Here is a 134,534-nt window from a genome sequence, read left to right as displayed (position 1 = left end):
TACCTCAAATTCAGAACTGGTTTTGACACGTAAAACGCCAGAAAGAAGATAAATGCTGTCAATTATTTTCTTTACACCTCATTATGATCATTTCACTGGATGCAGGTGAGGATTGCAGCGTAGCTTGGTGAAGGGTGTGCAACGCCATACATTACATTCTCCACTGCTGCAGTCAAACCAGTGAATGCATATGTTACTGTGGTAAGTGTTCCAGTCCTTGAAATACAGGCACACCTTGCTTGCTTGCTGGCTAGCTTGCTCCTCATTCCATTGCGTTTACCCTCTACGGTGGATTGGCCAGGAAAACGGTGGTAAAAACGATGGGAGAGAGAAATTTAAGAGATGCCAAGAAGAAGTAAAGGGGGATGTTTAAAAATAATTGAGAAACATACTTATTTTACAGAGACTGAAACAAAGAAAAGAATACCAATTACATATAAACAAGAAATCCGGCGGTATGAGAATCATTTGGAATACACAATTGGCTATTTGGGTGACATCCAATTATTTATGTAGACCTTTCGGCGTCTACGGCGCAAGGTCTAAAGCTGGAACCGCATGACGCGTTTTTCGCGAGCGAAAAACGCGACGCGCAGCGAACGCCCGCGTTGCCGCCGACGCGCGAGCACCCGCACGAAAAAATGGAGCGGTGATCTCGCGCCGCGTTTTCCGGATTTCGAGACAACTCCCACAGACATGAACTGTCTTTGTTACTGCATATATAATATGCCCTTAGAATTACACAACACTACAATAAAAATAACCTTCATGTAATTAGACAGCGACAATTTTCCAAAGGTAATTTTTTATGCTTCATTTCAAAGAGCAAAATTGTGTGCGAAACTGCGGGTATGTACCTTCCGCATGCTAAGCGGCCGCTGCTTGTTTACAGCTTCACGCATAAAATCGAGTGTTGGCCGCTCACTACCGAGCAGAGGAGGCGATTGCTACTATTTAGGGCCTCGTTGAAGGTTGCTTTGTCCATTTTGGGTGAACACGATGCGCGAATGAACATGCGTAACAGGTGTTTCCTTCGACACGCGCGTCAGTTCTGCTTCTGCCGAGAGGGAAAAAAACATAAGTTCCGCCAAAGAGGTTCCGCCGAGATGCGTAGGGTGCCTCGATGCCAGCGCCGCCGTTCAGGGTGGTGCCAACCTTTGACCGCACCCGCGCCGCCGCTTTCTCGCTGCGACGCCATCTTGAGTCACAGCGAGCGGTTGCGAGTGCTTGGTGCGGGTGCTTAGTTCGAGACACAGTGCGCGCGGATGCTTCTACTTGCTGGACAGTGTTCAGCCGCATGAATGACAAGCTTGTCAAGTGCATCGAGTCGGCATGACGGGCTGTTGTGTTCCCAAGTGCACCGGATCGACGCGTAAAGGGCTTCGTTGTTTACGCTTCCCCCGGGACCCAGAGCGAAGGAAGAGATGGGAAGCCCAAGTAAAGCGGTATCACTGGAAGGCAACGGATAGCTCCTACATTTGCGAGCTAAGTGTCAAGAAAGTTTAGACTATCGCACCGTGTTTTTCCTTTAAATAAGAAAGTATTCTCTGATCCTCGCTCACGTACCTACGTTCGCTCACGAACTAAGCACTGCACCGATGCTGAGTAGCCTATGGTTTGCGAGCGCGCGTCGCATAGGCTTTTGCCGTTTTGATCGGCGCAGTATATGCGAGTAGTACCCTTACTTTAAGAACTGACGAAAATGCTTCGCCGCGAAATAGCCATACATAAGCTACAAATCATCATGTATAAACCACCTATTTTACTTTTTCACGGGAAGCACACATCGTGTGTCTCTTGTTTCTTTTTTTCCCCCCTCAGTTTCTTTTTTCGCTACTCGTTATTTGGGACTAAAGAACGCAGTGCTTCTTCTGGGGAGAGCGGCTGTTGTGTACGTGGCAAGCGAAGCATTGTGATTTTCTCTATTCTCAGCAGATATCTTGCGGATCTCAGGTTGTTACGTTATATAGCTGATTTTTAGACGAATATATTTGTAGCGTGGTGCTCGTAAGCCGATGGTCATTCGTGCTCATTCCCGATTGTAGTGGGTACTGTGACGGTCTTTAAATGCCTGTGCACGGTATGCCCAGGTGTAGTAGAGTTAAGGGGCATCATGGGACTAAAATGTTTCGGCGCTTTCTGGCATGGTGTCTGTTGTAGCCTGTGCATTTCTTCGAAACGTTTGAAGCGAGGTAATACAGCATTACTTCTGCGAAAATTTATTTTTAAGCACTGTAATGGGTTCTCTGTATTTACAAGGCAACTTTTCATATCAATAATCACTTTTGTTGTTTTACTTGTACTTAGAAACACTTTGAAGAGGACCAGTACGAGGGAAATCGACAGGATGGGCGCCGTCTGTTAAAGTCAACAGCCCTACATCATCATGGACTATATTTTCGAAGTGAAAAATATTGCTAATCTGTATTTGACTGTCTTAGTTTCATTTATGGTTTTTGTACGCGATATGTATGCAGTGTTGTTTATTTTTTCAATGTAGTTATCAGTGTTGTAATGGTTATTTATAAAATGTTCTGTACTCTATCGCCATCGATGTGTTTGGCTGATGCGACGTATTCGATGGTAGCAGATGTATTCTGGCTGGATATCTTGCTTAATATTACCCGCGATGGCGTTTTCTTGTTTGCATTCTTGTTTTCGATTTATAGTGTGTGTACTAAGGTTGACGTCCTCACTTGAACCCCCCCCCCCCCCCCCATGTAATGAATAAATAAAAAAAAACTCACTATCCCGAATTGTGTGTCGAGCCTACCTTGCGAATTTTTTTTATCTCGTCTTTCAACATAACCTTCAGGCGCCACACAGTACATATATTTTCATGTACATATCTCTTTCATGATTGATTGTACTAGACATTCTAAGTGAATGTATTTTGCGCATCGTTTGGTTTCTTGTGTGTACTACGCAAGATTGACACAGACAAGTTACGTTACATGTTTCTCTACAGCACTAACTAAACCTTATTTTCACATCGCAGTTATTTTTTCACCAGCTTAATCCTGTCAGCACACAGTTTTGTGGGCAAAAAACAGCAAAATTGCGCGTAGATATCGTCAAATAATTGCAACGAACGCGAAGAGCACGCGCAACGCAAGGGAAACTAACCGCCGTGGCCGAGTGGCTGGCTACGGTAAAGGAGGCGTGACGTGTAAACCAGAACACAACAGCGAAAAAGAAAAACTTCCACACACAGGGGGTCGCAACCCTTATATACCAAGCATCGAAGCGCAAAAAAAAAATAGTGTGTATTTCAAACATACACACGGCATATTAAATGTAAATTGAATTAGGCAACTTGGGGCATGTTCCCGGCGCCATACATTTACGTCTTGGACCTTCGACGAGTTAACGGCTATTGGTTATAAAGATGTGCAGATGCGATACCGATAAAAAAATCCTCATCAAGGCAAAGCACTTGGAAGGGCGCCGCGAGTAATACTATCTATGAACGCAAGCGTAGCTGAGTCTCAGCTCGTGTGACTCAATATGGCGGCGCCAGCGGGGTTGTCTCCACCAAGGAGGTTATAAAAAAACTTCCGGAGGGGAAATCCCCTATGCGCGTCCATGCGACCGGCTGAAGCCTGGGGAACCGGTTGGCGGCCATCTTACTCCGGGCAAGAACGAGCGCTGCTTCGTAACCAGTGCGATTTCGTGGTGGCGTTTTATGATGAAAGCGGGAGAATTACTATGATTTATTTAGCGCAGATGTTTTTTTATTTTATTACGACAGCCTTTTATGCAGGTGGAGTGTCCGTCTCAAGGGCGTTTCAAAACCGTGTTGTTGACACGAAATGATCCTCTTAGGATAAGAGGCGATAGCGCGCGCAATACCATTATTAAGTATACAATATTAATTAAGCATGTGAACTGCAGTAACAATGAATATAGATAGGTGAATGAAGTGTGTTGAGATGGTAATAATGTTGAATTAGGAGTAAATAATCGTGGATTAAAGGGGTTTAGCTGGGTGATAGGAGTTTTAACGAAAGGTAATGATGGGAAGAACACGCGGTGCTGGGCTAGTTGATGATGATAAGAAAGCCACATTTAACATTCTAAAAGTGATTACGCAATTCAACTGAGGCGATAATGCGTGCACAGAGAGGTGAATTAGGCGAATTTAGAGTGACTTTTTGTTGAAAAAATTGTGACGAAATAAAGTGACGAAGACTCCGTAAAAGAAGTGGAAAGCGGCCGTCGTATCATTGAGTTAGCCACGCTAGGGCTTTCATGTCACCTAGTTCTATCATCAGGAATCCCCAGTAATCTTTGTCATGTCAGGCTAAGGACAAATGCACAAAGCAGTTGTTAATGCAAAAATACGTGGGCTGAAGCTGTAACGCGTTTCATGCGCATCAGCTTGCCACATTACCAAAGTGACACGAAGTACAAGGTGAAATCAGTAAAGTGGTAAATAAATCTTTATTATGTCCTGGCTATTTTGATAAAAATAAGCATAAAACAACACGTGGAAAAAATGAATAAAATATTGCATAACTACCTGGTGCATCACAGTGTATACTATAGGAAAACAATACCAAACAGGCATACATAAAATGCGAACACATCAAAACAAACATATTTTTGGCTGCGCAAAAACAAAAAATTGCACCAATACCCAAAATTAAAGGCATGCTGATAATGTCACTTCTTAAGGCGCACGGTTCAGTAACTATGAATAATGGCTTTTAAATATTGCAAAGATAGTGAGTCCGCAATAGACGAATTTGTATGAACTCTGATTTGCATAGAATTTTACACGACGGCATGCAACAGCAACTTGATCTCAAAAAACAGTAATAATCGCGATCCAGCCTAAGTTAAATTATGCCGAGATAGGATACCTATGGCTGAACAAGAACTGTTGTTGCTCCAGGCACATATCGTGTTGTTACGCACACGATATGTGACTGGCAATACTTTTTATTTACCAGTTACGTCAGTTATTTTCTTGTTTTGATGCGAAGTTATAAACAGTCAACTTGTGAGACGCAGCTACGACGTCCGCCAGGTCTGAGAGCTGTATCATTTGATATAAATAAGTAGTAAATAATTCCTCTCGACATGCGGAATCACATATGCAAACGCACCGGAAGTATATACGAACAGCAAGCATTTCTTACGAACTCGCTTTTTTATGCAGATGTGCGGAGAACACTAGAAAAATTGTGGGAATGCTGCCCTGTCGCAGCCTTGTCGTTTGACCAGACCTGTCAAAACAACCCTCTTCAAAGTGCAGTGATCAAAGAACATCCGAATCTTTAGGCGCCCAGCCATCTCTGGCAACAGCGGGCTGCCACGCGTCACGCAGCGCTTTCTCTTTCGGGAACCTGTCGCACAAACATACGCAGAAAGCTTGTTTCAGCCTATATTCGCCAATTAAAATGTAGATTTCATGTACACCAGCGCTCCTCGACGGAGATAGTGCACAGCAATGGTCGAGCGATTGAAGGCTTTTTCGCGCTACATACACGTGAAACGTTACTCCTGACTTTTGCTTCGCAGGATTCGTGCGACGCAGGCGTTGACCATCCCGTTCAGCAGAGCTTGGATGTTCCCTTCCAAACGCAGAACTACCGCTCAGCAAACCGTAACTAAGCACTATAAATGCCGCAACTGCCGAACTACCGCAAGGGCCCAAGCGGCGCAGCTGCGTTTTCTGCCCGGAGCAATATGGCGGTCGCCGGCGTCAGCCGCGGCGCGGCATCTCCACTCCAGAAGTTTTTTTATAACCTCCTTGGTCTCCACCCTGGACGGCGGCGCTGGGCATCGAGGCACCCTAGAGATGCGTGCAGAGCAGGGCCATCTGGTGGTGAAACAAAAAAACCAAAATTCCACGTGACTGCACTCTGAACTCTGATTGGCCGACACGCACGCGACGCACCGCGCGAGGCCTTTTTTTCTACTCCGAGTAGAAGCGCGCGGCGGCGCGATTTCGTGATGGATCGTGCTGGGCACGCGGCAGAATGGCGTGCGCGTCCCACCATCCGCGTGTCAATCGCACCTGAAATCGCGCCATGCGGTTCTGGCTTAACGTGCGCTTCAGTGCTTGATTCCTACGGAGGTGGGCGCTCCTCCCTGGAGCTCTCACCAAATTCATTTGGTGAGAGCTCAGAATTAATTCTCAGGATGACACCAGTTTCGAGATATTATTTCCCGAACTTTGCGGAGAAATGCATTGGCGTTACAGTTAATTTTGTGCTTCAATGCATAAAGCGACGTTTTGTTAAGAACCTAGCTGGAGCGCCAATGCATTTCTCCGCAAAGTTCGGAAAATATTATCTCGAAACTGTTGCCATCCCGAGAATTCGTTTCAAGTGGATCCGCCTTGCGGACTCCAAGGCTACAATTTCTAAATTGCAATATGGGTCATCAGGTAATTAGTTAAAACTTAATTAGTGAATTTCTTTTAATTATTTTATTATGCATTTCAATTTCTTGTGCAAGTAATGTCCGCTTCTTCGAGTAGACCAGCTCATGAACTAGAATTGTGGTATCTGCCACAGGCAACCTTTAAGAATTTTTGAAAGTCTTCGCTGAAACACCATGTATATATGTAGCGATCCACATCGCCAGTGGCCAGGGAGCAAGAGAGAAGAAGAAGAAGAGAAGCTGACCAGACTGCTGCAATAAACTGATAGAGCCACTATGTCTTCATAGAAACTTTACATTGGCGCAGTCAAGACCTGTAACCTGCAAATGAAGATCAAGTTCGACATCACGCGCCGTGAGGGGTGACCCGTCATAGTTGGGCTTCCAATCAGATGGCGAGAGATACGTCAGGCTGCCGCAGGACACGACCACCCCCAATCTTCTGGAGACCATTTCCCATATAGCCGGAGCTACTGTAGATGTCCTCGACACTCAAGGTAGTGTCAGTTTCAGCATGAATCTTCATGATTTAGCGCCTTCGTTATGAAGAGTCCCACCAGCACGGGAAATGCGGACGCCAGCAAATTTTAATGACTCTAACAGAGGATGTGTCATTAGCGCGTTACAAGAAATGCAGATGACATATATGGCACAACAGCAGCAGCTCTTGAGACGTGTTATTTCAGCTGCAAATACGAGAGAAAAGCGCGAAGGCGTTTTTGTGACACCACACTTGTTTGACGGCACTTCTTCAGCCGTAGTTTATTGGTTGAATTACTAAGAATATGCCTGTAACAAAAACCAGTGGACAGCAGAGGAAGACCGCATACATAATGTGAGACCTTTTATCTGTGGAAACGCACGGAAGTGGTTTGACTTGCGAATAACATCGCATGCAAATAGTTCTTGGAGTGAATGGAGTAATAGCTTCCTGAGTGTTTTTCAGATAAATCCTGTAGAGCTCTGGAAGAAAGCTATTGCCTAGAGGCAGAGAAGCATTAATATCGAAGAGTACGTTTTCGAAAAGTGGAGCTTGCTTCGTACTGCTGACCCGACATTGGTGGATTCTTCTGTCATTGCTCTTGCTTTACATGGCATGACTAGATATTACCAAAGACAGATTCAAGGGAGATCGCTTACCAGAATGGACGAATTACTACTAGCACTAAAGTAAACTACATGTCCGGAATACCATGTAACTGATAAGGAGATGTCGGTTATTAGAGGCGACTACCATGACAAGAACACAGCCACATCATTGGGGGCAGCAGAGACTAGCACTAATTGTAACCGACATTGCAGCGTCACGCCCAATGTACAGTGCCAGGACTTTAATCAAAAGCGATACACTGTTGAGGAAACAGTATTTCTCACTAAAACAGGTATTATGAGTGTTCATATGCTAGTACATGCCCGCACTTTATCAGTTCTAATTGATACTGGTGCTTCTGTAAGTTTATTCAATTCAGAACCTAGTCAGTTATTCAGAACCTAGTCACTGCTGACAACATCGTGCGTGGGAAGACCATCCGTGTCTGTGGCTACGATGGTTCTTGCCGAAAATATTATCGGTGGACATAAGGTTATCTAAATTTTGAAGGCGAAAAGTTAAAGGTTGAAACACTGGTGGTGCCCAAAGTCAATATTGATTTTAAAATATCAAGGCCTGTTATGCAACGCATGAAGATTAATATCCTCTGGAATGATTTGGTCACCATAGGAAGAGGATGTCACCAACTTCATATCGCTCAAAATATTGATCGTAAGCTGTCTTGCGCAGATGATGGGCCCTTGAAGTTTTCAGAGCTTTTGTGCATAGACGCACATCCAGAAGCCACAACAGCCATCGAGGTGACTTTCCTATTACGCGACAGCACTATAGTCAAGAAAAAGCCACATAGCCTCAGCCATGAAAAAAAGGTATGGTTAAAGCAGGAGCTTCAGGGAATGCTGGAGGCGGGAATAATCAGGCCTTCTACTTTGTGTTTTGCCTCGCCTATTACGATTGTTCCAAAAGAAGATGGGTCATTTCGCCTCTGCACAGATTATAGACTAGTAAAGAAGCACACAGATTTCTTCCCATATACAATGCCGAGAATTGATGAAATAATTGACGAGACTGGAAGATGTTAATGGTGTTCCCGCATTGACCTATGTAAGGGATATTGGCAGGTACCACTAAGAGAGGATACCAAGAAATTTACAGCATTTGTTACCCCTTTCGACATATACGAGTACAATAGGCTGCCGTTTGGATGGAAAAACTCCGGATCATGGTTTCAAAAGATGATGAACGATGTTCTAAAGAACTTCATTGGAAAATTCTGTAATGTGTATGTGGACGACATAATTGTATACTCGAATACAAGGGAACATCATGAAGAGCATCTGGGAAAGGTCCTCGAAGCCCTAAGCACTGCTAGACTGAAGATCAACATTAGGAAAAGTGAATTCTTCTGCAAGAAAGTGGTATTCCTTGGAAGAGTATTTGATGGAAGAACCAAGGGCACTAAAGAGGAGAGCGTTCAGTGCATCAAGAAGCTGGCCAAACCCTATGACATTCATTCTTTAAGAGTGTTCTTTGGGCTCGCAGGCCCCTTCCGTGCGTTTATAAAAGACTATGCGAGAAAAACTAAATGTCTCACTGCACTGACACAAAAAGGCATGCCGTTCGTATGGTCCGAAGAATGTGAGAAGAGCTATCTGGAACTTGTGCGAGTAATTTCATCGAACCCTGTGCTGTCACTCCCAGACTTTGACTTGCCGTTTGAACTTTACACACACGCTTCTCATTACGCTGCAGGTGCCATCCTTTATCAGCGAGATGAAAACGAGCAAGCTGGCAAGGAACTCATGGTCATCGGATACTATTTTTGTACATTCACGAAATCGCAAGAAAACTACGCAACAACTGAAAATGAAGCCCTAGCAGTCATTATGGCCCTAAGATACTTCAGAAGCTACCTGAAAGGCAAACACTTCAAGCTCTTCACTGATAATCAGGCATTGATATATCTCTCAGAACTTGCAATGCCAAAGGGCAGAATAGCCGGAAGGGTGAGCGAAATTCAACAATTCTGCTTGGACAAAATGCATAGACCAGGCCAGAGGCATCAGGACGCTGACGCATTATCACGACTCCATGTGCCGCATGAAATTTCTAAAGGAAGTATTAACTTGACGCAACTCTGGGAGGGTACGAAAGGGATGGAGCTGCACAAGGGGAAAGTCTTTGTTCCTGAAACAAAGGTGCCCACAGTCCTCAAGTTACATCACAACCGCCCCAATTCGGGAGGACTTGATGAATTTTGGAAGACCTACCACAAGCTCACCAAGAGATTTACGTGGAAAAACAGGATAGCAGATGTTGCCAATTACGTCAAGACGGGCCATTAGTGTCAAATGGTCAAGTCAAAATACAAGCCTCATGGAAACAGAATGGTACTGCCAGAGTACTCAACGATCCCATTCGAAGTCATTTGTCTTGATTTTGCTGAGCTCAACAAGTAAGGTGAAGGCGTTAGAAGAATTCAAGCGTTTCTTGAGGCCGTGGAAGACGTTCACGTGCTTTGCTGTCGCCAAAGCTGGAAGAGAAGATGCGAACTCCGTCATGTCTTCTTCGAGTGTGAAATCTTCAAGGACACCAAAGTAATTGTTGCGGACGATGGGCCAGCGTTCAGAAGTAAGAAGCTGTGCAGTTGGGCTAGTGAGAAAAACATCACGCTCCGCCACCCAGCACCTCACCATACTGAGGCTAATTCCCTCGCCAAAGAATGACCCGGGACCTCGAAATGTTTATTAAGATATATTCCGAGTTTAAAGGAGGCTGGAAGAGCGCCTTGGAGGCAACAGTGTCGCACCACAATAGATACTACATTGCAGGCATTGGGTGCAGCCCGCACTTTGCTGCATTCGGTGCTATTCCTTGGTTGCCGGCTGACCGAGAGCTGGGCTTAGTCGACAGGATTGATTTAAAGGAGCGGCCAAAGACCCAGCTGCAGTGAAATACCAGATACTATGAAGACCCACTTTGATCGTCCCCACAAAACAAAGATGTCAGAGATCGACCCTGGATCCATGATATTGGTGAGAAAAGGACTGGACTCAAAGACTCCATTATTTGTCTGTACTTCGTTGTTAAAACAGCTAAGCAACAAAGACTGTTGAAGACCATCTAGCTATTATAATGGTCAAGTGGTAGAATTGAAGAGGCATCTGTCGGTAATGTGCTACCATATTACCAGCGTCAGGGCAACGACAGCCGGCCTGGGAGAGTGGCCAGGGAGCAAGAGAGACGAAGAAGAAGAGAAGCTTGCCGTGACCCTGTATTGCCTTTCGACACCGCCCTGCCCATCGCTCAGGATTCTACGTCGGAATACGCCCGAGACGCCATTGCCACAGCTGAACAGGCACGTCAAGTTGTTCATCGTCACCTTTCTATTTCCCAGAACAAGCAGAAGAGCACATATGACAGTCGCCACCGTGACGCTAAGTTCCTTCCCGGGGACCTTGTCCTTTTATGGTCTCCTAGCAGCCGCGTTGGTCCATCAGAATAGCTAATGCCGCGCTACGCTGCTCCTTACCGTGTCCTCCGCGAGGTGACAGCTGTAATATACAAAATATCCCCGGTCACGACTCCCGCTTGCTCTGCCTAGCCGCCCCAGTGACGTCATGCATGTTGACCGCCTCAAACGCTACCAGTCTCCCCGCATAGACGCACCGGGACGGTGCTGCCATGCCGGAGGGCCATATGTTACAACGCTGGGAACAAGGTGGAAGAAGAAGGGCACGAGCTGGTGTCGGAAGATTTCAAACAATCTAATGTGGCCAATCACCCCTGTTGGTACGAGCCATGTTGTGAGACAACAACAACAACAACAACAACAACAACAACAACAACAACAACAACAACAACAACAACAACAACAACAACAACAACAACAACAACAACAACAACAACGTTAGGGACTTGCCTGCGCTGCCTGTCTTTTGTATATCAGCTGTAAATAGATTTCACTGTTACTTTAATCCTTGTGTCACAATATGGACCAGCCGTCGACTTCAAGGGCTACCACGTGATCACGAGCCTCTACCCAAAGGTGTCAGAAGGATTAGTACATCAGTTCCTTCTTAGTTAGCCGCACCGATCGTGCCTTAACCAGCCGCCAATACCCAAATCCTTACAAGGGGACGCTTTCGAGGGTGCTGAAGACGGGCATCATCACTTTGAGCGCGTCGCCGAATTCAAGGGCTGGACACCAGAGCGCAGTCTACGCAACCCTTACTTTGCTCTCGAGGACTGTGCGCACGCCTGGTTTGAGAACCATGAGGTGGTCCTATCGTGATGAGACGAATTCAGACGGCAGCTAATTAGCACGTGTGCAAGCCTCGATCGCAAGGAGTGAGGTGAATCTGCAATTAAGGCGAGGGTACAGCGGCCGAATGAAAGCGTCGCAATGTTTGTGGAAGATATGTGCTGATTCTTCCTACACGCGGATCCATGCATGCCGGAAGAAAGAAGTTAAGGAGCTTGATGCGTGGTGTCAAGCAAGAGCTATTCGGTGGCCTAATACGCAACCCACCAAAGACCGTGGCAGAGTTTCTCGCGAACGCCACATCAATGGAAAAGGCACTGCAGCAGCGAACAAGGCAGTATAACGGAGAAGTGTCGGCCTTATCGCGTGACCCTCTCACTGTACTCTTCGACAATATCGACGCCTTGTGAGAGCTTATCATGCTTGTTATTCAAGAAGAGCTCTATAGGATTCAGGTGACTCCGGCATCGGCACCACGACTTTGTCCGGCAGAGATCGTCCACGAGGAAATTAGGCAGGCAGTCCAAGACCCAGAGCGAAGCGAGACGCCACAGCACAAGTTACGGCAGCCGCAGCCTCGCGTGTCGTACGCGAAAACTGTGCGAAGTTCGTTGTCCGAGATTTTCCACGATGCGAACGTAGTCCCGGACTTTCATGGTGTGCGTTCCCTTGAACAAGCGGCTGGTGACTTCAGGCATCGCAGCACGCCATTTATGGCTGAAACATGACCACCCCGAAAAAGCGACGTCTGGCGTACTGCAGACCGAATGCCCTTATCTTTTCATTGCAGTGAAACCGATCCCTTTACACGGCATGCGTTTACCGAGGAGTGGGGCTACCGTGGGTTTCCGCTGAATGCGCCTTGCCCTCGCAATCGCGAACGCCCCGTAGAGATAGAGATCGAAGCCTACTTCGCGGACTCCACGACTTCGTTTGCTCCACAATTCCGTGAACCTCGGTCACCGTCATCCACCCGAAACAGGTCTTCCAGCCCACTCTTACGTCGAGCACCACCAGGTGTCGCTCACCCAGCCTTGGCACTCGGGAAAACTGAGGCCAGCGACCTGTAGAGGTGAGGTCGCTGACGTTGCGAATGCAGCAGATCCTGCACTACGAAGAGTGTGACATGACGAAGTTCAGTGTAGTGCGGTGTAAGTATATTGCGACATACCTGTAATCATAGATAGATAGATAGTACGTTTATTAATGTCGGTTTGAATAAAATAATAATCAGGCCTACCTTCACCAGATGACGATGAAGTCACCGCTTTAATCGGACACGGGTGCGGACACGTCTGTTATGAGCCAGAATTTCGCGCGTATACACAACAAACTTTCGACGCAATGGTCCTGAACTCATATTCGTACTGCAGAAGGGCACCTCATAACTCCGGTAGGCCGGTGCATGGCACGAGTCAACATTGGGGGCTTCACGTACATCAGCGACTTCGTCATTCTTCCTAAATGTTCAAAGGACCGTATACTCAGCATTGATATCCTTCAATCGAACGGTGTCATCATCGACCTGCAAGTCTAGAGTCAGCTTCGCTACTACGCAAGCCATAGCGAACAGTAATGGCAACGACTGCGACATCGCGCTTAGCGTAGCCGACGATCACGTCATGTTGCCACCCAAGAGCAGCGTGCTTACCGTTGTCCGGTGCGACATGGAGGACGACGCCGAAGGAATTGCTGAGGCAAACATTCCCCTGCTACTTTAACGCAACATTTTCAGGTTCGAAACAAATGTTCAGTCGTTTTGATAACAAACTTTAGCAACGAGTATCGGCATGTATCGCGAGGAAGGGCAATCGCCCTCGCAAAATCATCGATGTCACCAACGTTGGTGCATTGGAACTCGCATCGCCTCGGCAATCTGAGTTACCCAGCCTAGAAGAACGCATTCGTGTTAACGTTGATGTGCTAGATCCTCAGAAAGATCGTCTACTGAGTGTTGTTAATGAATTTTCCGACTGTTTCTCAACGTCATGCTAAGTACGGCGCACGTCCATCATAAAGCACCGCCTTATTACGCTTGAGTCAGCACGTCCTATTCGCCAGCATCCTTACAGAGGATCTCCATTGGAACGGGAAGCGATGAAGCAGCAAGTGAAAGAGATGCTCCAAGACGATGTGATCCAGCGGTCCACAAGCGCGTTGGCCTCCCCTGTAGCGTTAGTAAGTAAGAAAGACAACACACTAGGCTTCTTTGTAGATTACAGATTGTTGAACCGTGTCACCAAGCGCGACGTTTATTCATTGCCACGCATCGACGACGCATTGGATCGTCTGCAACATGTAAAGTTTTTTTTTCATTGGATCTTAAGTGTAGGAATTCGGAAATCGAAGTTGATGAACCGGATCGTGAAAAAGCAGCCTTTGTGGCACCTGACGGGCTTTATGAGTTCTAAGTTCTCCCGTTCGGTCTCTGTTTCGCACCGGCCCCCTTTAAGCAGATGATGGATACCGCCCTTGCTGAACTCAAGTTGCAAACCTGCCTCGTATATTTGGATGACGTCGCCGTCTTCTCGAACACGTTTGACGAGCACCTCGCAAGGAGGAGGAAAGAACTTTATTTTGTTAATTTGGCTTAGTGAGGGGTGGCTACCAGGCGATACCTTACAGTTACCTCTTCGGCTCTTTTAATGGCCTGAAGTTGAACCTTCAGGCTCGGGTCCCGGATTATCGCTTCTCACGCTTCAGGTGAGGGAGCGGCCAGGAGATCTGGGTGGGGGGATCTTCCCTGCAGACCCAGAGAATGTGATTTTAAGAGGCTACGGATCAACATAATGAGCAGTGTGGGTCTGTCAAGTAAGGATAAAAGTGTGTGTGTATTTGTGGGTTGGGAAAGGAGTGCGTTTGGAGTTGGCGCCAGGTGACTTCTTGTCCCTTGGTGACCTTGGGTTGAGGTGGGGGTTTTCTCCGTCTTGAAAAACTCAAGAGGGTTCTCGCTGCGATTCGTACTGCCGACCTCACGATCAAGCTTTAAAATGCTACTTCTGGTTCCAAGAGCTCAAATTTCTTGGCCACGTAGTTCGCCGTAAAGGCGTCCCACCAGACCTTGACAAATTAGCTGCTGTCGCCGAGTCTCCACTACCCAAAAACAAGAAGGCTGTCCAGTGCTTCCTTTGTTTGTGCGCATATTATAGGCGCTTCGTGGAGGGATTCTCAATAATTGCAGTACCTCTGACACGGCTCACACGCGATCATGTGCCTTTCGTTTGGGCGGACGAGCAACAGCGATCGTTTAATGAATTGCGCCAACGTTTGCAAGCTGTCCCAATGCGTCCCCATTTCGATGAACACGGTGAGACAGAAATTCGTACTGACGCCAGCAATGCAGGCCTCAGCGCAATTCTTGTGCAGTGGAAAGATGGTGTGGAACGCGTCAATGCTTATGCAAGCCGCAGCCTCATCAAGGCCGATACGAACTACTTAACCAGTGAAAAATAGTGTTTAGCGGTTGTTTGGACAATTAACAAGTTCTGACCTACTTCTACGGTAGGCAGTTTAAGGCTGTCAGCGATCACCACGCCCTTTGCTGGCGTGGTGATCGCCTCAACCTCAACCCTCAACCTCAACCTCAACCTCAACCCTCAAGGATCTGAAGATCCTTGAAGGTTGGCAAGCCAGCAAAGGATCTTCAGATCCTTGCAAGCAAGCCGCAAATCAAGCCGCAAGGATCTTCAGATCATTGAGGTTGATAGTCCGTTCGAGCCTGTGCCTACAAGAGTACGACATTACTTTTGTCTACCGATCTGGAAGGAAGCACAGCGACGCTGACTGTTTGTCACGCGCACCTCTCCCTACGACATGATGGGACCCTGACAATCAGTTGTCATTTGTCGGCGTTGTCGACACCGTCAAGATGGCTGAGCACCAGCGCGCTGACCCTGAGTTGCTGCCGCTGATCGAGCACCTTCAAGGAGTTGAAGCTGTTTTGCTTCGCTCACTCATGCGCGGCTTATCACCGTACTGTCTGCGAAACCACGTCCTTTACAGGAAGAACTGCGGAGGCGGTACAGAAACGTACCTCCTCGTCGTACCGTCGGCGCTGAGCCAAGACATTTTGCAAGCCTGCCATGATGAGCCATGAACGGGACACCTGGGCTTAGCGGTTCACTAAGACGTTGGCAAGGATACAACAGGAGTATTACTGGCCCCGGCTGTTTTCTTCGGTGCAACGGTACGTGAACACTTTCCGTCACTGCCACCGCCCCAAGAAACCGCCCGTTAAACCGGCTGGCTTTCTCCACCCTTAGACCCTCCTCAAACACTGTTCCAACAAATACCAATGGATCTACTTGGTCCATTCCCAGTGACCTCGTCACGCAACAGATGGATAATTGTCGCTACCGACTACTTAACCCGGTACGCCGAAACCGAAGCTATTCCGGAAGGAGACTCTTTGGAAGTGGCCAAGTTCGTTGTCCGCCACTTCGTCCTATGGCATGGTACCGCAAGAGCACTGAGTATCACCCTCAAACAAATGGATTAAGGGAACGTCTGAACAGAACGCTGGCTGAAATGCTTTCCATGCAGTATGTCGACGTAGAGCACAAGACATGGGACCAGATTTTACCATATGTGGCCGTCGCGTCACTGCCGTACAGGAGACCACATAGTTAACGCCGTTAGAACTTGTACACGGGCGCCGCGTCACGTCAGCACTTGACGCCATGCAGCCTGTGGCTGATAATAGCCCGACCAGCGAACACGCGGAAGAGTTCATACAAAGATCCGAACAAGCACGCGAGCTTGCTCGGCATGGTATCCAGAGCCAACAGCATACCGACACCTTTCGATACAACCAGGGTCGACGCGACGTCCATTACAATACAGGCCACTGCGTGTGGGTCTGGACGCCCATTCGTCACCTTGGACTCGCGGAAAAGTTGCTTCGCCGGCATTTTGGTCCCTACAAGGTTGCACGCCACCCCAGTTACGTAACCTACGAAGTCGTCCCCGACCCCGGTTTGGTCGAGCCGTTGTCCTCGCGCTGAAGTTGTTCATGTAGTGCGCATGAAACCATACTATGCGCGCATGTGAACGTCCAGATTGCACCTCAGGAGCTCCATTTCTTGCCACCGACTTCGCTGAAATAACTTTTTGACGCGATCATCCCGGGACGGTCGCTTTTCGCATGGAGGGCAATTGACACAGTCACAGTGATGTGGGGCTTCTACACCGCGGGAAGGCGCGTGCACAGGTCGACGCCATGAAAGATGATGAAGCGCGTTAGCTGCACGCTCTTCTTCTGGCCCGCCATTAAAGAGACAGCGTCTTTTTTGCTAACCTCTGTCATCATCCGCAAAGCTACGAAGCTCGCCATGGGTCTACTACCCGTGGCGTCTACCACCCGACTTCTCAAAATAGGTGCTCATAACACCTGGCAAGAGCTGGTGGAAGCCCAGAAGACCAACCAACTCGAGAGGCTGAAGCTCACGCCGACGGGCAGATCGGTCCTTGCGCGCCTCGGCTACGGAGAACGCTACATCTCCGACGCGGACCGCAAGGTCAAGATACCTCCATGCATAAGAGAATCCCTGAGCATCGGCAAACTACAGCGCAACATGCATCCCGAGCATCATCGGGGACGCCGGCTCGCTCGAGTCGACGCCATCCGAAGATGCCACAAGCACGATCCAGATGCTCGCTACGTAGATGCGTCGAAATACCCGGGCAAAACCGCATACGCCCTGAGTGTGGTTGACTCGAGAGACAAAGAACTGGCATCCGCCACCGTCAGGGTGCGGAACTCAGAGAGAGCGGAAGAAGCGGCGATCGGTCTCGCCACCACCACGAGCACGAACGCGGTCGCAGTCTTCACGGGCTCCCAATGCGCAGCACGCAATTACACGAGAGGGCGAATATCGGTGGAAGCTGTCAAAATTCTGAAGAAGCACACCGCTCCCTTACACCTGCGTCACGTGGGTACCAGGGCACGAGGGGCTCGAGGGAAACGAACCGGCACACGCCGCGGCCCGCGATCACGTCAACCGGGCCTCTCTCGCCGCCTCGCGAGACCCCCGACCGCCTGGTGACGCAGCGGAAGCGGAGACAATACCCCCCACGTATAACTCCATCCTCCAACACTACCGACTGGGACGCAGGGTGTACTCGCCACCTCACCCAAAACTAACCAAAGAGGAAAGCACCGCATTCCGAAGACTGCAGAGCAACACGTACACTCATGGGATCCTCATGCATCGCATCCATCCGACACTACACACCTACAACTGCCCGATCTGCGTCGTGCCAGACACCCTGGCTCATTTACCACTCGAGTGCCCGTGGCGCCCCGAAGACCAAGCATACAACGTCCGAAGACGTGAACTTCCTCGCCGAGACGTGGGAGGCCAAGATCTCCACCCCGGCCTTGGACGAACAACGACGTCTCGTCGCCATAGCCCGGGATACTATAGCGGCCAGAGGATTCCTGGAATAAGGGACCCTCCCACCTAGAGTGATCCACAGCTCAAACGCTCGGGACACTGTCTTGAAAATTTAAGTATATTTCATCATCTGTCTTTAACGTATACGTCAGAATATCATTTTCAAAATTAGGCCAGAACTTAAAACCGCTAACTCTCTATGTATGCCATTGATACTTAAAATGTGATGATTTTGACGTCTCGAATCCTCCGCACGAGTGCGTCACCGGTGATCATGCACACACTCTTTTATGAAAGTGACGCGATCATGAGTCATATCTCTTATAAGCTTGCGAGATCGAGCATACGGTGACACGCTCACCGCACCTCAAGTTTTCTCTGAGATACCTTCAAAGTTCTTGAAGTCTGCCTACAATTCCATAAAGATGCTTGACCGATGGTGGGATAAAACCCATGTTTTGCAGCACAGCAGTCCAAAGCTTTACTAGGCCACGATTCTGTGCAGGCTTATCTCGTACCACTCTTGTTCTTTCCGATAAGGATATTTACTGACGGCAAGCGGCAGGCGAAAAACCAGTACAGTCGCATGAGAGCAACGGTCTCGGCGCCAAGAGCTCGTGATCTGCGCTCACGCCCTACATCTATGAGAGCACCCCAATACTGCTGACTCCCGGTTCTTCTTCTTCACTACATTTTCCCATGACTGAAGTTACACACCTGCTTGGTCCGCTAGATATTTGCTCCTGGTCGTGATACCGACGTCGTCGTTTCATTGTCGTCATTCCAGTCTCGTGATTTTGCTCGTGTAATGCCGTCGTCATCACGCCTACTACCCCCCCCCCCCCCCCCAGTTGCCTAAGTTGTCTAATAGGTTGGGTCACTAGGTATGGTCACGTAGTCATTTCGCCGTCGTGGTCGAAGCATCGCCGTCAATCCAGCTTTGTCATCCGAGCCTCGTCATGCCGTCGTCATCACGCCATCGCCGTGGTACATTCGTCGGTATTGTTTGTCGCACCACCATAGTGATGCCGTCGTGGTCAATAAATCATCGTTATTGCAGCTACGTGATCTGACTTTTGTCATGCGGTCGTCGTCACGTCTTCTACTCCGGTCGAGTGGTCCAAATAACTTGGGTCACTAGTTATGTGTTCGGGGTCGGGGTGCCGTCGTTTTCATTGCATCGTTGTCATTCCCGCTTAGGTAATCCTACTCTCACCATGCCGTCATGATCACTGCATCGTCGTAACACAGTTGTCGTCACGTTCTCGTCTTATTATTGCAATCACTTCAGTACAGTAATCTTATTGTAGTCAAGCCATTGTCGTCATGCCGCCTTCGTCGTTCTATGGACGTCAATCTTTATTCGTCATTGTATTGTAATCATATTGTCATCATTCGATCGTGATTATGGCGTCCTTGTCATGCATTCGTCGTCACGCTGTCATTTCACCATCGTCATCACTTGTGTATCGTCATCCCATTCTCGTGATGCCATCGTTGACAATACCACCTTCGTCGATCCATCGACGTCATTACTTGGTCGTCATTCCATCGTAATCATGCTGTCTTCATTCGAGCGTGTATATGCCGTCGTGGTCATCGCATCGTTGTCACACAGACGTTATCAAGCACCCGTTGTGATACCGTCCTCGTCATGCCGTCTTGGTCATGTGACTGTCGTCATTCTCGCTTAGTCATTATGTCGTCGTCATACCATCATCGTCACACTATCGTCGTCATCCCATTCGTCGTTATCACGTTGCCGTAATTATACCATCATCATAATTGTAGAATCGACATCTCATTTTCATCATGCCGTCGCTGTTATCCGCTGTTGTCAATCCATCGATATCACTATTATTATTATTATTATTACTATTTGATTTTTACACATATAACACAAGGACACGAAGGAAATAGGGAAGGAGCAAGCTGACAACTGCCACCGAGAGGGGCACAACGCCTACCTGCTCTTTCTGGAGGAGGGAATAGAGGAACTGAAAACACGAGGAAAGAAATAAGGAAATGAAGAAATGACGGGGACACGGACAGAACAAAACAAAATACAAATAATGTCTATAAACGGGAGGCCAAGCCAGTGTCCTTCAGAAAAGTTAGCAGTGCTCGATGAGCCTGGTCACATACCAACTTCCTCATTCCAATTCATCGTCAATGCGTCAGCGCCATACAGTCGTCGTCATGCCTCCATGGTGATGGGCGACCTTGGCAAGCGAGTACAATAGCAAAGTGGAACGATATCAGAGTATGTGGCATCTAACCAAATCAACGAAAATCTCAGAATTCCCCTAGACGTGTTAAATAAACGAGACTCGAGGAACATGGTCTGCCGCTAATTTGCTCGATTGCTATTCAATAAGGCGCTTGTCAATTTTGAGAACCCCTCACTACTAGAGTTTACCGCTCATCTGAACAAAATATGGAAGGAAGGAAGCCTTCCCGGTGACTGCAAAACGGCGGAGGTCCGTCTCATACCGAAGCCAGGCAAGCCACCAGCCATTGAGAACCTATGGCCCATCTCCCTCACTTCGTACGTGGTGAAGCTTCTGGAGCACGTCGTTCTCATGCGGCCACAACCGTTCATGGAGGACTCGGGAAAACGTCCAACAACGATGTTAGGATTCCTTCCACACCCCCAGACACAGAACATCTTACTTCAGCTAAAATAGGAGCTGATTGCACCAGTGATGGGCAACTACCCTACCAAAATCCTCGCCTTGGATGTTAAAGGGGTGTTCAATAACGTCAATCATACAGCAGTCTTACAGAGGCTAAACACATTGTGCTGTGGTGTCCGGGTGTATTACTACATCAGGGATTTGCTCTCAAAAAGAAAAGCCATCCTAAAGGTTGGGGACCAAGCCCCAAACACCTTCGTACTGGATGGGCGTGGCACACCACAGGACGCAATGTTATCCCCTCCGCTGTTGAATATCGCCCTAGTAGGTATTCCACATCTCCTTGATAACATCCTGGGGATCCGGCTTCACCGTTACGCGGATGGCATTACCATCTGGTCATCCACAGGGTCCATCGGTGCAATGGAGATCCGTTTGCAAGAAGCGGCATACGTAGTGAGCGGCCATGCTTTCATGCGGCCTCGGCTGTGCCCCCAAAAGTCGTAGCTACTCCTGGTCTCACCGCAAAAGAAGCACAGACCCGACTCGCCCACTATCAACATACAGCTGGAGGTACTCTCAGAGCGTGAAGTTACTGGGAATGGTTTTCCGGTAAGAGCGCACCAACACAATTTAACAAGCTCAAGAACACAACAGCCCAAGTTACCCACATGATCCGGAGAATAGCAACCAACCCAAGAGGCATGGGGGAGACGGACACGCTTCGACTTGTCCAAGCCTTCGTCGTGTCTCGAATAACTTAAGCTATCCCATACGCGCTACACAACGCGACGGAAGTCAAGAAAATCGACACAATGATCCGAGAGGTATATAAGAAGGTGGTGGCTCTGCCGATAAGTACGTCCACAGAACACCTACTCCGGCTAGGAGGGCACAATACGGGCGACGAGCTGACCAAGGCGCATCTATCCAGCCTGCGAAAAAGGTTGGTCGTCACGGAAAGGGGAGGTCCATCCTCTCACACCGGGGGCTCTCTGTCCCGCTCAGCTACCCACCGCCTCAGACTATAAGCTTACCCTATGGCATCCGGAGCAACATCGCCGTACCTCCCCTACCTCGCAAAATGCACCCAGTGCACATTACACAGTGAATGGATGCCCGGGCCGGATGCATACACAAGCAATACAGGAGTCAACCATCTACAGCTTTCACGGATGCGGTGTCTTACCCCGGACGAGCAGCCACAACAGCCCCCGTAATTGTCAATAAAGAACATCGGAGTAGCATTTAATTCCTCGAAACAAACCCCTTCAAGCCGAGGAAGCTGCCATAGCCTTCGCGCTCTCCCAAACAGAAGTTGAAGTCATGGTGACCGACTCTCAACAGGCGTGTCGCAGCTTTGCTACGGCAGAATTCATTTCGACACATTCAGAATCATCAATCAAAAGTAGCCAACGAGACCAGTCATGATCATCTGGGCACCAGTTCACCACGTCATTCCTGGCAACGAGACCGGCAACCTCGTGGCTCGAGCTTTGATTCACCCAGCCGATGCCGAAGAATCTGAGTCCGAGCGCATGCAACCTCTGGTCTCGTACGAAGACATCACACAGCATTACAAGCTAATCCGCAGAACATACTCGTCGCTACACAAGTCACTAGCTAGAGAGCAGGAGAGACTCCTCCGAGCTATACAAGTCAATACGTTCCCTCACCCAACCAGAAATCACTCCATAGCCCCAACACAATCCTCTCCCCAGTGCCGCTTCTTCGGAGAACCCGGGACCATTAAGCATATAGTAGGTGCTTGCAGACAGTCCAGCTCCGACCTTGAGGATCAGCGATGGCTGATCACGAGGGCCCAGGACATGGCCCGAGCTGAAGACATTCTGGAATGAGGACGTCATTTCATTTGTCATTTCACCATCGCCATCACTTCAGTATCGTCATCCCATTGTCGTCATGCCATTGTCGTCATACCACTTTCGTCGCTCCATCCACGTCATTCCTTGTTCGTCATTATATCGTAATCATGCTGTCGTCATTCATTTGTGACTGTGCAGCCATTTTCGTGCCATCGTCGTCATTGAGTTGTCGCCACATATACACTATCATGAATCCTTTGTCACACCGTCGCTGTCATGCCGTCTTGGTCGTGCCATCATAGATATACACACTTCTTCGTTCGGTTATCATGATACGATCGCCGTCACGCCATCGGCGTGGTCTCATTGTCCTCATGTCATCGTCACGTTGTCGTCGTTATTCTGTCGTCGTAATTTAGGAATCGATATCTGATTGTCGTCATGCCCTCGTCGTTATAAGCCTTTGTCGTTCTAATAATATCATTCTTTCATCATTTCATCGTCAATGTGTCCATGCTATAGAGTGCTCATCATGCCTCCATGATGATGGGCGACCTTGGATAGCAAAATAGGACGATATCGGAGTATGTGGCATATAGGCCAAGCAACAAATGTCTGAGAATTACCGCTACACGTGGTAACTAAACGTGACTTCAGGAATACGGTATGTCGCTACTTTGCTCGATTGCTGATCGCATTACCGTCAAAAGTCATCATGAGACGAGTTCCACCGTAATCTTTTTGTGAGGTGGATCCCCGCAAGGTGCGGGAGGTCCCCCTGTAATTCTTTCGCATGAATAACATCGTGTATTACATATTACCATCTTGGCGTCTCTTAAAGGGGCGGCTATCATCGCGTCTTCATTAATCAATAGGCGTCCGAGTAGGACCTCACTGTGCTTCCACTGCTCGTTACTGATAACGTAACTGACATGTGCAGTTATTCCTTGGAGCCGATACTTCCATTACTCTCCTAAACACTCCTTTAGGGACGTTTGCGCCATTTGCTGAGAGCATCCAGCGCTTTTTAAGTGCGAAGCACTTTAGGGGCCTGGGCTGTCGGCGTCTAATGTGATGTCATGTACCCGCCGTGGTTGCTCAGTGGCTATGGTGTTGGGCTGCTGAGCACGAGGTCACGGGATCGTATCCCGGTCACGGCGGCCGCGTTTCGTTGGGGTGCGAAATTCGAAAACACCCGTGTACTTAGATTTAGGTGCACGTTAAAGAACCCCAGGTGGTCCAAATTTCTGGAGTCCCCCACTACGGCGTGCCTGATATTCAGATCGTGGTTTTGGCACGTCAAACCCCATAATTTAATTTTAATTTTAATTTTGTGATGTCATGTCGTCGTGGTCACGGGCAAAAACAAGATCTACCGAGAACTCGCGTCTCGTTCACTTTGTATATACCAAAATTGGCATGGAAGGGTACGATGTATCACTAACAAGACTGATAGTTCAGGACGTCGACAATATCACATGCTCGTCAGTCATGTCACGATTAACGATAACAAAAAAAAAAAACGCCCAAGCACTCCGTACAGATGGTTAACCAGCGAAGCTGAAACGTGCAGACCCGGTGTTTAGCAGTGGGTTAATGCCGACCCTGTATTGAAGCGTTTCTCAATTATTGGTTGCATGTTTGTGTTTCTAGTGGAACGCAAGCGCCAATGGCGGCCGGATGCTGCTAACCACTACGCCGAGCTAACTCGAGAGAACGCATGCGACAACGGCGAGCCGAGGAGGCGGTGTTGCGGGCAGAGCAGCGTCAACGTGGCAATGGCGGGAACGCGTTCGCCGGGGCCAACGCCCGCTTTCGGCAGGAGTTTCTCGAGCGGCACTTTGGCTACAGTGTACTAGAATTATTCTATTACGCTGTACTTTGGCTTCGGCTGCGTTGAAATCACGAAGTGGAACGCAAGCACCAATGGCGGGCGGATGCTGCTAACCACGACGCCGAGCTAACTCGAGATATCGAACGCAAGCCACAACGGCGCGCCAAGGAGGCGGCGTTGCGGGCAAAGCAGGCGCGCGTGCTTGGGTACGACGCAGAGAACGACGTCACTAACGGCGGTGCCAATGGCGCGCGCGCTTAGGTGCGACGTAGAGAACGACGTAACTGACGGCGCAGCCAATGGAGATGTTTAGCGAAACATGGGACCAACGGTTTTTCGTTTCGCTTAGCCACATACAGCTTTCGCTGTAGATCACGTGTGACGCATACCCGCATTAGATATGCGGGTATGAGCCAGGGATATGAGGGAATTAGCAGAAACTCGTGAAAATTGCTTCCGGAACGCCAGTCTGGTACCAGCGAAGCGCTAGATAGGGCGCCACCACCTCACAAGCGCTCGATTCCTCATTTGTGGAAGAATATCACAACAATAACACAAGGGAAACACCGGCGCATGACTACTTCGCACATCCCCAGGTTTCACGTTAGTGGAGCTGCATTAGCGCTGGGTTTGAACTACAGCAGCGCAGAATTTGAATCCAGCGCTTAATGTAAGTCCAATCCTACTCAAATCATGCGCTGGTGTCGTTCAAATCAACAGTGAGTTAAGATAAGGGAAACACCGGCGCATCACTGCTTCGCATTTCCCCAGGTTTCACGTTAGTAGAGCTGCATTAGCGCTGGGTTTGAACTACAAAAGCGCAGAATTTGAGCAGGATTGGAGCTACATTAAGCGCAGGATTTGAGCAGGGTTTTAACTACGCAAGCGCAGGATTTTCTGTGATCTTCCGGTACGTTCGCTAATGCGAACTACTTTTTTGTTGTGGTCCAGCACATACAGAGCGAGGAAAACAGCCAGCTGCTCTTACGATGTTCCTCCTCCGACCCACCTTCTAGCTAGCGGCAGAATGCATGTTACGAAATGCAGTGTCGCTACCTATTAACGTTCGAACACGCTCTCCTTCTCTATTCGATACTATCTTCCGTGTCTTTTTACTAATTCGCCGAAATGTCTGCGTGTTGCACATTTAGGTCGACATCTCCTCTTTTATCTCGTTGAGTAATTTCCCGTATTTGACTCTGCGAATAATTTGGCAGTTGCTTAGAAGAGGCATAAAATTATTAGCGTTGGTGAGACACAATTCGTGATGCTTAGGAAAAATAATGCATTTTTTTTCTTAGTCCTATCGCTTAAGTACTCTGAGTGTGGCCTACTCTGAAACAATTGAATTGCGCCACAAATGTCGTGTGGCTGCCGCCGATCGGATGGTTTATACTTTGTTTGTGACGTTGCTGTGCCGATCCCTTTTGTATCACCCTCGATTGTTATTATTCGCATATGCATTAGATTTTGTTGGGGATTGTTGTTTTATATTAGCACGCAGCACGCATCTGTAATCTGTAAGAATGAGTAACACGAAAGTAATGTTGTCTCATAAAATGCAACTCTTTTTACAGTGCAGATAGCAAACAGTCCGCTCGCGCACCCGCTCACGGATTGCGCCACTGATTATCCATGCGTTCACCATTCCAATGCTGTATTCGGCATGCGAACTTGGTTTATGCGAGTATGAGAAGTGAATAAAGGTTTTCGAGCTCGATGCGTCATAAAATACGTTGATCTTGCAGACCGCAAATAAAAGGTCACAAAGCGCGCACGCACGCACGCACGCACGCACGCACGCACACGCACACGCACACACACACACACACACACACACACACACACACACACACACACACACACACACACGCACGCGCGCACATATTGACAAGTGTAAGACACTTCCTGGTAAGGATTCTTTAGGTAGAACGTTACTGTATTAGAAGACCTTGCACCTAAGAGATATTCAAAAGCACTTTGTTTTAGTGATGATGATGCAGGAGCTGTGGTTTCGCAGCGTTTCAACCATGAAAATATTTTTTTACGTTTCATTCACATGAAACGCTGTCATTATCACTGTCCTTCGAATCGAAGCACGTGGGATAATCCGTCGTCGTTAATGCGTTAATAAAAAATATTAACGTAGCTTGCACTGGAGGCGCAATGCTAAAGAGACAGGGGCACCTAGCTAGTCTTCGATTTTCGGCTAAGCTGAGCACTACCAAATCATCACCAGCATTTTCCGGAATTTATTTATTATTGATCGATTATCGATTAACTGTTGATTGGCTATCGATTGGCTATAGCAAGGTATTGGCCACGTATTTGGGCTAGGGTAAGCACTACCACGTCATCCCCAGCATTTTCCAGAATTTATTGATTATTGATCGATTATCTATTAGGTATTGATTGAATATCGAGTGGCTATCGATGAATGACTAAGCTTAAGTAGTCCCAACCATGCTTAGCTAGACTTAGACAGACTCAGCTTCGCTAGACCATCGGTTTCGGCGCAGACACAGCCGTACCCTGCTTCGAGCCTTAAAAAGCTCGCAAGACCAGCCTTTTACAATGGACATCGCAGGCCAATCAAATACTGCCGACGGTACGATTTCTGAACAGCACACTCCGGCTGCGCGGGACGTTTTGCCAAGATCAGCCTGTCTTTTACGAACGTGTCAACACCAGTCATAGGTAGCGATCCGAATATTATGCTTGCAAACGTACTTTTCTACCTCGACGGCACTCCATGGGCATGGTTCCATATTCACGAAGAGGAGATCTGGAGCTGGGATCTCTTAAAAGAGCAGCTCCGCGACCTTTTCAGTGTGAATCCAGCGCTTTAGGGGCCCGGGCTGTCGGCGGCGTCCGTCCCGTGTGATCAGTGCTCAAAACAGGGTCAGAACAAGTGCAGAATTGATCAAAGCCGGTTCAAAATAAACTAACATGATTCAGAATAATTTAAAAGACAGGAATAATCAAGCATTAATTAGCAGAAACTCGTTAAAATTGGTTCCGAAATGCCAGACTGGTACCAGCGCAGCGCAAGAGAGTGCGACACCGCATCACAAGCGCTCGATTGCTTCGCACTTCCCCAGGATTCACGTTAGTGGAGCTGCATTAGGGCTGGATTTGAACTACACAAGCACAGGATTTGAGCAGAATCGGAGCTACATTATGCGCTCGATTTGAGCAGGATTTGAACTGGATGGGAACAGCACTTGATTTGGGGCTCAGAATGATCTTGAAGTCGTTCCGTGGTAGCGGCGGCAGCAGGCGACGCGGGCGGCGCGTCTCTCGGGGCGAGCTCTTGGCGTTCGCTGCGGACGCGTCGCGCGTCGCTGGTTCGATTTTTTGGCAATCCGTTCGGTCACCAACTCAATGCCAAGATGGCCCTTGCCACACGTGTACAGACGTCGACCCCGTCCTACGTGTCGTACATCCTCGATGTCTTGGCCCTTCGTATCAATACCTACCCGACCCGATTATGTCGGAGGATGTTATGGTGAGTCACGTCCTCAAAGGCATCGCTGACGACGCCTTCAATTTACTGGTGTTCACCAACGTCACCGCCATCGATACGATCCTCAAGGATTGCCCCCATCTCGAGCATGCTAAGAGACGCCGGGTATCCCAACACATCACGAGACTTCCCAACACAGCTGCTACGTCATCTAGTAACGACCTCCTCCACCAGCCTTCGCGATGTGACAACTTAACCTGCATCATTCGTCGTGAGGTCGAAGCAGCACAACCGGCGGCCCCTTCACTCCCGTCATCTGATCATTCTCCAGCGACGATCTCCTTGATATAAGCCGCCGTCCGTCAAGAGTTGATAATGTGTCCCACGAAGCCATTCTTCGGGGGCAGGAGGATATCAATTGCAGTGAACGCCGTCTTCACCTACATCCAGAACTTGCTCACGGGAAGAAACGCAACGAGAGGCCTAGGAAGCATTCGGTCAGAAAGTTTCCAGATGCCCAACAGAGGAACCCAACAGGGGGCAATCCTATCCCCTTTGCTTTTCAATTTAGCAATGTTCGATCTCTGTAGAAGACTATATCAAATACCATGCCTAAGCTACACCGTATATGCAGACGATACTACGTTGCGGTCTTCTAAAGGCTCGCTCGGAAACAAGGAACGGACACTAGAGCAGGCCGCTGACGCAGTGTCTACCTTTGCGCGTCAGAGTGGTCGGCAATGTGAACCCGAAAAATCTGAATTCATCCGTAGACTGCCCCCGCGTAGCAGTAACAAAAAATACTAAACAAATTGTGGAGCTTTTCGTTGACCGCCATCGCATACAGGAGGTAGCCAAACTCAGAATACTAGACTTCTGGTTGCAGCAGAATGGGCGGGCCACTCATGCGCTCCGGGCCCCACGAACGACGACCATCAACGTAGCAAAAATGATACGTCGAATCATCTGTCATAAACAAGGAATAAAAGAGGCAGACATGCTGGTGCAGGCCTTAATAATCAGCAGGGTCACCTATAACCTTCCCTATCACTTATTAACCCTGGTGGAAACAATAATTAGAACAGCTTACAAAACGGCACTCAGCCTTCCTCAAAACACACAAACGTAAAAGTTACTTTCACTGGGCATTTACAATATCTACCGCAAACTCGCTGCGGTAACTGTGATCACTCAGCGCGAGAGACTCAGCAGGAACGCAGCGGGTAGAAACATATAAAGAGGATTGGCATACCGCTTTACCCACAGCACGTGGGAAAGGAGCTCGAGAAGCTTGATCCCTCGGACTAGGACCACTTATACGTGGCCCCTTTGCCGAGAAACATGCACCGTCACGAAGGGAGACGTACGGCTCGCACAGCCTGGCTACGAGCAATAATTCGCCGTCCGAATAAGGAGGACGTCTACTATGTCGACGTCACCCCCTACAGACAAGCTAATACACAGACTAAACGCGAAGACCACCAATAGTTCGTTGCAGTGGTGCTCAACGAACACAACGAAACGGTAAATGAGCTCTCCTTCAGGGAGTACTCAGTGACGGAAGCGGAGACCACAGTTATCGCGCTGCATGGCCACACACACGCGGGAATGAAGAGGACGTGACAGTACCATCGTCACCAACTGCCAGCCCGCATGTCGGCTCCTACTATGAGGCAGAATTCCCAAAGGGTGTAGCGCTGTAATGCAGCATCGCCTCCACAACCACCACTCGATCTTCTGGTAACCAGGCCACCAGGGGTTGGAGGGAAATGAGAGGGCAGACGTCGCGGTTGACGCTTTAACTTTCCGAGCAGCGACACCGCTCGCTCAAATGACTTCCAAACCGCAGCCCGCTATCAAAATTATAATCCTCTAATCGCAAGGGACTTGACAATAATTAAAACGGACACCGACCACGAAAGTTGAAAAAATATAATAAGACGTTTCGGCTCCCGCATGGGAGCCTTGTTCACAATGAAGTTGAAAGCGGAAATGGTATGGTTATGTAGGCTGTAAGATGTGACGTAAGCAATGTGTGTACACGTGGGGAAAGTTGCAGTCGTTGCGATTAAGTGTGTGTTCGGTGGTCTGAATTGTCAGGGATTCAAGCAAAAGCCGAGAAGTCCAGTCCTTTTCTTTTTCTATTATCTTTGCGTTGTCCCAGTCTATTTCATGACGAGTCGCTTCTGCGTGTTCGGCCAGAGCATTTGTAGTTACTTGCTTCTTTCTTACATCATACATGTGTTGCTTGAGTCTTTGCGGAAAATTGCCTGTCTCGCCGACATAACTTCGATCGCAGTCTGCGCATGGGATGCTGTAGACAACACCTGGGAATTTTTCTTTTGGTAGCTTGTCTTTTATGTTTACAAGGGAGTGTCTCAACTTTTTTGTAGGAACATGCGCTACTTGTACACTGTAGGGGCGTAGAACACGCGCCAAGTGCTCGCTGATCCCAGGGACATACGGCACAGGAGCACGCTTCTTCGGACGCGTGCTATCGGTGCGTGCTGGAAGTGTTAGCTGACGTTCCACGGAGTGCACAAACGAGTCAGGGTAGCCGCTTCTTGAGAGTTCCCCATGCACGTGCTGTATATCGGCAGATAAGTCTTCTGGTTTTTTGCAGACCCTGTTCGCACGGTTCACAAGCGAGGCGACTACGGATCTCTTGTGGGAGGCAGGGTGAACAGAATTGAAATGTAAATAGCGACCCGTGTGGGTACTCTTTCTGTATACGCTGAACGACCAGCTATTTCCTTCGTGTTTGACGAGGACGTCGAGGAAAGGAAGCTGGCCATGCTGCTCCTTCTCTACGGTAAACTTGATTGCCTCATCCATGCCATTCAAGTTTGCTGTAAACGCAGTCAGCGCCTCCTTCTTGATTATGCCGAAGCAATCGTCCACGTATCGTAGAAAGGTTTTGGGTGCAGGGCTGAACGAATTGAGTGCACGTTGTTCAAGCCATTCCATCGTGAGATTCGCTGCCGTAACTGATACAGCAGCACCCATTGCTGTCCCGTGTACCTGCCTGTAAAAGGAGCCCTCGAAAGTGAAGTATGTGTTCTCGAGGCAGAATCTCAGGAGTCGCCTCAAATCTGATACGTCAATAGGTGTACGCTCGGGCAACGTTGCGTCAGATTCGAGGGCTGAGACGCAAGCATTGACTGCCAAACCCGTAGGTATGTTGGTAAACAAGGATTGAACGTCAAAAGACACAAGGATGTCGTCCTCTTCGAGGGCAATGTCCCGTAGCTTGTCTATGAAGTCACCGGAGTGACGGACGTGCGTGGCGTTCTTTCCCACCAGTGGTCGCAGCACTCGATGCAGGTATCCGGACAGTCTGTGGAGGGGGGAGCAGGAGTAATCCACTTATCTGCCGATATACAGCACGTGCATGGGGAACTCTCAAGAAGCGGCTACCCTGACTCGTTTGTGCACTCCGTGGAACGTCAGCTAACACTTCCAGCACGCACCGATAGCACGCGTCCTAAGAAGCGTGCTCCTGTGCCGTATGTCCCTGGGATCAGCGAGCACTTGGCGCGTGTTCTACGCCCCTACAGTGTACAAGTAGCGCATGTTCCTACAAAAAAGTTGAGACACTCCCTTGTAAACATAAAAGACAAGCTACCAAAAGAAAAATTCCCAGGTGTTGTCTACAGCATCCCATGCGCAGACTGCGATCGAAGTTATGTCGGCGAGACAGGCAATTTTCCGCAAAGACTCAAGCAACACATGTATTATGTAAGAAAGAAGCACGTAACTACAAATGCTCTGGCCGAACACGCAGAAGCGACTCGTCATGAAATAGACTGGGACAACGCAAAGATAATAGAAAAAGAAAAGGACTGGACTTCTCGGCTTTTGCTTGAATCCCTGACAATTCAGACCACCGAACACACACTTAATCGCAACGACGGCAACTTTCCCCACGTGTACACACATTGCTTACGTCACATCTTAAAGCCTACATAACCATACCATTTCCGCTTTCAACTTCATTGTGAACAAGGCTCCCGTGCGGGAGCCGAAACGTCTTATTATATTTTTCAACTTTCGTGGTCGGTGTCCGTTTTAATTATTGTCATGCATATTCCCGACCAGACGGGTTTCCGTCCAACTCTTGACTTCATCGCAAGGGACTTGTTCGCCCATCAGCGTTTTAGCCGTGAAGCATACGCTCTTCTCCATAAACACCTGACAGGAGAGGAGGCCATCAATTGGAGAAAAATTCAAACAGGCGTTTATTCCCACTTGAAAAGATTACATGCCATGTTCCCTACGTGCTATCGAGGTTCCTGCCCCTGATACGGATGAAGTCTGACACTTTTTCACATTATGTGGGGCTGCTAAAAGTAGCCACCACATTTGAATGAAAGACACGGATTTCGCCGCACAGCAGACGTTGGAGCAGTGGGAGGCGCAACTATCCAGCTCTGACCTGGCCGGACAAGCTGCAGTCGCGTTACACTGGTCCGTACCGTTTGGGGCGACAAGTGACGGATGTGACACATGAAATCATCCCCGCCGAACCCCTCAGCGTCGTCGTCAGCTGAGACATCGTTCACGTAGCGAGATTAAAGCCGTATCACACACCTTTCTCCGCGGATGTGTAGCTTAAGCACCGGGACGGTGCTTCTACTGCGGGGGGTGATGATACAGAACAGCCGCCACAATGTGGCTAAACTGAACAGCAGGCAGACGACGTGTTCCCGCTAGATATAGCGTCGCCATCTTGGCCTCCCTTGGCTTCCTAGTAAATAAATTGTAAATATCCTTGGCGGTGAGCTACACGTAACAATATATTTTCGTCACTTGGAGCAGCTTTGGGCTCGCAACAAAATAAGGGAGCTTCGTTGCGAGTATTGGGCTTGCTTCTTGTGCAACAAATATTCATGGAACTTTAAGCGTAGTTGAACTACTTCCTCCTATCTTTTAACTCTTTCACAAACGATTATTCAGTAATATTGTCCTCCTGGATAGCTGCCAGCTATTTTAGTACTATTCTGAGCTTTATTACAAACCATTCTTTCAGTTCCTCTTCCTAGAGTCCTAACCTGGTTCCGAAATGAGTCAACTCAACGGCATTCATCGTAACACTGGCAGAAATCTTTGCTTTACAATCACTACCTTACGTATACAGCTGGCTTTGTCCTATCGCGCACCGCCATTTGTAACGACCTGTTTCAGGTCCTACTTCAACAACCGAGATGTTGCCTCGGTGCCAAAAAGAATCAAGACCAGCTGCTATTTACAACACACAAAAAACACACTTTATCTAAGAAAAATCTAACAGTGGCAAGCAGTACAGCTGCGTTAACTTCACAAAACTTTATATGAATTCAATAAAGGATAACAGCATGCAAGAACAGGGTACCTGCAAGCAATTGTATTTTACACAGTCGCGAAACATAGTTGTGACTGGACGTTCCGTGTTGTTATTAATAAAACTAGGAAAGAAATAAGTTCACAAGGTGAAGATTCCACTTGTAGAGAGGTCTGGTCGACGAAGGCAGAGCTCCGACATTCGATGATGCTGCAACTGTCCGGTCGTCTAAATACCACCCACTTCTCCTCACAGTGAAAGAAACTCTACAGTTGGTCGGGGAGCCACGTTACTCTATATATGGAGTAGAGCACTGCACGGGCCGATTTTTGCGGCCCGGGCCCAGCCCGGGCCCGTTTTTACATTGGGCGGCCTGCCCGAACCCGATCAAAACTTTTATTGCGAGACCCGGGCCCGGCCCGGGCCCGGAAATAATCTACGTTACCCGCCCGGCCCGACCAGCCACCCCTTTACATTAAGCCCGAGCCCGGCCCGAGCCCGACTCGAAACTGGCCCGAACCCGGCCCGAGATCGAAAAATACATGTTTTTCAGAGTTGAGAAGCCCGAGAATAACTCGCAGAAAGCCCGAGCCCGGCCCGGGCCCGCGTCAAGAAAGTCGAGTCCGGCCCGGGCCCGGGTCAAAAAGCACACGCCGTGCCCGATCCCGGCCCGAGCCCGTGAAAAAACTGCTCTACCCGGCCCGGCCCGGGCTTTCGGGTAAGCCCGAGCCCGTGCAGTGCTCTAATATGGAGGCCTCGGCGAGCCTGGGTCCAGGCGCCCATCAAGCCCGCGCATTCGCAACCCAGCAGCTTTCTTCTTAAAATTCCTGCCACGTCATTTTCCGGAGACGCCAGCCCATTACGAAGAGCAGAACCGGACAGATAGAGGCCTCGTGAGCCCGGGAGACAAGCGCCCGACAAGCTCACACTTCTGCACCCTAGCCTCCTTCTCTTCTCCGAACCGCCGTCATTTCCTTCTCCTTCTTCTCTTCATCTTTTCTTGCTTCTAGTCACCCGTGGACTTCTTTCACTGGAGATTGTTTGGTTTTATTTTTATCGTGACTCTCGGCGCACTCCCGCCACACGCACGGTACATGTCGCCGCCGCTGTCGTCGTGTTGGCGTACAAAGGTCGCAGGGCGACCGGAGCTCGCAACTACCCTCCACGACGACGCCGAGATGATCGAACCCCGGTAACTTCGCGCACTTTATCAGAAAGGGCTATATATAAGCTACACATAATCAAAACTCATCGCCCGTCCCTCAAAACATGTTTCCTACTTTAACAAAATATAAATACCATAGCTCGTGTAGTTAACCGAGTAGACCAGGGAAAAACAACGTCGAACCTTTGTCAGCACAAAAAATTTCGGTGAGCGCCAGTACTTAGTAATTATTAAGGCGACAGCCTTATGTGTTTTATCGTTCAGTCAACCTTAAACGTCTAAAAACCGTGTCGTTGAAGTGAAATCATACAGGATGACGACTCGGTGTAGTAATTCGCTGACTACACCGATCCGGCATCGTGTCATACCAATATGCAAACGCTCACGCAGCAATTCTGGTAGGCACGCGGGTCACCATCGTCATCGTGTTAATTAAGACAGTTAATTAAGACACTAGAACCCACGACATTCGGTGGGAGTCGAACCCTCGAGCTTATGTGGGAGTCTAACTCACCACCCTTGGCGTTCAGGCGGTGTTAATTAAGCCGTAGTCAATTATTATAGAGTTAATTAAGGCACTCCAACCCACGGCCTTTGGTGGGAGTCGAGCTCACGAGCTTTGGTATTAATCAGGTGAGTTTAATTAAGACACAGTTAATCAGGGTAACGTCAATTAAGGCACTCGAGCGCGCTACTTTTGGTCGGAAAAAGCAACTAATAAGAAGTAACAACGCATTCGAATGAGAATGTCAAGTAATTTGATGTCTCGTTAGAGCACAGTCTTTTTGCCTTCACCCTCTTTGGCGTATGCTAAAGTGACAGTTGACAGTTGACAAGAACTTTATTAAAAGGTCCTGGGGAAAAAGATTGGGGGAGCCGAAGGCACCCCAATCAAGTTGGTGGCTCCGCCCATGACGGAACCGGGAGCTGGTGACTCTCGGCGACGTCGCGGGCCCTCTGGACGGCCTGTCGTTGATGCGTGAAGTCCGCGCTTTGCAGTAGGGCGTCCCACTTGGACTTGTCGTGAAGATCAGAGCCCGCGTTGAACGGGCACAGCCAGAGCATATGGTCGAAAGAGCAGTAGTCGTGCCCGCATTTGGAGCACGATTGCGGGAAGTTAGAATCTATCCGATTGAGCGCTCTGGGGGTGGGGTACGATCTCGTCTGTAAGAGACTGAACGTGACACACTGAGCCCTGTTTAATTTTGGGTGAGGGAGGAGGGAATTTCTTTCTGCTCAGTCTGTAGTGGGATGTGATCTCGTTAAAGGTGATAAGAGGGTCTTTAGGGGAGCAATCCTGTGAGAGAGCTGGACCGCTAGCCCTGGCGCGGTTCGTGAATTCACGCGCTAGGCAGTGGGCCTGCTCGTTGGGGTTGCATCCCGCTTGATTAACTACGCCTTTAACGTGTGCCGGGAACCAGACGATGTGGTGACCTACTGTCTGGTTATCCGCAGTGTTTTCAAGAGATTTATTTAGTAGGCTAGCCGTGTGCTTAGGCACTAGGGCTGACGAGAAGGCCCTGACGGCAGTGCGTGAGTCAGAGAAAACAGTCGTTGGGCCTTTGGCAGCGTTAAGGGCCAAGGCTATCGCGGTTTCCTCCGCCTCGTTTGCGTGCTTAGTGCAAACGGATGCAGCGCTAATCAGCGTTCCGCGCGCGTCTACGACCGAGATTGCAAACCTGTTTTCGCTGCCGTATTTGGCCGCGTCAACGAAGAGTGCATCTGCCCCGTACGGATTAACTCTTTGAAGGATGGCTTTAGCCCTGTGCGATTCTTCGGCCCTCGTTATATATCGGATGAATGTTTCTCGGTACGGGATCGACCGTTATAGCTGCCTTGGCTTCTTTGGACAGGGGGTATCTGTCGAGCGGCGGTTGTATGGATGATATATATCTGCTTCGTTAAGGATTTTGTTACCCGGCTTAGTTAACGAAAGCCTGGGAATATGTACAGTGAGATGTGCCTCGATTAATTCGTCGATAGTATTGTGAACACCAAGCTCCAATAGTCTCTCCGTGCTAGCACATTGTGGGATGCCGAGTAGTCTTTTGATACCGGACCTAATGAGCGTGTCGAGCTTCCTCTTTTCTGCTTTACTCCAATTGAGGAAAGGCGCCGTGTAGTTAACGTGACTGATGAAGAAGGCCTGAAAGACCCTGAGTAGGCTGTCCTCCTTGAGTCTCCCCTTTCTACTTGTAACTCTGGCAAGTAGCCTGAGTATATTGAGTATGCTAAAGTGACTGTCAATTTTTTTCAAAGCATAGGTAACGTACACATTCGAAACTTTTTGTTTCTGCCACCCATAAAAGGGCCTTCATATCGTGAAAATATGAATTATCTGCTGTATTTAGTCCTTTCAGGCAAATCGATAAACGTTTAAAGCGTGTAAAATAACGCCTCTAGACGAACCGACAACCAGGATTTATCATTTTTCACTTTACCTCGACAGACAAACTCCAAAATTTGCCAGCATGTTGTTCCTATAGTGTCCACCTCATTTGCTCAAACTAAACTTTGCGACTTATGCAGTTTCTTCAGTAAAACCCATAAAAACTGCATTCTAGCGTTTTCGAGCGCTTCTATAGTCGTATTACCGGCTGCAATGTAATAGTTGGGAAACGGGAACTGTCTACGCAATATGAGATCATCTTTTTGTTTAATTTTTTAGATGAAGGCACTGCTGTTTTATATAAAAGACATTTAGAAATTTTAAAGCGTTGTAAGCCATTTAGTGGCTATAAAAACAACTTCTCAAAGGTGAATGAAAAAATACACTTCCCGTGTTGTGGTGGTACACATATTGCTCCAAAATTACCAGATCAACGAAAGATGAAGAAAACATTCGAGAAGACAGCGCGATGTTTTAGAAAATTGTATTTTGATTCATGCTGAAGTGAAAAAAAAAGAGGAATGCATTTGGACATAAAAGCGCATTTGGAGCGTTTATGTATCGTTTTATTTTGGAAATGGAGCTTTTAATAATGCCATTTCTTTTCTGAAAAGTCAATACCGCTCAGCAAAGCCCATTAGAACAGACTGTGCCATACGAGAAAAAATTACTACTATGGCAATACAGTTCGGTAACTATTTGTGTTTATTCAATTACCAACCATGTCATATTGAGTCTGCAATTTCCGGCCTATGTATATCTCATATTGACTTCAGCAGTATCGATTGCAACTGGATTTATACAATATCGTGTAAAGGTTTCTTCTGGGTACTCCTTTTTGAACCACTCCAAGCACTCGTTGGCTGATACACGGCCACCGAAGCCCCTCACTCTTACATCAAAGGCACGATATTGCGGACCTGGAAATCGAAAAGATTAACACAAGATCCTAAATAATAAATTCGCCGGCGTACTCAAGTGATAACAGAGTTCATAATAATTAGCATACAGACTGTAACGTTATCGCCACATAACAACGGGCATTGTTGAAAGAGTATTCTTCTTTGACGAGTTAGTAAGTCATACTGTGATGGGTTACTCTTGCAAAACAAGGACGGAGGAAGAGACGCAGACCCATACGGCAGCACTGCATGTGTCGTACATTTTTACTCTATCCTTGTTTAACAAGCGAATAGTGTAGAGTGTCTTGTAAATTGAAATTTCGACGAACACGTATGGTTTCCCGGTGAAACAAGAGTAAATACATAATTTTCGCTCATATTTCATGCATCTTTTTACCGTTTGGAACGCAGATTTGACTTTATGAGCACCCGTAACAGCTTCTAGTAGGTCACCCCAACGTCTTGTAGGGCATGCATGTTTGTCGGCTTTCACATGAAAATTCAGTGCGCCGGCAGGAGCACTAACAGCGACAGCACACTTGTGCAGCCCTACAGTGTCCTAACCCAATTTCAGCGAAGGTGTTTCTTTGGAGTAGTTGCAACATGATTTTCAGTTCCGATATATTTTAAAACATTGCGCCAATGTGACTAGCCCAATTGCAAAACTTGCCCTCGTGTACCGCGTTGGAGCACTAATTAAAGGAATATTTCACAAAAGCATTATTTAATTCACACGCATTTTAATTCCCGAGAACATTTCAAATAGTTCCCCCCCCCCTTATTCGCCATAATTGATTGCGGTTGCGTTGATTGTTTTCCGAGGGCAGCGGGCTAAGTTATGCGTTGTTTGTAAAATTTGATTACAACGCTACAAATCACATGCATACGTAATCTACTACAAAGTTCCTATATACTCCACAAATTATGAACAGCGCCTACACACTGCCCATAACATGCCCCTTATTTGAAACAAATATAAACGAGGTGCCTTGTTTAGTTACCAAGGACATCTGGAAACCTATTAGGACATAGTATAACTCCTAAAAAGAGTTATTTTCAAGGGAGAGAGAGAGAGAGGAGGAAAAAAATGATAAACGAAAGGCAGGGAGGTTAACCGGCACAGAGCCCGGTGTGCTACCCTGCCCTGGAGGAAGGGGGAGAGGGAAGGAAAATATCAGGATAAGAAGAGAAAGTCCACTGTTGATATGCCGACGTAGTGTCAGTTCTCTGCTCTATATCACACTCGGTCACGCAGTCCAGTAGCCTTCAGAAATCGCAGCAGCACTTTGGTGGCCTTGTGTAGCTGCCAATGTCATGGCACGATTTCATGGACCCAACAAAGTGTACAATGAGGAAGGTGTTCCATCTAGTTGGTTTAGAGATGCGCAGATGTCATGTCTTTCATTTTCAAAAGGCGGGCAGTAGCATCGATGGTATTCCACAGTCTTCTCGACACCGTGGCCATTGCACTCAGCGCTATCGGCCATTCCAACCAAAAATGAAGAGACATTGATGAATCCAACGCCCAGGCGTAAGCGACACAGCACTGTTTCTTCACTTGGGGGAAGACCAGGCCATAGCCATAACCACAGTTGCATATATGGATCGAGAGAATGCAACCTATAGTGAGTGCATTAAGCTGGTGTTCCACTTCTGCAATGTCATAGGGTGCGCTAGCTCGCTTAGGTGTTGGGATGTGTCAGTCCACGACAAAGAGTTGCCGGAGATACTGCAATGGCCCGGCAGCTACTAAAACACGACAAAAAATTACGGGGTTTTACGTGCCAAAACCACCATCTGATTATAAGACCCGCCGTAGTGGGGGACTACAGTTTAATTTGAACCACCGGGGGTTCTTTAACGTTCAGCTAAATCTAAGTACACGGGTGTTGTCTGCATTTCGCCCCCATCGAAATGCGGACGCCATGGCTGGGATTTGATCCGGCGACCTCGTGCTGAGAAACTACGGTGGTTTTAAGACAGGACGTTGTGTCCTTTCGCGATCACACAGTGGTGTGTTTCTTGTATGCCTGACATGAATTCTTCGCAGGACCGATTGATGGTTAATATAATAAACGGCACCTCAGCAGTCGATGTTGGGAAGTGAGAAATATTGTAGCAGATGTCAATTGATCGTGATAGCGTAACCCCTGCGCCAGTGGAGTTGATCTGAGTGGAAGAACCATCTGTGAATATATAGACGTGGTCAACGGTGAAAGTATGGAAACAATCTAGAGTTGCTTGTTTCAAGGTAGGCAGGTCAGTGTTTCTTATTCCGGGTGTGGAAAGGCTGACGCCTCCTAGATTGCTGGTCTTTGCACTATGCTTTATGATGTAATGCTACTTAGACCAAATTTCCATCGCGAAACCCAGTGTGACGAAAATGGTAACGTAAAAAGTCACAGGCCTGCGCGGCACACAGCAGCACAGTCACAGCGTAAGCTGGTTGAGCGGCGCAAGAGTAGCTCCAATTTCGGCACCACGCACAACAGGATCTTCGCGGCAAAGTGTCTTCGCCTCGATTTTCACGAGAACGATCTGAGCTGTCCTGCCCGGCGTCGACGGCGAGCTGCGGCTTGTAATGCTCTCTGCACATCAGTCTGCTGAGCACGATGATGCCTGGTTGTAGCCGCGCATGTAGCTCTACGATTCGCTTCTTCAGCAGCGGTTCGTACCTTGCGAGGAGACGTCATAACATGTACCGAAGCGGCACCCATAATACGTGGTACACATCTAACATCGGGATAGCGTTGATTGCGCGCCTTGTCTGAATCACATCTCGTCGTCTGCACCGGCGCGCGCGGCGGTTGCAGGCACTTTAACTTGATGGCGCCACCATACGGACGGAGGCATCGGGTCGTCTGTGCCTGCGCGCCTGCCTATAGGGCACGTTAAAGGGAATATTTCTGCTGCCTGATAGCAAGCGCTTGCGTGGCTCAGTGGTGAAGTATCCGACTCCCAAGCAGCGGGCCTGGGTTCGATCCTGGCGTACAGCGGTCATTTTTTTTTCGCATTTCCAGTGATAGCGGTTACGGCCAAACGCCGGCCGCGGCATCATGCCTATCCGAAACGGCTATTGGAACGAGCCCATAACAGTTTACGCTGTAAAATCAACGAAACTTACTCGGGAGCATCCCTATTAGATTCTCTGGCAGTCGGGCAAGTTAGCGTGACGTCATGGATCGAAGTGCACCGGCCGTGTGCTATCTAGGAGGATTTGGAAAGGTGCATTCCAAGTTGTTGCAAACACCCCGAAGGTGTCGGCGAACGTGCAGAGGGTGCACATGTGAAGCCCCGACGGAAGGCAGGCATGATGAGTGTTGACTACGTTGACTAATGATGAGTGTTGACTACAGCAAGATGGTTCGATTGCATCTGTGAAATGTTGCGAATATGCGCCTTCAGCGTGTCGGTAGAAATATAAATCGTGATCGGATGGTCTAGAGCCATTACAACTGTTGCTACTTTTGAGGTACTCCGCGGATGGATCAGGCAAACGCGTAGTGCCTGTGCTTGCACACTGTGAAGTGCTCGGATGAAGTAATCTGATGAAATGGGCTCGGTACAGCTGTAGCCTGGAGGCAACTGATGATCCCCATGGTTTGCCGGCGGTGAATTGAAAGACATAGACAACTGATGTGACCTTCGTCTTCAAGTAGGGAACATGAGGGCTTCAGAAGAGGTCCCGGTTAATAATTAAACCCAAAAACCAATTATTTCTCTTGTAGTAGATTGGCTGGACACTGATGCATGCTGGATAAGTCATTGCGTTTCGCGTAAAAGCGACTAACAGACAATTTCCTGGCGAGATGGTTAGGCCATGTGTGCGAAGATAGCCAGATGTCTGCGTTGCTGCATTCTGTAGCCTTGCACTAACAGACAGTTGAGTCACTGCTCATGCGCAGACGTAGATGTCATTGGCGCGGATCGAGGCACTGTTTCGGGCAGCGATTCGGCCAGCCCAAAAAGCGCGAGGTTGAAATGAGTAGGGATTAAAACACCACCTTGGGGAACGCCATCACACGTGTAGCGGTCGGTAGTCAGAACGTCTTCAGTAGGTACAAACAAGGTCCGTCATGTCAGGTAGCTTCGGATCCATTCAAATACTCGTCCTGCTATCTAAATATTTAAAAGTGAATCTAGGATGGCTTGGTGGGGAACGTTGTTGTGGGCACCCTTCACGTAACGAAAGAGCGCCATTGATAACTGATACCCAGATTTTGGCTGATTAACCGATAACACTAGATCGATGACGTTGTCAATTGGTGAGCGTGTTCATCAGAATCCTGCCATGGAGTCAGGGAAAGTTTGGTATTGTTCAAGGCACCATTCGAGGCGCATGAGGATTATTAGCTCTTTGAACTTCCTGACGCAGCTGTCGAGTGCTATATATAGGGCGATATTATGCCAGTTACAGCGGTGACCTTCCTGCATTTAGCAACGGTACCAGGCGACTGCGTTTCAATTCTAGAGGAACGATGCCGTATTACCATGACCTATTGAAAATGTTTAGCACTTCTCGCCGTGCTTCTTGGCCTAGGTGACGCAAGGCAGGACAGGGTATTCCGTTGGGCCCTCGTGAAGACGAACGCCTACAGAGCATCATAGCAGCTTCTAGCTCTTCCATATAGAATGGAGGGTCCATACTTGTTTTTCGTGGACCAGGAATGTCGCGTAGAACCATGACAGTGAGTAAAACTGCCCTGCCGGCAATATAGGCACAAAAATTATTTTGCAACTTTTATCTCATGGCGGTTTTGATAGAGATAAGGGACGTTGAAAGGGTGTCCTTGCTGGGCACATGAGCGAATATCCCGTGGGGTTCGCCATACACAGGACAGTGGCTTGCGAGGGTCCAGTGACTCACAAAAGCACTTCCATCTTTGATGCTCTAGCTTATATGTTCGGTGTATTTCTTTTGCATGCGCCTAGCTACTTTGAGGTGGAGAATTAACTTAACGTACCTGTATCTCCTTTCGGCACGCCAACGTAGCGCATAAAGCCTTTCCCATTCAATGAGACTTTACATACATTAGTGAGTGTGTGAAGCAATGCATACAATCTTGCATTGCGTTCACAGATATGTCTTCTAACCTGCGTGCGATATTTTTCTTGTATGCGTCTTCTGCAAAATCTTCAAAGACTGACCTGTTAATTCGTCGAGAAAGCACCGCTAAAGAGGCCTCTAGTCCATCAATTCTCACATAGGCCGGAATATGATCACGTCCGTGGTTTCAATATCAGTGAACTACTGCATGCCTGAAGTCAGTTCACGCAACACCTTTGTTAAATCTAGGCAGTTGCTGTACTTTGTTTCTTGTAAAAATGTCGAACTTCCATCATTTATAACACAGGCTGTGGTCTAATCCAAAGGATATGAGTGAGCTGCCTCTTGAATTTATCGTCGAGCTTGCCCACATCTGGTGGTGAGCGTTGAAGTCCCCTGTTATTATTCCAGGACCTGGCATCGCAACCATAATATATTTGTCTTTTGCAATCGAGTCGACTTGTTCGGGAAACGTAGACGCCAATAAGTGTAAAAGACAGCCTCTTCTCTCCCAATGTAAGTCACACGTATCGGTTATCATCGTGTGGCAGTACGGGCTGGGCGAAATAAGTAAGGTCCTTGCAAATGTAAGCTAGAACCTTGCTAGTTCGAGCACATGTGGTTGAAATGAAAGGTTCATACTCTGATAGACTTATGATAGTTCACAAGTTTGGTTCACAGATGACCAGTATGGAAAAGAGGTTTTAAAGCACGAACTGTCTCAAATCCAAAATACGTGACTTCAAGTGCAAGGGTTTTAATTAAGATGGAAATGTGAAAGGCGCCCCACAAATTCAAGTAACTTGACCCCCATTTCCGCGAAATATAAATTTAATGTTATGTATAGCTCTATCGAAACATTGGGAATATAGCTGATAACGACCCTGTGTAAGTTTCGAACACTTTCTTAGGCAATATTTGCTCCCCACGCATTTAAGTTGGCAGAGTGACTTGCGATAATGTTCGTTCTATTTTCGGTAAATGTGATCTAGGTTGCATTTGTAGTTGGGCCAGGGGAACGCACTAAATTATGTGCAGCTCGTAAAACACACTAATAATGCTCCGGAGCACTTGCATACCTAATATATTGCGAAGGCATCAATTAACCCACCCAACTTGAACTTTGCCTATCCATATCACCGATAACCTGCTGCTTACTTTCTTTAAACATAAACAGGGTGACCAGTTTGGTTCACCCAGGACACCGGTGAAAGGTGGTACGAACCTCGTATGATGCATGATAATAAGGAAAAAACGAGGCTTCAGTACTTACTTGCAACGCTGGTATTAACTCAGAAACGCCAAAAGTTCGCACCACATTTCACCTAAGTTGTTTGATATTGGCGCTACATATATATATATATATATATATATATATATATATATATATATATATATATATATAGTGTGCCCCAACTACCATGCACCAAGATTGAATACAAAAGCAATTGCGTTACTCGATGAAATCCTAGCGCATATTGTAGCCAGTACAGTGTAGAAGCCGCCAGCAACATTTTCGTCACTGAGATTTAATTAGGTAATTGTAATATTTGTCTAACTCCAGAAGTACTGTCCTAATTATCTAAGTGCCAATCAGAAAGTTGTAGGGCAACATGAAAAACTCCTAATACAGCTTTCTGTTGCTCAATACAGGCTACATAAAAGTGTTTTCCCGAGCGTGAAAGAAACCCGTTAATACACGCAAAGTGCCTCGAGCGGTCAGTCGCGCGGCAATCAATTAGTAGACAGCTATACGATGTGAGAAAACAGTTTTATAGGCCTATAAAATTGTAAATATTCACTTACTAACTAAATTAGTAAGCATGGTGTCAGGCGCGCACAAGCAAACATGAACACATCTCACTCCATGACCGCGGAAACTCCCTGCTAAAACGCTGGAGTCAGGAAGTGCGCAAGCAGCGGCGAGCGAATTGACCTTCGTGCGGCCTCTCGCTTCAACGTGAACTAAGCGGCGAAACACGACGCTATCAGCACTCGGTGCACTGAATCGCCACTGCAGATCGCTTTGAAGGAAAGGTCCGCGCGGCCACGCGCGGCCGCCCGAGAAGAACCGCCTCCCCTACCTCCCCCCTGGAGCCCCACCGCTTTCTGCCCTTGCGCGCGCGAGATTGAGCCGCCATCGCCGGCTCACGCTTGCACGCTTTCAATCACACACAGAGCATGTGAGGTGAGTTTGGCATTACTTTCCGCTTAAATTCTTGTTGTAAAAAGCATTGGAATTCTTATTTGCTGCTAAAAAAAAGCATTGTTCTCGCAAAAGAAAATATTAGACTAGAGCACGCCCTTGATAAGACCTGACTGTTGCCGCTTTTCGCTATTGAAACATTTCATCACGCTCAAGAAGGAGGAGGAGGAATAAACGTTTATTTCCGAAACAGTATCCCGGGTGGGATACTCTAGGTGGGAGGTCTCCTCATTCCAGGAACCCTCTGGCCTTCACTGCCTTCTTGGCCCTGGTGACGAGGCGTCGTTGTTGTTCCGCGCTCTATACAATTTTTTGTTATCGCAATGGAGTCAGTTGTCTACTTTTATTGCGATAGCAATTATATAGACAGTTAAAGCGGATTTTTGCCGTCGCCGTCGCTGCGGGGTTCTGTATAAAGTCCAAGGGCGATAAAATTGTCGCCGCGCGCCATATGTGCGAATGAAACCGCGCGGGGGACGAGCGCTTTCACGGAGAGCGAACGCACGGCGGAGAGAAAACGCGACTTCATCAATCGCGCGAAAGGCCGGGGGGGGGGGGGGGGGTACGGGACAGAATGAGTGGGGCGACGATGTGCTGCGGCACCAAATGCGTATCTTGCAATCGGGCGCAAGGGGCACTGGTGACTCAATCTCCCACGCAAAACGAGGACAGCAGGTAGGCAGCGCGGGAGCGAGGCGGGGAGGCTTCTACTGCGCACATTTGCGCCGGTGTGGTCTGTCACGCCCACCATATCTTGAAAGCAATCTCCACACGCCTGTGACGTTTGTATGCGCTGTGCTTTCGCCGCAAAGTTTCCGTTGAAGCGATAGACCCCACGAACCTTCGCTCGCTGCTGCGGCCGTGCTTGACCACGTTAGCGTTTTGACAGTGGTTGTCTGCGGTCATCAAGTGTGATCTATTCATGTTTGCTGACACCACGCTTGTTAATTCAGTTAGTAAGCGAATGTGTCCAAGTTTATGCAGCCGATAAATCTACTGTCCTAACTCCGTATAGCTCTCTACTAATTTGCTAGCGAGCGCAATTGATGCTTCGCCTTTCGGGCGAAACTGCGACATTTGTTTTTATTTATACGAGAGTTTGCATAAAGTGGAATATCAAAGACTGAGATGAAGATGTGCTTCAGCCAACAATCCGAGAACCCACATTCCTTTCCCACCTAATCCCCAAAAGCGGCCGAGCGCCGTCCTTTTCCTTAAAACAAAGGCTTTATTCATTTATTGGACCACATTGACAACTGATTTCTGGTCACCGCAGTACCCATAGATTGCTTCCAGCTTAACAGCATTCGGAGTGTTTTAATAGCGAAGCTGTTAAAGCTGGAGGAGAAACGTCCCAAGTCTGCAGAAAACTGCGTGCTGTAGCCTAGCAACAACCAAGCCACAGCTGCGCACTACCTGGCCCAACCTCGCCTATCCACGCATGCGCCGAAGCAGAAACGATGACGTCACCTCACGTTGCCTAGTAACCGCCGGCGCATATGCGCGCTGACTTCGCCCGCCACAGCCACGGCTCCGCCGAGCTCCCGCCGAGCTCCCGCCAGCTGCGCGCTAGTGCGCATGCGACGTGACGTCACTTTCACCCAGTGTGCATGCGCTTGCCCTCAAAGTTTGCCATAAAAGTTTGCCATTTTAACCCAAGTATTGCTTCGGTCGTTCTTTTTATGTTAGCTGTACATGAGCGTTGTCGGAAAAAGTTGTTCGCAATGTTTTATTGACACTGCATGTAGTTTTACTTTAATCTCTCGGAATACCGCACTGAAGGAATGACAGTTTTAGTGTACGTATAGACTAAATACCTCCGGATAGCCCAGGCCAGGTCCGTTCTTATAGGTCGTGCCCGGATCAGGCCCAGGCTTCATATGGCGGGCCCGGGCCAAAAAGATTAAGCTCGTGCAGTGCTCTAGTCGATGGTCTAATGTTTATAGCATGAGGCTCCTGTGATGAGGGAACTGGGTTCGAAACGAATTGTCGGGTCAATTCCGGTCACAGGTTTGTGACGTGGCGTATAGGCGGCTCATCAGTTAAACCGTTTCGCGCCAACTTATGTTACTGGTTATGTGTCACTGCTTTGTACCGCTCTTCCATGAACCTATTCACCTCAACTTGGTTCACTGCGTAAGTGAAACTATAGCATGTGCTGCTCTTGAATGAGCCTCTTTAACACCAGCTAGAGTGACTGCGTATGTGTCGCTGGCCATGTGCCACAACGCCCTCCTTCGCTCTTAAATAAACTTGTTATCCGCCAACATGGGTGACTGGTTATCTGTCGTTCTTTAATAAATCTGTTTGACGCTAATTTGGGTTACTCAGTATGTTTCACGGCGTATATGTGCCCCTCTTCAATGACAAAAGCACATACGTCGACATTTGCCGTCAAATGGGATTTGCCGCATTTTTGTATTCTCTTTATTGTGACGGTCGGTGCGCCCGCGCCAACCTCACGCGGCACGTTGTCGTCGTCTGCTTTACTGCGCGGAAGGTCGCTCGGGCCTCCGACCTCGCAGTTGTCCATCCTGATTGGCGGCGCCGGCGGCACCTACCCAAATCTGGATCCTGTCCAATCGCAGCGTGCCGAAGTCCGCACGGATGACACCAGCCGTCAAGTTCTCAATAAAACTACGCGCATGCCGCGGGTGCTGCCGGGGCGGCGCGTGGGTGGCCCTGGGGGGCTGTTAGGTTCCCTGCTTGAGCTTCGGCGCTGCGGGCGCCTTCTTAACCACTTATTCCTAGTAGGCAGCTCTTAGACTTTGTGCCGCCTCTTAAAACAGCGTAAATCATGTATGCCTATTTGTGTTTTTGTCATATACTTCAGGCTTGCCTTCACTCTTTCTTTTGATAATTGGCGATTCTTTGAATTCCTTTGGGATGCTGCTGCATCACCTTTTTATTAATTTGTCTATTGGCAGTCAAGCCTGCTGTGGTGGTGCGGGCTTTTATTTTTAAAGTTTTGAAATGTTAAACAAAAAAGAGCAGTTGTCCTCCAACAGACTGGGATACAAAACCGCTAACGTAGCCCTAATCTCAGCGAAATTACCATCATGGAATGATTTGCCAAGGATAACAGTAGACCCCATAGCAAGAAATATGCACCCGGAAAAGAATCGAAAACGGCGGCCAAAAAGAACAAATACAGCAGACAGACGATAAAAGCACATACTATACAGATGCCAGTCAAAAAAAGCAGCAAAAGCCAACTAGTTGCGAATGGGATGCAAGTTATAAAGGAAAAAAAATTGACAGGCACAGAAAAGAGCGCCCATTCGCAACTAGTTTGCTCTAATCAGGCGGCTGTAGTTTTATATGAAAGGAGCCAGGGTGTGCAGATACAATCGCACATAGCAATCGGACATCGGATATGAAATAGCAAAAAACAAACATGCCTATTGTGAACATACAGTCAAGGAACCGACGCTGGTTGCACAGAGCAACAGATGTATCGCTGATACAAATACATTTTCTCCCTTTTTTCCCGTTCACCTCACGCAGGATAGAATGTGGATATGTGTCTGATTAACCTCAGTGTATTTGCCTTGCATATAATTCTCAATGCTTGTTGTAACGATATCCTTCCCGTAAATAGCACGGCAGTAACAAAAAGCCACTGCGTGTTCTTTGGTATTGAAATAGGCCTCCAAGAGCAATAAGCTACAAGACTCATTCTTATTCCTCATGTTCAACATTTCTATGTACCCCTTCTACACTTCAAAACATAACGACGTGCTTACTTCTTGCATCAGAACAATACTACCCCACTCTTGAGAAGTGTCAAGCATATGCGCCACAAATATAGTTCTTTAATAATATGAGCGAATGCTGCTCAACGTGTATGCAATTTCCGATGGTAATGACGGCAGATTAAACAAATTCTGCTCGGGTGTAATCGCATTTGTTCGGCAATAAATACAGCGTAAACCTGGGCTCATCTTTACTGATTTTTCACCTCTTGCGCATTGAAGGTGAAGTAATATCAACTTATGCGATCGCTGCCTATAAGCACGTTAAGACACGTCCTCACAGCAGCAGTGAGCGTTGCAAAGGTTCGTCCTGCGAAACGTAAGGGCACGTGGCACATGAAAGTCATACGCGTTATCAGCTATGTACTCACATGGTCCGTTATATAAATAATAGCAAGGTCCGGTGATCACTGGAAGAAAAAGGTACATTGCTGCGTCAGCTGTTATGCGTATGGAAACATAACGCTAGTGTAGCCTTTATTTACTTTCAGAATAGGTAAAAATTATGAACAGGAAATCAGGCCTATATATTTGAGTTATGAGAGTTTTGTCAGTAAAAGAATTAATAATAACAAAGTCCTACGATTACGATACTCCAGAATGCGAAATTTGAGCGCACGTGTATACATGTTTTCACTTCGCGATATACTGAGGCGAAGAATTAGAGCGCAGCTCTTAGGCGCTTGCTCCTGTACGTTGAGCGTCGGCGTCACGCGTCCTACCTCGGCGTATCCGAGCGAACAAGCACAGCAAAAGATAAAAGAGCGAGTGCGCAGCGGGAGATGAAAGACGGCGAGAGCGATGAAAGCGCGATGAAAGCCATGATGAGAAAGCATCAGCGGAAGCATGATGAGAAAGTGGAGAAGGAGAGTATGGCGAAGGTGGGAGGTGGAAAGCGGAGTGCCGCGCAAGACGTGCTCTGCGGTGACGATCGCTGGCGCTGAGCCGTGCTCCCTCAAGGGCTGCAGAAGATAGCGCCAACCTTTCCCTTTCCCTCAAGAACCACTTATATATATATATATGACGATCGCTACGAGATTGCGCCGGAGTAGCGCGTGTCGTCTGCTCACCGATGACGCCATCGATAAGGCATGCGGCGAGCGCATCAAAACAAAGCGCTGCATGCGCAGATGTCTGTCGGCGGCGGCTGCTGTGAATCGCGCCTACGCGACAGCCAAGCGCTGCCTCTCGCGATCTTCACGCTTCGCGAGGCAGTCGCGTCACACTTCGCTCCGTTGGGAACGTGTCGCACGAGACAAATTGTACGCGCCTGCCAATATGTCGCGAAGTGAAAACACGTATAGAGCTACGCTTAAATTTTGAGTTAGGGGGTATTGTAATCGTCGGCGATTTTTTGTAAACCAAAATTACCGAACCGACTGGAATGGGCCGGTGCCGTCAGTGGCTTCGCAGAGGGAGGGTGGGAACGCTGGCAAGATGATCGGCATCGTAGCCAGCTGTGGAAGAAGACGATGACGAACGCGCGAACTCTGGCACGAGCATGTTCGTGCGGTTACGCTGAGGGACGCCGACGCAGAACCCAGGAACTGGCGCCTAAGAGCTTCGCTCTAAAGCAATCCTGCGTGAGGTAAATATTTTTTGCAAACGTAAAACGCCATGACGGGTGTGGCGCTGCAGAAACGATTGAGCGCAACGTTACAGCGCGTTTTTGGCTTCCTCGTTTTTGCAGCTAAACGCACTGCGCCTCACTGAAGACCTTCAAACCCTACAAGCCTGGCCCACGCACTCACCGTCGATAGCTCGGCAGCACGGTGCCGGTGCCGAGAGCGCGAAACACCACGAGTGTCAATTCCTATTGTGAGAAAACGTAAATTGTATAAACAACTTGGAGGACGCTTAAGCTTCGTCTTTAAAAGTAGAACGCGATAGCGTTATCGGGACCCGTTGGCATCGCATCGTTCGCATACGGCAAGTAGGCTTCATTCACTGCAGCAATGAACGTGGGAAAGCCAGCTTACAGAGACCAAGCTTACACCGATCCCCTTAAAGTCGGCTTCACTTTTAAACTGAAATGCATTGCTGAAAAGACGTTTAATCCGGGGGCAATATAAGTGGTCTTATATTAAAATGTGACGGCCCTAGCACCTTTTCTTTATTATTTTATTATTTGCTTGCGATTGCCCCGACGTGCGCACGTCTGGTAGAAATGTTTGAGTTTCCTCGTAGCAGAGTTAGGTTTTCTCCTACATTCAAATTACAATCCGACGCCGATTGGTAAAGTCGTACTTTACCATTTTATTGCGATAGCAATTATATGGAAACTCCAAAGCAGATTTCTGCCGTCGGCGTCGCCGTCGCCGTGAGGTTCCGTATGACGTCAATGGAGATGAAATCGTCGCGGCGCGCCGCCGAACGCTGTGTGTGCGAGTGAAAGGGCGCGAGGGACGCGCGCTTTCACGGGGAGTGAACGCACGGCGGAGAACAAACGCCCGTTCTGCGCCGTGCTCCCTTAAGGGCTGCAGAAGTAGGCGTCTCTTTCCTCCTTTACAATCACCATATATGTAGAGCAAACGCGCCTTCTTCCGACGCGCGAAAGGCCGTGGGGGGGAGGGAAGGGAGGCGACGTTTAGCTGCGGAACCAAGTTCCTATTTATATCAGAGGCTCCGGCAACAGTCACCAACGCCGCACGCATTTTGTGCGAACGCGGGCAAAACGCCGACGGCGTCGACAACAGTTCTGCGTGTTGCTGCTGCTGCTGCATGTCCAAATTTATACAGCTGATAAAACTACTATCCTTACTCCGTATAGCTCTCTACAAATTTGCTATCGCAATTGATGCTTCGCCTTTCAGGTGAAACTGCGACTTTTTTCTGACGGATTTCCCTGTGAGAAATTAAATTTTTGTTCACCAAAACCTTGCACCACGTGGAGGGCCTGCGCGATCGATAAGGTTGGATGATTTTCTCTGCCACCCGCGATGACACGCCGGTTGCCGACGCCGGATTTTCTGCGGCACGGGGCCCTAAACGCTATCGCGTTAGAACTCATTTTGGAGAACGGACGCTGCGGTACGGACGCTGTGGTACTATCGCTACTATACTCCGTTTCATACATCAGGTGCAACGCTGTGGAGGCTAGAGATACTTTTAACAGCGAAGCTGTTTAAGCCAGCCGTAATTTCTGGTGCGTAGCAAGGAGACTACCAAGAAATAAAATAAAAATGTGGTTGATCCCTCTTATATAGGAATCGGTATAGAACACGAAAGTGAAACGTGTCTTCACAGAAGTAGTGTAATGTTTATTGTACATTGATATATAATGTCTATTGGTGTTTTGTGGCTAAAGCGCCCTTAGGCGTTGATGCACCCACGGTGACGCCTGGTGGCACGTCTCCTCCATCACGACTACCAACGTCGATGACCATGAGCAACCGTCGTGCATATGGAAGCTGCACTACGCTGCACACGCTAGCACAACGCGAAAGACGAAGCACGTAACTGACACACTAATACAACGCGCAAGACAAAGCACGTAACTGAATCGTCACCGAGTCAAATCAGCGCGTACAGCGCGTCGTAATTGCAGCCTCCGCGATCAACTTCAGAAACATTTTCAGAGCTAATTGCGGAGGCCACGCTCCGCTGTGCTGAGTACGGTGAACGCCACCTGGCGTTGGTAGTGCTTCTTGATGCCAGCGTCCCTTCGAATGCTGGCATCGAGGCGTCGTAGCGCTGAGACCACCGAAGCGTTCACTGTCGGTGCGCGTTAGTGTCATAATGCAGTAGGTCTGTTTTCTGCTCGTAGGCGGCGGCACCGCCCCGAGCAAGAGCGCGGGTACACGGAGGAGTGTTAGATATATAAGGCGCGTCTGTGTAGCTCTCTACAAATGCGTTTGTGGCGCAATGGGTTAAACGCTCGGCGATCTATCGTCGCGGACCGAGAGGTCGTGGGTTCGATTTCCAGATTTTGCATGTTTGTGGAACTTTTTCTTCTGGTTTCTTTCTTTGTATTATGTTCGTGTACATTGTAAGCTGACGTATTTCCGTGACGGAAATACGTCAGTGAAGTCTTGGTGGACCCCGGCATAAAACACTTTCGTGTTAAAATAAACTTTCTTGCCGAGGCGGGATTCGAGGCGGTTCGAGCCCCCGGTCCGAAAGCTAGCATCGTAACCACTAGGCTATACAGTCACGCTTGCAGAGCATGCATTTTATGCGAACCATATGATTGCGTTCGAGCGTCGTCGTCTTCGTGCACAGATGGCGCGTTCGTACGCTCGTGCTCTGCGAGGTGAAGAGCGAGACAGAAACGCATTCCTGGAGCGGGTCTCTTGGAACGCGGTGTCGGCATTGGAACGCGGTGTCGGTAGGGAGCCTACATGCAACGGGTTGCATGTAGGCTCCCTAGATGTCGGTGTTGCAAGCTGCGCTGTGCAACGTGCAGTGACGGCCGTGAGTGTGGGACGCCCGAAAAGCAATTATCATCATCATGAGTAATGAGATGAAAACTTCGCGCGCACTTCCGGAAAATGCTGGGCTACTATCGCCCAGATTCGCTGTTTCAAGCTCTTTTTTCTTTTTTTTTTTTGCAGTGGCTGCCTTCGCCCTTAGAAATAGTTCGGTGTTTATTGACCGATTTTTGTGAAAATGTTCTTCATATAAGCTCAGTTCTGAACGGAAAAATGAATTTGCGCCTTAGAAACACACAAACCATGTACTCGCACGGCTCCTAACACGTTGTTTTAGATCAATTTGCTTTTCTTTGTTCTTCATTTTTGCAGCCCTTCGCGGCAGCCTCATGTGCAAGCTCGCGCGAGCAAATTCCGCTGGCGCGCAGCGAAGCATAGACGGAACTCATGGTGCGATAAATTTTGGTGAACATACTTCTTGCGTAGCTTCCACAGCCTTGCACCTGATGTATGAAACGGAGTTACTCGCTACTTCCAGCATAGTCTCTCGCTTCTCTCTTTTTTTGTTCCGGCTTATTCCCGCAATAAATATATGGGCCTGATTTCGCTGTAAAGTAGCACTCCTGATTCCTAAATTACTTCTCTAATAAATTTATCTAGTAAATTTACAATACCTATTGCTGTAGTACAGGTAATCACTTGAAAGTAGCTCCAATGTCTCACCTCTCCATAATTTGAAGAAAGTCAAGTGCATTTTTTCAAGTTTTAAAGCGCTTTGGTCCATTTTACGTACCCCTGGTTAGGTTGCGGAGCTCAAACACACCGCATTTGTTGCCGTCTCCTTGATATATTAATTCTTCCACGCTGGTAGGATCTTCACCTATGGTAATTGCACAAAGGTCATTAGACTAGGTACTCAAAATAACTTTTTCGTGTGTCGCATACAGGCTTTACACCTCTACGCGCGTGCGCGAATTCAACGCGTCTTTGCTTCATCGCTCTCACTTTTCCATCCCTCTTTTTCTATGCACCAGCGTAGGGTAGCCAACCAAACGCTGTTCTGGTTAACATCCCTACTTTCTCCGTTTTTTCCCTTCTCCTCATAAAGTTGCGTTTAGTCGCCGCAAGTTACTAGTGTAGGAAATGGTATTGCGAGGTACTTAAGCTCTGCTTCGTATTTTAGATATCTTAGTCCCTATACTACTAAATTATAGCTACCAATAAAGAACATAAACAACAGTAGGCAAGTCGCCTTGCCGGAATGTTGTTTGAAGCTTCAGTCGTTTATTGTTCGCCTATGACTTTTAGGCTTGTAGCGCAGTTCAGAACGAGCAAAAAGGAAGGGGCAATGAAAAGGAATTGAAAACAAGGTGAGCGCCTACTTTTGATAACTGCAAATATCGGTTTTACTCTGACCCCGCTGTTCTCATTGAATTATAAGAGCATATATGTTACATGTCGCGCGGTGAGATATAGCTCAAAAAACGTCAGAGATGTATGCCTTGTCGACGTGTTGACTGTCAGATGACAGAACACGAGAGCTGCGGGCGCTGGCACTCGCTCTTAACTGTATGAAGTAAGCTTTGCAGATGTGAAAGATACAGAAACTGCTGAAGCTAGATCTGCTGTATTTACAACGTCCGCGGAAGCATTTTTTTTCTCTATGCTAAGCGCACCAGCTTGGCCGATGACCAGATTTAGAATAAAGAACGACTTTATGACGCATGGCGAGGCACAGCAATTGCAGCCTTCACAACGTCGTCACCGTCATGCCCGGATCAGCACACCCCTTCTCTCCTTTTCTCGTCCCTCTTCTTCAAGTATATCAGAGTAGTGTGAACACTGGGCTTCATGGAGACAACGACCGGCGTCTAGGCGACGAACGTCGCCCAGCGGCGACAGTCGCACGTCCGGCGTCAAAAAAAGTGGTTGGCTCTTTGAGTTTTCCACCTCCCTCTTCGGGGCTGTGGCCCCGTGTGACAGCCCTTGGGGCTGCTGGTGGGCAAACTCGTTGCGGAGTGGGCCGGAACCTCCACTGCGGAGTGGGCCGGAACCCAGATTAATTCTATCTCTTTTCCTTTCGGAGGTTCTTTGTCTTTGAGTGCCCGAAGCACCAACCGGGACACCCAGATCGACTGGAAACTTCTATGCGCTTGTTGCGAGTCTGTGACCACTCTGGTCCTGCCGGGTACATTGAGAGCCAGGGCAATCGCCAGCTCTTCTGCTTCTTCGCCGTCGTTTGTTTTTGCCGTCGCGCACGTTATCAGCTTTTCTTTGGTTGTCACCGGTACGGTCGCTCAGCGTTTTCCTCTTCCTTTGGAGGAGTCTGTAAAGATTACTCCCTCCTGCCCAGCCAGAAGCCTGTTGTAAGCCTTCTTAGCTCTGGCCTCCGGTCTGCCGCTGTGGTGTGCTGAGCTCATGTTCTTGGGGAGTGGTTTCACCTTGATGGCTTCGAGCCAGTTGTCTCATAGTTGTCCTCGTTCCGTCTTTCTCGTCGCCTCCCAGCCGCTCTTTTTCAGAACTCTTCTGCCGGCCTTCGTTTGACTTAGACAATGCTTCTGCTTGGAGAGGTCGCCCTCGACCAGTTCGTCCACTGTGTTATGCAGGCCCAACCTCATGAGTTTGTCCGTGCAGACACTCATCGGAACTCCGGTGGCATGCTTGATTGCTTTTCGGATTATCACGTCGATCTGCTTCCTTTCCGCTATGCTCAGCAGGAGACACGGTGCCACGTACGAAATCCGGTACACCATTAAAGCTCGATACGAACCTCAGGGTGTCGTGTCGCTCTCTTTCAGTCCTCAACGTATCGTCGTCACTCTGCAGAGCATGTGCAAAATTTGCTCTGTCGTGTGTTTTAGCTTTCTCACAGATGCTTCCACCTTCTTTGTTTGTATCACCAGTTCCAGGATCTTTACACGGGGGTCCGCCACAATGTCTTCTCCATCTAGAACCACTTTAATGTCATCATTGAGTCTATTCGGCGCCCGCTGCCGGACTACCACCAGTTCCGACTTTTGCGGCGAGCATCTTAGGTCGCATTCCTTGGCATATTTGTCCATCACTGATGCCGCCGTCTGCAGCGGTCTTGCATCCATCTGGGGGATGCTGCCTTCGTCATTCAGAGCGAGATGTCGGCGTAGAGCGTGTGCGCCAAGCTTCCAATTGCTTAGAGCGCCTTCGGCAGGCTCACGAGTGCCATGTCATACTTAATACATACTGTGTTACGTCCTTGTATCGCAGTGCGGTGTCATATTAATTACATCATGAGTGCCATGTTGGCACTCATGGGGCGAAAAGACGGAGCCGGCTCGGCCCCTTTCGCCTCAAGGCCTTGAGGGGTCCCTCTACTGCCCAGCTCGATGAGCCGGGATACTTCCTTCCCCACTTTGATTTCCGCTTTCATATCCATTAGAAAGCCCCGTACGTAGTTGTAGACCCGTTCTCCACAGCCAGTGCCCTGGAGGTTGGTCAGGATGCTGGCGTGGGAGACGTTGTCAAGAGTTCCCTTGAGGTCAAGTGCCAGGATGGCGCGTGGCGAGTCTGTTTCATAACCTTTGATCTGAATGAGCACGTCCTGCGTGCTCAGGTGCTTTTGAAAACCAAACGATGACTGGTCAGATAAGATAATTCGTCACGCGGTAGAAATATGGCACTGCGTCCATCCATGATTGCACACATGTTTTCAACCGGCCGCCTAGCAGCAGTGCATTACGCTTCACCACGGAGTAATGAGAAGCTTTCTTTCTCCATTTACTCCACCTATTACTGCGCTCACGCCCTGTCGTGGCTGCGCTTCGGCTATAGTGTACTAGGATACGCTAAAGTGGGACGAGCGGCTGGGGCGGAGCATTCCTTGCAGTGCAGTGAGGTGCCCGACGTGGAAAAATACTGTGGCGGCGCTGCGATAGAAGTGGATTGCGCCGCATCAAGGTCGCGCCGTTAGAAAGTGCTGGCGATACTGTTCGGCAGGGTCATTCATACTACTTCGCGCGCTGGTATTTGCGTTCAGACTGCTCAAATGGTGTTCATAATTGCATGTGACACGTATTTATGCCTTAAGAATAAATTCCTTTCATTCGCTTCTTCATTTTTTTTAATGCCGCTCGGTTGTCTTTTTCGGTCTCAGGCCGGGTTCGGGCTGGTTTCGAGCCGGGCTCGGGCGGGCAGCCCAACGGCTAAACGGGCGCGGGCCGGGCCCGGATCGGCCCGTGCAGTGCTCTAATCCAGTTTTGTAGCACTTTGCTATGGCACTCGCTTGGCATGCGCATGCGAATGGCAGCATTACAACTATTTGATGAAAGCGGAGTGGCGACGATGGAATGACAAAGAAGGAATTACGTCGATGGAACGACGACATCAAGGCGATGGCACTACGACAATAAGATGACCAGGCGGAAATTGTAATGATGTTATAACGACGACAGCGGGACGACGACGACATTTAATTACGGAGATGACAAGTGTATGACGACGATATCACGACCATGACGGCATGACGAGGACCGTATGAGAACGGAAGCATGATAGCAACTGTCTGACAACGACAGCATGACAACGGCAGCATATTCAAGAATGAATAACCACAGTATGATTACGATGAATTATAAAAATCATCATCCCTTCCCCTGTCGAGAAAATGGGGGTAAGCGAAGCTTGTCGTGTGTGTACCTAACTACTACATTCCCTTCCCTACTACTATTCCTTCCCTTTCGTGGTGCTTGTCCTGCCCTTTCCTTCTACTTTTCTTTCCCTTTCGTGCAACGTTTCCTTCCGTAGCGTTGAATACGTTTCCTTCCCTCGATGCATACATTTAATAAGTGTTTATGTTTCATCACCGTGACATGGCGTGAACATTACGTTACCCTGACGAAGGTCAGATCCACACACGACAAGCTTCGCTTACCCTCATTTTCTCGACAGGGGAAGGCCTGGTGATTTTTGTGCATGTAGAGAAGCATTAAGTAAAAATTAAATCTGGCAGACAAAGTTGTTGTTCATTTGATTTACACGGTGGTAACTGTGCAGGCAGGAATGTTATCAGCTTCAACTACGACACCCCGTTCGGTGGACTGGATATCGTAATGTGCGGTGACACGTCGGAGCACTCGTAAGGATCCAGGGTTGCCTGTAAATACATGTGCGCCTGTGAACGATGCAGGGCCGAGACACACATGCTCGAAGAACGTCGAAGTACTGGGCTTCCGAATCAATGCCGAATTGGTTGGAGAATTGTTGTAAGCTGTCGTATTGTGTGTGTTCCAATGCCTGGTGGATTTCCTGTAAAGTGTGTGCTAGACGTCCAACCACAGCAGGACATCGACGTGGGGGCTGCTTCGCTGCTGGAACTCGACCCGCTTGATGTAATCGACCACGACGAAGGAGGAGAGCCGACTATCCTTGAGAATGTTGAGGATCACGAGTAGATTAACGTAAATGGCGCATGCCACTGGGTCATTGTTCCACAGCTGGATGCGGTCCAGAAACGGCATGTGTTGCACTGACCTACACTGGCTCATGTCACCGTTCACACGCAGACGTTCTAGCGGTTCGATCAGCCGATCCCAGTGAACCTCGGATGCGGACAGCGTCAGAAAGGTGGTTGGTTTGCCCAGTTCCCGAATCATGGCAAAAACCTCCTTCTTTCATTCCTGACAGTAGTGTATGGCGTTGGGAATTCCTCGCATGAAGGCCATGTCCCGGTCGAGGGCCTCGCGCATGAATTCACCACTCTCTAGTTGCTGTCGGGTTATACGGTTAGCGTGGTTGTTTGTTCGGAAGGTTACCGTTTTCTCCACGATGTTGTCGCGCATAACCTTCATGGCCATGTATAACACATGCGCAGGCTCGACTCCACGCCTGTCTGTACGAATTATTTCACTGCTTGCTTTGGTAGAGGGGGTTGCGTGCGGGCCGAGAATTTTGCGAGGCTGACCCAGATATATCTGAGGAACGGACAGTTCCTCGGCGTGCTCATCGTAGAGCAAGGAAATGGGAACCTACCCTTCCCCCGGAGCTACAGCTAGGTAATGGGAACCCCCTTCTAAGAGGTGGTGGTCAGCTGTAGCGTTAGCCTCGTACACGACGCTGTCGGTGACGTTCAGCTCCATTTTCCGTATACTCAGGGTGGGCAGCTCTTCGCTCACGTTTGGCCTGGACTTCGGAAGCCCTAAGAACTGGGACCGCTGCTCTTCGTTGACGTTTGCAATCGACGTCGCGCACCCTCAGCTCGGGGTCTGCAGCTCGTCGATGACGGCGAGCCTCGGCTTCGGAAACCCTCACCTCGGGATTCTCTGCTCGTCGCTCACGGCGGGCCTCGGCTTCGGAAGCCATCTCCTCGGGATTCTCTGATCGTCGCTCACGGCGGGCCTCGCCTTCGGAAGCCGTCTCCTCGGGATTCTTTGATCGTCGCTCACGGCGGGCCTCGGCTTCGGAAGCCGTCTCCTCGGGATTCTCTGATCGTCGCTCACGGCGGGCCTCGGCTTCGGAAGCCGTCTCCTCGGGATTCTCTGATCGTCGCTGACGGCGAGCCTCGGCTTCGGAAGCCGTCTCCTCGGGATTCTTTGATCGTCGCTGACGGCGAGCCTCGGCTTCGGAAGCCGTCTCCTAGGGATTCTTTGATCGTCACTGACGGCGAGCCTCGGCTTCGGAAGTCGTCTCCTCAGGATTCTCTGATCGTCGCTGACGGCGAGCCTCGGCTTGGGAAGCCGTCTCCTCGGGATTCTTTGATCGTCGCTGACGGCGAGCCTCGGCTTCGGAAGCCGTCTCCTCGGGATTCTCTGATCGTCGCTCACGGCGGGCCTCGGCTTCGGAACCCGTCTCCTCGGGATTCTTTGATCGTAGCTGACGGCGAGCCTCAGCTTCGGAAGCCGTCTCCTCGGGATTCTTTGATCGTCGCTGACGGCGAGCCTCGGCTCCGGAAGCCGTCTCCTCGGGATTCTTTGATCGTCGCTGACGGCGAGCGTCGGCTGCGGAAGCCCTCGCCTCGGGATCGTTGGCTCTTCGCTGACGGCAAGCCTCGACTAAGGTAGCGCTCACGCTAGAATCGGCACGTCGACGACGAGCCCTTTCCCGAGCGAGTTCACGCCGAGGTTCATCAAACGCAGCTTGCTCCTTTGCAGAACGCACCACGCGGGGCCTTCCCATCTGTTCGCCGAAACTTATCTGAGGCGAGGAAAGCCCGGAGGAGCGCGCGCCAACCCACTTTCCTTCCATGTCCATCCTCGCGACACACCAAACGAGCCTGATTGGTCGCGCGCGTGTCCTGTGATCCGCGTGTCACGTGATCCGTGATCACGCGTAAAGCATATCCAATGCGGGTGTGCGCCACACGTGATTTCTTTCTTTTTTTCTCTATTTCTTTATGTATTCCTTCCTTTCCTCCTTGCTTTATTTTTTTCCTTCTTTCTTGTCCCTGGTATGTTCCATTGAGCTTGGACCCTTTCTGCACCATCACCAGGATCGGCCCACTTTTCAGCGTGACCCCACCACCACCACCACCGCCTAAACTGTGAGCCTATAAATCTTCGTTTAAAAAAGTCGCAGTTTCGCCCGAAAGGTGAAGCATCGATTGCGGTAGCAAATTTGTAGACAGCTATACGAGGGAAGGATAGTAGTTTTATCAGCGTATAAGCTTGTAAACATTCCCTTAATCAATAAATTAACACTCATGCTGTCACGCGCGCGTAATGAAACCTGAACGCATCTCACTAGATGACCGCGGGAGCTCGCTGTCAAAACGCTGGAGTCAGGAAGTGCGCTGCAGCAGCAGCGAGCGAATTGACCTGCGTGTTGCGTCTCGCTTCAACGCGAACTAAGCGGCGAAAACGCAGCGCACACTAAGCTATCAGCACTCCGTGTACTCTGTCCCCATCACAGATCGCTTTCAAGATAGGGCCCGAGTGACCGCGCTCAGCCGTGCCATACGCCGCAGCTGCAGGAGTGAAATAATGGGTTGATATAATGGGATGCCATTACTCAAGTGATGACGATGGTGAAACGACAGCGTCACAGTGACGGCATGATGGCATTCACAGGATGACTACTATGCGATGACGATGGCCTGACGACGATGGCATGGCGAGAATCGGATGACGAAGTTAGAATGAGGAAGATGAAACGATCATGATGGCATGAAGACGACGGTATGAAAATGAATCCATGACGACGACTGTATTACCACAACACATCGACAACGATGGCATGAAAACATTATGAGGGCAATGGGGTCACGAGGATTGTATGAAGACACTAGCGTGACGCCGACTGTATCATGAAGCCTGTATGAATACGGTGGTGCGACGACGACTGCATCAGGAGAGTCCGATGACGAAGCTAGAATAGCAACAATAGAACAATCACGAAGGCATCACGACAGCGATGTGACCACATGGTGTGACAAGGAACGCATGACGACTTAATGACAACGATGGTGCTACGATGAAGGCAGGACGAGAGTCCTACGGAGTACAAAGTTAGAATGACGGCGGTATGGCGACCGTGAGCTCGTACCTAGCGGCCCAAGCTATCAGATAACATATGTCAATGGGTCGGCGTTGAAGGCGTGACCTAGTGAGCCAAGCGGGCAGACAACTTGATTCCCTGGTTTGATGTAAGAGGATAGATAGATAGATAGATAGATAGATAGATAGATAGATAGATAGATAGATAGGCTCAATACGATTGAAATAAGCAAACAGTGCTAATCACATTAAAAGCTTGTATTGGACTAAGAAAAAAAAGGAAGAACTAAGGACCACCTCAGCGTTTGCTGCTGTACAGTTACAATAGAGCATTGACGAAAGCTTTCGAAAAAGGCCAGTGAAAAAATAGAACACATTGTAACGTCCGAGTCAGCTAATGCAGAGTACAGCATAGGGAGGTATTCCAAAACAACAAAATCAGAAGTTCATGTACCGGTCATCACTGAATGCTAAAATCTCGGATGGCGCTACCGCAATTAGATGGGGGCGTAGTGCAAGAACGCTCGTCTATGCACATAGATTTAGGACACGCTAAAGAGCCGCGAATGGTTAACATTTGTCTGGTTCACGGTGTAAGAATAAGGAGAGGTGCTGACACTCTCCCGCCAACGCGAGCGAAAGCGCCGCTCGCTCGCGTCCAGATTATGTTCAGCTTGGTTGCAGCTGGTTCGGCGCCGTCGTAGAGGGCGCTGCGGTATGCGGTCCCAGCCTCGGCGGCAAGGCGCGTGCTGCCGCTGCTTCGCCTTCCTGCTTGCATGTGCGGTTGCGCTGTTTTGAAGGCACGATTTTTGTTCCCGTTTGTTTCATGAGCTTTTGCTTGGGTATTGTCGCCACGGGCCCTCTACGAAGGTGGCAGCGGCCTTCTGAGGGGCGTTTGAAATGGCTAGAAGGTGCTTCGTTCCGAACTGCAATTCTGGATACGTGACTTGTGCAGAGCGTGTGCCTTTATTCAAAGCGCCGTCCGACAGCGGTCACAGTCTAGAGCAGTGACGCCGCGCAAATCTGAGGGCAGACCGAACTCTAACGCCTACCGACCATGTCTGCACCAGCCATTTTTCAGAGGATACGATATCGATGGCATATTGTCACGACGTCGAAAGCTCGAGGGACAAGCGAAACGCACTTGTCGGCAGAGGCAGTAACAAGAACGGACGGTTTTAAAATACCGCGCGCTAGTCACTGCTTTCTCTTCTTCTTGCTATGTTTTTCATAAGTGCCGATGTGTCTTATGCTGTCGTCATCGCCGCGCTAGAGACGTGGCAATATTACGCGGAGCGCTCGATAAAAGGATTCCCACCTTATTTCCAAACTGTCCAAAGAACCTCACACGGTCAAATAAACCTCGAAAGCCGCTGCGGAAGAGAGAACCTCCTGTGTGCCGCAGTAGTTTGTGCAAATTTTGCTGCATGTAAAAGATATATACTGGGTGGTTTACAATCATGCACCAAGATTGGAAAATATGTAAATGTCACGTAGCTGGACAGAACCAAGGTAATGTTGTCTGCCGTCGCTTGGAGATACTCAGACTATTTTTTTATTCCGCTTAATTACATAATTATTTTCATAATTCATTATTCAACTCGTTTATTGCTATAATTGGATAAAAAGTATGAACAAGAGAATTGTACAGCAGCGTGGAAAACTCCCAATATAACTTTCTGTTGCTCAATACGTGATACATAAAAGTGTTTTCCGAGCGTGAACGAAACCCGCGAATACAGCAATATTGCCGCGCGACTGGCCGCTCGAGGCACTTTGCGTGTACTCGTGAGCTTCTTTCATGCTCGGAAAAACACTTCTACGTAGCGCGTATTGAGCAATACAAAGCTGTATCGGGAGTCTTTCATGTTGCTCTACAATTTTCTCATTGACACTTTTAATCTAATTATAATAATTGAGAAGTTGATCAATAAATACGACTAATTATCTAACTAGGCGGAATGTAAAAAATAACCGAGTATCTCCAAGGGACGGCAACAACATTACTATGGTTCTGTCCAGCTACGTGACATTTGCATATTTTGAAATATTTGTGCACCCTGTAAAATACTGCTGTTTTCTGTGCAGATGTGTGCCTGATTTTCAAATTTGTTCCATCCTGGCTACTGAATTTTTTTTACAATGCGCGTGCGGTGTATATTACACGCTTGCATGTTTTTATACATTTTTCCATTGTGGGAGTGTATGAGACCGCAAGCTTCTGGGGTGGTTGTCACCTATTAAAATTATCGAGCTGCTTCATGCACAAGTTTTTTTCGTATTGTGCCTTTGCAAAAAATAAAAATAAAAAATAAAAGGTCTATGGGATTATTGTGTGGTGGGTGTAAGTACTTGTGGACAGGCTGTAGCATGCATTGTCAAACACGCTTACATTGGCACATTCTCATATGCAATTTAAGAAAAAAGAAAGTCACCTCTTTTTTTAGATCTTGCAAGAGCCACTCAGTCCTCAATGAACGAAAGCCCAGTGAATAATATACACGGCCTATGTTAAGTGGAATTGGAATAAAAAAGGCATTTGCTCAGGTTTTCATCAGTAAACTGTGGTAGTGATGCTCTAATTCAAGATAGACGCCTGCCTTCGTCCCGCCTAATAAATTCCCATTTGAAAGAGTTTTTACATAGCTGATGTGCATTCTCATCTTAAGTTCTAGCCATGAACAGCCACTTTGCTCTAATGCATTGCATATCGGAAGCTTGCGCCGTTTCATTTCTTAATTTATATCGCGGCCACATTGAATTCGCGCAACTATGATTGAACGGTTTTCTGAGTGTGAATGGAAGCAGCGATAAGCATGAAATACATTTTCTGGTGCAGTCACTATTTTCTTCTGATCGAGGGGTAGCACGTGGGCTAACACTTTCATTTTTTTATGCTTGGATGAACGGCTAGACCGGACGAAACAAATTGCGCGCGCGAGGGTAACTTCAGTGGGCTTTGAGTGCTGCCCGATTGATCCGTGTTCACGTCATCCACGCCCTGCACAAGGAACCTTCATGTTAGCGAAGCCTGGTACACTTATCACTTTAATGTGAAATAACGATTTTTTTTCGCGCTTTGAGATTTACTCACTCCACTATGAACGAAAATTTAGCGGAGGCAGAGGAATGCCAAGCCGCCGGCGCCGCTAAGCTGGGACCGCTGGCCGCGGCGCCATCTATCTGCTCGCAGCAGAGCTACTCGGTGCGCCCGCGCGCGGCCGAACATAATCTGGACGCTCGCTCGCGCGCAGTGCCAACACCTAAATATTCTTCCACCGTGGTCTGGTTAAGGATGCGATGAATTATATTGGCTTCGTAGCGAACATAAACGTTTATTGCATTTTCATTTCATGCGAAAGGTTACTGTCTCTGGTCTCTTCGAACTTTTTTTTATCAACATTATAAGGAACCTATATATGTGTTTGAATTTTCTTATGAAATAATTTATAAATAGAGGAAACAGCAAAGGGGTCTTGCAACTTACCTCTGAGCCCCACGTTCATGCTATTAGGATATGGAAATGGACCAGTAAACTTCCCTTGTAGGCTAGTTGTAACATTCCTGCAAGCGGATAAAGGGTCCAGGTTTCATACAATGTAATTGATGTGCCTATGTATGAATTAGCTTACCCGCTAGATGTCAAACCTTTCCTGGAAAATAATATATCAGTGCGATTTATGAATTCTTTGTGGTCAACTGTGCATTCAAGACTGTCGTTGGCTGTAGTTATAACGGTCCATATGTTCTCATCTGTGTCAAGAAACTGAAAGTAAACGAGAAACATTATATTTGAGTGACCTGAAGAGTTTGTGAGTTAGGAGTGAAGAAATTCGACATTTCTTAAATAGATGCACAATAGGCTTCAACCGCGGTTGGTGTGGTAGCATTTGTGCTGGAGGAGAACGTGGTTATCATTGACTAGCTGTGGCAGGCAGCTGAATATTCGACAGACCAACGCAATGCTCGATAAACCACTCGATGCCATTACGAAGACCGTCGCTGAGGGTAAAGACGGAGTGGCCAATCAATGTTAAAGAGGGTAGGTGAAGCGGATTAAGGAACCTTGGCTAAACGTTAGCATACATTACTTCAGAGACTTCCGCCGATCACCTCCAACGCGTAGAGCACTGAAAAGCAAACGGTTTCTATGTTGAAGACTGAGCAATACAATGTAAGGGGATTGTGGAACAAAAGCTGTTATTAACATCAACTCTGTCTACTCCTGTGCAGTTAATGTGTCGTAGAATCTAAGGAAATAGGAAAACTCTTTTGCTGTGTTTTTCCATCACAGCTGTCTGCCCCTAAAGTTTTCTTGCATTTAGATGAATGGGATAGAAATGTATCGTATCAACTTTCAAGCGTATCGCATTTTGTGCAAACGAGGTAATTCACTAGGAAGTCGTATCACATCGTACACGACAAAGAGGGGTAGCTTCACATTGAAAATGCGCATTTCAGCGCAACATGGAAGCAGTGGCATGTTGTATGAGCAGTTATAGGAAGCATTAGCTGCGTGATCACAGCCGGCCAACCAACCGGTGGCGGCCGTTATCGGACTGCGGGATGTGAAAAAAAAAGAAAAAAAAAGAAGCGGGAGAAATGGCGGTTGCCAGAGCAGGCCGCAGGTGACTTTTTTTTTTTTTTACTCGCGAGTACATGACGTGCGTTTAAACATTGTCTTTTTGTCAACAATAAATGAGATTAACAAAAATGAGTTGCTTGTGGTGGTGGCATGGAGCGGAGGTAGAAAAATGGACTTCTAATTTGAAGGTCGTAAGTTTGAATCCTCCTCCGGTCTACTACATTTTCAGGGATGAAGTGGCGCCTGACACCGGCAAAAAATATCGCCGTGAGCTAGTGGGGCTATACGAATCCAGGTGCAACCAAATTAGGAAGGCCCAATAAGCTTTAACGAAGTCACTTCCTCACCAGAACAGGAATTGGCCTCCCTGGTGCAGTATTAGACTGCTACCTCCCTAATGACTCCTAAAATCAACCCATGGCCCTCAGTCCCCAGCGGCTGCCAAGCTGGCGGTCAGACCCACCTGACCAAGGTGGCGGTCAGACCTGCGACGCGGCAGAGGGTGCTAAGAATCTCTATGTCCGGACAGGCCACCAACCGAAACTGAACTTGGCAACGTTCAACACGCGCACCCTATCGAGTGAGGCTAGTTTAGCAGGGCTATTTGAAGAATTATCAGGTATTGCCTGGGATATTATTGGCCTTAATGAGGTTAGAAGAACTGGTGAGGCTTATACAGTGCTAACTAACGGCTACGTCCTCTGCTACAGAGGTCTTCCAGATAAGAGAGAATACGGGGTAGGATTTCTAATCCACAAAGACATAGCGGGGAACATTGATGGATACAACAGCATTAAAGGGACACTAAAGAGAAACCGGAAGTTGAGCTTAAATGGTACATTATCGTTTCCCGATCACAGCCATACCATTCTTACTGCAAACAGATGTTTAATAGGCGAGAAAATAGCGAAAAACTGAAGGATAGGTGCTGACGCCCCTTCGAATTTCCCGCACTACACGTTCTGACGTCGGAGATTACAAATGCAGGCCGGTCGCGATTGGTCGAGAGCGATTTTGTTAATAAAACGCAAAATTAAATACACCTTAAACGTACATAAACAGCATTTGCCAACTTTTTAAACCGTTTCAAGCGAGGAAGTACAAGTTTAGCACAAAATTAAATAAATAAGAAAAAATGGCATGGCGATACATCCGGTCGTGATAGTTTCGTAGTTTCGTTTTTGGTCACTGCATCGTCGCGCGCGCCTGTTCCGCGCTCTACGGTGTTTGGTTGCGTGTTGCGTGGCTCGAAAAACGTTGACTTCGCGCGAAACAGCCAGCAAATGCCTCGTGTGTGTAGTGTTGAGGGCTGTATAAATGGACCAAGGCGCTTGCTCAGGGGCAGTGGCAGTGTTGACTCGATTGTGTCCTGTCATGTGGTGTCGCGCGGTGAGCCCCGGCTCCCCGGCGTTCGCAATGGCTCAGTGCTTTGCCGATGATAAAACGGAAAAAGAGCCAGAGAAACCGATGGTGTGCTCTCTGCATTTCTGGCCAGCGGAAAGTATCTTGGCGTGCCCCAGAGGCCAGTCCTTTCTCGAGCAGCTGTTCCTTCAATGCGGCCTTCAACTCCCCTCTATTAGTGCCCCTGCAGCAGCAAACTGGCGGTTTGGTGAGTGCTGAATGCCATTAAATAAAGCCACTAAATAACCATGCCGAGTACGTGCGCAACTTTCTACGCTTGTTCTGTCCGGAACATCGTCGCCTGGCGGACTGGACGCTTCTAACTTCCGTCGACGAAAACGAAGCTCTCCGCCGGCGCGGCCGGCGGCTCACCGCCATCGCACGCGGAAACACCTACCGCTCGACCACGGAGGATCATTTCGCGCTCCGTTTCACTGAATATTGCTGAAATGCAGTCCTGCTTCCCTGGCGAGCTCTTCGTTGCAAAGTTCAGCTGCAGCAACGGTATCCATCGCGGCGAACGCAAACGCAGCGACCATGCATGCAGCCATGATGCATCCAGTGCCTCGGCCGTTTACGCAAGCGGTGACGTATCATGGCGCATTCTGATTCGCCGAGAGCAACGAAATCTGTGACGACACTGCTTCAGCGCCAAATCTGGGGTGAGAGAAATTGACGAAGAGATATTTGGTCTTTGTTTACGAATTTCTCCGCTAATAACTCATATTTTTGCACCCAACAACAACTGCATGCATTCCTGAAGGTCCCTATTTTATTCCAGCTGAACTTCCTGTTTCTCTTTAGTGTCCCTTTAATGAGAAGGTAGCAGTCGTCGTAATCAAGCTGTATAGGAGGTGTAGAATGAAGGTAGTACAAGCCTACACCCCAACCTCCAGTCACGATGATGAAGAAATAGAACAGTTTTATGAAGGTGTTGACTTAGAGATGAGAAAGGTGCAAACGCCGTATGCTGTTGTCATGGGTGACTTCAATGCAAAAGTGGGAAAAAAGCAGGCTGGCGAGCAAGCAATTGGCAACTACGGCATCGATTCTAGGAACACGAAAGGAGGGATGTTGGTAGAATTCGCGGAAAGAAGTAGGCTCCGAATAATGAATACCTTCTTCAGAAAGCGTAACAACAGGAAGTGGACCTGGAAAAGCCATAATGGTAAATCAAGAAATGAAATAGATTTCATATTCTCTGCCGATCTCAGCATAGTCCAGGATGTGGAAGTGTTAGGTAGGGTAAAGTGCAGTGACCATACGTTAGTGAGGTCTAGGATTTCTCTCAATTTGAAGAAAGAAAGAATAAAATTACTCTAGAAGAAACAGGCCGAACTAGACGAAGTAAGGAAATAAACAGATCAGTTCCGGCTGGTGCTCGCAAACAAATACGCAGCTTTATAACAGGAAGATGACGATAACATATACGCAATGAATGAAACCGTAACTAGGCTAATTTCAGAAGCAGCAATTGAAGTGGGAGGTAAGACACCAAGGCAACAAGTAGGTAAGCTCTCCCAAGTAACAAAGGACCTAATAAAGAAACGACATAGCATGAAAGTGCCAAACTCAAGAAATCGAATAGAATTGTCTAGACTGTAAAAACTGATTGACAAGAAAAAAATAAGGGATATTCGAAATTATAACGTGGGAAAGTGTAGAAAGCCGTAAAATATGAACGCAGCATTAAATCACTCAGAGAAAAACTTGGCATCGGACAAGGCAGGTATGCACTGGAAGATAAGCAGGGTAATATCATCGGCAAGTTCGATGACATAATAAAAACAGCAGCATAATTCTATACGAACCTGTGCAGTACCCAGGGCAGCCAAGCTACTTTCATTTGAAGTAGTGATGCACAGGGTACAGAGGCTCCTTCTATAACTAGTGATGAAGTTAGGAGGGACTTGAAAGACATGACCAGGGGAAAAGCTGCTGGAGAAGACTTAATAACAGTCGATTTAATCAAGGATGGAGGAGATATCATGCTTGAAAAGCTTGCGGCCCTTTATACGCACTGCCTCACGACTTCAAGTGACCATAGAGCTGGAAGAACGCCAACATTTTACTAATCGATAAAAAGTGAGACGTTAGAGAATTGAAGAAATATAGAACCATTAGCTTGGTTTCAGTATTGTATAAAGTTTCCGGTATAATGAGGGCAACACTTGACTTCAGTCAACCAAGAGAACAGGCTGGCTTCAGGAAGGGATATTCTGCCGATGGATCATATCCATGTCATCAATCAGGTAATCGACGAATCTTCGGAGTACAATCAACCTCTCTGTGTGGCTTTCATTGATTATGAAAAGGCAATTGATTCAATAAAGATACCAGCAGTCGTGCAGGCATTATGTAATAAAGGAGTATAGGAGGCATACGTGAATGTCTTGGCAAACATCTACAAAGATTCCACAGCTATACCATGGCTCTCCAAAAGAAAAGTAGAAAGTTACCTATCAAGAAAGGGGTCCGGCAAGAAGACACAATCTTTCCAAAGCATGCTTAGAAGAAGTATTTAAGCTCTTAGACTGGGAAGGCTTAGGAGTGAGGATCAATGGCGAATATCTCAGCAACCTTCGGTTTGCAGATGACACTGTCCTATTCAGCAATAATGGGGACGAATTACAACTAATGATTGAGGACCTAAACGGGAAAGTGTAAGAGTGGGGTTGAAGATTAATATGAACAAGACAAAGATAATGTTCGATAGTCTGGCAAGGGAACACGAATTCAGGATCGCCAGTCAGCCTCTAGAATTTGTAAAGGCGTGCGTTTATCTAGGTCAATAATATGTATACAGGGGACCCTGATTATGAGAAGGAAATTTACAGAAGCATAAAACTGAGTTGGAGTGCACACGGCAGACATTGCCAAATCCTGACTGGGAGCTTACCACTGTCGTGTAAGAAAAGTGTACAATCATTGCATTCTACCGGTGCTAACATGTGGGACAGAAACTTGGAGGTTAACAAAGAAGCTCGAGAACAAGTTAAGGACCGCACAAAGAGCGATGCAACGAGAAATGTTAGGCCTAACGTTAAGAGACAGGAAGAGAGCGGTGTGGATCAGATAGCAAAGGGGATAGGCGATATTCTAATTGACATTAAGAGAAAGCAACGGAGCTGGGCAGGCCATGTAATGCGTAAGGATACCAGGAGAAGGGATGCGCAGTCGAGGACGGCAGAAAACTAGGTGGGGTGATGAAGTTAGGAAATTTGCAGGCGCAAGTTAGAATCAGCTAGCGCAAGACAGGGGTAATTGGAGATCGCAGGTAGAGGCGTTTGTTCTGCAGCGGACATAAATATAGGCTCATTATGATGAGTTGTTTGAGTGGCAGCGTTAACGCAGCCAGGTCCCCTTTGTGGAGATATAAGCCGAGACGGCTGCATTCGCCTACCACTGGACATTACAACACATGCGGACGTGCTGGGAAATTTTAATATCTTGATACAATAAGCTGCGTTTCCCCAAAAGAAACGTCACGCAAATGTTTCCACGAGAGGAAATGAAGAAGAACCAGAACGAATGTAACCGTTACCTTGTAGGTATTTTAGGTGCATTTCACGACGCGACAGTAAAAGCAGGCTACTCCTAAGTGTAAGCGCTAATTATAACAGGGAAAAAAACTCAGTGATGTAAACGTGGGCGAATGGGTACGTGTGATACCTTAAAATATTATGATTCGCTTCAAACCTATCCATGTAAACGCGCCTATAGAGAAAATCATTGTGAAGTAACTGCTGCACCTACCCCACGAAAAAAAAAAGCATTTACTTTGTTACTTTTCGGATCTGGGTGTGGTTAACGGGCGCTTAGGTAGCTGTACTCAATGGGATGCGCGTATGAACCCTGCAATAAGAGCATCGATTCCACTATCATATACGTCATAGAAAATTCGCTTTTCTGTGAAGTCACTGGAAAGAAATGTTGGTAATTGTCATTGCGCTACGGCGGGGCTATCGTTTCTACCATCGGTCTCATTCACGCCTATCACCAGCTACCTGTCGTTGAGGAGGACATCCCCAGACCGATTACCACACCATTTGTTTTTTTAAATTTAACCGGATACACTTTGGCCTACGGAACGCTGGCCAATCGTTTCATTGATTCCGTCACCCGATGCATGCCTTTCGTTTTTGCACACATTGACGACCTCCGCGTCGCGATGCCTTCCGTTCAAGAACATCTGGAACACTTGCGGTCATTGTTTTCTCGCCTTGCAAGTCGAGGAGTTGTTATCGACGCCGCAAAGAGTCAATTTGGTCACCTGGACCTCAAGTTTCTGGTCGACGCCAGTGGCATTCAACCACTAGCGTATAAAATTCGCGTAAGCGAAGACCTTCCTCAGCCGACCACAGTGACCAAGGTTCGGCAATTTCTCGGGTTTGTGAATTTCTACCGACGTTTTTTTCCCAATTGTGGCCGACGCATGGCTCCCCTAGACGCACTGTTTGGCTCCAAGCCTAACCAAGAACTTCAGTGTACTTATGACACTGCTCAAGCTATATGACAAGTGTCAAGCCCACCCTCACCGCTAACAAGCTGCTCAGACACCCAAAATAGACACACCTACTGCCATCATGACTTCATGTCGAGATGTAATGTCATCATCATTTCAGCGCCATTTTGGAGCATTTCATCAGTGGAGCGTGGCAGCGACTCGCTTTTTGTTCCAATATGCTGAAGCCTGCGCAGACTCGCTGCAGCGCCTTTGGCCGCGAGTTGCTCGCTGCTTACCTTGCAGTGCGCTACTTTCGTCATTTTCTGGAGGGCCTCCCATTCATGCTTTACAGACCACCAGCCCCTTGTGTACACCATGAGCCGCTGCGCGTCCTGTTACACACCCACGAGAGTCGTCACCTTTCCTACATCTTGGAATTCACAACCGCATTCTGTCACGTCAAGGGCACTGACAACATCCCAGCCGATGTCCTCAGTCGCGTCGATGCAGTTTCCAATCGACCAAAAGAGCCTTTTTTTATTGACGTCTGCCCGCTTGACCGTCACCAGCACGACGACGCTGAACTTCGTACCCTCCGGAGCACGTCAACATGCCTGCGATTAGAGGACGCTGTTCTGACTCCAGGTGGTACTCCCCGCCCCTCCGAAAAAAAAAAAATCGCGTCTCCGTACGACTGCTTACCACCCGCAGTCTAATGGACTTGTTCAGCGTTTTCACCACCACCTCAAGCCCTCGCTGATGGCGCACGAATCACCTGAGAAGTGGGTGCTCCAACTGCCTCTCGTTTTGCTTGGCATCAGAGCCCTACTCAAGAGCGTTCTGGGTTGCTGCTGTGCTGAGTTAGTCTAGGGAACGCAGCTACAGCTTACGTGCGATTTCTTTGCAACCATCAATCAAACTTATTTGCCATCAGCTGTCGATTACATTTCGGACATGCAAGCCTCTTTCCACCAGCTTCGCCCCATGCCTACACGTTCGCGAGACAAAAAAAGCTTCGTACGTTTCTCCGGCACTCAGCTCTGCTACCCATGTCTTCGTGCGCAAATGGGCAGTACGAAAGCCACTGCAACCATACTACTCCGGCCCATATCCCGTTGTCGAGTGCCGCCCGACTACCTTCGCCGTGAGCATCAACGAGTGACCTGACACGACTGCGCTCGAATGTCTCCAGCCCGCCTCCATTGAGGCAACCTTGCCGTCGACTCACCACTGTACTCTACTGATAGATAGTCAGATAGACAGACAGGGAGGCTCAAAGCGCCTGAAGAAGGCAAAGAATGCTAATCGCATTATTACACGCGATCGATGGTTCAATGAGATGTCGGATAGCTTACTTTTGCGTATATTCGTACCACACTTTAACGAAAGAGGGACGAATGATTGAACGTTTGATCATTCATCACCTTTTCGTAAATGCATGGTAATTCTGTTAATTTCCATGGTCATATAGTGGCTGCTCGCTCTAAAGAGCGATAGAGAGAGAAAGAGAAATGGCATGGGAAAGGCAGGGAGGTTAACTGGAAGAGATTCTGGTATGCTACCCTGCACGGGGGGAAGGGTAAGGGGAAATGAAATACGGAAGGAATAGAGGAGAGATAAAGGAAATGCACATAAATAAATAAATAGAGGAGGTGGCAAATATCTGTGAGAATTGTTGACTCTGTAAGAGGCCACTCGAGCGCAAAACGGCAAACGTCACACCGACTTGCGGTGTGACGACTGTATAGGGCCGGCGTTCCAGGGCTGTGCTACGAAAGCGGCCGGTCGTCGAGACGGGTCAGCGCAGTCGCGAGTGAATGCCTGAGTGCGCTGTATCATAGACAACGGCAAATAACGTCTTCAATAGCTTTCTCGTGCGATTCCCTGCAGAGTAGCATGTAGGCGGGAATACTCTTGCTAATCACTCCGCTTTTTCAATAGAGAACATTCTCCCTCTCTCTCTCTACCGCAGTGGTCACCCGCAGAACTATCGTCCCTTTTGGTGCCGAAATCAAAGGATTTTGTAAAAGCGATGCGAAGCCAACGTCGGTGAAGTACTATTGTCATGCATGGTGAATTTATGCGAAATGTTCATCATCATCATCATCATCATCACCATCATCCTATATTTACGTTCACTACAGGACGAAGGCGATCTCCAATTACGCCTCTCTTGCGCTATCTGATTCAAACTTGCGCCTGCAAATTTCCTAACTTTATCACCCCACCTAGTTTTCTGCCGTCGAGGTCGGCAGAAAAATGCGCAATGTTAGTAATAAATTATTCTTTATGCTCGCACTAAGAAACACGAATGAAATTCTTCACATCACAGCATTAGAGATACAAAAGAAATGAAAGGCTAACAAAAATAAAAGAAAGAGGTATACGACTCCTAGTATTATTTTTCTTCTGGGTGTTTTACGTTCCAAAACCATCATATGATTTTGAGGCATGTCGTAGTGGGGGACTCCTGCATAAGTTCTTTATCGCATAAAGAACCAGGGGTTCTTTTTCGGGCACCCAATGCACGGTACACGGGCGTTTGTTGCATTTTGCCACCAACGAAATGTGGCCTGGATTTGATTTCGCCTCTTCGGCCCTACTAGCGCGACATCAATGGCACTACGCCACTACGGCGGTGGATATAATTTTAATACTATTGTGCTTTATTCGAGTGCCAGCATCAGCTACTGAGTCCTTTAGATGAGTGTTGATATTCGCACAAGACAGGCAGTACAGGAAACAGATAGAACAACAACAAATGCAGCACATTGTTCCACACACGAAGCGCATTCAAGTGGAGAATAAATGTTGTGCCCTATTGCATACATTAAGAAAAGTAAATCATATGTAGCACAAAGGAGATACACTAGCGCTATAGAAAAACGACAAAGACTCACTGCAAATTCTACATGTGTCACTTATCACACAACGTCATCGACAAGCGGCTTTAAGCGAACGTATCTGCTCTGATGAAACCACTCAACGTAAACATTGTAGCTCATATGTAACTTCGCCGACATTGCTTTGAATTGTGGCGCTGGCTACCTAACACTCCCAGGGCTAGACCTAGTACACATCAAGAAAGTGGATGAGAATACGACGCTGCGCTACTTCCATTGGTAAGATCATCGACGCCTAGTGCGAAGACGTTGCTCAAATCCCACTAGCGGCAAATCATTCTTTTGTTCACTTTCATTTTCCTTTACTTTATTATATCTACATTTCAAATAAAACATGCAAATTACCATGTTTTTCTTGGTTTTATTGTCTATTGGCGTTCTATGATTATATGTGACCTTATGGTATAAGACGTTATGCCATAACAGAGATACATAGATGGCACCGCTCTTTTTGTGTGTTATGTCACCTAAAGGCGAATCTGAGCCACCAACTACCAGTGAAAAATCAAACGATGAGTCAGTCTATAGAATGTGAAATATCTATTTAATCTGGCTCAAACAAAAAGCGGATACGGTGAGTATTTTTACGCATCCGAAGAAAAGAGGCATTTTGAAAGAATGCTATGGTTCAAATTTCTTCTCAATTTTTTATGAGAAAGAAAGCATTATAGCCGCTTTAAGCGAAAATCCGTCGTCGTCGGTGGCGTGTACGAACGATGGTACCAAGCAACAAGCATGTCCGACGGGGCAAAGAGCTAAAACACGTTAAAAAGCTCAGATTGACGATCACATTTCTTAGGGTGGTTCATGTAAACAAAGTAAATTAATGGCTTTGAAGAAAAAATGTTGCACACTTCTGTTTAGGTGTGGATCGACCCGGGCCACCTGATCCCGACGCCACTGCTGATCCACGGCTCTGGCTGACTAAAGGTGTGCCTAGTGCGTGCGTAATTGCACACGTCAAGTCGCATCCATCTGGCTGACTAAAGGTTTCACCAAAGGGACTACTATGCTTTCGAACTCGCACACGTAAGCAGTCTTAAGTGTCTCTAGCACTTTTGCTATCCAGATTTAATTTGAGGCGAATTATTATGTGGGCTACAACATATACCAAGGAGATAGAAAAAAAAGGAGGCAGATACTTTAAATAGCGATAAAGTGTTCAGAATGCTAAAAATAATCTCTTTATTTATTTATTTTTAGATAGATTTACGTATTTAATTAGATATGTGTTTACTTACGTTGATTATAATGCCGGAATTCGGGCATTACATAGGAGGTGGGGTAAGTTAAAGTGGCACTCGTAAAATCAAAAACGTCAGTAAGATCTAGTGATAGAACTAGCTACAACAAAAAAACAACTACATATGGATTAAAGTACTGCACACACAAATAATGACACACTTAGGTAAAGTTTCAACTCGCGAACTAAAACTTCATAATAAATGATAGATACAAGCCAATTTAGTTGCCTGTTCGAGGTATTTCTGTTGCCGAAAAAGGGGTTGAATGACGGTACAGCATAGCGCGTGCAAGAAAATCACAGATGACGATTACGATACTCCCTAATGCGAAATTTGAGCGCAGCTGTATACACGTTTTCATATCGCGATATATTGGCTGGCGCGGCCAATCTGTCGCGGGCGGCACGTTGCAAACGGAGCGAAGTGTGGCGCGAATGCCTCGCGAATCGGGAGATTGCGAGATCGCCATCTCGTAGCGATCGTCGCCGCAGAGCCCGTCTTGCGCGGCATTACGCTTTTCTTCTCACGCCTTCGCCATACCCTCCTCCACCGCTTTCCTCCTCACACTCGTTTAGCTATCGCCCTCTTTCATCCGCGCTCCGCGCTCGCTCTTTCATCCTTCGCTGTGCTCGTTCGCTCGGTTACGAGGGAGGCCCAGGGACGACGCCGACGCCAACCGCAGGAACGGGCACCTAAGAGCTGCGCTCTAAAAATCTTGAACTTTAAATACACTGATCTAAACGCCGAAAGACACATTAATCTGCATTGGTGTGAAATTTGCGGAAGAGCAATTTACTGTGATAAAGAATATGAAAATGTGAAAAAAAAAAGCGTTAGCACTCTGCTATTTTGAAGCCAGGGCAATGAATGCGATTCCTTGATATTTGCGACACTGTAGTTGCGCAATAATTTTATTGCAAAAAATTTTGCTGCTTTATTTTTTATTGCTTCGAGTTGAATGATTAGACACATCTAATGCTGATTAAAAAATGAGGCATACTCCGTCTTATAACCGACAAGTTTAATTATGCTAGTATATTAGTAGAAGAGATGGCCAAATATAGGTTGCAGTTAATCAAGTTCAGTGCCTTCGGTGAGTTACTAGTTATGCAATTGATGTGCTCGTTGAGGAATAAATCAGACGGTAAAGTAAGTCCGAGATGCTTGAATGTGGATACAGTTTGAATAGCGATTCCCTGGCAACTGCGTAGTAGCTCGGTTCCGGGTGATATATTCTTGTAAACGTCATAGCGTGTTTTTCAGAAATGGTAATTCCCATTAGCCACTGGTGACACCAAAATGCGCGATTATTGTGGTCTAACTTTAGATTTAGGCAATAGGTTTTAATTTGCAGTGTTACTAATGTATGGGTATATAATAGTCGATTGCGCCTAACCAATAGTAAAAGAAGAAATGTTTGGCATATCGTTAATATATACTAAAACTAAGCTCTGAACCCTTCGGTACATGTGATTTTATATCAGAAAGTGGAAATGAGTATGCTCTTCCGTACACTGATTGACTTGCGTTGGTTAAAGTTTAGTGAATTGTTTTGTAATCCTTCAGTCTTTGTTAGAATTGATTAGCTACATTATTAAGCGTATGGGCGAAACCTTATCAATCAATGTTTATTCCTCCTCCTTATCAAATGGTTTTGTAAAATCAATTATTACAGCATCTATTTTCACTGAATCATGAACAGCCTCGAGGAAATCAATTATCAATACGAATTGTTACGTCTTGCAGGAACGACGCCGAAGAAAACCATGCTGGTTGCTAAAGAAGAAATTGGGGTTCTGTTGGAAATTTCACGACGGTTGATACTATTGTGTGCTGCAATAATTTACATCATGTCAATTTGTAGTGTAGAGCTAACGAAGGACCGCCAGATTTAAAAAGAAGAATAACGCGTGCAGTTCTTCAGGCATCTAGCGCGCATCCCGTATGAACCGACTGTTGGAAAAGAGCTCCCAAGATACATGACACGTCTGGTTTTGTTCATTTTATTAATTTCTGCACAAGTCCCGTAATCCGGGTGCCGAAATAATTGGAAAACGATCCGTAACAGCTTATACTCTCTCTCTCTCTCGCGAGTAATTATAAATTCATTCACCGAAGTGCATATGCTGAGAAAGCTCAGATCTGGCAGTTCTGGGCGCACAATATTGAGAGGGAAAAGCGAGCGGCCCCTTAGGCACTGAATGGGAATAGATCACTGTGCTTGGTATGCCGTCAAAATAAACACCAATGTCGTTTGTTTCCGATACGCCTGGCGGCACCGCGCCATTATAGCTGCATTTGAAAGTAACACGACCCGCTTTCACACGTAGAATTCAAACTTTTCGCTTATGACGCATTTTGGCCAAGTTTTCTTGAATGCGCGATTGATAATGGCCCTGAATAATTTCACGGTGGTGGCATACAACAAAACTGACCAGTGCAGTATTTCTTAGGAAACATTATTCACAAAGATGAAAAGAAGAAATGAGATCGAATGATGAAGATAATACTAACACCAACAACAGTGATGGTCCAATAAGTGCCACTAAGATAACACAATATGACGAATTTCTCAGGAAAGTATGTTCTACATTTAATACCACTAACTGACAAAATAACGATGTTTTTTTTACCTCTGTGATGTTAATCGGTGTCCAAGACTCGTAATAGTCACCCTCTGTTGTTGCAGCAGAAGTAACCATAGCCATAGCAAGGAGCAGCGTACGTACAAGCATCATGTCTAAAAAGTTTGTTTGAATCCGCCGCATAACGTGGAGGTTCAGATACGGTTTGCGGTTCGGGTTTATCTAACTTTATATAGGCTATTTAAAGCTGTGAGCTCGCACAGTACTCAATAGGTTATCTCTTTAATATAGTACGCTTTGCGAATACATTGACGTGCTCTCCATCCTGACGTCAAGATAGTATATTGTGTGAAAAGTTTTTGTGGAAGGTTCAAATATCTGTGATCAAGAACAACTGTGCGACCGGGCCAGTTGATGCTGATCCACGATGTTTGACAGCGCGAACTTAAACAAAGGACGGCGAAAAAGGCGACAAACGCTTGTTGGCCAGCGCTTGTCTCCGTTTGTGGCCTCTTTTGCTTTTGCTTTGTCTAAGTTCACGCTGTCAAACATCATGGAACCCAGAAGAGGTCATTCATATTTTAGTCAAGACTAAGCTGTCACTAGGAAATGGACATTTCTGGTGCCCTCTGTGTTCTTTACGTACCAATAAATATACATTAATGAGTGACATCAAATTCAGCCTAGCAACCAGCTCGCTAAACCATTCGCCCTACGTGGACCCGCGAAGCTTTTTAAAAGCAGAATAGATCGTCGCAAGTGAAAAAGGTTAACGATATCTCCCTCCTCTAAGACACAGCCGCAGGCTTCAACTGTATATTGTTGGTAAGAGCGACTGAGAGACAAGAGGCATAGATGAATTTGCCTACACAAAGGCAGAAGCTTCTTTCTCTGACCCACTACTCTGCACTGGGCAAGAGAGATGGGAAAAAAGTAACGATAAATAATAATGATAAAGATAAGGTGCGTATATGCAAGTCCACTACGTTGCGGCACCTCTAAAGCAATGTGTCTAAAATAGTGGTTTGTAGAAAAAATTGCCGCCCTTCCACGCCATGAAGATGGTCGAACAGCGAAGCTGTGTTAGTGGCACCGAGTGTTACAAGTGTTACATGTGCAGGTGTTGAACGTAATGCAATTGCGTAAACACAAGTAAACACAAGTAAACACAGAGCTACAACAGGAACTTATATTGAAACGGTGCGAGGCGAGACCAGGCAGCAACTTCCGACGTTACTCGATGAGTGTACAGTTCTTTGGTCGAAACCTGCCGAGTCGCCGCCAGTGGCATCGGCTGCAGTCACGGACACCGCGCGCGTTCGGCGCGAACGCGGGGAAACGCGGACGGTGCCGGCAGCAGCTCTACGCGTCTGCGTTATCCGAAAGAGCGCGCCGCACAGAAACATCTTCCTTATCGCCTCTCCTGCTCGCGCCCAGCGCGGCCTCTCATTGGTCGCCTAATCCCCCAGCACGCCTCTCCTCTGCTAGTCACGTGACCTGCCCTCTCCTGGCATGGCTCTCATCTTGTCTTGTTCACGTCACCTGCGTGACGCCGGACAGATGGTGAAGGGACGACTAAAAACAGCTTCGCTGTTAAAGAAGTTGCAGTTTCGCCCGAAAGGCGAAGCATCGATTGCGATAGCAATTAGGAGACAGCTGTACGAAGTAAGGATAGTAGCTTTATCGGCCGTATAAGCTTGGGAACATTCGCTTACTAACTGAAATACCAAGCATGGCGTCATAGCGCACAAGCAAACATGAACACATCACACTCGATAACCGCGGACACTCGCTGTCAAAACGCTGGCGGGAGCAAGCCAAGCGTGACAGCAGCAGCGAGCGGAGTGACATTTATGATGTCTACAGCTTCAACGGAAACTGAGCTGCGAAAACACAGCACTCACAAAGATAGGAGCCGTCTGCAGATCGCTTTCAAGTTACGGCGCGCGCGACCGCGCGCGGCCGCGCAAAGTACGGAGTTGCTTGCGGGAGTAGAAGCCACGCCCCCTCCCACCCATTCTGCCTCCCCGTTTTCCTCCTTTCGCGCGCGATATTGAGCCGCGATCGCTAGTTCCCCTTGCGCCAGGTCGCGAAATACGTCGTTGGTGCCAAAGCACAACGCTGCCCCCCCTCCCTCTTTCCCTCCCATCCCCTCACGGCCTTTCGCGCGACGGAATGATCCGTTCCCCTCGCGCGCTTTCACTCGCACATGCAGCATACGGCGCACGGCGATGACTTTATCGCCAGTCGGACTTCAAACGGAACCTCAAGGCGATGACGACGACTACGGCTACAGCAGAAATGCGCCTGGAGTGTCCGTATAATTGCTATCGCTATAAACGATAGAGCTCCCTTAAAGTGCCGGCTGGACTGTTCGTGCCATGTCTAGTACTCAAAACAATGTGACCAGATAGTGGTATGTTATCGATGCGTGTGGTCGAAGAAATCAGTTCCTGCCGTTTTCACAGGTAAGAGAGATAAATCCAAAAACTGTCAGCCCTTCCACTGGGTTGGAGATGGAAGACCAGCGAAGCGGTACTATTGTAGCGAAGTGACGCAGCAGTTAGCTTTAGGACGCATTAGCTCACCAGGGAGACGACGATGAAGAGGGATGAGCTCTGGCAGTGGCAGGTGCAGATCGGCAGGTACGACGACAACACGAAGTACTATTTGAAGAAACTAAATTTATTTAACTTGGCATTAACTTGGCACCTTAAAACTGTACACACACATATTATACATGCAACGATGTCATACCGATCGTCGACGGCCTGCCTGACCAGCCTGGTCTTCCGTGGTGAAGTGGCGCCGTGGGATGCTGTGTCCTTGCTCACCAAAAACGACTCAAAACCCCTTCCTTAAATGTGTTTCTACAGCATTCACGGCGCCCGCGGACCCGTGGGAGAGGCTTCTGCATTGACTTCTGCATTCTGCATTGGAGAGGCTTCTGCGATTGGTGCAGGCTTCTGCACCAATCGCCTATTGAAGCCAATCAGGCAAGCCGTCGTGCTCCAATAGGGGCCAGAGGTTTCGCGAGCACGCAGACATGGTCGCGACATCTTTTCCCCCCCGACAGGCTCCGTACAGTGAACAGGCGGCGCTGCTGCACAGCAGCGGTGCCGCAATGCTCATCGCCTCATGTGGCGGGCGGCGCGAAACTGGGAAGGTGGGAAGGTGGGAAAACCGCGAGATTTCGAAACTACGTATACACGTCTCCGAAAGCCGCACGTGTATCCGCGATGCGCCGTCTTTTCTGTTATTGTGATAGCAATTATATGGACACTTCAACCGGATTTCTGCCGTCGGCGGCGCCGTCGCCGTCGCCGTGAGGTTCCGTATAGATCAAAATCTTCGCCGCGCGCCGTATGCCCGAGCGGAAGCGTGCGGGGACGCGCGCTATCAGGGAGAGCGAACGCACTCAATCTCCCACGCGCAAGCAAGGAAGCGGGAAGCCAGCGCCGGAGGGAGCGGGGGGGGGGGGGGACACTTCTACTCTGCCAACAACCGCGCTCGTCGCTCGCTCGCACCGTCGCTTATCTCCACACGGCTCTGACCTTTATGCGCCGTGTATTCGCCGCTCAGTTTCCGTTGAAGCGATAGACCGCACGTACCTTCGCCCGTTGCTGCGGCGTATGCGCTCGCTGCCAGCGTTTTGACAGTCGTTTTCTGCAGTCATTCAGTGTGATCTATTCATGTTTGTTTGTGCGCGCTCACACCACGCTTGTTCAATCAGTTAGTAATAGTCGGGCCACATTTTCCAACGCACGCTACACATGCAATGCTGCCCGGGTCGGCAGTGCAGCGCTACAGGTGTGTCCCTTCGCACGCGCTGCCCACGGGATGCGCTTCTCATCAACACCACCGTTTCACACGCGCCTTCTCGTGGTCATCGAGTTCTCTTCATGTCGGTCTACTTACGCCGCAGCACACCTGCTTACCTAATCAGCTCATGTTTACTACAATTCCTATTGCTACCAAAGCCGCTCACCTTACTTCGTATGACATTGCTGTGTTGCTATCGCATTCTTTGCTTCGCCCTTAGGGCGAAACTGTGACATTTTTTTGTGCGTGCGTGTACGTGAAAGTGCAAGCGTGGCCCTCTGTGATGTCACAAATAGTTTTTGCGGGGTTCACGCCTATTAAAAGAATAGACGAGTACTTTCATGGTGCACCGTTAACCAGCGGAGACAAGCTCTATGCTGCTTCGCATGTTACCTCCATGATAGAAGTGGACTGCGTGGACGCTCACGCGAAGTGCCGTTCGCAGAAGGGAAAGCAACTATACAAAATCACCTCTCACGTGAGTAAAGCCTACTGTTACACTAAAATTGAAGTCACTCAACTGGCACCCTGAAAACTTGTCTCTGAAGCCAAAACACTTTTGCATGAATGCTGTCATGCACAGCACAAAATACCACTTTAAACGTTAAATTATACGTATAAGCCTGCTGATTATCTGCCCTAGCATGTGTTTTTCACAATAACTGAGTGTACGCAGTTCACCCATTGGCCGCCCAAGTCAGCCCTTGGGTCATCACAGGCATTTCGAAAATTTCAAGCTGCGCCGCGTTGCGGTTCATAGGTAAATGTATAGCTACTCAGTCCTTCTTTTTTTCTGGGGTTTCAAGTGCTAAAACCAGTTCTGATTATGAGGCACGCCATAGTCAAGGGCTCCGGATTAATTTTTACCACTTGGGGTTCTTTAACGTGTACTACAACAGGCGTTTTCGCATTTCGCCTCCATTGAAAAGCGGCCGCCGCGGCCGCGATTCGATCCCGCGATCTCGTGCTCAGCAGCGCAACGCCTTAGTTGACTGAGCCACCGCGGCGGGTCACTGAGTCCTGGATATGCTAATGTGAAGGTATGCATGTACGCAAGAGTAGCGAGTGTTAGACAAAGGGACGTTGATGTTCTTGTACTCGAATGTATTTACACTTGTCCTGTATGCTAACACAAGTGGAACGGGGGATCATTCCACGCCAAACGTCTCGGACATTTCACTCGACCCTCTGCGATTCTGCTCCGAAAAATTGTGGTCAATCATTATGGCGCACTTTTAAACCTCGTAGAATATTTGTACAATAACTTTTTTTCTGTCTCTTAGAGCGACTTCAATGTTGCCGTGTTTGATGAAACCTAAGCTGCGAAAATACGCCCGCCAAAATACAATACTACATGGAGCGCCTTGAAAAGCTTCTAATGGCTAGAAAAAGAATTGCGCTTTCTTATTCTCTCTTATTGGCGGCCGCTACTTTGTCTGGCAATGTGCTTTGTGCTGAAGAAATACCACGATTCTGCGACAATAATGGCTATTTTGACAAAGTTATACAAGGTTTACAGACGTACTACAACTGCATCGCGTGGCTGCATTGTTGGCAGTAAGTGTGCCAAAAAAGTATTGAAGTCGATAGGTGAATGGTTTCGAAGTGGAAGAGGCGCAAACATTGAAAAAGTTATGGTTGATCCTTCATTCATAGGAATCGGTAGAACACGAAAGTTAAACGTGTCTTCACAGAAGGTGTTCCATGTTTGCTTCGTGAACTGGCGGTCTGCTGCAGCGAAAGGCACATGATTTGCGGGCTGGCGACCGTGTTGCAGGTTTGCTTGGCGCCCGGCGTCCTGTTGACGCGCGGTGTCCAGCTGCCGAGTCGCTTCGGCGACGGTACGAGCATCTTGATCCGACTCCGTAGTGTCACGGGCAGCCAATTGAGTTGCGCCGCGCTCAGCTTTAGGAATGCGATTGGCAGAGTTCACAGCGTGCGCCGCGAACGCAAGAAGGCGTTCGCCCGTCGACGCCATTGGCTTGCTGCGTCGCTTAGTGCAGCAGTTTTCTTAGTTGTTGCAATCGCAAGCGAAGCTGTAGGTGGCCTGTAAGCACTGCTAATGCATGTTGAAGCTGCACTCCGTAGGCGACAAGGTGCCACAGGCTAACCCGACGCCCCAGACAAACCATGTGCGTAAAGTGCGAACACCAGGCCATACCGCGTTGGAGCCTTCGCTGCGCTTTGACTACCGTAGAGCTCTCTGTCCGCACTCGTTAGTGTCACAATGCAGCACTTCGGCTCACCACTCCTAGATGGCGGTCCTATTCCTATCAAGAAAAGTGCTAGGTATCCTTAGCTGTAACTTAAGAGACGCTAAGGCGAAAGCCTTGTAAAGCCTGCTGTAAATCAATTTACTCCACCTTAATCATCCTTAATCCACCTTAAACCACTTTATTCCACCATAATCTACTTGAATCCCCCTTCATCCACCTTAATCAACCATAATTCACCCTAATCCTCCTTAATGCACCTTAACCCACCTAAATGACCTTACTTTCCTTACTCCAACCTAATCCACCCGAATCCACCTGAATCGACCTTAGTCAGCCTTAATCGACTCTATTTCACCTTAGTCCACCCTAATACACCCTAAACCACCTTAATCAACCTACATCCACTCACTAATCAATCATCAATCACTTGGCTAACCAGTAATAATCATGTCTTATACACAGCTGGAAATCATCTAAGGCTTTCGCCTTAAAACATATTTTACTCGTTGGCGCCGAACGTCACATCCGTTACATCCTCTAACGGAAGTTCATCGCCGACCCCGGTGTAAAACACTTTCGTGTTGAAATGTGCTAAATACATGGCGTTAAGGCGCATGCAGATTGGTGATGCGGTCCAAGTAAAAATGCATGCTTGAATTCATTTGGAAGGGTGTAGAAAAGAAATTTATTTCTTAAAATGCAATTAAGTCCGCTTCAATAGCCCAAGGCGTAAGTCCACTTCAATGCACCGCGCGCTTCTCTGGGGCAACGGAAAGATGCGGCAACCGCGCGCGTGGCAAGATCATATGCTGCGTTGTGTTTTCTCGTTGCTGGCAATTTGGAAATGCTGTGGTCGGCGGTCACTAGGTTTCTGAAGGGCGTCAAAAGTTACCGATTGGTACTGGGAGCTGTTATTCCAGTGCAACGTCTAATCCATGCATTGGTGCAGGTACAACAGACGCAGTCGCACTTAGGATGTGTGCCCCGTTCTGGCGATTTCGGGAGGTTGCACTTTTTACTACCGTCGCCGACTTATGATCCTTGCCTCTTTAAACACCTGCGGTCTGCAGAATCTCTTTTCCATGCTTTATTTTTAAAGGACTCGCACCTATGGCGGCCAGCGTCTCCTTCATGTCTTCATCTGCAATGTCCGGCTCACTCGGATCAGAGCGAGCTACACTTTAACGGAGAGCATCTTCAGAGCTTGTAGCTTTATACGTAGTGTAGCATATATGCTTGTACTCCTGGCACATCCTCTCCCCACGAATTAGTCGAAGTCAGATGTTGTGGCTGAACAAATACGCATGTCCCACGCGTATTTTTCACACGCACGAGAAACTGGTTATAGCAACATTTCGGCGCCAAGTTAGCTGTGTACCGTCTCACAAACATTGTGTAGTGATGGTAGCATACGGTAGAGATGTCTTGCGTACGTTTACACCTTAGTTTCAGGACACGACGATCAGTTTTGCTGAGATCTAGCACGTTAATGATCTGCTGTTTTGACTGTGTTCTCTAGTGCCCAGTGAACACGCAGGCAGTTGACTTCCTGAAATGCATTAAATTGGAAATAAATGTGCGGAGAAAGTTCCTGTAAGCCTGTTCCAAAAGAAATATATAGTGCACCATGAGTCTTACGTTAGCTCCGCAAATACGGCTTCCGCAAGTGGTTTGTCGGACAAAGCTTACACTAAAAGGTGTAGTGAACAGATTCACAAATTAAAAAAAATTATTGATTACATGTTCTTGCATCTCACCATGACATATATATTTATATTAGAAGCTCTAGGACAAGCGTAATGGAAGACAACCTAATTTTGCTTGATAGTTATAAATCGTTGAAAAAACAAGCACATCTCGTGAAGACGAAGACCCGAGATATACCTTACTGCATGTTTCATTCGAAATCCCCGAAATATAACTGCGTTGAAATTCTTGGTGCTCACCTTTAGAGGTACAAGCTTACGGTGCAGAAGTATCGGCAAGGCCGCTACGACGTCTTTCTTCCATCATGTCGGCCACACTTGGAGCCGCAGTACTATCGTCTTCTTGCCTCTGTTAAAAATTTCGGTAACACTTAAGCTTCGCCTTTAAGAGTGGAACGCGATATCATTCAAAGATCCCTGACTGCTTGTCAGGCTTCCCGGCAACTGCAGCTTTCGTTTTTCTCCAACTTCGCCTCCGCACACGGCTGCCGAGGAGGCGAGCGCCATCTGGATTGTGTTTTTGCAAGGAACCAACCGGGGCGCGCCGCTGTATGAATGGTAGAAATGCTGGAAAAGGGGCTTGTGTTTGAGTTTCCGCGTAAGAAAAGTATGTTTTCTCGTATATTCAAATTACAGTCTGAGGCTATCAATACTGTAGGTTGTGGTTAAGTCGTACTGTTACAATTTTTCTGACGAATTTTACTTTCAGAAATTAAATTAGTTCACTAACGCCTCTGCGCAACGCGGAGGGCCTGTGTGGTCGGGGTGGTTCGGGATGATTTTTCTCAACCGCGGATGCCGACGCCCTCACCGACGCCGAATTTTCTGCGACACGGGGCCTTTAACGCTATCGTGCTAAAAACTAGAATCTTCGTTAAACGTACGCAGTCAAAGACAGACCAGCCTGTGGTCAGTATAAGAGCATAGGCACTTCGTGCAAAATATGACAACACAGCAGCAAGCTCATCATTCGCTCGCAATGTTCATGTCACGTGCTGCCAAGAGATGCGGCCGAAACACGACTCGCGGATCCCGCCCGCTCGGTCGGAGACACGATCTCCGGAGCAAAGTTCACTTCTGCCGAAGAGCCAAGCATAAGAAACCAAAGAAGCAGTGAGCTCCGACGCACGAACGGCTTGAGTCACGTTAAGCCAGAAACCCAGAAGAAAGAAAGCTATAAATTGTTTGTTATACACTTTCGTTATTTAAGAGTATGTTGATAAACCAACCATCTCTCATTTTCTATGACACTTACTTCGTCGACGGCATCGCGGAAAATCTGCGAATGCGTGCCGAAACGTGAAAACACAAAACTGCATCCATTTTGGCGCACAGAAGTACGCGACGCAGTGAAGCTGACTTACGGGGCGGCGCCCAGGGACGTTGCGTAGGCTCAACATAAAAAAAAAGTTATTTCCCGCCTTAGATAAAAATTGCTCTGATCAAACTTTCAGATATTATCTCTTTTGCACACCCTTCTAAATTAATTCAAGCATGCATTTTTACCTGGACGGCATCACTAACCTACAATGGCCCAAACATAAGACATTTCGCACATTTTTCAATGTTTGCGCCTGTTCCACTTCGAAACTACTGACCCATCGAATTCAACACTTTTTTTGGCACATTTACGGCCAACTATCCAGGCAAGTGATGGAGTTGCGTTATGTCTGCAGAACTTATAGAATTTAAAAAAATGGTCAAAGTTGGCGAAGATTCGCAGTATTGATTTTTTCTTGCGCTAAGTACAGTAGGACGCAACAGGGACGAAACGAACACTGAATATGAAGCAGACACGAAGTGACACACGGAGGCGCAAACTACCAACTGGTTTATTGTCAGATCATACTGCAGTATTTAAAGCACGCAACGACATATTGCGACTGCGTGAACTATGGATACAGCAGATACTCTGAGATCGCGTTCTCACGTTTCTCGTTGTTGTGATTCTATCGGTGCAATCTGTGTGTGTATGCATTCTTTGCGTAACAACCAGAAACGTGAGAAAGCGATCTGAAAGCATCTGCTGTATGCATAGTTCGCGCAGTCACAATACGTCCTTGCGCGCTGTAAATACTGTGGTATGATGTGACAATAAACCAGTTGGTAGTTTGCGCTCCCGTGTGTCACTTCGTGTCCGCTTCATATTCTGTGTTCGTTTCGTCCCTGTTACGTCCTACTGTACTTAGCGCAAGAAAAAATCAATGTACCCCAACTAGCCCAATTCATAGCTCTTCGCAGTATTGGTTTGCCACAAAGCACTGTGTGAGACAAAGTAGCAGTCGTCAATAGAGGGAATGAGAAGGCGCAATTTCTTTTATAGCAACCACCAGCTTGTCAAGGTGCTCCGTGTAGTACTGTATTTTTTGCGGGTGTTCATTCGCGACCAAGGTTTCACTCACCAAGGCAGCATTAGGATTGCTGTAAGAGATATTTTTTTTCTTGTAAAATAGTCTACGCGGCCAAATAGTGCACCAAAATGATTCACCACTTTTTTTCCCGAATAGCATCGTAGAGGGTCGAGCGCAATGTGTGGGACATTTGGAGTAGAATGACTCTGCGAGGTCTGCATGCTGCTTCAATTACCATAATAGATACATGTAGGATATTGAGAATTACACAAAAAAGCATTGTGAGTTGATAACTTGGTATGCAACAGAATATATCGGAGAACAATCCACCTAGAATAAACGAACCAGGGAAATGGCGAGTTTAGCAATCACATATGCTAAACAAGTTTCCGAAGTCTTTCTGAGCTCTTTCTCTAATCTGCTGGTCTTGGATCCGGTTCAATACTTCCCACAGAAATAAAGAGGCTAGGTCGGCATGGTGAAAGCTTTATTCAGAATAACGTTGACTTCATTGTGAGATGGTTGCGGCTGAAACCCTAGTTTTTTTTTGCATTAATAACAGTGTATCGTCGAGACTCAGAGCTACTCTCGTAATACACTCAGAGCAATAGGCTTGGAGTCCTAAATCATGTTTATGAGGGGAGTGCAATGGCACTTGCCGAATGCCGTTCCTGCGTTTGCAGTGATATGGCGCTCTGGCCGCAGGACTTACTGGTGTCGTCAAGGGGCTCGATGTCCTGTCCACCGTGATGGCAGGCAGCCTCATAGAATGTGGGTGCGTGTGCGTCGTCGTGGAGAATGGGCCGCAAACAATGCTGCCGAGGCTACAAAAGATGTATAGCTTCAGATGTAATGCTTCAGATGTATAACTGTATAAATCTGAAGCTATAAAGCTATAGCTCTGAAGCTATAAGATGTATAGCTTCAGCTGCGTTTAGCAGCTGTATGTTTAAAATCTAGAAAACGAAAATTCTGATACCACGCACATATTTTACTCTTTTACTATCGAGTAAAGCTTGATTTGTCTGGCTAGCGTGCTTCATTTTCGAAAACAAACTTAGGTTACGTATAATGGCCAACTTGCATCTCCTAATCGATCACTTACGAAAGAGGCCAGGCTGGATTTGCCTTTTATGTTTCAATAACATACGTACTCTGTTTGGTAAAGTAAATTTTGACAAGAAATGCTGCAAAATTTGTATTTGTTTAATCCATGAGCGCGAGATGTCATGTTATATTAGCCAGGGCAGTTGCACTAACTAGGTGGACACAAGAGTGTACTAGTGACAGTTTCAAATTAGAATGTTATCAGGGAGTTGTAAAACGCCTACAGAGAATTAAATTAAATGCTTCATTCTAATATTCACATTTTAAAAGTAAGGCCTTTAAAATTCTAGCTGGGTAGTGCTGGAGGGCATTTGCTTGAAGCGTTGTGTGCGACAGTGTGTGAGTGGAATACTCTCTTTGCACGTAGAAGAAATGTTAAGCTTACTCACGATAATTTGCATTTATTTAGAACCCCAAGTAACATATTAAAATACGCCTAGAAGTCGTATGGCCTGCAAATGATCAATTGATATATTTGAATGTAGCTCAGGTTGTTGATATTGAATGCTTTGTCAGTGAATGCCATGTATCGAAAATGTCTTGCATGCATTGTTAAAAGTTAATGTGTTTTTTTGTTTAGATGCAGGTTGAAGGGAGAAACGACGTGTACATCTAGAGAAATCACCTTATACTGAAGACGATCTCGGAATTTGATGGCGACGCCAACGATGATGATGAAAATCGCCTGAAGTGTCAATATAATTGCTATAAAATCATACAATTCTAGAATAAATGAATGGGTGTTCGCGAGGACGGTCGTCTATTGGTGGCGTTATTGACTTGATTTCTCCAGCTGAATTAGAAGGAATATGTCGTCATTTGATGGGGCAATATCCTCAGACAATAACGGCGCCAACAATAACGTGAAACATGATGCAATACTTGATGAGCGAAAATATTTGGGCATCGGTGGCTGCCTGCATACGCGGATCGCAAAATCCTTACATTAACCTTCAAACGCAATGCCGGTGAATACCAGATTTTTCGCCGTTTTCCAGAAGCAAGTGTACTCAGTTGAACTGGACGTGAAATGCAACGGTGAACTCATTAGTCTTTCAGCCGAGCTCCCCTCACACAGTAATTAAAAACGCGTATACAGACGACATTTGCATATAGGCTTCAGGAGTCACACGAAAGCAAAGCGGGCACTCTTACAAGGAGCAGCAAGCAGTACGTATAGATATCTTCACCGCTAGAGCTTGTGGCTCTAAGTAGAAAAAGGTACCTGGTTGGCGTCCCCTCAGAAAGTCGCGCAAGGCTTGAACCTTCTTTTTCGACGGTCTGATTCCCTCGCGAGTCACGCGGTGTCCGAGGAACTCAATGTCGTTGACACATAAGACGCACTTTGCGGGGTTGATGAGAAGGCCGTGTTCCTGCCACCTGGAAATAGCAGGCGCAAATGGTCGCAATGCAGTTCTGGGGAAACACTAGCCACCGTCGAGATATGCAAATACGAAGGTGAGTCCCCGGGTAACCTCGTTGATAAACCTCTGAAATGTCTGAGCAGCGTTTCTCAACCGGAACGGCAAGCGAACGTACACGAAAAGCCCGAATGGTGTTACAATTGCAGTCTCGGGGATGTCAGCTGGCTCAACAGGAATCTGGCCTTTACCAAATCTATATTGCTGAATATCACCGCTCCCGCTAGGATGACAGGGAGAGAGAGAGAAATAGAAGAGAGGAAAGGCAGGGAGGTTAACAAGACGCATGTCTGGTTTGCTACCCTGCACTGGGGAGAGGGGGTATAGAGATGAAAAGAGAGAGAAAGGAAATAGAGATAGCACAGTTGCGCACACATCTGAAGCTTCGCACGAAGTCTACAGATGGTCGCCAAGACCTGTAGACTTAAGGTAGTGCAACAAGGCTTTCGTGGCTTTCTGTGCCATCGACGCATACGGCCATGGTCCAAGGATCTTCATTTCCGAAAATGGTCGAGAGTCCAGCCGGTTCAATGCTCTCCGGAGAGCTTCACGCTCGAAATCGAATTGGGGACAGAGACATAAGACATGTTCAATTGTTTCTCTGGTTCCACAAGAGTCACACATGGGCGTATCCCCCATTCCAATGCGGAACAAGTAGGCCTTTGTAAATGCCACCCCGAGCCAGAGGTGGCACAATACTGTCGCCTCAGAGCGGGAAATGTTTGATGGCATTTGAAGCTTAAAGGATGGGTCAATTTTATGGAGATGGCACTTCGGGTTAAGAGAAGTCCAATATTTGTGTGTCATAGCTTTAGCCACGAAAAGAAGTTTTCCTGCAGCGCCGGTCCGGGATAAGGGGATTGGGACTGGTCGGCCTTCCAGATGAGCAGACCGGGCGGCTTCGTCGGCGAGGTCATTACCAGCAATGCTGGTATGTCCCGGTAGCCACTGAAATATAATTTCATGCCCTCTAGCGATAGCTTGATGGTGGTCTTCTCTTATCTCATATACCAGCTGCTCATGAGTTCTGTGATAAATGGCAAAATGCAGACTCTGAAGTGCTGCCTTAGAATCACAAAATATGACCCATTTCTGAGGTGTCTCTTTCAGGAGGTATTGTACAGCAGCACGCAGGGCAGCAAGCTCTGCCACCGTTGATGTTGTGACGTGTGACAGTTTGAACTTGAATGTGGTTTTCGTAGCCGGAATGACAACGGCACCTGAAGAACTGGTAAATGAGACGGGACCATCGGTATAGATGTGTATTCGGTCCCAGTAGGTCTCATTCATTAATAGCAGCGTCATCTGTTGCAGAGCTATTCTTGGGTGATTGGCCTTCTTCTTTACGCCCGGAATACTTAGGCGCACCTGAGGCTGTTGCAGGCACCACAAGGGGAATGAAGGCCTTGCTGCTGGGGTGTATCCTGATGGAAGGCAATCTTGATTGGCCACGATAACTTCAGAAAACGTGGAACGAGGTCTCTGCGAAGGCAAAAACGCCAAGTGATGATCGGGGACGCGGGAAAGATGACGGATATGCACCCTGAGATAATCCATTGCAACGTATGTTTGGATCGGATGATCTTTGGCGAGGACGATTGTTGCAGGTGTTGACGCACCACGAGGAAGTCCTAAGCAAGTGCGCAGTGCTTGGCCCTGTAAGCTCTCCAACGAGCGAACATTTGACTTGAACGTATTGGACAACACTGGAAGGCTGTTGCGTAGGTATCCTAGAAATACAGCTCTTTACAACTGAAGCATGGAGCGTACAGATGTGCCCCATGTTTTCCCGCACATGAATCTCAGTACCTGGGCAATCGACGACAGTTTTTTTCTTCAGGTACGTGCAATGAGGGTTCTAGGAAAGATTGCGGTCGATTATTACACCTATAAATCGATGGGTCTTTCCGTAGGCAATAGTGTGTCCATTAATAGAAACTGGGTATGGCGTCATAAGTTTTCGAGTGATTGCCACCAATGCACATTTCTCGGTTGATACAGTCAAGCCTTGTGCTTGAAGATATGCTGATGTCAAGGTTGCTGCCCGTTGCAAACGCGCACGCACCTGAGGCCGAGTAACTGCAGAAGTCCAAAGGCAGATGTCATCAGCGTATATCGAGAGGCAGATTGTCTTAGGTAAAATGTCAGCTAGTCCAATGAGTGTCACATTGAACAACGTTGGACTCACTACTCCTCCCTGAGGCACGCCGCAGTACGTGTAATGTTCAGCTGTGGGGCCGTCTTCTGTTTGCACAAAAAACGACCGGTGAGTTATGTAGTAGGATAACCAACAAAGCATGCGGCCGTCAATTCCAATAGTCTCCAGGGAGGTGACGATGGCTTCATGTGCAACGTTGTCATACGTGCCTTTCGATGTCCGGGATGACAGGGAAGTCGTGAATGTGGGGGAGGGGATAGCGATCAGGCACGGTGCGCGCGTTGAGGACACAGTAGTCGCCGCACGGGCGCCAATCCCCAGGGTCCCGCTTGGGAACCATGTGGAGAGCTGACGACCAACTGCTCGACGAAGGACAGATGATGCCCAGTTGCTGCATGTGGTCAAATTATTCTTGCCGACCCAGCGAGGCGTCTGGGTCGGCAAAACACTGGAGGGCCAGTAGTGACAATGTGATGCGTGACGTTGTGACTTACTTGCAGCTCAAGGTTGGAAGGTTTCGTGATGGCTGGTAAGTCTGACAGAATCGAGGCGTGCATAGTTAATAATGGTATCTCAGATGCTGTTCCAGTAGTTAATGTCATAGGTGCGAGGATGTCTTGTATAGACATACTGGTCGTTATGTCGACGAGTCGACGGGCGCGCAGATCAACACTGAGGGCTAAGTGGGCCAGAAAATCCGAACCCAATATGGCCATGCGTAGGTCTGCAAGCGACGAATACCCAATGGAAGGTGTGTAGGAGACGATGGTAAGTCGATGGTAAGAGAGCACTGACCATATGTGTTGATAGCAGAGTGGTTGGTTGCTTGAAGGGGCGCAGTTTTCTCAGAGCGCTGCCGGTCTGGTCGTACAGCAGGAGCGACACTGACCTCTGCACCTGTGTCTATGTGAAATCGATGTCCGGCCGTCCTTTCAGCGTTGTAGAACAGGCGGCTTGTCGTACGACAAGAGTCACTGGCCGTCATCAGTTGCTCTGAGGTATGTTTCTCTGCCAGCCGCAAGGTGAACGGCACTGACGTGCGCTGGCACCGAAGTTGCTGTGGTACCAGCAGTATACGCGGCGACGAGGGCTTGAACGTGAGATAGGCCTAGAAGACAATCTGGAACGGGAATCGCGGTTTCGTCGATGAGAGTGGGACGGTGGCCGTAGTGCAGTAACAGTCTCAGGCAAGGTCATCGATCAGTTGCTCAAGGCGAGACTGCTGGTCTTCGAGTTGCGACAGCGGAACGGTAGATGTCGTCGCCACAATAACTCTTGCGGAATAGTCAACGATGCGATCGGCCAGCTCCGCCAGCTTGTCGAGGGACAAGTCGTCTGGTGCGGTAGCCAAGGCAACAACCACATTCTGCGGCAGGCGCTGAAGGAACAGTTCTCGCAGCAGCGGGCTGTTTGCGTCCAGCATACTGCCACAGAGAAGCCGCCGCATGCGGCGTAGAAGTTCCGACGGTCGCCGGTGGCCGAGCTCCTCTTCGTTGAGAAGCTGCTGAAGACGCCTACGCACAGACCCGGACGTGCCGGGCAGCACCGGCGTTTTAAAGTGGTCATAGGGGGTGGTTTCGCAGGGCGCGTCCACAACGTCGTAGAATTCCGCAACCACCTCCGTTGAGAGTGCGGAGACAGCGTGGTAAAACTTCGCTTGTTACTGAAGTAATGCAGCCGAAGGGTGAAGATGGCCTCCACGTGTGTAAACCAGGCTGCAGGACTCTGTGGCCAAACGATGGCAGATGAATCTGCACCGTGGCGATGCCGTCTGCGTCAATCGCCTGTCTGTAGTTCGTGGTTTCTTCCACGAGGTGGTGCTCGCTTTGTGATCAAGTCCGGGTCACCACGTTATAGGGACCGAGGTTAGGTCCACTATAACAATGCGTGAGTCGGCGAACGAAAGAACAAGGAACCGTTCAGGCCGATGGCAGGAGCAGGAGAAGCTATATTTTATCCTTCTATTTTTCTAGCCTCGTAGCACGCAGCACGAGGAACGAAGCACATGCGGATGCACATGCACCTGACCGCGGCATAAATAAAAAATGTCACAGTTTCGCCCTAAGGGCGAAGCAATGAATGCGATAGCAACACAGCAATGTCATACGAAGTAAGGTGAGCGGCTTTGGTAGCAATATGAATTGTAGTAAACATGAGCTGATTAAGTAAGCAGGTGTGCTGCGGCGTAAGTAGACCGACATGAAGAGAGACTCGATGACCACGAGAAGGCGCGTGTGAAACGGTGGTGTTGATGAGAAGCGCTTCCCGTGGGCAGCGCGTGCGAAGGGACACACCTGTAGCGCTGCACTGCCGACCCGGGCAGCATTGCATGTGTAGCGTGCGTTGGAAAATGTGGCCCGACTATTACTAACTGTGGTGTGAGCGCGCACAAACAAACATCAATAGATCACACTGAATGACTGCAGACAACGACTGTCAAAACGCTGGCAGTAAGCGCATATACGTCGCAGCGGGCGAAGGTACGTGCGGTCTATCGCTTCAACGGAAACTGAGCGGCGAATGCACGGCGCATAAAGGTCAGAGCCGTGTGGAGATAAGAGACGGTGCGAGCGAGCGACGAGCGCGGTTGTTGGCAGAGTAGAAATGCGCCCCCCCCCCCCCCCCCCCGTTCCTTATGGCGCTCGCTTCCCGCTTCCTTGCTTGCGCGTGGAAGATTGAGTGCGTTCGCTCTCCGTCACAGCGTGCGTCCCCGCACGCTTCCGCTCGGGCATACTGCGCGCGGCGAAGATTTTATCTATACGGAACCTCACGGCGACGGCGACAGCGATGCCGACGGCAGAAATCCGGTGAAAGTGTCCATATAATTGCTATCGCAATAAAAGGCGGCCGATGAAGATGAGGATGGCCGCTATACGCTTATGGCACCAGACAGCGAACTACTAGCGAATGAGATAAATCTGCCCGGATGCAGGCCTTTCTCAGTGGTAAATGCTAACTTTACTGTAGGGGTCCAAGCCAGATGTCCCTTAGATTCAATTATAGCAAACTACGGGAAAGAGATAGCCGGTTATCTCAATTCACACGATGTATCATGGGGATACAAAGGGAGAAGGAGGGGGTATAGACGGAACGAAAGGGAGGTTAGCCAGTTCTCTAACCGGCTGGCTACCCTGTGCTGGGTAAAGTGGGTATGGGGAATAAAAGACAATAGAAAAGAGATGTTACAAAAAAGGAAAAAAGGAGCACAAACAAAAAAGGGAAAAAAAAAGAAAATCAAAAGGATAATACGACACTGCTTGAAGTCTTTCTCTAAGACCAGTTCTCCGCAAGAAGCGCAACAACGCTTTCAAAGCCTTCTGTGCTGAGGACGGTCTCAGCTAGTGTCGCAGGACCCTTTCCTCCGACAAAGGGCGTTTCTGAAGTCTATCTAACACTCTCGAAAGTTATTTCCTGGGCACACTGAAGCGGGGACGTGGGGACATGGGGACACAAAACGGACCACTGTGGTATGCAACTGTGCAAATGGACAGTAGATAATGAGCTTTCTTGCTTGAACACTGCAGCAGTTACGGTTCTCTGAGGACAGTCTCGCTCTGTTTTAGACTTCACGTCCTCTGGAATAAATGTTGTCGTATCATCATGGTCAACGAATGACTAAGCCTCGAACCGTGACGACCTTTCTTTATTTATTTATTCTTTATTCATCAATTACCCCGCAGCGCCCAAAGGCGTTACAGCAGGGGGGTTACAACATGGAATAAAATACATCTTCATTCACACAATTCACTTGCTTTTCACTCAACCTATTCCACTGTTTGATTGTTCGAACAAAAAATGAGGTCGCATACATGTTTGTCTTGGCAGAGTACTCGAGGATTTTGCAACTATGATCAGTTCGTTTTGAAATGTAATGAGGTTTTCGTAGGTAAATTTCCCTATTAATTCCAGTTTTATTATATTAATTAGAATATAACAATTTCAATCTAAGTTTATTCCGGCGAGCAGAAAGAGATTCCCATCCTAGCTCAGCCTTCATTGCAGTGATGCTCTCCCTCCTTCCGTACCGCCCCAAGACGAACCTGGCAGCACGGTTTTGTATTTGTTCTAGAGCGGCAATGAAGGTTACCTCGGTGGGGTCCCACACAACAAAGCCATATTCTAAGATTGGTCTAACACAAGTTGTATATGCCATACGTTTTAAATTCGCATGTGAACATCGCAGGTTTCTCTGAATGAAAGTCAAAGCTTTACCAGCATTGGCTATGATACTGTATACCTGAGGTTTCCACGAACAGTCAGACGAGAGTAGCACACCTACATACTTATACGTACTGCCTTGCTTCAATAGTAGTTCAGATGATACCGTGACTGAATTGGTTTTTTCGTGCCTGTTGCCTGTTGTTGACCTGCCTGTTCTTTTCGAAGTGGTAGGCCCGCTAACGTGTGCGGAGCTTCATAAGAGAAATTCTACTAATTATACCTGTTTTGGGAATTGTTTGAAAGCAGCGTTAAATTCAATGAGACATATGAGTTGGAATCAAAAGGCCGATAGTTTATGTTCGGTGCTCGATGATTTTCGAAAGCGATCTGAATTTGTACACTCGAGTAAAAGCAATAGCCCGGGTAAATGGCGGGATGACGATTGCGCTAGAGAATATATGCGGAGGAACGCTGCGTAAAAAAAAAAGCTTCTACACAACCAGTGGCCAACAAACTGGAACGATTACAAATACATAGCGGCCACCTTTAAACGTGCAGTTTCTAAAGCGAAGGGCGAGTATAACATCAGGCGTTTTGATTTCTTGTCTCAAACACACAGCTGAGGGGCGTTGTTCCGCTTTCTGAGATCACTGAAGATGACTCAACCATCAATTAATGCTGACTAAGTTGTTCTTACACCGAGTGAAATTACTGAGCTCTTGTAACAAATATGCAAAGGGCTTGAAAGGCACTGGTTGTTCTTGTGCAGGCACTACTCGAGCACTTGAATGTTAAACTCTATAAGATAACTCCAGCAAAGTCTACTATGGACTCCCTAAAAATTATTTTTGATAACATCTATCCAAATAATACAAAATTTATATCTTCACAAATTCTCAATGACTTGCTGGATGATCACTTGATTCATATTCAGACCAACGCCATAATAGCTACAGATGCCTCACAGAGCAATGAAAAGGCAGGTGTAGGATTTTTTCTCATTGGCTAGATTGGCCCTATTTGATTAGACTTCCTGATTTTACTTCTGTCAATACAGCAGAATTCTTAGGTATAGTTTTAGCACTGCGTAGATTGCACCCCCACCCTCATTTATCAGTAGCTATTATCACCGACTCACTCTCGCTATGTTCATCACTTACAACGTGTAGTGAGGACATAGCACGCATCATATCTGTTGGCTACGTCTCATTTCCGATTCGTTCGTTTAATTTGGGTGCCTGGGCATAAAGGTTTGCCATTGAATGAGCGTGCAGACTCCTTAGCAAAGGCTTCCCTGGGTGGCCCTTCAGTATCTGCCGTTCCCCCAACCGACTATATCTTTTCCGCTAGGCTCAGGATATTAACGATGATGAATGAGGTGTATAAATCTAGTCTGGCTTTGCATTCGGACTACAACCACCTACTGCTCCATTGGAGCCTTAAAATTAGAGATTAGACTAACAAGGCTAAGCTGCCGCATCCCGACACTAAATTGCTATAGACGTTTTCACAAGGGCGCTTCCCACGGTCTGGCGTGGAGAGTATGTGTCAGTGTTGCCCGTTCGGTCTGGACTGTGAGCTTGCCTTGCGCTTGCATTGCGGAGTGGTTGCTTTCTTTCGATGTTTCCGTTTATTTTTGTCACGCATGACTTACGCTCGTAAGTAATGGCATATATACTCATCAAAAGGCTACAGGCCAGCACTGTGAAGTTTATGGGTGCACAAACAAGCAGCGGAAATTAACGATTCTGGGTACTAAGTGTGTCCACAACACAGCACTCCGCGAGACCACTACCGCGATGTGGTATGTTCACGCTTCGCCGGTTTCCTGCATGACCTGAGGACTTGGCATTTCAGTCTAATGTGGACCAATGCACACATCAGTAAAATAACGCATTTTGGTAAACTCTTTTCGGCACATTCCCCAATAGGTTGAGAGAATTGTCACCTCTTCGATGCAATATTTTCTCGTATGTAGTGGCAGAGGCTACATTTGTTATTCTTTCAAACACGGCTTCATTCCAGTGATTAATACGGGGGTCACACGGCGCACTTTTGATCGTGATCGAGCCCGATATGGGTCGAATTTCTTGGTCGCGATTGGCTTCTTTGCTCAATCTGCGGAAGGGGGCCAATCGCGGTCGAACATTCTGATCCAGATCGGTCTCGATCGCTATCAAAAGTGGTCGTGTGACACCAGTATAAGACAAATTGGAGCACTCTGCGAGAGAACTAGTCGGTAAATACACTTCGCAACGATCTGGAAAAATTGTGTCCTATGGAAGATGTATGCAGACCCTGTGTCCACCAAAACATTGTCTCTGCGATCACGCGCACCCTGCGCGGCCCTGCCCATAAAGGTAATTAACTTCAACAGTGTGGTGCTACATGGAGCTCACCCATCTTTGAGCGTTGTCTATGTGCTTAGGCAGCAAGAGAATGCAAAAACGAACGTGTCAACCTCATCAGCGCGGCCTAGCGCCAGTGCTAGAGTTCGGGAACGCTAATGAGGACTTGGCATTTCAGTCTAATGTGGACCAATGCACACATCAGTAAAATAACGCATTTTGGTAAACTCTTTTCGGCACATTTCACAATAGGTTGCGAGAATTGTCACCTCTTCGATGCAATATTTTCTCGTATGTAGTGGCAGTGGCTACATTTGTTATTCTTTCAAACACGGCTTCATTCCAGTGCCTAATAACTGTGCGTGGCGTAGAAACGCGCTAAATGAGCCCGCGCAAGTAAGAACGTAAAAAACGGTATTCTCATGGGTACGCGCACAATAGCATCATGCTTGCAAGAATAACAGTAACGAAAAAAATTTAAATTATTCGCACTGTCGATCAAGTAAAATACTTACCTGCGTGCAGTGACCGCTTCGCTGGCCACTAAGCGCTTTTCACTCATGGTCAGTAGTGGTTTACAGTCATATGCATATGTATTTATTCGACAATTGTTAGACTCGACATTACTTTATTATGAACATAACACAGTGAGACGGTGTAAGGGAAACAAGAGAAAGAGCAGAGATGGCCCTAACGCTGCAATATTATTGGTTTATTTCGCTTCAGAGATAGCGCACACGAACAATTCTTGCCGTACGCGATATCTTCAATACAAACTTCGCGCACGATCTACGTTAAGGTTCACCGTGGGCGAAGCTTGTTCCAAATTCAGACATTCGAAAGTTCAGTTGCGTCGGAAGCCTATGGAGTAACCACCGCATATCTACCAAACACTGACACGCGTCGTCGGGCCGCCGGCACATGGTTCTAAGCATTGCCTGACAGCTACGTACGCGCCTGCTTTCGCTAAATGAGGCAGCCCTCAACCGCGAAACGTAATGGTGATCAGATTCAATCGACGATACGGTCACACGTGCCCAGCAATAACAATGAAATATACCGCTGATTAGCACGCCAGGTCTCGACGAAGCAGACGCGGCTGCTGCCGCTACCGACGACGAAACATCATATCCACTGGCTGGGTTTGCTGCTGCCATGGCACATTACACTGAGCGCTCACGCGAGCACGTGAAACATGTAGCAAGTCAAGCGGCACAAGACAAGCGAAGCGGAAGAAAACAATCGAAACAATGCACGGCGAAGATCACACAACCGAAGTGCGGCCCGCCTAGGCGCACAGTCCAAAATGGCGGCGTAACATGTTCTGACGCTAGACGTCGCCCGTGTCGGCCAATGGCGCTGCTCAAACGTCGGTTTGGGAAAATGTCTATACACACAGGGTTGATTTAGCTGCATCTCCTTTGTCTATACAGTGCGGGAAACAAGAAACAATTGATGACTTTCTCCTTGCGTGCCGACGACTATCCTCAGTAAGAAAGAAGGTGCTCTAGGTCCCTGCAAAAAAAGCTTGGCCTGAGCGTGAACCTCCCCGTCTTGCTTTCGTTTTATGCTTCCACATTGGGTTACAGCAACCATAACGTTTGCACTGCGATGAAAAAAATCAGTTTTGATTCCAATCGGCAGCCTTCCTAAAACAGCAACTCTCTCACACAGTTAATTCTCTCTCAGCAGCTCTCTAAAACAGTCAATTATAACCATTATCTAGCTATCTTTTCGATTCGCTTTATTGTGATGATTGTTCCACGTTGGACCACCGAGAAGAATACATCTTCCCCTAGTTTATAAATTTTTGTAGCGAGAGCTACATGGCCGTATTTTGGCCGTTTCGCTATGGTCGGTGGCCGCACCGCGAGCTGAGCCGTTGCCTAGCAACCGCCGCGGCGTTTGCCGGAGGTGTTGCCGGCGTTTGCGCGTTGAACGCGTTGCCGGCGTTCCATCGCCGGAGGAGCGGGCATTGAATCGTATATATAGAAGGGGTGGCTCGGTGGGATTCGTCGGCAGATATGGAAAGTGAGTCGGAGATACTGAAAGAAGCCAGGCTTCGTCGTCGGAACGAATCCAAGAGGAGGCAGCGAGCCGAGGAGACGGATGTAAAGGGGCTTTAGACGGATGAAGAACGAAGCGGCCAGGCGAGTGCATTCAAATGAGGATGGTTCGTCGCCTAGTTCGGCATCTCGTGCCAGGGCCGCAGATCAACGACCGAATCAAACACAAAGCTAAACAATAACATTAACCGTACCTCCTGCTACGCACACCCAGGCATAACTAAGTTAAGCCACAGCCAATTTTTTGTAGCGTGAGCTACACTGGCCGTGGTTGAGCAGTTTCGCGTGGCTCCTGGAGAGCCGTGCTGGGCATGAGCGAGGAGCAGTGACGTCACACGGCGCACAGTTGCGCGCCGGAGCCGCCACCGCGCGCGCTTCGCCCGTCTGCGCATTCCAAAGGAGTGACGTCATAGCCGCGGCAGGCGCACTGGCGCCGGCGCGTGCCGAGCTGTGCGCCTCCGTTGCGCACTAGCCAAATGTGACGCTGTGCCGGAGCCGCTAGATAACGCCTCTCATTTTGTGCGCATGCGTTTGCCAGTGAATTGCCAAACGTAGCAGTGCCCAAGGGTGAAGCCTGTCCCGTTCAGCTTGACGAAAGTGGTGTCGTCATCGAAGCCGTGTACGTGTCGCCGAACAATTCAGTTAAAGACGCTATAGACGTAGTGGCTACGTCTATACGTAGTCGTGCGGCAAGTGAACTGTGTGTGGTGGCTGGTGACTTCAATCGTGCTCCATACTCTCTTGGTGTTCCTTTGAAGGACACGTTTAACCTGGACTTAGCCAGTGTTCCAACTGTACAGACGACCCAATGGGGAACCACCATTGATCTTGTGTATCAGAGAGAGACAATCTTGTGTATCAGAGACAAATACTGCGTTGGGGCCACTGAGAGGGCAGCGTGTTACTACACTGACCACCGAGCCGTCTCTGTGGTAATAGAGAAGCAACCAGACATTGAGGAAAATAAAATAAATATACACTGTGTCACATAATGCATATACCGTGTGTGTGCCATTGAAGCAGCAGTAAGCATGATAATCAAGCTAATCCTAGCTAACCAGGAAAGCTAAGAATAACCAGCTTAATAATAGCTCCCGCTATATACGTATATCCTGGCGTAGCCGAGTTAAGGCAATGCTAACTTTTTTACCATCCGTTTACTCCAAACCACCCAATTCCTGGCCAATCCCCTGCGGTGTGTATGTGTCATTTGTCCAAATGATCCTCATCAATATCATCATCATCATCATCATCATCATCCCGCATCCCCATACCATATGTGGTGCACGGTGTTTGCTGTCTCCGCACAGTATTTGCAGTTCCTGCTGTAGGTCCTGGGATAGACGGCGTGGAGAAATGGCCCGTGTGGATAGGTCCCTGCCTGGAGTAGTCTCCAGATCAGTTCCTGCTGCAACAATGCCAAAAGAAAGCAAGGATAAGGGCCTAGTGAAATAGTTTGAACAATTGCGCAGTGAACTGTGTCCGAAATGTGTAAACGTCTGAAGTATTGTTTGAATACTAGTGACAATGTATCTGAAATTCAAAAGGATATTACGGTGCCTAAATTGAACATGAAGAAACTCATGGATTGATTGATTGATGCGTGGGGTTTTATGGCGCAAGGTCCAGATATGGCCGAATAGCGGCATACACATGGTGATGGGTTTTCAATTAATCGTTTATGAAATGGAGAAATGTACTGTGAATGGTGGGTGTAGCATGGCTGCAAATAGGCCTAAAATCAGTCGCTGTGACTTGGGTAAAATATATAAGTATGAAAACAGTGACAATGACGAGAGATGTGAGCTTTGACCATAAATGTTTAGTTATGCAGGGATGATATAATAAACATGTAGATGAACGTAGCACTGATGCCTCAACAGGGCCTTGAATACATGGGCCGGGATACACGTTGTATATACTAGTTGTAACTAACGCAGCAGCAGCCTCTGGTAAGCGGCCATACTACGTAGCTTTTGGAATGATAATGTTGAGTGTAAGAATGCCATTAAAAAACTTAAGACAGATTTGGTGTCGAATAATGGGTTTGTGCGAAGAAACTGTGCTGGATGGAATGGAATACGCGGTTGATATGATAAAGGAACGTGCTTTTTCCTCTCGAGTTCTGCTTCCCGACACTCCATCTACCACAAGTAGGAGGATCTTCATCAGTCAGCAAGAAGTCGTGTTTGCCGTATGTGTGCCCTATTAGTCGACAGAACAGGACATCGGTTTATCGTGATTTTATTATTAATGGGTAAGTGCTTAACTGTGGCTTCACTAGATGAAGTTTATCCGAGGTTTGGGCGTGCCACAAACACTGCCAATGGTCTCTTATTTTTTCCGAATAAAAGGCTTCAAATCTATGGCGGGAACGGCATTCGAAGGGTTGAAATCTTTTGTTTCTGTGGAAGTGGCGATTTTGTCGTCGAGGATATTGTCTTCGATGCCTCTGTGCCCCGACACCCAGCATATGATGACACGTTGATTGCATGCATATACAGCGCACAGTAGTGTATAAAGATCAATCATTACAGGATATTTTTATGCTTTTGTAGCGATACTAAAGCCTTGACAAATCTTAGCGAGTCTCTAAATATAAATGTAGTTTCTAGTTTTAATTGTTTGATGTGTTTCACAGCCGATAATAGTGCATAGGCTTCAGCCGTAAAGATACTTGTTTGTGCATGCAGAATGCCGGACTCCGAAAAGGACGGACCGACTGCTGCATAAGGCTTGTGACTTTGATGCATCGGTGTAAAACTCCGGGCAGCAGCACTTCGACCGAAGTTCAAGGAAGTGCATTCGAATGTGCTTCTCAGGAGCACGCTTAGTGACTCCAACAAACGACATGTCACATTCAAGGAGCTGCCACTGCCTCGGCGGTGACAGCTTCGCTTGAAGCATTAGATATTGTTCTAGAAGTGTGACACAGTTTTCTTCACTGAGATTCCTAACTTCCTAACACGCAGTGAGAAGGGCTCCCTCGCTGTAGGCCGATTGTTACAAAAACATGGCACAGGACAAATCGTTTACAAATGTGTAACAAGGATGTTCAGGATTCGAGTTTACTTTCAGATAATATGTGAAGCTGGAATAGGACCTTTGTAGACGGAGTGACCACTCCTTTGAATATACATAGAAGCTTTCTACAGGGCTTGTCTTGAAAGCACCACTCGCGAGGCGTATACCTAAACGGTGCACAGGGTCTAGGTTTTGTAGCGCGCTTGGCGTATAGTGCCATAGTCAAGGCGAGAGTGGACAAAGCTCCTCTACAAGTTGAGGAGGCATTTTAGATTACTGCCCAATGTTGTGCGCGAAAGAATTTTGAAGAGGTTCGTCGTCTTCAGACGTTTTACCTTCAGATATTTAAGATGGGGGATGAAGGTAAGCTTAGGGTAGAGAATTATTCCCAGGAATTCATGTTCACTGCTTACAAATAGTTCCTCTTGATTGGTCATGAGATCTGGCACTGGTGTCACATCTATTTTGTTTAAGAAGAGTATGCACGTACTTTTCCGTGCGCTTATTTTAAAGCCATTTACATCCGCCCATTTAGAATATTCGTTCAATCCAATCTGCACCTGTCGTTCGCTGAAAGCAATGTTACATGTGTGACGTCTTGGTTGGGACGACGTTGATTCGGTCCGAGAGCTCGCCAGCGAACCAGCGCTGCACACACGCAATGATGATGATCACATACACAGGCGAAGAGGAGGGTAGGTAAAAGTGTGAGGATGATGATGATAACATACAGATGAGGAAGATGTGCGTAATAAACGCCCACACATGATTTGAAACCTAGCTGGACATCATCGACATACACAGAAAAAAAACATAGTGCGTGGAATGACTGTGTATAGGGAGTTTACATTTAAAGCAAGGAGTGTGCAACTAAGCACACCCCTTGCAGCACGCCAGCCTCCTGGGTCAATGTTCTAGATAAAGCATTGCCCCCACTTACGCGAAACTTGCGGTTAGACAAGCAGCCTTTGAATGTGGTTAACATATTTCTACGGACCCCTATCGTAGTAAGATCTCGCAGAATACCGAAGCGCCATGTCGTGTCGTACGCTTCCTCTAGATCTAGAAATAACGAAAGTAAAAACTGCTTATATATAAACGCATCTCTGATGTTTGCCTCAATGCAAACAAGGTGATCTATTGTCGACCTACCTTCTCGGAAGCCACACTGGAAGGGGTCTAGTATATTGCTATTCTCTAGGAAACAGATTAATCCACAGTTTATTATTTTTTTTTCATACCGTTTCCACAGGCAGCTTCTTAGCGCTATTCGTCTGTAGCTGCTGGTGAAGGACGGTTTATTGCCTTGTTTAAGTATCGGGATGACTATGACTTCTTTCCACGAGAACGGAGCGAGGGGAGCGCATCCTTGTGAACTTAATGACGCTTTGACACAAGCTTGGAACAATGGTTTGTTGGTCGAGCAGTTCCATGGAATAATTTGAGAGTAAGCAAACTGTAGTAGCAGCAGTTAGACGGGGAGTAAAAAAAGTCGCAGTTTCGCCCGAAAGGCGAAGCATCAATTGCGATAGCAAATTAGTAGAGAGCTATATGTAGTAAGGACAGTAGTTTTATTGGCTGTATAAACTTGGACACATTCGCTTACTAATTTAATTAAGAAGCATGGTGTCAGCGCGCAAAACCAACATGAATAGATCCCACTCGAGGACCGCAGACAACCGCTGTCAAAACGCTGGTATGAACAAGCGCAGCAACAGCAGCGAGCGAAGGTTCGTGCGGTCTATCGCTTCAACGGAAACTGAGCGGCGAAAGGCACAGCGCATACAAAGCTATGAGCTGTCTGCAGGTCGCCTTCAAGATACGGGGCGGGCAACCGCCCGCAGCCGCACAAAGTACAAGCACACGGTTGCGGGCAGAGTGGAAGCCGCACACACTTCCTCCTGCGCTGCCTTCCCGCTTTCCTACTTTCGCGTGGGAGACTGAGTCTAGGTCGATCCAAATAGGTCGCTAAGTTTCGGGCGAAAAGCGGACGAATTGTCACCGACATCAGCAAGGGCGGTTATGAGAGGCAGCGATTGAAGCGCGACTATGTTTAGAGGGAACAAATTTTGGGAAAGAAAAAAAAAGCGTTTTTTAATTAAAGTGAGACACAGTTAGATTCATTGAACGAAAATAAAATTCCTAATCAGCTTTATATACGCATGTCGAGAACAGAAGAGACTACTCTATTTTACTTGATCATTATCAATAATTACCTTTTTTCAGCGCCCATCGCAAGAGAACCCATCAATAGCGGCGGGCGTTAACGCCACTATCATTAGTAATGCAATGCAGCTCTGGAAGTGTGCAGAAAGGCGCGCTCGTAAAGTTAACTTGTTATAATACACCTCCCTGCCATGCGTTGTTTCAATTGCTTGTCGAGTGTTAGTTTGAATTTGGTGACGCAGGTAGTTTCATTGTTTCTTAACCTGTTCAGTTAAAAGTAGAGACTTGCGACTGCCAGATACTTGTTTAATTTAGTTGTTTTCGTGCAACAGCGCTGACCGACGGGCTTGGCGTCCGGCGAAAGGACGAGCACTCTACTCCTAAAGCGTTCGTCGGCCTCCAAAGAAAGTACATTCTGTGCAGTGATGCTATTTCGACACCTTTAGGGCTGTACATTTCCTGCAGCACTTATCGCGCTGAAAGCTCGAAACGCCCATCAAGTCGAATTTGGGGCATTTGAATATTCAAGGGGCCTTTGAATATGAAGATCTAATCGCAGGCCACCGAAAAAAAAAATTCGTGCCCGTGAGAACAAAATCACGTCACTTCTGTTTTTAATGGATATAACGTCACATTATATTTACTTCCGCCGGAAGTGTTCCCTCTTCACACAGATGGCACTAAGCCCCATGAACCGCCGATGAACCGCCATGTTTTCAACGTATGGGCTTCTAAGGTAGCTTCGCTACCAGGTATATTTACCTTGACTGAGTCGCCAGTTCCCCTTGCGCCATTAATGTAGCAGCAAATCGTCCCCCCCCCTCCCTCCCTCCAATCCCCCCTCGGTCTTTCACGCGACGGTCGCGTTTGCTCTCTGCCGTGCGCGTTCGCTCTGCATGAAAGCGCGCATCCCTCACGCGCTTTCGCTCGTACACACAGCATAAGCAGGGCTCCGTGTTTTCAGAGTTTATTTTTCTGGCAATTCGGAGGGTGTTTTTCAGAGTTTATTTTCTGGCGGAAATTCGGAGTTTGTCGGAGTTTATTTCTCGTAAATTCCCAATTCTCCGAAATTCCGAGTTAAATTCTGCATTATTCTCAATACTCCAAAATCTTAGATGAAATGATATCTGAACATGAAAACATCAGAACACACGAAGCGCATTTTTGTTGTCTGGAAGGTTTCAACGCACAAACACATATGCACACAAGCACAAATACTTGAGTACAAAACGCCTACGTTCGCACGTATTATAATCTTAGAGCTTGTTGTAATAGACGCAATCATACTTTACTAGGTTGCTGCCACTGATGGAAGCAAGCTCCTTTCGATTGATGATTCTCAGCTTTGAAAATGCCCTTTCAACGTTTGCGCTAGAAGACTCAGCGCGCAGCGAGAAAGCACTGGCAACTGGACAGTGTGAAGTCTCCAAAACGACAAGGACTCAAAAATGTTACTGATAGTTCGCAAAATCACTCATGGGTTGACTCATGTCGTCAGTTTTAAGAAACACTAACTTAAAAATTGGCGCATAGGTTTCGAACGCGCGGGGTAACTCATGCTTCACATTTACATTCACACTTTGAACACTATACCAAAATGATTCACTGATGTTGTGGAGTGTATCGAAAAGGTTCCTCTCAGCTGTCTGTCTCCACTTTTCAGCGACAGCAGGGTAGTATTCATGAAGGTCTGCTACAGTCGTTGAGCGGTAATAGGTCTCTCGCTCCGTGCTTGACAAGCCTTTTGTTAACTGTGCGATGGGTGTTGTCTACGAGATACTGTTGACGTGAGGTAAAGTTTATATCGGCCAAACCGGCCGATCTATCAATGACTGCTTAGAAGATGCCCTTCCTCTATAGAACGAAACAGAATCATCATCATCATCATCTTCATCAGCCTATATTTTATGTCCCCTGCAGGACGAAGGCGTCCTTGTGATCTCTATTACCCCTGTTTTGCGCGAGCTGATTCCAACTTGCGTCTGCAAATTTCCTAACTTCATCACCCCACCTAGTTTGCTGCCATCCTCGACTGCGCTTCGCTTCTCTTGGTAACCATTCTGCAACTCTAATGGTCCACTGGTTTTCCATCCTAGGGTAATATTGGCCGTTAAAATCGGAGTTCATCGGAGAAATCCGAATTGTCAAAAATTAACCGGCGAGGGCTTATCGGAATTTTCGGATTTATCCGAACACACGGAGCCCTAAACATGAGGGGCGTGGCGACGATTTTATCGCCCTTGGACTTTATACCAAAAGCTCACCGCGACGGCGACGACGGCGACGATGGAAGAAATCCGCTTGCATGTCCATATAATTGCTATCGCATTAAAAAGTCACAGGCCTTCGCGGCACACCCAGCACAGTCACAGCGTAAGCTACAGGAGCGGCTCCATAGGAACTCCATTTTCGGCAGCAAGACACTACGGGGTCTTCGCGGCGAAGTCTCTATGCGTCGTTTACACAAGAACGATCTGAACGGTCCGCCCGGCGTCGACGGCGAACTACGGCTTGTGATGCTCTCTGCACAACGGTCTGCTGAGCCCGACGTTGCCTGGTTGTAGCCGCGCGCCTAGCTCTACGATTCGATTCTTCAGCTGCGGTTCGTACCTTGCGAGGAGGCGCCATAAAGTGTAACGAAAGGTACACGCAGCTATCGAGACTACGCGGCGCTTATGTCACCTTCCTTACCCCGCGGCACGATACGATGCCGTCGATGATGATGATGATGATTTATTGGCAGTCCCTTTGATGCGGGCCGGTGACAAATGGCCACCTACTCTGGTTGAGTTAACCAGGTCCAGCAATATGGAACATGAAACTGCTACATGCAACTGCTACATGTCGGTTGAATACAACGCAACTGCAATGCAAATTTTCCACGTATCGACTCTACGCGGCGCGCATGTCACATCGCGTGACAAGGGAAACGACTGGATGCTGCTGCTGATGATTCACTGGCATCCCTTTTGAAACGGGGCGGTGACGATCTGACCCCTGGCCTGCTTGTTTTAATTAGGTATGCTATACATGAGTAACACGAGAACAAGGTGAGAGCAGGAGCCAACGTTTCGACAAGTAGACTTGTCTTCTTCAAGGCCTCGTGTTACTCATCGTCTTGAATCGCCATCTCCCGCATTTCCCTTGTTTTCCCTGGTATGCTATACATGTTTTTCATTCTAGCGTACTTTTGTATATATCTGCTTAATCTTTTTTTCTTACTCAAGTCAATTCATCCATTTCTTCGCCAATCCCCCTTTTCTACGTAGGAGCAACATACTTTATACGAAACACAAACTACCTTGTACCTATGTACAAGGTAGTTTGTACATGCTGCAACATTTAATTTGAGGCTGTGTGACCCCGCTTCGCGAGAATTCATCTTCTTGGCAGATCCTGCGTCCAGTAAACATTTGCGGTTGACGGTACCTTTGTAGCTGATAGATGGCGTGCCATCTGGTGTGATACTATGCAACTACGATGCACAGTGCGCGCGTATCGACGCTACGCGGCGCACAGTTCATATCACGGGACAAGTGGCACGATACAATGCTAATGATGATGATGATGATTTCAATGATTATTTATTGGCATTCCCTTTGAAACGGGCCGGTGACAATCACCTAGGCTACTTGATTTAATTAGCTATGCCAGACATGTTTTTTTATTCTAGCATTTTTGTTCATCACTTTAATCTTCTTTTTCGTTCCTCAAGACAATCCAGCATATCTCAGCCAATCCCCCGTAGTGGGTTGTAGCGTGACGTTTGCTGCAACGGACACCGGCAGCGATGGCGGACAACATCGCCAACCCAAACGGCTATTGGAATGAGGCCATAACAGCCTACACTCTAAAAAAAACAGGAGTATCTTACGTGCTTCAGCATGTAGGTATCGAATGATTTCATACATAATACGATCGCCACCTGGTGCCGAGTTGTTGCAACAAGTGAGATATGCCTGAAGTTCAGCTAAGCTATTTGGGCGATTGTAAACCTCACTCGATGAACCTTTTCGATTAAGGGGCTGCCGCTCGTCGCGTTCTTTGAACACCAGGAATGCTTGTGTATAGTGGGATGCGCCGGCGACATATTCAGGGTGTTCGCCTAGACCGCTTGGTCTTGATCTGAAGGCCGCTTGATCTTCCGGGCTGTCACCTTGGCTACTTAGTAAAGGTGGCAGATTTGGCTCCTGGCCAATTAATTTATTTACCCCATTCCAGACTTTCGTCTCATCCGTGTAAGAACATATACTGGGAATATATTGGGAATATATACCTTTCTAAACTCGCTCTCTTAGCCCGTTGACGCGTTCTTCTGCGCTGCGACTTTGCTTGCTCAAAATTGAACAGGGTTTGCGGCAGGTCGAGAGTCTCGAATCAATCCCAATACTTTAATTATTTCGTTTTTTACGTGCTTTTTGGCAACCGTCGGTCCACCAAAAGATGCACGCTTATAAGCTAGTCCATTAGTTTGTTGTATGCGTTTTTCAGCAGCGGCAATGATAAAACCTGGTAAATATGCTACATCATTGTCGATAACAAAAGCAGCAATGTGATCACGGCCTAAATGTGTGAGCTCTCGAAAGACCTCCCATCTGGCTGTGTAGACTTTGCGTCGGGGAACATGTGAGAAGCAATACCTCGCCCCATTCAAGGTGTGGCGTGAGCGTACTTGATGCTTTTCTCAAATCTACGGATGACCATATTTTGTGTACCAGGTTATAGTATGCTGGCTCTTTATTATTAAGCAAACCTTCACTATATAAAAAGGAAGTTTTCAAATAAACGTCCTCTTGCATAGCCGCGGGAATCTCACCACAAAGCGTTGTGTGCGTTGACATCTCCTACGACGTACAACAATATCCGAATCAGGAACTTCCTCAATGAAGCTCTCGAAATTGGTTTCATGAAGCCGATAACTAGGAGAACTGTCTATAGCTGATGGTGATAAGTTTATCTAAGAGCAGCGCCTTACAACTGCTTCAATGGTTTTTGGTAGTTCTAACTGCCGATAAGCAACGCCATTCTCAACTATTATAGATACACCATCCGATGAGTAGGTAGCGGCGTTGGGGTCATTGTGAAAAATGGCATATTGCTTCAGATATTGTGTGCTCATTTGAGATACCTCTTCTAGACACGCAGCACCCTCGGACTATACTTAGAAAGGAGCTCTCTAACGTCATTAAGGTTATGGAGAAGACCCCTGACGTTCAATTGTAGTATTTGTGTGTCCATATTGAAAGAGAAAAGGTGATAGTGAGAAGGATATTTACAGAAGAATAAAATTGGGTTGTAGTGCATACGGCAGGCACTACCAAATCCTGACTGGAAGCTTACCACTGTCGTTGAAAAGAAGAGTGTACAACCATTGCATTCTACCGGTGCTAACATATGGTGCAGAAACTTGGAGGTTAACAAAGAAGCTCGAGAACAAGTTAAGGACCGCACAAAGAGCGATGGAACGAAAAATGTTAGATCTAACGTTAAGAGACAGTAAGAGAGTGGTGTGGATCAGAGAGCAAACGGGGATAGCCGATATTCTAGTTGACATTAAGAGGAAAAAATGGAACTGGGCAGGCCATGTAATGCGTAGGATGGATAATCGGTGTACAATTAGAGTTACAGAATAGATACCAAGAGAAGAGAAGCGCAGTCGAGGATGGTGGGGTGATGAAGTTAGGAAATTTGCAGGCGCAAGTTGGAATCAGCGAGCGCAAGACAGGGGTAATTGGAGATCGCAGGGAGAGGCCTTCGTCCTGCAGTGGACATATATATAGGCTGATGGTGATGATGATGATTATTGAAAAGAGTTCCGTGCTTCGTGTTAAGGAAATGCAATTTAGATTACAGATTCCTTGTAGGGCCCTGTAATATGGGGTTTTTCTTTTCTGTAGCGATCGCGAGAATCTCGCCACTCCTTAGGCGCTCGCGGCGCCGTCTGGCTGTGAGTTGTCTCCATCGCCTCATGCGGGGCACTGGAGACCCGAGGCTTGCGACCGGTTTGTTCGCGGTGAAGATTTCGCCGCCAGAGAATAAACCCGGCAGGCCACCAGCCCAGATGTTGATGGGCCGTCCTTCTTCAATGGCGGAGCAGCGCTGGCTGCATCCGCCCAGGGGCCAGTTGGCGTTGCCGTCGGCTCGCTGCGAGCGCACCGGACAGCCGCCGGAAGCCGTTGTGACGCAGCCCTTTGACGCGGCCCTTCAGCAAAGCTATTCTTCGGCAGGAAGAATACATACCTGCGTGCTTCTTTAAACGATACGTTCTCCTTGACTTTTATTGGCACGATTTTTTTCACTTTCTTCCATGATGGCCAGGGCCGTGAGTATGCGGTGTGCTCTCCATCATAATTCCCACAGTGTGCAGTGTTTTCGTATGTTTCTGAGGGGCGCTCTTGGGCACTACATTTAGCACAAGTCAGTCGGCCTCGATGGTTCCGGAAACTGTGGCCGAATCTTTCGCACTTAAAACATCGGAGTGGGTTAGGCACGTATGGCTTGAAACGGATCTTGACATACCCTGTCTCCCTGTGGCTTCGGGTAGCACACTTAATCCAAAGATAAGAATTTGTTTCATAACAATTTTTTTTCCGTCGCACTTCATCCTAATTCGTTTTACGTTAACCACGTTCTGTTGTTTCAACCTTCAAAAGCTCTTCCTCAGTGAGCTTTAATGATGCCATCGGCTGATATTACAGCTCGAATGGTGTTCCTGGTACGGTGGGGGGTGACCGTAACTGGGAATAGTCTAAAAGAAACTAAATTAGGTAGCTTTTTATACTGATTTTTATCGTGGAGCTCTAAGAGGAGGTCAGCGCTGGCCAACTACATAGCCTTGTACCCAGGGCCTATAGCTTCGGTCATACATTTAGAAACGAGAAACGGTGAGATCACCCTCACGGTTTTCTCTGGTTTGTCACTGTGTTTTACATGGTAGCGCGGGAAATGCTCTCTTTTGTTGCCCAAGATACTTGAAAACTTGTTTGGTGCGTCCCCGCTTCTGTGGGCGATCTGGGAATTGGAGGAATTAACTTGCCATACGTGTATTTTTATTTAGGAAGTAACGCCAGCCATCCACTATGGAGCCCAAGTATATGGGACGCCGCAGAACGTTTAAACCAAGCCCTGCAGTCTCCAGATGTAGGTTACTGCTCAAACTTATTGTGACCTAACCTAGATTGGTTACGTCACACACGGTTAACCCTTGCCGTCTAGAACATCGCAAGTAAAATGAAGTCAAGAGAAGACGGGAAAGATTGAAAGTGAAAGAGGAAGACGAAGAATGGAAAGGAAGACAGGTAAAAGGCAACTACCTGACCAACATACACTAGACTTGTACGTCTCCACAGACGTTGACCTGGATGCATGGGCTCAAAAACGCAGCCGGTCCCCGTTGAACCGACCTTGTTCTATGTCCCCTCAGAACATGTCCAAAAAGTCTCCGCCCAGTACAGTTCTCAAAGAGAACATTTTGGTGAAGGTTGTTGCTTCTGCAATACTATCTTCAAAATAGGATCCTTGGGAGTATTACAGTGGAACGGTCGTTCGGTATTTGCTGCTTACACAGATTTACACTGTCTTACCGTTCAGTTAAATCCTGATATAATCTTGTTGCAAGAAACTTGGCTTACACCAGGTAGAAATTTTAATTTAAAAAATATCGTTCATTCCGATTAGATCGATCTTCGAGAGGAGGTGGTTTACTGACACTGATATTTTCCAGAATTTGCCATAAGGCAAAGGTAGCTCTAAAGCTCCTGTCCTCCAAGTATGAAATACTAATGTTATACATAAGACTTCCGGCCTCTCGGCCATTTTTTATAGTCAATCCATATTTTCCCTCAGGTGTTCACGACATGCGCCCTTTGGACACTGTCATTGCTACTTGCGGAAAAGATGTTTTACTAGCTGGGGACATTAACTCCCACAATATTACATGGGGATTAAAAACAGATCAGAGTGGCAATCGCTTATGGAATTGTGTGTGTGTGAAACAACTTTATTGAGACCCAGCGGATTGAGGCCTGGGCCTAGGCCGCGGCAGGGGTGGTAGAGAGACCCTGTCTCCCGGGCGCCTCTCGAGCTCGCTGGATGGCCCATAGTTGATCTTGCAGATCTGAGCTGATCAGCGCGGCTTTTCGCCGCACCCCAAGCTCTTCTGGGGAGACTGCATTTTTTATCTTGAACATGTGCGCAATACCATAGAATGTGTTCTAGGGTGGCGTGTTCTGTCCTACATAATTTGCACAAGTCATCTGTGTATGGTTAGGGGTAGATGCGATGTAGGTACACTGAGTTGGGGAAGGTTCTAGTTTGAAGTCGCCTCCAGTCAACCGCCTGATATTTGTCTAATTTGGAGCTAGAAGGTGGAATATGCACCTCGACTTTTGGTAGAAGCGGGTGATGTCGCAGAATCTGAACATTCTGTCCCTCTCCTTCTAGGCCTGCCCTCCCGTTTCTTCGGGGGAAGCTTCTTCGCGAGCGCAGTAAATGAGACCTCGCGCGACACGGTGGGCTTTCTCGTTGAGGTTGGGAGCGGGGGAGTCAAAGGAGGTGTGGGCTGGGAACAAAATGATGTATCTGTCTTCCATATTATGGAATTGGTCCCATGACAATAATCTTACTTGTGCAAATTCAGGACGACCTACTTTCGTCAGAGGTCAGCCTGCTTCTGCCCTAGACTTGACTTATGCAAGCTCAAGCATTTCCCTGTCCGCCTGGTCGCCTGTTGATCATGCCACAAATAGTGACCACATACCGGTCATTTTTTATATTTTACGTCCGGTTACCTCCTCCCTTTCTAATACGCGTACTTTCATAAACTACAGTAAATTTCAAACGTCCTTGCAATCCTCATTGGCTTCTCTGACTGATTTTAGTCTCAAATCGAAAGCACTGAGCATTTGTTCTGTTTTAAACGATTCGCGGGAAAAATTTGAATTTGTTATACAATCACTTAAAACGAATTCTTCCCTTTGGTGGAATGATGACTGTTCGCGTCACTACAGGCGAAGGAAGGCAGCTTGGAAAAAACTGTTACATAATCAATGCCCTCAAAACTGCCTGGATTACAAATTCTATGCAGGTACTTTTAGACGGACAGTGTATAAGGCTTAAGATGAATACGACATCCAGCATTTTGAATTTCTGTGAAAATGAAATAATAAACGCGCAGTGTTTGGCTTTCTACGCGCCAAGAAAATGATTCCGCGACCAATAAATGAAGAATCCGCCGTTCTGTCTCCAGAAGAAATAAAGGATTCATTGGAGGTAAAAGCTAGAGGGCTATAACGCCGCTTTTCTTCCCAACAACCTTTAGCTCCATTGCTATCCCCATCTGAGGAAGATTACACGGAAATTTCGCAGACTGAATTATCAGATGTCTTACTAAGCTTTCCATCAGCGGCTCCGGGCCCCGATGGAATCACTTCGACCATGTTAAAAAATTTATATAAAGAATCACAAGAATATTTATTAGACATCATCAATTATTCCGTTAGAAGGGCATGGGTTTCATTGGAGTGGAAAATTGCCAAGGTGGGTGACGGCTATATGTTAGACAATATCAGGCCAATCGCGTTAACTTTAGATTTCGTAAAATTGATTGAAAGGGTTATCAATATTTGTGTGGTAAATTTTCTTAATGAGCGATCAATGCTGAGTCCGAAACAAATTGGTATCAGATCACAGTGCTCTATATGGCAGGCCCATATTGACCTTGAAAGCCGTATTCAGTTGGCACGGCGCCAAAGGCAGTATGCGGCATTAGTCACTCTAGATATCTCAAAAGCATAAGACAGTGTTGAACATGTGATATTGATCAATCAGATTCAGAGCATTAGCTTTCAAAAATACCTTCAAGCATGGATTGCCGAATTTTTAAGGAACAGAGAATTGTATTGCTTCCAAAGCGGTATTTCTTCGGCTAGGTATGCGCAGTCAAGAGGCGTTCCACAAGGGGCAGTGCTTTCTCCAGTCTTATTTAATGTTCTAATGAGTCCCATCCCATGTCATGATGATGTACATACTACATACGATGACATAGCGTTTTTCTCATCGGCAAATGACAACCAAAAACTTTATAAAATATTACAGACATACTTGTCTGCTTTAGAAAGATGGCTTGATGCGATACCATCTCTGTCTCCACGATACCACGTTAACAAATGCTCAGTGCTAGCGTTTCCATTAAAGGACCCCATATATATTTCTCTCCTATCATCTAAATATTATTCCACAAGTAGAGACTGTCAAGTATCTTGGCTTGATATATGACGGTTCACTGTCTTGGAAGGCGCACATTGACTATATCGCAACAAAAGGTGTTCGTGCGGTTGGCTTGCTGCATAGGCTGAGCACTAGTCGATCAGGAATGCGAAGAGCAACGCTTTTAACAATATACCGCATGTATGTTCGACCGGTGTTGGTATTGGATCTGTACTCTGGAGCTCCGGCATATAAACTTCGCCCCATTGTGCTTCTGGAGAGGCAGGCTTTGCGACAATGTTTAGGGCTACCTAAATTTGTAGTAAATGATGTTTTACATCTGGAAGCTAGGATCCCAGCTCTTGTTACGAGGTCTCGATTATTAGCTGTACAGTCATATTTGAGACTATATGAATCCCCTATAATGCGTTCACAAACAGTTTTTGTCTCCCAGTCGGACTTGTTTTTCGGCTTGTACTGGCCGCGATTCCACACAGCACAAATTATTTTTATTCAAACTCTCCTAGATAAATTAAAAATCCAAATTCGTGAGGTGAGTCCTGTTGTTTACAACACCAATTCCATTAAAATTCAGTACGATGATATTTTCCTAAAAATGCAAAGACATTATCTTACCGCATGCTAAGCTCAATCTTAAATGATTACTTTTTGCACGTTCAGATCAAGACAGTTATTGCCACTGACGCTTCCCAAAATGAAGAAAAGTGTGGAATTGGAATATTTTCTCCTATTCTTGATTGGTCGTTCTCTCTTCGCCTCCCAGACTTCGTACCTATCTTTCTAGCGGAATTTTTAGCTGTAGTTCTAGCCCTCCGTAAACTCAATACATCAACATGTCCCACAGTGGTCGTGACGGATTCTTTATCTCTGTGCGCCTCCCTCACAGCTTCCGATAATTCCCCGGTTTTGCGAGCTTTCAGATCGTTAGTGCCCCCTCACTTAGCTTTGATTAGATTGGTGTGGGTACGAGGACATAAGGGCCTATTTCTAAACGAAATGGCAGATTCGTTGGCGAAAGCGTCCCTGAATGGCCCGGTAATCCAAATCCTACCGGTTTCAGCTTTCATCATAGGGGCTAGATTTCGGAGAAAAATGACGCTGCGTAAATTTCACGCTCCTTCTTTAACAAACTCCTCAGATTTTCAGCACTTATCGCATTATTGGAATATCAAACTATGTCAAACGCTATCACTTGAAGTCGCAATCACTAGACTACGCTACAGAATTCCATTTCAAATTTTTTACCTACACAGAGCTGGTCTGGTTCCCTCACCTAACTGTCCCTACTGTGGACAGCATGAAACATTAGATGATTTTCTCATTGTCTGCCAAAGATATACTGAATTGCGAAAAAGAACCTTAGAAACACCGTTCCCCCTTCTTAGAATTAAATGTTCAAAATTTACTATCTTTGCGGGCCTCGACCCTTGGGCACAGCGACAGGAAGGTTGTCGATGCCATCCAGGATTTCATTGCAGGGTCAGAAAGATTTAGATGATAAAATTAGGGCTTAGGGTTCCAAAATATTTTTACAGATTTGATGACTAGCTGTTTATTTTTTTATTTTTCCGTTATTCCTTTATTCTATAAAAGTCATGTGATATATTCTACCTATTCATTCTCATATGCGTACGGATTCCCAAAATGATGTTTGCAGTATTTTATAAATCTCCTTTCTCATGGTTATATCGAACTACCCGGTTCTTGGCCAATCCCCCAGAGTGGGTATGTGACACTACCACCAAGGCTCTACATCCACTTCTACAACTACAGATTTCCCCCGGGCGGGTCAGTTCGGGGGTGCCATCTACGTGACGCCGAGGACAAAGAGGTGTGTTGCCTCTACCGAGGGGTCATAAAGGTCCCAACACCCGGCACCGGCTGAAACCCCAGGATCCCCTTTTCTGCGGACATGGCCAAGCCGTGAAAGACTACACGCGTGATGGTCCAATCCCCATGTGCTCGAGCTCACGGTGTCGCAAACCACTAGATTCCTGCTGACGCAGACACCCCTGCGGGGAAGAAACTCATGGAAGAGCACACGCAACTTTAACACGAGAATAAGAGACTGCAAGCTCGGATAGACGAGCTAGAGTAGTACGAGATATTAAACAGCATTGAAATAAAAGGTCTGCCTGATGGTTGCGATGAAGCGGCAACTATCAAAGTTATTGGCCATAAACTAGGTGATGCCACTGATGAATCAGATATTCATATTTGTCACAGGGTCAAAACCCTGAACAGTAGGGTGCATAACTTTATTGTGCACTTTACGGGTCGTTCCAAGGGTAACGCTATTATGGAAAAAGCCCGGAAATAGCCGCCCACTACTCAGCCCCTTGTTCACGAAGGCATCTCAAAGCACGTGTTCCTTAAGAAAGACCAACAAGGAAGAAGAAACATCTGCTCGGTGCTGCCATTTACCGTAAAAGTTGTTGGTTGGAAGCATGTCGGGAGCAGTAACGACAAAGGCCATTGCGCACCGAGGTGATCCAACGCCTGTATCGTGCCATGTGTCGATGACAGATGTTGATCGTATTACTGCAGACAGTCCGTTCAAAGAAACTTATCATGGAAACACATCAGCTGCTCGTTTGTTTCTGAAGTTTTTGTATTCTTGTGTCGGTGTTATCTGCTCCAGGCGCTGGTGGATACATGAACCCTGAACCAATGAAACGGCATCTCGATTATGAGTTCCTATTTTGCCATGAATCGCTTCGGCTTTAACTTCGATATTCTGATGATATCTGAAACCTTGCATGTAGATAATCACATATTAGTGCTTCCGAAGTATCAGACGCATTTCGTTAACCTGCCAGTTAGGTGTGCGGTGGCGTTTGGGTTCTTGTTCTTTCTGCTCTTGAAAGTCAAGTATTTCCGGAGTTTTTTTTTTTGCATCTGATAAGTTCAAGGTATTCTCGCTTCTCAGCACGTGCATAGTAATTTCCGTTTTTACTTCCCCCTCAAACGGTGAAGCGTCAGAATTTTTAAATGCATAGACAGTCTTCAGTATGCCAATTAAAATAAGTACATTATTCTCTGTGGGGGTGATTTTAATATATAATTATGTGGAGGAACAGCACACTGTGACGCGATTTTGATATACTTATATCTTCTTCTGATTGGTGCACAAATGTAATTAAATCTCCGGCTCGTATTACGTTGCGGTTAGCTACACTTTCTGAAGCAGTTGTAACGAGTGTTGAGTTGTCCCTAACGAAATGGGGTGCAGTCTGCTGTGACTCTAGCGATCATTTGGGAATATAATTAAGAGCAGGGAAAGGCACAACTAAGACCTCGTTGCAATGTGATCTTATTATCAAGTAATAACTGACAGTAATCTTGAAACATTTCGTGTTGTGGCGCAAAATGCGTTATGGTACGATCTAGGCCGTGCAGGTGACACAAATACTGCATACGATGCATTCATAATTAGGTTCAGACATTTATACACTCAGAACTTTTCAAGTAAGTAGGTTGCAAGGCGTAAGATAATTCGAAAGCCCTGTGCTAACCCTTCCTTACTTCATCGCATTAACTTAAAGACCGGCTTTATATAGAGACTATAGACACTAGAGACTAGTCTAAAGCGTGCTGCCGCGTGTTCCTGCTGACTAAGCATGGATGCTTGACCGACTAGACATGAGTCGCCACGATGCGCTGTTACACGAGAAGAATTTGATGTACAGGGCCATCACGCACCCGGACGGCCCTCGCGCCACGTTATATGTGTTCGTGTGTGTCCTTTTCATAATATATTGTTGTGCATGTTAACTCCGTGTTGTTATCACCATCTCGGCGCTCGACCAGAACAATATTGCTGATTTGCAAGCTGATTGCTTGCGCCTGGTTTCTAGTGCCGCAAATTTTAGCCCTTCGTCTCTCTATGATATTAACAACATGACCACCCCCCATAAGAAGCTGACTACCTCCACCGTGTCGTACCGCCTTATCGTGACATTTTTACTGCCCTTTAGGCCAACCATCTGTTTGACCCACCGAAGCTGCACAAGTGACGCTCGCTAATCATATACGGTTAAATATAAGTTTCAGCTATCTTCACTCACATGTCAACTTATTCACACCGAATCCCACAAAATTATCACAAAGACGACATTGAACTTATTTCTAGACTGCGGGCCTGTTTTTTTAGTTATCGTGAGATGTACGGAAGCTGGTGTTTCTGCGTCGACTATGGCATTTGAACAATCTGCTCAGAGACGTCTATCATTTGCCTCGTACTGATGACGCCCTCGATTGCTCGCATGAATCTGAGTACTTTTCATTCATCTACATTTGATCAGGAATTGGCCGGTTTTCGTTGATGAAGTACAAGAAAAAATGTTTATTAAGCCCGATCACTTTAATAAATAAAATGATATGCCTTCGGACTTCGTAACGCTAAAGAAACAAGGTTAGTAGGTAGAAATAAATAAAAACAAAGAGTTTTCTCACTAACACAGAGAACAAGATTCGCAGCCATGTTGCATTGTAACAATTAAGCAAAGTTATGGCAAAACTCATCTCACGATTACTTTCGAAGTTAATGCGATTAACATGCGAGCAATGTAGAGAGACACCGTATAACTGAAGTAACGCTTGTTTAACATGTATAGTTGTTATTGCGAGACTTCTGTTGCATAGCCTATATGCGACAAACTACGGTACAGTCCTCCTTTGCTACGGCACTTGCTTGCCAAGGTCGCCCATGAGCATGGAGACACGACGATGGCTGTATGACGCCGACGCATGGAGAATGGAACGACGAAGAAGGAATAAGGCGGATGGAACGACAAAAGCGGTAGGACCACCACGACTTGACTACAATAAGATGACTATTTTAAATGGTGACGATAATATAACAATGACAGCATGACGACGAACACGTGTGAACTATGGGATGACGACAACGGCATGACGAGAGTCGGATGACGAAGCTGGAATGACAACGATGGCACGACCTCGATGGCACGATGAAGACGGTACGACAATGAATGCATGAAAGTAACTGTTTGAGGACAACGTAATGAGGGCGATGGCATAAAAACGACGGCAAAATCCCGATAGAATGACGACAGCAATTGATTAGAATTAAATGGCGAAGAAAGTTTGACGCCGATGAACGACGAAGGTGGTAAGAGGACGATGGCATGACGTCAGTGGGAGGAGGTTACTGAAGTGATGACGATGGCAAAACGCCTGCGTGACTACGATGGCACTGAAGACAACGGTATGACGACGACTTTGTGACGACGAAAGTGTGATGGCGACGGCGGGATGATAGTCGGACGACGAATTAGAATGACGACGATGGAATGATCGCGACGACATCGTGACGGTGTTGTGACGATGAATGCATGACAATGACTGTACGACGACTACGCAAGACGACGATGGCGTGATAACCGTATGATGACAACGTGATGAATATGAGTGCATAACGGCAATGGCTTGAGGATGACTGTATGAAGCTTGTATGATGACGGTGGTGTGGCGGCGACGGCATGACGAGTGTCGGATGACGAAGCTGCAGTGACAACGATAGAATGACCTCGACGGCATCACGACGGCGGTGTCATAAAGAATGCATGGCACACTTGTGCGATTGACATCGACTGGGAGCACGGCACCCGCGAGGCGAAGAGCAAGCAGTATAGCAGCGGCGCTAATAAAGTCGAGCTTGTCCGTGCGCAGCGATGTTCGCAGCATAACCAAGTAGCGAGAGGGGTAAGTGTATGGCGAGAGGCAAATCTTTTAAGAGGGAAGAGGGTGTGGCGAGAGGGGAGGAGGGAGGTGAGTGGAGAGGAGGACCGGTGGCACATGTGGCAGAGCGGAGTTGAGCGGGAGCGGAGCCAAAGCACAGCCGCGCCGAACGCACGTGCACGGCCGCTGGATTTTTTTATCCAGCGGCCGTGGCACGTGGTATGACGTTAGTAATAACGTCAGCGCTCCCTAGTAACAGGTTCGCTGACAGGTGCGCTGGACTTTCTCAACGTAGCGCTATGGCGAAGCCGACCGCTATAGAACTCTCCGAAGAAGAAGCCGCTCCATTGGAACGCGGGAGAGAAGCGGCTCGTGAGCGTGCTAGGACACGTTGTGATAGTCAAGCAATAGCTAAGAGCTACCGTAGCAATAGAGCCAAGCAAAACGACAGCCAAGCAATGCCTCACTCCATTAAACCTTGCTTAGCTTTGATCCTGCTTTGATAAACCACGCTCTTCTTCGCCTAGCTTTGCACAACTTTGCTGAGGCTTCTCCTCAAATGCGCTTGTCATTGGTGTTTGCAATAGCAAAGTCACGCCTAATTTCTAGGCTTGAAATTTAGGCACTTTCTGCGGTGCGTAAGAATGTAATACTTAGCAGACAGGATTGTTAGGTGCATTGTATGCACTGCTTTTGTCAGCTCAAAATGAACAGGCCTGGTGAGGGGCCCTTTGAGATCTTTTCTGAAAGAGGACGGCAACCCATTATGAAGCACTGTCGGAGGCGTCGCATCACACCTGATGCGAATGGAAAAGTGTAGTAGCTTGACAGTTCCTTTTTTTCTTTTCAATTTTAAAGGAACGAAGGACAGTTTACAGTCCAAGTGATTCGGACGCCAATGCAGTGTGGCCAGGTTTGGCTATATAGCCAAATTGGGCTACAGAAAAAAATTTGGGCGTCGACTTGGACGCGTTGGCTATGTGGCTATATTTGGGCTACTGAAAATCTGCGACTTATCATTGTTTGCGTTATAAGTGGCGTCCTAATCCACGCTTCAGAGGTGACTCTGATCGAGTAGAAAAAAGTCTGGAAGGCTATGCTTTAGCTGGCTGAGCAGGCAGCGCGGCTGTGCGTGTGTGCGCTCGATATCCCCCCCCCCCCCCTCTCCTTTTCTTTGCGCCGCTGTCTGAGCCGAACGCTTTGATCTTTGATGCACTCAAACTTACACCCCGCTTCACCGTCAGATACTCGATCCCCGGTCATCGAGATGAGCTTGGGAGTAGAGGGTTTTTCACAGTACACTGTACTAACATGGCTATGCTCGGAGATGGCGAGCAACAAAATAGGGTAGGGCGATCCTGGCGCCGACACGAAAGAAGGGAAGCACGGGTAGATGACACGCTCCAGTGCGTTCGTGGCCATGACTTCTGGGTGAAGTATCGCGCCCGGCACAGCTTTCGATCTGATCCACGTTTTTCACGCTAAGCTTTACTGTCATTTTCCTTTTCCGGCGAGACAAATTTTTGTTCATGGTCACGTTAGAGATTCATTTCGATAGGTTGGACTTAAGATCGGATCCTCCTCGGAAAGGAGAATCGAACCTTGGGGAAGTGGGCCAAGTATGTGAGAAAGTATAAAAAAGAAGGCGTACGACCCCGAGGTTAAAGGTGGGTCCTGGTGCATTTAGTTAGATGGTTTGCCCGTAACGTCACAGATGCAGGTACTCATTGTGCTATTATCTAAACTTGTTTGCCATGATGACATCAGTGCACCACGTCACGTGAGCGTCAACCACCGTGTTAGCTTAGTAGGTGAGGTGTCGTGCTGCTGGCAGGAGGACGTAGGTTTGATTCCCGGCCACGGCGGCCGCATTTCGATCGAGGCGAAACGCAGGAACACCCGTGTACTTAGGTTTAGGTGCACGTTAAAGAACTCCAGGTGTTCAAAATTAATCCGGAGTCCCCCACTGCGCTTGCCTCCCAATAATATCGCGGTTTTGGCACGTAAAGCCCCAGCAATTATTTTATTTAGCACATCAACATAGTTTGCTTTTTCACAGTAGCCGGTTTTCACAGGATTACCACTTTTATTGATTTGTCGTTCACCTTTGCTCTTTGTGCGTCGTCGCGGCTTTCACCATTTCGAGCGAGTTACGTTCGGGACGTGCTCGTCGCCGAAAACGACTGCACGCTTCTTACACTAGTGCGTCGTTTTGCGCAGTCATCTTTTAAAGCTTCGCTTACACCAATTCAGGCAGCGAGTGGCATCTGTTGTCTGTCACTTTTTTTAACGCATGTTCTTGCCGTACTTAAGACCTAAGATGGCGGCCAGGTTGGTGTAAATGGACACTATATCGATTGTAATAGCTAACCCGGGCCAAGCTAATTGAACAAAAAAAAGAAAAAAAAGACAAGAAGACAAGAAGACAAGGTAGGATGATGAGACAAAAACGCGAGTTATAAAAATTTCATTCAAGAGAAAGATACCATAAGAATACTTGGTATGTGGCTGCAAGCTAATCAGAGATGCCTGCATACACTAAATACCCTCAAATCAGTAGCGCAACAGATCTCATGCATGATTGCCCGTATAACAAACAATCGTAGTGGGATGCGAGAACAAGATACCCTCCGAGTGGTAAGAAGTCTCGTCGTCAGTCGCATAACATACTCACTCCCCTATCATAATATGAACAGGGAAGAGAAAGAAAAACAAACCAAATAATAAGAATGGCCTACAAGACTGCTCTAAGATTACCTCAGAATACTTCAAGCGACAAGCTACTGGCACTTGGTCTACACAACACGATTGAAGAATTAACCGAGGCACAGCTACGAACACAAGAAAATCGCCTGCTCCAGACTCCAACAGGCAGAGAAGTCTTAAGCAAGTTAGGGCGTGATGCACTAATACAAAAACATCAAGAAACTAATGGGATACCCAACGAACATAGAGAATGGTACACGGTATCCCCCATACCAAATAACGTGGATCCTACCCTGCATGCTGGGAGAAGAAGGGCTAGGGCACAGTACATATGAAAAATGACAAAATACATGAATACGGCAAGATTCACTGACGCCGCGCCTTATCAGACAGATGCAAGGAAGGCGGTGGCAGTGGTCACAGACCGTAGAGGGAAAGTTACATCCTGCGCTTCAATAGATCGCGCTTCTACGACAGCAGCAGAAGAGGTTGCAATTGCGCTCGCAATAAAAGAGGGCTGGACGCGAAACGCTCCATTAACGGTAATCACAGACTCACAGAAAGCTTGCAGAAACTATCTAAGGGGCAAAGTTGGAGCACAGGCGCTCCGAATACTTGTCGCGACTGGATGGGACCCCATGGTTCAATACATCGAAACTGTGACCTGGGCACCGGGGCACGAGGGCGTCACCGGGAACCTGCATGCGGACGAGGCGGCTCGAGGCTTAACAAATCACCGTGCCGCCCCAGACTCTGCAGTAGAGGACTTTACACCCCTAGACCCTTGCTTTGCAACAATTCTGAAATACTTCAGATAAAATAGAAAGATCTATCCACCCCCGCACGGTAAACTCAGCGCTGCGGAGGCAACCGTGTTGCGAAGATTACAGGCGAACACCTACATAAATTTGCACACACTCCACCTGATCTACCCCACGGCATACAGAGACATATGCCCGTGGTGTGGAGCAACACCAACCCTCTTTCACATCACGTGGGAGTGTGCAGAACACGGAGAACACGAAACAAACGGCACGTGGAACAAATGGGAGGCGCTGCTGTCTAGCCCGGCCCTGGAAGATCAGCTACGACTGATCCAATGAGCTGAGCGGATGGCCCGTGCTAGTGGGGCCTTGGAATAGGGGCAGCACCCTGCTGGGCAAACTTCGTCTTTAACCCCCTACCCCCTCTGTGCACTGGAGTAGGAGCCTGTCCGGTTTCTGATTATAATAAAGTTTTACTACTACTACTACTACTACTACTACTACTACTACTACTACTACTACTACTACTACTACTACTACTACTACTACTACTACTACAGCGACGATTATGGTACTCCCTATTGCAATATTTGAGCGCCGCTCTATATCTTTTCCTTTCGCGGTTTATTGGCTGGCCCGTACGATCTGTCCCGTGCGGCACGTTGCAAAACAAGTAACACTCCAGCACAACGACAGTGGCGAGCAGAGTCAGCGATCGTCGAAAATCTGGTCTGCGGGTGAAGGGCGTCAGCTTTTATACATGACTCGTCGAGTGAGATGACTTTGGGCCGATGCAGAGTGTCGCGTCGTCCGAAGCGGTGACTAAACGACAGCGAATGGCAGAAGAATCTGAGTTTCGGGTCTATGAAACCGAGCAAAGCTGTTTGTCTATGCAGAGGCGTCGCCAAAACAAAAAGCTGAGTTAAAGCTAAATAAAGTTAAGTTAAAACTAAGGAAGGGCCACCAGCTTCGCTGTTTGCTCACACTTCGCACCACTAGTGAGAAGCTGCCCTAATTTTTTTAGCAATCGTGCCAGAAAGGTTTGTTTTTGTGTGTGCGATACCTATTATGTCATATAAGATGCGCTACTAAATACTATTTGACAGAAGCAAAATCTTAGGCACTGCCTAAGCTCATTTCAATTAGACATTGGTTAGAGCCTGGCTGGCAGATAGATGCTTATGCCGAGCACATAGATATTGGTGACGAAGGGTAAGGGGCTGCCATCTGCGAGGTGAAGCGCGATTTCTTCGTATTGGAGTTTAGCGGTAAGATGTTTCAGACGGCAGCCGCGGAGGGTAGGCTTTTTGAGGAGGAGTTGCGACTTCGCAGGGGAGCAGTGGAGCCTCGTGCCTTGGAGATATGTTTCGACTGTTTCAATGGCGGATTGTAGTGCCGTTTCGATTTGGCCGTCACTGTCTTGGTGGGCCCAGATGATTATATCGTCACTGAAGATGGTGTGGGTGACACGGTCTACTTGCTGCAACTCCTTGGGAAGATCGATCATGACGAGATTAAAGAGCATTGGGGAGATAAAGGAGCTCTGGGGGGTTCCCGCGCTGCCCAGAGTCTGGGCGTCGGAGCGGAGATCCCCCACCGAGAGGAAGGCCGTGCGATGAGAGAGAAAGTCTCTGACGTAATTAAAAGTGTGCGCACCGAGGTTAAGGCGTGAGATGCGGTCGAGAATGGTGGAATGGGCTATGCTGTCAAAGGCTTTTTAGTGGCCGAGGCCGTGTATCGCCTTAGTAGTATAGGTTCTAGCTTCTAGCATATGGTGGTTAAGTTGTAGCATTTCGTCTTCGGTCGACAGGTGGGCCCGGAAGCCAATGAACGAGTGAGGATACGCTGCAGTGTCTTCCTGATGGGTGCTAATTCGGCTGAGGAAGGCATGCTCCATAAACTTTCCCACACATGACGTTAGTGAGATGGGGCGAATGTGATCGAGGCTAGAAGAGTTGCCAGGTTTGGGAATAAGGATGACCTTTGCTGTTTTCCAGGCCGGGGGTATGGCACCTTTACGCCAAAAGTCATTTATATAATCGCTGAGGGGGGTGACGGAGGCGTCATCCACGTTACGGAGGGTTTTGTTAGTGACCTCATCGGGGCCAGGGGCAGAGCGGCTGTTTAATTTGTGCGGGGCCGCTTGAACCTCAGCGACACTAAAGTCTTCGTCAAGTGGGGGCCTGGTTGGGGGCCCCGGTGTAAGAGCCGTGATGTTGCACTGCGCCCATGGGCACATACGTGTTAGTGAGGTGGTCTAAGACTAAGGTGTGGCCCTGTTCCTTCGTTTCTGTATAGAGAAGTTTAGTGAGGTGATCTTGTTCGGAAGAGCGGGTGGCTTGACTATCGAGGAGGTGTTTGAGAAGTGGGACAGTGGATCTGTCCGTCAGCAGTATTGCACAGTTCAGTCCACTGTTGACGGCTGAGGGTGAGGCAATGGGCTTCGATTTCCTTGTTTAGGAGGGCTGTTTTAGCACGGAGGCGCCTGTTGAGACGTTGCCCTTTCCAGCGCGATAGGATGGATGTTTTAGTCGCGAGATGAGCTATAATCTGCTGTCCATGCGCTCGACGGGGGCATCAGTGGTAACGGTGTGCGTGGCTGCCTTGGTATCAGATTGGAGATTTCGGGTCCGTGCATTAATGTCTGCTACGCGTTCCGCGTGCGGGTCAGCGGATCGATGCTTGCGCAATGCATCCCAGTAAACCCAAGTGAACTCTCGGGCTTTGGCGGTGACTGCAGCTATCCGAGGGATAAGTATGGCAATGATGAAGTGGTCACTACCGAGATCATGTTGTGTGTTGCTCCACTGGGCGTTGGTGACATTCTTGGTAAATGTGAGGTCGGGGGTCGTGTCGCGGGAAGCGGAGTTACCGAGCCGTGTAGGGAACGTGGTTTCTGTGATGAAAGTGAGGCCGAGGTCCTGGGAGTCTTGCCAGAGGTTTTGAGCCGCCATCGTAGAGTAGCCATATTGGGGGAGGCTGAAGTCTCCACCGATAACGAGCGGGTTGGTGCCAGCTACGTTAACTTCTTGAAGAGGGCGAGAAAGCGGCTTCGAACTTTGGCAGAGGGATGGCTGTACATGCTACGGAGAAAAATACTTCCCTTAAGTTTCCTAGTGGGTATAAGTTCAACGAGAAGGTGTTCGATGTTTCGGACCTGCAGATCGTGTTCAATGGCGGTGATTCTCTTGCGGACGAAGGTGCAGAGGCGGCGAGAAGCGTCTGACGGGATGAAAGGTTGGTAACCTGGGAGGGTGACCGAATCGATATGGGTTTCTTGAATCATGATGACGTCCGGTGGACAGGTGAGGGTACGTAGGTGTTGACGGATGACTTGTTGTTGGCGGAGATAGCCTCGGCGGTTCCACTGCCAGGTAAGTGTATCGTTGTTCGGGTGGGCCATGATGGGGATTGGGGGATGCCGTCATGGGCAGTGCCGGGGTTTCGCGGGCAGGGGGAGCGGGCATGGGGAGAGTTTGTGACGCGCTCTGCCAGGGCGAGAAGGGCGTGTTGTATGGATTCGACGGCGTTCTGGAGTGTTTCCATCGTGCTTCGTAGTGAGACTAGCATGTCCTTAACCTCTGAGCGCACTTGGCCCGCGGCTCCCTCTTGAAGAGCCCACTTTTTGGGGGCCGGTGTCAGTGGGGCGTCGTGGCTAGAGGAGGGGGATGCTTTTGAGCAGTAGTGCTCGGGAAAGTTATTTCGGACGAGGTGTTCAGACCACAACTAGAACAATCTTGCGATTAGCAACTTGATGTAGTGGAAGCCGCGATTGCGTAATTAACTTGCATGCGCCGATATCGGTAAGAATGCTCAGCGGAACGGGTGCGATATAGTATATTTGGGAAAGTTGTAAGTAGTGTAGATGATACAAAAGCAAGAGAAGCCCAAGGAAGATGAGATCATATAACGAATGCAATTTATTGCAGCTACCTGAAAAATTCTTTTTGGTGGACTGTCACTTTCTCCTGGCAGTCCGAAGCATACAATCCGTAGCTTTTCCTTTTCCTTTTGCGGTTATTAAATTTGTCTAAACAGTCCTTACTGGGGCCTTCATGTAACGAAGAATTCCGCATGCGAAGTTCGACTGTAATCATATCAAGACCTGTAGATTGAAGCAAGGACAGAAACGCATTAGAAGTAGGAAATCTATGCCACCTGTATTATATTTATCTTTTAAGTTATCTAATATTACTTTCTGAAACCCGGCTGCTATAATAAGGGTGCACCCGAAAAAAAATTCAGCTTTAAGCATGAAATGCTTTTAGCTCCCGTTGCCGGTGACCTTCAAGTGACCTTGAGCGAAAGTCAGAGCCGTTATCCAGGCACTCAAACAAGAACATCGCCGCATCGTTGCGAGAACAAAACGAGATTACTAGGGCAACCATTCAAAAGTTAGAAAAAATGCAGTCTCTGGTCCTCTCTCTTTGTACAGGACCGCATTACATGCGCTAGATACTCCCCAAACAAGTTAAAAAATTACTGCTTCCAATTCCTTCCTATGTTTGTTCACAATATCAGTCAAGCTGTAACGTCTAATACGGTGAAATTTTATTCATCATTTCCAATAGCGACGTTCAAAAGGCAGATAGAGAGGTTGTCTGTGCTGTTTTGAACTCCAGCTCTTCGTGAGTCGTGAGTGGTCCGCGACAAGAAGAAAAGTCGCAGTTTCGCCCTAAAGGCGAATCATCAATTGCGATAGCAAATTTACCAGTAGAGCATACGCAGTAAGGATAATAGTATTATGGGCTGCATCAACTTGGACACATTCGCTTACTAACTGAATTAACAAGCATGGTGTCAGCGCGCTCAAGCAAACATGAATAGATCACACTCGATGACCGCAGACAAGCATTGTCAAAACGCTGGCGTGAGCAAGTGCGCGGCGGGAGCAGTGACCGAAGGTTCGTGTAGTCTATCGCTTCAACGGAAACTGAGTGGCGAAAGCACAGTGCATACAAAGGTCAGAGCCGTGTGGAGATCGCTTTCAAGATAGGGTGCGCGCAAAGTACAAGTACGCAGTTCCTGGCAGAGTAGAAGCCAAGCACCCTCCCTCCCTCCCACGCTGCCTTCCAGTTTTCCTCCTTTCGCGTGGAAGATTGAGTTGCCAGTTCCCCTTGCGCCCGGTCACAAGATACGCTTTTAGTGCCGCAGCTAACCGTCGGCTCCCCTCCATCCATCCCCCCACGGCCTCTCGCACGACCGGTGACGTGGTGTTTGATCTCCGCCCTGTGTTCGCTCTCCGTGAAAGCGCACGTCCCTCGCGCCATTTCACTCGCACATACAGCATACGGCGCGCGACGACGAGGTTATCGCCGTTGGACTTTATACGAAACATCACGGCGACGATGATGACGATGGTGACGGTGACGGCGGGAATGCGCTTGGAGTGTCCATATAATTGCTACCGCAATAAATGTAGCGGCAGATGCTGAGCGCGATGCACCGTTGGAAGAAGAAAAGCGGTTGAAAGTGGCTGCACCACAGGCCGCAAAAGGCGCCATTTGGTAGTCATTTCATGCTTACATCTACTCTCAATTACAGGAAAGCCAGCAATGTTTACAGCGAAGGCTAGGTTCCAGGGGATCGCGTCCGGTAACGGAAGTAGATAAATAGACCGGAAGTAGATGAAGAATTTTAGGGATCTATGTGCGTGATGGTTGGTTCCTTGTGCCTGGTGGTTTGGCTCCATGTGAGTGGCGGGAAACATACCCAGTGCTTGCATCAACAGAAACAATAAGATCATGCAAAATTGTCACATACAGGACAGAGTTTTATGAAAAGTAAGCAACGGCACAATTGCATACTTTTGCCATCATAAAAGAAAATTGATACAAATAACGAAACCGCATGAACATGAAAACTATTGCATACACATGCTATTAATCATTAGAAGAGGAAAGGAGGTAAGCCGTAACATTCTTTCTTAAAGAGTTCATGGACACATAATTTTAAAATAATTTCTATGGCGTGTGTATGTCTGTTGAAAAGACTGAGATTCAGTATGAAAACATCGGGTTCCGTAGCTGGTCCGCACAAGTGGAATTCTGTAATGGTCGTGCCTTAATTTGTAAGGCACAAAACTACTAGAGTGCAATTCAAGATCTTTAGAAGGACTGAGCTTGATTTCGTTAAAGACCTAATAGAGCAATTTCAACTAATATAATTAATTCATTTTTAGACCGGAGTGTTCTAAAGAGTACAAATCTGTGTGGTCGTTGTATGAAAGATTTTCGACAGATCATATCACTTTGTTCTGTAATGTTATCAACTTCATAAAATTAGTTTTGGTTGTAGACCCCCAAAATTAGAAACAATAGTGAAGATGTGAATGAATTAGGGTGTAATTTAACTGCCACTTCAGCCACTTGGGAACAGGGTTTCTAATTTTGTAATAATACACAGAGGGACCTTGATATCTTGGCATAAATTTTATTAATTTGCTGGGACCAATTGAAGTGTTCTTCAAAAAGAACACCTAAACACTTCTAAAAAGGAACAGGTTCAATTACACTGTTTTCAAAAGTTTGTTGAAGTTCAGAATCATCAGATTTGTTGCTTGCTTGAGATACAACAACGTCTGTTTTACTAACATTTATTTCTATTTTATTAAAATTCAACCATAATGATAATTCTTGTAACCATGTATTAGCCTCAACATGTATATTATTGAAATGCATACCAGAGAAAAATACACTGGTATCATCTGCATACCGAATTATTGCAGTTCTTAGGATGGCTAATATATCATTCATATAGATAATAAAGAAAATTGGACCTAGAATAAACCCTTGTGGTGCACCATTGTTTCAGTTTCAATTGCTTCAGTTCTGACTGATGGCCATTAAAACATGTATACTGCACGCGGCCGGAAAGATAACTGCGAATAAGATTTAAGGCAACTCCTCAAATGCCATAAAACGGTAGCTTGTAGAATAAAACGTCATGCCTAATAGAATCAAATGCCTTTCTGAAATCTAAGAAAAGTCGGACTGTGAATCGTTTGTCATACATATTAGAAAGTATGTTTTCCTTTATGCTAAGCAATGCCATTTCAGTTGACTTCCTTTCCCGAAACCGGAACTGTTCTTTCACAAGAATTTGTCTGCTGTCAAAACAATTACATAGTCTATTTTTTTATAAAATATTCCAGTAGTTTAGAAAACTGTGGCTAGCCAGTTAGAAAGGATGACCGAAAAAAACAACAACAAATGGAGTCCGCTGTTCTGTACACACCTGTTACTGCCGTGCGCGGAAGCACACATAGGCACAAAATTCATGTTGCACAAATTATTTCGAGACCATACAAATGTTTCTTTTGTCTGCCCGCAACATTTTTCAGGCACAAATGCTGGCGAAGGTTTGTGCACAGCATTGCGGTCACGTTTGAAGTACCTCATGCTCCAAAAATACACCATTTTCGCTTGGGGTCCTATATGACAATGACATCCAAAGGCACTTTGGCCTATGTCCAGTGAGTACAGGAACAGTAGGCGTCCTAGATACGACTTTTCATCTAAATGCGAGCACACTAGCATTGTAGCAAGGATACGTACTTTCATGTGGACGCAATAAATGCTTATTCTTCCTCTTTTGATAGTTGGAAACTGCAGTTGGGGGCCTGCCACGCACGCCAGCTTACCATGCCGCTCGAATGTGCTCATTAGAGGGGCCGAGTCAGGCAGCGCTGCATGATGGCCACACGAGGGACATGAAACGCGAAAGCACATGCTAGCGTATTCACGACCGAAACTTTTGCAGAAAGAGAGAGTTTGAACTGAATGACAAAAATAATGCTCGTGAGGAGGGCGAAATATCGCGTCTTAGCACAACTTCGGCTACGTTCCTCTTGGGTGGAAGAAGATGCCAAGGACGAGGATTGCCTCCACGGACTGCACTGCTACTGGTAGCCGCACTCTGAAGGAGCTAAAACAAATTTGTC

The 134,534-nt window shown here is 47.5% G+C and overlaps 1 protein-coding gene and 1 long non-coding RNA gene across 2 annotated transcripts in view; both read right to left on the bottom strand.

Annotated features, from left to right (window-relative positions):
• Positions 1-37,421: 37,421 nt before the first annotated feature.
• Positions 37,422-78,881, bottom strand: LOC119458932 (uncharacterized). The gene is made up of 6 exons (XM_037720786.2): positions 78,695-78,881; positions 65,114-65,247; positions 64,969-65,045; positions 53,813-53,899; positions 49,021-49,059; positions 37,422-37,659 (listed from the first exon to the last, which is right to left on the bottom strand). Exons 1-6 carry the CDS (start codon positions 78,827-78,829, stop codon positions 37,490-37,492), a joined length of 642 nt encoding a protein of 213 aa, XP_037576714.2. The 5' UTR covers positions 78,830-78,881; the 3' UTR covers positions 37,422-37,489.
• A 51,648-nt stretch (positions 78,882-130,529) lies between these two features.
• Positions 130,530-134,534, bottom strand: part of LOC125946785 (uncharacterized) — an 8,492-nt gene continuing 4,487 nt past the window's right edge. The window contains exon 2 of the long non-coding RNA XR_007467878.1: positions 130,530-130,697. This is a non-coding gene — a long non-coding RNA (uncharacterized LOC125946785). The remainder of the gene's footprint in view (positions 130,698-134,534) is intronic.

Source organism: Dermacentor silvarum, chromosome 7, assembly GCF_013339745.2.
Source record: "Dermacentor silvarum isolate Dsil-2018 chromosome 7, BIME_Dsil_1.4, whole genome shotgun sequence".
In the NCBI taxonomy this organism is placed as follows: domain Eukaryota; kingdom Metazoa; phylum Arthropoda; class Arachnida; order Ixodida; family Ixodidae; genus Dermacentor; species Dermacentor silvarum.
Note: the sequence above shows the minus strand (reverse complement) of the source record. Positions and strands in the feature narration are given on the sequence as shown.

Excerpts from the sequence above, each read along its gene's own strand:
- LOC119458932 (XM_037720786.2), bottom strand. The coding sequence starts at position 78,829 with ATGCGGCGGATTCAAACAAACTTTTTAGACATGATGCTTGTACGTACG. Across the intron at positions 65,046-65,113 it reads AAAGGTTTGACATCTAGCGG|GAATGTTACAACTAGCCTAC; the intron begins GTAAGCTAATTC and ends ATCCGCTTGCAG. Across the intron at positions 49,060-53,812 it reads GCTCCGCAACCTAACCAGGG|TGATCACCGGACCTTGCTAT; the intron begins GTACGTAAAATG and ends TTTTTCTTCCAG.